The sequence below is a fragment of the Aulostomus chinensis genome, chromosome 14 (genome assembly GCF_037954235.1).
Source record: "Aulostomus chinensis isolate RoL2024-O1b breed Wild chromosome 14, RoL_Achi_v1.0, whole genome shotgun sequence".
Classification (NCBI taxonomy): Eukaryota; Metazoa; Chordata; class Actinopteri; order Syngnathiformes; family Aulostomidae; genus Aulostomus; species Aulostomus chinensis.
Window position 1 is genome coordinate 17,632,773 of NC_141333.1, and position 101,498 is coordinate 17,734,270.

Genomic DNA, 101,498 nt, shown 5'->3' on the forward strand with positions numbered 1-101,498 from the left:
ATATTAGATTTTACGTCTTTAAATTTGCTTCTACAATCCGGGTTCAACGCTGGTCTGTTCAAATACACTGGCAAATGACGGGAATCTCCACACACACACACCTGTTGTTTGTGTCCGTGTGAACCAACTCACGCATGAATGTGGCCACCGTGAAAATATATAGAAATACACGTATGATGCATCCAAAATGCTGCAATTAAACCGAGAGTGTATTATCATGTCAAATCATCCCAGGCAGCGGCCCTGGCTGAGTATTGAATATTTCGGCGCTGTATGCTAATAGCCCATTGGCTAATAACACACCTATCAGGTGCATCAAAAACTAAACTATTGTTTCCATACGTCCACCTGATGTCAGACTGTAATTTGCATGCCGGGATGATATGGAGGCTGCAGTCAATCTGGAGGGAAAACCGCTGAAGTGTGAGAGGTGGTGGGCGAAGGTGGAACCAAGTTCAGGTCGACTGTTATTGAAGTGCTGGAGAGATGCCTCACAGCTGAGTCTTGTGAGAAAGCAAATAAACAAATTGTGTCTCTTTATCGGTATATTAACACCAATTCGCACTCATTACACGAAGGAGTATTGAGCTGGGAGTGTTTTGGCCCCGGCGAGAGAGCGCTTGGCACTGCCCCGCAGCCTCGGTGGAATAAATGGCACAGTAAGACGAGGCCCGCCGCTATCAATCTTTTATGCAACAGAGCAGATACGTCATTTTCTAAATGGATGGCAACCAAAACATCAAATTACCTCATCGTGTTTCTTAAAGTATGGGAAGTGGTGTAAGCACCGGGCCTTGTGAGAGGATGGCGGGCTGCAGCGCCAGTAACAGCGGCGAAAACGAAGGAGTACGCGTTTGTTGTTAAATTACTTCATCTGCTTTACTGAATTACAACCCGCCAGGATAGAGTTTGGAGAAGCATCATGGATTCATATAGAAACAATATCAGAGGGTTTGACTTTCTCATTATGAGCAGGAAGGGCAGCGAGGATCGATACACGATTAATGCTCAAATGGACTCAGCTGCGGGGACAGGTCGCAGGTGGGACAGGTGAAATCATGTTTGATGCCATTATTTTATTTTATTTTTAAATCTAGTGTTAGAAGTTGCATCCTCACGTTTCCTCCCCTCCTCCTCCCAATGAATCTCCTCTCTGGGCCCAATCCCCCTTTGAGGCATAATTAATTGGACGAACTGAATTTCACACACGAATTATTCACGAATCTATCGATCGATATTGAACAGCCAGCGCCTTTCTCTTAACCTCGCTTGGTTTGTCGTGAAGCGAAGAATATTAATGTCATCAGTGGAGGGAAATAGGTCCTAACGTAGAGCGTTTTCATCCGAGCATAAAGGATCATTTGAAAATCTCTCCTTGCAGACAGCTTGACCATAGAGTCCCCTCACATTGACATTCATGAGGATTGACTGCTCTCTGGTTTTATATTCATGAGGAATAACATCGGGCTGCTATTAAACATATGAATAAAATACACGGTGGAGGCCAGCACGGCTTTGTCGGTGTATGAGAGGAGCCTGAGGGGAAGCAGCTCCATTTTTAGATTTACAGAAATGACTCTGGCCGAGCAGTAGCAGGCTCAAACTCGGGTTTCTGCTCTTGTCCGGTGGCTCTTTGTGCTTGTCCGTCTCTCTGCTCGGTGCCTACTGTAGCTCTAAAAGCTGCAATGATCGATTTTTTTTCTTTTCTACGCCGAGCTTGGTTCAGTAATCAGGGCCCCCTTCCTCACCGATCGATCGATATTGATTACTAAATCCAGCGCCTGTAGCAAAGGCAGCGCTCTGTGGCGCCCCGTGCAGCCGGGCCACGGTGAGAGCGACACCTGCCGACCCGAGTAGCACAAAGCAAGCGGTCGATGAGGAGGCAGGACGTGACTTGTCGGTGAAAAGATGCGCGCACACACACACACACACACACACACACACACACACACACACACACACACACACACACACACACACACACACGCACACACACGCACACGCACACGCACGCACACACACGCACGCACACTCCTGCTCAAACCCCCCACCCCAACCCCCTCCCTGAAAAACGTCCCCTATTTTCTTGGAGTTTTAGGGGTTTAAAGAGGATAAAGTCCAAAAAACTAATAATAGAAGCAGTTTTTCAAGCAAAGATTTGTTCCTCTTTGTTCATAGATTTTAGAAGAATCTTCATTTTGTAACTGAATGAATCCATGTTGATTTTACACTTCTCCTGAACTCCTAATACAGGCTATTTCTAAAGCTTATTTGATGATTTCCAGGGGGGGAAAGTATTCAGTGTACAAGCAGAAATTAGAATTTATTCCTTATAGAGTGTGTTTGTGGGTGCAAGCATACCTGTCTGTAGCCACCCATCAGGATGAGGAGCTCCGTTCATCTGGAGGCTGGAGGCTGCTTCAAATACACAGATTGTCTGGAGATATCTATATCTATATCTATATCTATATCTATATCTATATATATAGATATATATATATATAGATATAGATATAGATATATATAGATATATACGCACACACACAGTGAGAGAAGACTTGTGGCTTTAGGAATACTGCAAAATCCTTCCAAAAATAGTCTCACACCACAAAGGTTTTTTTTTCCAACACTCAATTTTGTTTTACAGACAAGAAGTAAACTCCCTGTTTCCAACATCAGTCTTTGCATGCTGTCTGCAAGACTAAATTAAGGGTTAAAATTAAATCTCGACCGTGTGAATGAACAAATTTGTGCCAGAGAACATTTCATGAATGTGGCCCAATGTCTTCTTTGAGCAGAGTTATTACAAGATATTCTGTTCAAAATCCGCTCTCACTCCTTGGCATCGGTGATTTCACACGCTGCAGCGTTGGTTCAAAGTATTCCAGACACTGCATCTTTTGGTCTCTTTTCCCAGCCCAACATTCCCAAAGATGTTCATTAAAGTGGAGATGTCATGTCAGCACTCAGCTGGCTGCTCCTCTGTGGACTTCAAACAGGCCTTATAGCTTCGCTGCATGTTTAGGAACGTTGTCCTGCTGGGAAACCAGTCCTTCTCTTCTCACAAGTACAAGCCAGAGGGGATGGCACACCTTTACTGGGAAGAAACTCCTCATTCAGGGGAGCTGATCCACTGCAAGTTTAAATGCTCATATGAGGAATAAGTGGAGCATCCTCACACCTGGATTTTTCTAAAATTATTCATCTCTGGTTTGTGAGTGGAAACAGACTCTGTAGTGTTGTGTAGATGATATATATCGTTTTGTTGCTGGAAGCTGGGTACAAATATCTGAGCATGTATTTATGTGTAGCTGACTATTTTTGATGTTAAATGCAAATATTGCTCTCCAGATATGCTGGTATGCACATTGTAATTACTATTCGGTGTTTGAATATGTGGGCATCTAAAGAATAATTGTTTTGATGACAAGAAATCATCAACGCCCTTATGAATATTGTCAGAATCTGCTTATAAGATCATCAGAATGTCCATCCACCCATCCATTTTCTTCCGCTTATCCTGATTAAGGGGGGGGGGGGGTGGAGCCTTCATCAGAATGTGTGTGAGGATGATGTATACAGTATATCATGATATATTTTAGTATATTTGTAGGAGTTTAGCTTGATAAAATGTATTAAATTAACAAATGACATTAAAAAATGAATAACATATCTTGATGGCGGACGAGGATGATGTTATTGATGAATGACACATAAATCAATTTGTCAATAAACCCTTTATAATGAGCTGGTTTGGATCTGGATTTACTTCTTCTTGCTCAGTATGAGCTTGTAGTTTCTCTGAAGAGCTTCAACATGCTCATGTTCAGAGTAACATCACTCGAGCATAGGCGCGATATTATAATGTCTGGGGTGCCGTCGACAACAAGGGTAACGATTCCCTCACAAAAGCTTTATGTGACTTTTCAGAGCTTTAATGGTCTATCATGCTTGTCCGGTAACATCTGACCTGCTGAGACTTAACTCACCGTGTGGCTGTGAATAAAACCTAAACCATTAAATGACATCACGTCCTCATTATACAGTTAATCAAGGTATTTATATAAAGATGGTGATATACATACAAGCCTGCATTAGACAGATCTGTGTGTGGCATGTGTGTGTGTGTCTGATATATATATAGCTGCAGTGTTGATGTGAAATATGAATATGATGGATGGGCCTGTGTGCAGGTTAGACATCTGTAGTAAACAGATTGGACTGCAATGGCTGATCAATGGGCTCTGTTCCACTGTAATTAGACACACAGCGCCACTGCTTGACTCCAGCCACTTCAGCATAATCACAACCTCCCCCAAACACACACACGCACACTCTCTCTCTCTCTCTCTCTCACACACACACACACACACACACACACACACACACACACACACACACACACACACACACACACACACACACACACACTCCTACACAAGTTGAACATAGGAGCTCATTCAAAGATAGGAGAAAAAAGAATCTGTCTTTAGATGCATCAACGCATATAGCATGAGAGTGAGACATTACTGAAGGCAGGTATCGGACAATGCCAGCATGTGGAGACCCCACAGGGATGGCATCTTTCTCTCCTTTTCTCTCCAATTTGCTCGGGTTTTATTGAGACAGTGGGGAAGCTGAAGGGACACGTAGTCCGCTCGGGCAGGATTCGATCGTCAAGGCGGCAGGGGAGCATGTGGCTGCAGAGGTGGTGGCTTAACCTTCCACACAACTTCCCTTTCCTCACCCGTCTGCTTCTATCTACCCTTCGACAAAAACAGTTACAACAAACCGACCCACAATACAACATTCTATTAACTATTAATCCCCCCCCCCCTCCCAAGCGTAAAGGAGTGCACTCTGTGAGTTTGGGGTTTTTTGAAAATTGTTCCATGTATGGGCTTATAGGAGTTGGTACATGCACCTCTCTCTAGTGTTTGGGGAGGTGGGGTGGAAGGTTGGGGAGGGGATTGGGTTATAAATACCCTCTCAGAGCTCAATAGAGTGGGCTCCAGTGGGCTCTGTTTGAAGTAGCAGACTGTAGACCTGCTAGGGGGGGGATTCTGACCTCAGTCCCTACAGAGAACCCCCCAATTCCTACAGCAAAGTCGGTCAATATCTCGCTTTCTCCACCACTCGCTCCCTCCCTTTCCTCCTCAGCTCCTCTCTTTGGCTCTTACACACACACAAACACACACACAGACACGCAAGCACACTTTTTTGTACAACTCCTCCGCCTTTTCTCTTCTTTTCCTCCCACTTTCTCTCCAATGCTCCCTACACCTTTTCTCTCTCACTCTCTCTCTCTGTCACACACACACACACACACACACACACACACACACACACACACACACACACACACAAACATACACACACGCACACAAACACACAAAATGCTTACTTTTGTGCAACAGTCACTCAGTCCCCCATTGCGACTCAAACTGCATTAATATTGAATCAAACAGCAGTGTCTCCAGCTAGCAGGCAACAGTCACCCCCCACCACTACCTCACCCCATCTTTCTCTCACCGCAGGCAGGCTCCCTGTCTGCACTCTGCAGGATGGAAGGAATATTCCCACTGGGCAGGACGCATGGATTAGCTTTAAATCAACTTTAATATGGCAATAGAGATAGAGCTTTAGAATCTCTCCCGGTGTCTAAACTAGTCTTCATGTGTTGACTAATGATACATTTACTTACTTTATCCTCCCTCCACTTCTTGTCTTTTTTATTTAGTTAAAAAAAACAACCACTTGTGTATATTTACCTTGCTTTGTGTTCTCTTTCCCCTCTCTGCCTCCCACTCTCATTCCCATCCCTCCCACCGCTGCCATCCACACCAAGCCTGCAAGCGCAAAGAACAGGAGCAACACAAGGACCGCAACACAGCGCCCAAGAAACAGCGCCTGGTCTTCACTGACCTGCAGCGCCGCACGCTCATCGCCATCTTCAAGGAGAACAAGCGTCCATCCAAGGAAATGCAGATCACCATCTCCCAGCAGCTCGGCCTGGAGCTCAGCACCGTCAGCAACTTCTTCATGAATGCACGCCGCCGTTGCGTGGACCGCTGGCATGATGACCACGGTGCCAGCCCAGGGCAGCCAGGCACATCCGCTACCACTTTCTCCAAGGCCTGAGAGGAGGAGAGGGCCTTCAGAGGGCCGGGGTCCCAGGTTGGAATAACAGGCATGGGAAGTTGGTGGTGAAAGCTGTCTATGACCATCCTACCTGGCCTGGACCGTCTGAATGTGTCCTCTACCCAAAAATCCTTTGTGCCATGCAATCATCTTTTTTGTCACCCAAAAGTTCAAGCTCTCACCTGAAACAAGCATAATCGTAAGGTGATTTGTGAAGTCAGGTCCACTCCGCATTCCTCACATAAGGACAATCATTGATCCTGTCTCTTTTTTTGTTTTTTAAAAGCAAATCATCTTTGTTTCAGAAAAAGACACCAAAGATTTGATGCTTTAGTTGGACAGTATCAGGCACGTTGGCCTCCTTCACCACCCAAGTAGCCACTGATTCTGCTTTTCATTTCTCCCAACTCACCTCTTTGTGTCTGCCTCTTTACTCTCTTTCACATCCCCTCTAAACCGGCACACGGAAGAAACAAGGGCGAAAGAACGGCAATAAATCTGACAGAACAGCACATAGCCTTATTATCCAAGCCCCATACTGCACACACACGGCTGTCATAAAGAAAACTACGCAGCCTATGAAAAAAACAACAAGGCTTTCCAATTCTCCACCTCTACCTCCCCCTCCTCCTGTAGTCTCCTTCATTCCTCAGCCAAAGGTATTCCCTGATGGCCAGCCATTTCAGAGAGCAGCTCAGCCTGATCATACGGCAAACTAATGAATTGAAAAATGAATCGATGCAGACAGAGAGAACGGGGCCTTGACCCCTCCTGAAGGTGAAAATCAAGACGCTCGGCAGCAGATACTCAGGTCTTCCAGGCCCAGCTCTATATATTTTTTTTTTTTGCACAGATGTTGGAGGCCTGTAGGGAGACGTGTCATTGTTACTCTTAGCCTGAGCCCAGACTCTGTTTCTGTGACAACAGGAGAGGCGGGTGAGATGTCTGGACATGCTCTTTGTTCTGCTGGTAGCTTTTTCTTTGATCAATAACTGAGAAGCAAGCGACAAAAACACGCTCGGGCATCCAGCCAACTACATTACAGCTGCATAAGAAAAGCAGAATGTAAGAGGAGCACATGGAACCCAGTGGAGATGGGGACAAAAGGCCTCATAACAGCAGCAGCAGCAGCAGCAGCATCACACCTCTCCCTCCCTGGTCTTGCCAGTGCTGGCAGAACAACATTGCCCCCTGCTGTCCACAGTAGAGACCCGCATCCAAGAAGGGGGATGCAAAGAGGAGAGGGAGGGAAGAGCCACTAGAAGCTGAGGAGAAGTCATGGCACAACACATTCAGGCCCTCGCAGCTCTTTGAAGGCAGATCAATAGCTAACCATTATCCTATTGTTGTTCCTCATCCAACCAGCACTGGTGAAGCCAGAAGAGGGGGATGGTTAAAGTGAATCTTGAAATCGCAGGGATTTAGCAAAGACAGGGATCTATTTAGCCTACCCAAAAATATTAAAAGAGCCCCCCAAAAAATACAGAAATTACACAAAGAGGGAAAGTACAACAGAGTAAAATGTAACAGAAAGTCTTCTTGAAACAGACACATGTGAGGTGCAGCGGAGGTTTCATTTGTTTTTGGGAGGCGTCATATTTGTTTTTGGTCAAATTAATGGGTTTATATGCTGGAACTTTCATCCATCCCATCCCTCCACTGATTCACACTTCCTGGTTATTCCCACACAAGTAGCTAACCACCACACTCAGCTGTCAAATGCTACAATAAATTAGTGCCAATGCTTACTGCCTTAATTCTAATCAGAGAATGTGGTACTGGGTTCACACACAGCAACAGTGCTGATGATGGGCAGTGTGTGCCATAGCAACCAACAATCAGCTTTTAACTGAATTAAAATATACTTTTTTATTAAAAGAAAAATCCGATTTTAAGGCATACAGTAACCAAACCTCAAAGATACCACACATAAAATGTCTCCAACAAATAACAGGACACATTTTGAAGCAGAAGAAAATCTCTCCATCCATCTTTGGTTTTCTACCTCCTCTGTCCCTCTAACCCCATTGCCCCCCTGTCTTTCTCACTTCTTCTCTATATTGATGCGGGTATTTAATTAGTACCATAGACACAAAGTTTCTATTTCTTGTTACTATTGTGCTCTGTTGTGCATAAGTAAGGCACCTTGTTGATAAATCAAAAACAAAAAAAGGAAGGACTTTCTAAAAGGAAAAAAGAGGGATGCAAGGACCGAGGCTAATGAAGGACTTTTTTTTGTTGTTTTTTGCATTCTACGTGAATATAGACTCAGAGGAGACATTTACCAAGAGAGGGATAAACAGAAAACAGGGAGCTGTTGAAGAGAACGATGAATGACGGACACTTTCTCTCTTTTGGCATTTCATGTCAGAACTGTCAGCCCCAAGAATGGGGTCAAACTGGAGGAGCGGAGGTGACACATGACCTCCTAGCTGATTCAGTACGTTTTATTGGAGGGTGGGGTTGGGGGGCGGGATTGGGGGGTTAAAGCTCGAGACTTTATCTGTATGGTCTTAACATGCAACTGTAGCATTTCCAACAATGTAGTCAGATTAGCGGTGCAGATTGGATGAGAGATGGTCATTGTAGAGGATTTGATCACTAACTTCACGTTGCTGTAAGCAGTGAGTTAAAGTCGCCAAAGGAACACGAGCTAAAATCGACTTGTGGTACAACATTCATTGAGCATAGGTGAATAGATTCAGCTGTAGGTGTTAGACTGACATAATGACACTTGTTTGTAGTGAGAACCAATGTGGCTACCTCACTAAGCTGAGTGGTTTGTGAAACCGCCACTAATACCAAAGATACTGCAGCCTACCGGTCCCAAACTGCCTAGGGGGACATTAAAAAAAAAAAAAAAAGGAACATCCAACCCCCTCCCCCGCCCACTGTAGACACACACATTGACAACACACACATGTTGGTAGTAACAGCGCAGTCAGACTGCATAGTGCCACATCGGAGGAGGTGGCTGCCTTGCAGACAGAGTTGAGTGCCTTTTCCCTTCAACCACGGGTGGGACTGCACTGGACACACACACACACACACACACACACACACACACACACACACACACACACACACACACACACACACATGGGTGCTTGCATACAGCTGCACACCCATATACAAACTCATACACAGACAATGCAACCATAATTGGATGGACAGAAAGGGGGGGTGAAGAGAGGGACACAGAGTGGGGGCTGTGTCAGCATTTTTCCCCCCATATTGACTTTCCATCTTGATACACTAGAATACAAGCACTTTATCATGTAGAAAGTCTATAAAAACATTTTCTATACACTATTTATTTGAAACAAAAATGATATGTTACTCCTTAATCTGTCAGAGTCTTTGTTACTGTATCGTTGACCTTCTAGTAGCTCGCAGCCTTTTCTTTATTTTTCCTGCCCCGATGCGCTTTTACTCTGAGCCACTTTACCTCTCTCACATCAGAGATATTTTTGTGTAACAGAGAAAGAGGGAGGTAAAAAGGCAGAGGCGCTCGAAGGGCTGTAGTTGTAGTATCTTACCACTGAATCTCTCTCTCTCTCTCTCTCTCTCTCTCTCTCTCTCCACGGCGTGCAAGCACAGAGGCTGCACTAGAATAGTGTGGAAGACTCACTGACAGGTTGTAGACACAAATTCTCTCCTCCCTCCACCTTGTCTGTCCAGTCGACCTCTCCCCCTGGCTAGTGCTAAGACTCGGTAGGCATGTGTTGACAATTAATTCTGAAATACCTCAAAACCTTTCATGTAAACTTTATGTAATTTAAACTGAAAATAATACTGCTAATGATAACAATGATTATGAAACTATGATACTATGATAGTTAGTTTTGGAACTTGTGACTTGAAGCTTTATACTGTTAAAATTCCTTTTATTCGTTTGCTCATTTTTCTTGTACGTTCTCTCGTTTGTTTTTGCTACGGCATGTATTTAACTGTTTTCATAAAGGAAAAAGACATTGTGAATGTTTCTGTGGAGGGTCACACATGAGAAAAGATGAGACAGAAGAGAAGAATGGAGAGAAGGGGGCTACTCGCTTCAAATGTTGAGTACAAGCCCTCTCTAAAGGCGGGTATATTCAAAAAGAAAAAAAAAAAAGGAAAGAAAGATGACAAAAATACAATTTGGGCTGAATTTTAAACCAAAAAATTCGAAGATAAACCAAAGGAGGAATAACTGTTTACTCATTGTTAGCTTTCTTCTGCCTTTAAGTTGTCTTTTCTCTGGAAAAAAAAAGATTTCACAGTTACTTTTGAAGGTTCCTGGGTGTGTTCAAGTGCTCCTGATGTTCTTAGAATATTAAAGACCAGCACCTTTTATTGAAAAAAAAAGGTGCGCTTTTTTCTTTTGTGCATGGATATTGTATAACTGTATAGAAACCAACAGGAATGACCTGTGATTTTGTGGGGAGAGGAGAAGGACGGAAAGACCTGGGAGCGGGTGGAAGAGGGTTGGGGGATATTTTAGGTTTTTAAAAAAAAAGAGAAAAAAAAGGAGGATTTTAGAGGATTTGGGTTTTAGGCGTTGGAAGGGTCCTTGTTTTCAAGAATTTCTGTCACTGTTGGATTCACTGGTTGTGTGCATGTGTTGTTGCAACCCTTCCCCTTTCCCCATGTTTCTTTGATGTATATAAATCCAGACAGTAGGGGGCAGTGTGTGCTGGGGGAGATCAGACTCCTCTCCTCCCAATCAATAGCATTCAATCTTCATTCCTCAGCTTGTGGTCCTCACTTGGGTCCTGAAATGTGTGTCTTGCTTTTCCAAAGACGGGCTGTTTACTTGGAGTTAATCAGAGGGACGCACACAGGCCTGAGCGGCCCTGACTATACCCTTTTGTCTGTCTACATGCTTTTCTTCAATCTGTGTATGTGTGTGTTTATTTGTATTTTTGTGGAGGACAAAGTGTTTCTTTCTTATGTTCTTTTACTATGGGTTGCAATATTTGTCATGCAAAAATTTGAAACCATTTCTTACTGACTGACCGACCAACCAATCGCAGTACCGTCTGGCAACTGAACATCCCACCTGAAATGTAGCCAGCATTTCCTGTCAGACAGTATTTGTACGTGTCATTTCAGGGGGGGTGAGGGGGGTGGGAGGTTGCCAACGGGCCGATGTAGACACCCCCAGTCACACTGTGCTCTCCCTCTTCTGTTACCTGTTAATCAATCAGAACCAAGTGTCTTTGTGATGGTAGAAGACAATCAGTTTCAAAACAAGAAAAAAGGTAGAGAGAGGGCAGGCCAGTGGGGAGGAGGAAGGGGAGGGCAGAAGAATAAAATCAAGGGAAAAGAGGCTGTCTGAGTTGTGACAAGCTGTAGTGCCCGACTGCTGCATCACCCTTCACTCACGTCCATCTTTCATTCCATCACAGCCAGATCTGTGTTCAAGCTTGACAAGACACCGTTACACTACACTCCAAAACACTCATGAGACATTTTACATCCCCACCTCATCCCGCCAGTCTCCTATACTCCCACTGCCACAGTGTAGTGCACCGCAGGAGTGCCAAAAAGAGAGAGAGAGAGAAAGAAAACAAGAAAGAGCTGTGGTGCAAAGAACATCCTTTCACCCACCACAATTTCCTGCTTATCTATTGATGATGTAACCAGCCGCGAGGAATAAAAAATGGCTCCGGTTGGTGGCTTTTGCACACAGAACTATGCAAACACCTGACCCTCCAATCCTAATCGTTGCTGCTGGGTCAGAGTGTATAACCCTCATGCCCCTCCCCTCCACATTTAGACACTCACTTCATAGCACCCTCCTACCTTTCTCTTTCCTTCCCATGAGCCCGGAGTGGTCAAAGCACCCATCTCCCCTCACGTCACTCAGGGTACAGTCGAGAGTGTCCGGGGGAGACGAGCACTACAGCATGTTTCACCAGACTAGACTGCTGATGTCCTACAGCTTCACATGAATGCCCCAAACTGCCACTTACACCAAAATGGAGTCCATGTTGATGTTTGCAAGCTGCTCATGACTCCATTACTCTACAATGTTTGACTGCCTTTGTCCCCAGCGCCAAGGAAGGGCCACAATCAATGCAAAGACACTTACATTGTACATTTAAGTTTACAAAGTCGTCTGGAGATGGTGGCTTATATTGCACTTGGACAGACAGACAGACAGACAAACTGACACAGGCACATTGCCGGAGAGGGCGAGTCTGCCTTTTGAGAGTGTTTGCTGAAACCAAAGATGAAATCAGAGGTATGACAATCTGGCTACCAAACCTAGAAGACAATGTTCAGCTCTGGGCTGCTCTACGGGTCCTGTGATTTACCGGCCGTGTGGACATTCCACTGAGTGCACTTAGAACAAACACACACGCACAGTGCACAACATAGTGTAGAGCTTCACACACTCAGCTCAACTCACACACACACACACACACACACACACACACACACAATAGCAGGAATGAGGGATAAACCCACGCATGACGTCTGGTCAGAAAGCCTCTTTTCCCTCCTCCCACTGCAGAAGCCGGAGAGCCTGTGGAGGACTTTTAGTTTCACTCTAGTTGAGACTTTTGAGAAGGAAAAAAATCTGAGTAATAACTGTTACAGAAAAATAAAAACTTAAAAGGATATGGGTAAATTGCGTGTTTTGAAATAAATTAACAAATAAAAACAATTGTAAAACAAAGCCTTGCTGTCAGTGTGTTTGATCTTGGAGAGAATTTTGACTTTGTTTTTGTTTTTACCACGATAGGCTCAAAGACCCCAGGTATTCATGTGGTACTAGACCATCTACTACGAAGTAAAACATGAGCTGTCTGCCACATGTTTTTTATATCATACCATTTATTGGAAAACAGCAGCTCATAAACTGTCATAAACAACAGTACAGACCCAAAAATGGTCCATTGAGATTTTTTTTTCTCTTCTAAGTTGCAGTAACAGTATCTCCACGATCAACAATCACAACTTTGTCAGTTAGTCCTCAGTTTGATGTTCCATTTGATTTTTCACAGCAAGCAGAATCAGAGTCAGTGGGCTCATTACTTGCAGTCCTCACATGCTATGTTGCGGATGGCTGTCCCTGAGGCAATGACCTGTCCTGGCCCAGGTCCTTGAGAGAAGGCATATGAATAACGGCGGAGAGATGTCGCTCTTCTGACCTTTGACCCCAGTTCCACTGGATGCTGTGACAAGCTGTGGACCTACGTCGAACCCAGACAGAGCTCACATCAATGTCGTTTATGAGTATGGAAATGAAGCCCCATATAAAAATCAATGAGCATCAACTCCCTAAATATCAAGTAAAAAATGACATACGTTGGTACACTGTTGCAAAGTTTGTCATCTTCGAGTTCAGAAATTGATAGAAAATCCCTTTCATGCCGACTATCATGTTTTCAAACGTTTTCCTCACTGAACACAATTTATTGTTTACTGACAGGCTGCAAATATGTGAAGGCTATGAGGCTACGGCAGTTTTGTTTGACACATTTATCAAATTAATCAAATGAAAGTGTCTTAAAGGAACACAGCAACCTTTTTGGTAAATACTCTAATTTGTCGGTTTCCCCAAAGCCAGAGAAGAGTATGCGTGCGTGTGCAATTGACCCAGAGAGACCCAGAAGCCAGCTGATGGCGAGTTAGCAATGAACGTTAGTGGATGAGCAGGCTAGCATACCTCCATCCACAGTCATCAAATGGATCAAGGTCTTGGTTCGTTTAAAGGGAATCATCCTAATTGTCTCTTACTATGTCTGTCATGATCATCTGGTCTTCAGTGAATATTTTGCTTTGCTGGCTGAAGTTTGGAATTGCGGTGCGAAATCACAGCTACTGTCAGGAAAGAAGTTCTAATGTTGAATTAAAGTAAAACAAAAAACAAAAAACAAAACAAACAAAAAAAACCTTTGGTACTTAACATTGCATATAACCCTAATGACAATGTAAGCAAAGACTGTTTTTGGAGAAACGTATATTTGATGGGTGTTAATGTTAACACATCCCATCCACACAATTTTTAAAAGCTAACTAGCAGTCAGTTAGCCTCTGTTTGTTCTCAGCTCTAAATTCTTGCCTGGTCTGGGGAGGATGACAAATGACTTTATTCCCCCCAAAAATCTCTCTCCCTCTCACTGTGTCTCTCTCTTTCTCTCTCCCACTCTCACTCACACACACACACACGCACACACATACTTGAGTCACAATAGGCCGACTCACCTTGTGTGTACTGCGGATGGAGAGGATGACATTGAGGGCACGGATGGCTACTGACGGCAAAACAGCTGTCCAGGCAGTGAGCAGAGCTGTGAGCCACGTGACCGGATCGATGAAGGCTTTATCTGATACACCTGATGAAAAACACACATACACAGACAAACATGCACACACGCACACACACACGCATTCACACACACACACACACACACACACACACACACACACACGCATTCACACACACACACACACACACACACACACACACACATACACACAGAGTTAGCAAATCAATTCACAGGGATGATGACAGATCCTTCTCCTGATAAGATGAACAGAAAATGAAACTGCATCACGCAGAGCCCATTATCAAAATGGACCTTGCGTGATGCAGGGTTAGCTGTATGCGCTCGCCTACATTTGTCTTTGGTATAATCTGGATCAAATCCAGCAACTTTTACAGTGCCCTAAATGTCAGAGTCAAGGAGTGAAATGGGTTAAAGTGTACCGAGAAAGTAATAGTCAGCAGGTGATCTCTGGAATAGGTGCTTGCTGTGGGTGATCCTTGTGAACACGATGAACAAGCCGATTGAACAACACACAGCTGCTACATTGAACTTCGTCCAGAACCGGGTCACCAGCACAATCTGACAGAGAGATGGATCAAATCATTCTGGGATAAAAATCTGTATTGTTAATTTCTTTTTATTTGGAATAAATAAATAGCTTTGTCATCATAATTTGCATAATTTGGCATGCTCCACCCACAATTTATGGATTCAGTTTGAATTTAATTTCGAAACATGACAAAGTTTCATATTCTCACAAAGTACGCAGATAACATTTTTATGTACATATTTGAACAGATTTTTGTATGAAACTATGAAGATATGAACCCTGACCTCGATTGTGACAGAAAAAATGGCTGCCATGGAGATAGCAACTGCCATCATCTGGTAGTCATCAGCCGAGTCATGGAAGACTCCACACGGGATGAAGAAAAGAACAAATGACGTGTAGACAGCGTACAGCAGCGCCACTGTCATGACCAGAGGACTGGAGAGCTCCTGCGTCTGTCCAGACTTGTAAAGCTCCGGCCATTTCAGGCTGCTCTCTGCACTCACATCCTGCAATGCAGAGAAGCAGATGTCAGTGTTATGACAGAAATATTTAGGGAATCAGTCAGTTCCTTCACCTGTTCAAACAGGGCCAAGCACAAAACCGGGGGCGCTGAGTAGAAGGCAGTGTACAGACCGATGAACCATGTCTCATACACAGGCTGCAACAGACAAACAGTGGATGGAAAAGTCAACGTTGTCTCCATGCTGACATTTGCTTCACTCTACAGCATTGAATTGATGTCTAACCAGAGAACTGAAGCCATTGAAGAAACCAAACCAAATGTGCACCAGAGCAAAGCCACAGGTCTTATACAGGAAGTATCGCAGGAAGAGAGAAATGCGCCGGTAGGACCAGCGCCCGTGGACCAGAAGGAGCCTCTGCAGAAATCTGAATTGAGACAAAGCAAAGTCTGCGTTCTGCACTGCCTGACCTCCCTCCACTCCGGTCAGTCCCACACCAACATGAGCCGCTAATGTTTGAGAAGGACAACAGTCACTGATTAACATCAACAAAATATATAACAGTTCGCTGATTAATTACAGGTTATTTCACTTCAGAGACACAAAAACATTTTGACTACTTGTTTTTCCATTTAACGGTGAGGGAAATCTTAAGCTCTGGTTTTGTGCATTTGCTCCTTTTTGAAAAAGGGAAAAAACACCTCAAGTCAGTGTAATTTTTTTCTTACAAAACTGGGGGAGTTTTCCATCTTTTGCTGTGTCTGTCAACCTTTTCTTACACAACACTTCAAAATGTGCATCAAAATATATTCATAGAATTGAATATCATCTCCTAACTTACTCTTGATCATGTTTACATCATTGGCACCATCCCCGATGGACAGAGTGACCAAGCTGGTGTGTTTCTTGACCAGCGCAACGATGTTGGCCTTCTGTCCAGGGGTTACACGGCAGCATAATACTGACTGACACTGTGCTGCCAGGCTCATGAATGCCGCCCCCCACTCTGGTCTCTGCTCAAACTCCACCTGCAGTACAACACAAAGGTGAATATTCTAGTTTTTACTCTCTTCCACATTAACAACGTGGTTTTTAATCGTACAGAATACATTCAGCAGTCAGTCTGTCTTTCAGCTTAGCCTGGTGTTTACCAGTTCAGGTCCAGTCAGAACTACAGCCATCTTTGCTTTAGCCATCTCTTTGTCCATAGCGAACAGCTCCATCTTTCTGGCCTTTAAGAAACTGGCTCCTGGGTCTGGGGACTGGAGTATCTGTCTGAGAGGCAAGCACACAGAGATCAATGGGATGATGTGGCTAATGAGTGTGAATGTGTGTAAATTTCAATATTTTTAATTGATAACCTCATTAATTGCCAATTCAGTAATCTGGTATCAGCATCAAGTAGTTTGCACGAGTATCCGATATTAACTGCAGTCTCTACGAAGATCAAAACACAGGAAGAAGAAGAAGAAATGGCAATTAGCTGTTATGCTGCAGCTCCAGTACAGAATTTGAAAAGGGTACATTTCCCCCTTCTGCTACTCGCATTACCTTTTTTGTCCCCTGTTAGTACCCACACCTTAATCCCAGCCTGCTGAAGCAGAGCAATAGTCTCAGGAACACCCTCCTGAAGCCGGTCCTCTATTGCTGTAACCCCCAGGAGCTAGAAGACACACAAGTTCTGTTTTATTTCGGAGTGGAGGATGATATACCGATACCACGTCTGAGATGAGTTATCTACATAGCACGATTATATCACAGGAATTTGAACGAATATTTTCGTTTAAAGCTTCGCTGTACATGCCTGTAGCTCTGTCTCCATGTGGTCATAAAACTTTTCCAGATGTTCCTCACGGTCACAAGTCGGCATGGTAGAATACTGCATCAGAGTTTCACTCCACTTCTCCCACACTTTCTCAGGAACAGATCGAACCGCAATACACAAAGTCCTGAGACAGGCCTGGGCAAACAGCTAGCAGGATACAGGTTAACACATTATTTCATCGGCTCCACGTTATATTTAGGACAGAATAGAAGAACTGAGGAAAAACACAAAAAAAAAAACAATTCAGGAAGATTTACACAAAAGACCACAGCCCAAATACTTCATTGACACCCTGCTGATCATTGACAAGAATTTCTAACCGAGCCTGAACTCAATTAAGTATTGAGAAAAAAACAGTATCTGCAAACTAGTCAGAATGGGGAAAACGACGGTGGTTGTGTGTTATTTTGAGTTATTTAATGATGATGTAGAAACCAGAAGTTCCCGAGGTCCAGCTCTGTGTTTTCTGTGTATCTAAGAGAGAAAAACCAAGTTCACCTGCAGGGAGTTTTCATTCCTCTCCCTGTGAGGACAGTCTCTTTGCAGTCTCTGCAGGATCACTATGTCAGCTCCCTTGCAGTACAGCTTTAACCCTCCCTCTGGCTCCCTTACTGGAAGGAAAGAGCACAAAACCAACATGGATGCATCATCCAGAGGAGAGGCCGAATTCCAGGGCTTTTCACTTGAAAAACAAATGCTCAACATAAAAAAATGAACACAGCAATTGGCTCAAAAACATCAGCAAAAATTTCAGCTGCTGAACTTCAAAGCTTCAGCTGAAATAATCTTCAGCGAACAAACCACATTGAGCTAGTAGAATGAGCTTTTCCTTCACGGCCATATTTTTTACTTATGACCTTCTGAATTTTTTGTAGAATAAACACGTATTTTTTGGCTGATTACTCATTAAAATTAAGTTGAGCCGACTTCGTTTGCACGTTATTGCAAAGGATTGCTGAAGTGCAATGTAAATAATCACAATAACTTCAAGGTCACCTTGGAAGTTTAAGTTGTAACACAGTCGTAATCAAGATTCAAAATCACCTGAACATTAATGTCTCTTTCTGTTGGTTTCAGACACAAAAGAAAATAAAACGCTTGATGAAATGAGCAACGATCTTCAGTCTCCCTCACTTCTAGCCTTCTCAGGACTTTCCCACAGTCACAGTTGAAGATCAACCACAGCGCAATCCTCATAAATCACAAAAGATTAGTTTTAATGTGTCCGTGACTGAATTTAGATCACCCAATCTACATGAGTTAAAAAACATTAAATCATGATTTGGTTCTCCACAGACTTCTCTCGACTCATAGATTTGTCAAATTAAACTTTATCTCGTTTATGCTAAATGCTGTGATGGCAAATTACATTGATTAAAAAAATTCAAATCACAAAATTAATTACTACACGCTAGATATGTGTATCAACATTAGTAGTGTTAGCCAAACCTTCATACACAAGTCTGCTATTGGTCTTATCACAGATGAGATCATGCCAAAATCCGTTGCTTTCCTCGAAGTTATTTTCAAATGAAATATATTCACAATGGAAAAGTTATTTTTTTGTTTTTGTTAAACTTACAGGTCCTCTAAAATAGTGGTAACTGTCTAAATTTGTTTGTTTTGTACGTTTAGGGGACTTAAATCTGAGAGTTAACATAGCTTAAGCTCAAGCTGCCACCCGTAGCTCCACCTGCTCACGTCCCCGTCTGTCCATCAGTCTCTTCCCTTTCTCTCTCTCTTTATCTCTGTCCCTCTCTTTCCTTCTGCATATCAGTCTTCCTCCATTATCTGTCTTTGTCTCTACCCGCTCTCCCCAACCGGTCAAAGTCCCCATTGAGCCCGGATCTGTTCGATGTTCCTGCCTGTTAAAAGGAAGGTTTTTGTCACCGCTGTTGCAGGATGTGCTTGCTCATGGAGATTTATTGAGTGTAAATTCATTGAAGGAGTGAGGTACTGGACCTGCTCTACTTGTAAAGTGTCATGAGATAACTTTTGTTGTGATTTGGCGCTAGACGAATAAAATTGACTTGACTTGATTTAAATGTTGCTCCTAGTCAACTGAGTTTAAACGAAACACAATATTGAGTTGATGTAATCAAAATCACTATTTTAATTGTGATTTGAACACAACCCATCAAAGTAATGTTTGGAACACTGAATGTTTATCTAAATCAAGAAATAAAACTTTTTTATTTTGCCATCAAGCATTTAATTGTGGTGGTTGTAAACGGTCATAAAAAGAAACAAACCCTGTATGATAAAAACAGAACAGGAGAGTCTCACCCAGTACAGACATTCGTCTTCTCTTGCTGGTGAAGTCGAGCAGCGCCAGCAGCTGATACTCTCGAGTAACACCGAGCTCGGAGACAGTGATGGAGTCTCTTGTCCTGGAAAGGAAGGCGTATCCCAGCTCCCTGGCAGCAATGACAAGGGCCTCTTCATCTGGCGATGCAGCCTGATAAACTGGAAAGCCTGGAAGAATGAGGTCAACATGTAAGACAAGTAGATAAACAGGAATGCTCCATTGTCTGAAATGTTATCCACGCATGTTTTCAGATTGTCAAATTCGGATCAGATCAATGATTTATATGTTACACATTCAAGCTGACTCCTCACCTTAGCTCCCTGCTAGCAGAGTTTATTCATCCCCCGGACCACATGCACTCTGACCAGGAAAACTTTTGATAATTTTTTTTCTCATTTAGGAAGAAGACACATCATTACAGTCACACGGGTGATGGGTCACCATTTCATTTGTGTCCTATGACCTCACAACAACCGAATGACCTGTCACACTCTCCTGCAGGCCAATCTTTATGATAAAATCACCCAAACTATACGCTAAGATGTCGCCCAAAATCTGCATGCTGGTTTGTAGCATCACCCGATGGACTCTGAGTAATGCCTATATTCACAAACATCAGACCCCACCTTCCTTCCACTCTGTCATGACGGAGTGGCACACACTGAGCGCGGTGAGGAACTGTCTGCTGATTTGACATTGTTGTCCTCGTATTTTCTCCACCAGGGTCGGAGCCGACATGAACAGACCCCCACAGGAGAAAGGGTTCCAGCTCAGGTCCATGGGCTACAGATGTTCAGGGAGAAATATTACTGCACATACAAACACAGTGCTGTGTTCCACCACAGCTCACAGGACTGCGCTTGGATACACTGAGTGTGTGTTTACATGCAAACTAATAAATAATTAGATTTTTGAAGTTGCCAGATAATTCAAGTGGTCATAATAAACAGCATAATCCAATATCCCTACAGATTAAGAGAAGTCTGATAAACACACCAAGTTTTTTTGCCCAACCTTCATTTATTCAGTGCATGTCCACAGACTATACTTTTTGCAGTGGGAACATTGCACACACGTGGATGCACTGTTGGAAAATCAGAAGAAGAAGAAGTAAGTACATGTTGTTAAGATGCCAACATGGCAGGCAGCAGTGGTAAATAAATGTTTTGGAGTGATGCAGAAACAAAGATCACGCTCGCTGACAATAAGAATATTATCCTTTTGGATGGGAGAAGATACAGGAATGGTGACATATTTGAGAAGTATTTTTGAAAATCATAGCGCGAACAAGAACAACAGTCCAGGTAAACCCATCAAATTACACTCCTGCCATTACCAATTTATTTCCAGATTCTGGATTATTGTTTGCATGTAAACACACAGCTGATGGCAGCAAAAATTAATGACAAGAAAGAAAAGATGGCAAAAGAGGATAAACAGTGCAGAGATATAAGTGTAATCACCTCTGTGTCCTCTGCCCTGACTGATGCATCGCCTGCAGAGGGAGAAACATTAACTCATTTTGTGAATTAAAACTCATTTGACAAATAGATGCAACACATGTTTTGAAAAGGAAAAGCTCGGAAAGAAATTAAGATGTGTTTTACTAGCCTGAACCAGGAAGAGGCTCAGACATACGGCATATGGTTGATGTGATTCTGACAAGGTTTCAATTACAGTCTGACTTCTGTGGGTAGAGATCATATGAAATATTTAGTAGATGGAGTCCTGACTGTTGGAGACGAGCATGTTAAGTGTATCCTGTTGTCTCATCAACACTGTCTCGGAGGAAGCTGAGTTGCATCTATGGGTTACTGGAGGACACTTCCCGAGGGAGGTCTCTGTTCTTAAGGGGATCATCTTTAAGCGCCTGAACAAGCCCCTTTGTTCCTTAAGAGGGGATAGCGAGGCACTGTAGGGCAAAAGGAGATGTAGCTGTATACCAGAGGGTTGGGTCTGTAGAACCTTTACTTATATGTCTAAGTATTTCTTATCATAACTCTTCACCCGTCGATCGTGTCATAGTGTAGAAGCGAGCAAGGGTAGACCAGCAACTCACGGATAATTCAATTCGACTGCTTGTAACATGGCAACAAGTCTCATGTATTGAGATGTGAATCGGCTGAGGAAACTGACAGTTTCACCCTCCTGTTCAAGATACGAAAGTTTGCATTTCACTTTTTCTAACAATAGCGACGGATAGCAGACAAGTTTTGGCAACAAATAGTGCAACTGTGGAGATGAGAGTGGTCCTTCCTTTTTACATTTCCTTCTCAGGAGTCCTAGTAATTTTAGAATCAGGCACATAGTATCTCAAAACTCCAACAAAAAAAAGTTGTTGGCAACTGGAAGACTGACTGCTGCTACTAAACCTGTCTTAAACGGGAAGAGGAGAATTACCTTTGGCAATCCATCATACTGCTACTCATGCATTTGGCCCAGAACCCACAGCTTTTCTAAGCTGAATGGGCAAGACCGAGGTATGCTAACCTGCCCATCCACTAATGTTTGTTGTGCCAAGCTAACTAGTATTCAGCTGGTCTCTGCGGACCTCAGCTTCCTCACGTACAACCAGAGGAGATGAGGATATCTACCTCCTTGTTGGGTGGACGGTAAATGAGCTAAATTCCCCAAAAGCTGGAGTGTCCCTTAGAAATCATCATGATTACCTCCTGATATGTCTGCATGGGAGACATATAAAGTTATTTCAAATCATGAGAGTGCTACATTGTTCATTGGACGTGCATCCTGATGAGGGAGACAGCTGAGGAGGACTAGACGTCGGGCGATGTTACATGTGATTAAATGGAATGTTTATTTCCTCCTATAGCAGGAGCATAAAGCGGTGAGTGAAAATTAGGCTGCTCACAGCAAACAATGCAGATGTACCAACGTAACAATAAAAAGACTACAAACCCATATACTGTGGGGGATTTAGTAATATCAAATGAGTAGAAGTTTTGGAATTGGCCTTTTATTGTTACCGTAAATCTCCCCTGCTATGCAGCACTCTCTAAAGAGCAGATGGTTCTGGGTTAATGTTCCAGTTTTGTCACTCAGCAGGTATCCCACTTGGCCAAGCTCCTCATTCAGTGAGGTGTTCCTGGCCTGGGCAGGTTTGTCGGTCGGCTGCCAATACATCTCGGTATCCCAGCCAATAAACAGGCTGTGGACTGAGTGTATCACCTCAAACCTGCAGACACCCAGAGAGCACATATAACACTACAGTCCAGACAAACACATGTATTTACACATTCCAGTATTGTAGCTGGAACTCACGTTATGTAGAGAGCTATGGGCAGAGCCGGGCTCAGCAGGATGATGTAGCTCCAGAAGACCAGGAAGCCTGAGTAGACTGGATTGCCATCAACCACCAGAGTGGCTAGATCATCTGTACGGCTCATGACCCAACTTGAAAACACACCGTTTCCGATGGCGAGAAGGAGCGCCGTCAGCAGGATAAACATAACTATCTGAGGATCCAAAAGAGACATACAGTTTCTAACAACTCCACCAACTGTCTGGTGCTTTTCATCTACCACTACTCACCGCTATCACCACTCTGTTGAGAAGTTTCTCCATTCGAGTGGTCTTCGCTCGCAGTTTCCCACAGTTCTTCAGGATCTTAGTGTCCGCCCCTGGTGCAGAACAGACAACTATTAGATGCTATAGCTATAAGTGAAGTGGGAGGCCACGCAACATCCAGAGGATGAGAGTTCAAGCCCTTATGTCAGTAAGCATCTGCTGATTTGCCCTTGAGCAAGATGCTGAATTCTTACCAGCTCTGAGGGTATGTGACCCTGACGCAGAGAAGTCAGGGCTAAGAGAGAATTTCACTTGCACAGATCGATACAGGAACACATTATATTTTCTACAGATGTTGTCTCAATCTCTCTCATACACACTGCTGAAACACTGATCTGTGTGTGTGTGAATATGACAGCACTGAAGCGTATATCATAATTGCTCTGGGACAGAAACTGATTCCAGCTTTTGACAAGTACATGTCAACCTTGATCATACTTGTCTCATAGTAGGTTATGTCAAACTATGTGAGGAGGGTTACTTATAATCAACCCGAACTGGGGTCATATCGATATATAGTCTATGATTAATGGTATAAAAACCCATCTCTGGAGGAATTTGATCTATTGATCCGCTTTACCAGAACTGAAAGGGTCACAGCCGTGAGATCCATGACACCTCCAGTAATATCCGATCAATGATCACTTAAAAGACAGGAGAAGCCTCTGATCTGTGAGACGTTAAGAGACCCGCATTTAAGACACCGAGTTAAGGGCTGCCCATAATTAGCAGTATAATGTATTCAACATAATAAAATTTGTCTTTGAAGCCTGCGAAGGCCAGAGTAGAAGGTGAAATGAGGATATGTGAGTATCTCAGGCTCTATGTGAATATGTGTCATTTCAAAGAGTTTCTATTTATCCTTCGTCAGACCAGAGTGTATAACTGGGTGCACAAACAAAAACACTTCTGCATCTGTAGAGTCGTACCGGTGTATATGACCAGGCCATATGCAAACTGTGTGTTGCGGAGGACTGTTCCCCTCAGGAGGACGTGCTCATTCTCCAGTGGGAGACACTCTCCTTGCCAGTGCAGCTCACCTCGGAAGGTGTACAATCGGTTGTTAGGTTCCTCACAGAGCACAACACCTGTAAAATAAGAGGGAACACAATGAAAAATTGGACTCTCTTTTTTTGTTCAACTTTGAAATAAGCTTTCTCTAAAATCTCTTCACCATCGAAGGCGGCGAGCATCTCTTCGAAAGGTGGAGTGGTCAGCTTGTCGTGTGTAGCACTGAGCGCCTGACGGTACTTGAGGTTTGTCTCTCTGTGTGAGGAAAAGTCTAAAATCAACCCCATGATCTATATATCAACATTTATTGAGAATCTTCTTTTACTTGTTTTAATAAATGCGAATCTGCCATTTCACCCTCCGACGGACAAGTGTGAGACATTTCTTGTAATTTATGTATTATTTTGTTTTAAAATGTTGCACATGGCTTCAATTAATACACTACAACTCTATAACTTGAACCATACAAAAAAAAGTTCATGATGAATATCTGATTTCCCTGTAAGAATGGATTAGGTTTGATGTAGGGAAAATGTCGATGTCTCAAGGAACACAAAGGCTGAGTAAAAGTACGTATTAAGCTGTCTGACCCATCAATGTCTGCTGTCTCCACATAAGAAAGACTGTGAGGTTCGGTACTGCACAGGAGGAGAAGGTCTGCCTGTGAGGAAGGAAAGAGAAACAAACAGCAATCAAACACAACCACAAAGCATCTGTCCAAATAGTTCGCAATTGAGCTGCTGCACGTCACTCTGAATACGGATGATCAGAAACCGAAATGACAATCTCACTGGGACAACTTGGTTTTTGTGGATCCGCACGATATCTCCCACACAGATATCCTTCCACTGCACTGTGCTGAAACTGAGACAGAAGGCAGTCGAATAGTGACACAATCAAAAACTTTCATAACAAGTCAGGTAAAACCAACCAAGCTTCGGTTGCACATCGGCCTATTTTAATTTTCAAACTGAAGGAAGGGACAGTATTTGCTGAGTGCTAATTGGGAGTAAAAACCCAACTCTAAGTTAGTGTGCTGCTACTGAGACGTCTGCCAGATTCCCACTTAAATCCCACCGATGGCACAATCCCACTTAGATTTTTCAATGAAATTATAACATCACAAACACATCATAAACCACATCACACTCACAATATCGGTCAAAATGATTGCAATTAGATAACTTTTTTCAAAATCTCACTGCCATAGTCGGAATATTAGCCAGTCAAGCTTAAGAGCCTTGAGCTAGGCTTTGAAGGACTCAGTCAAGGGGGCGGACTTTATGGGATGGAGGATTTGATTACCATACTTGGACCAGGAAACCGTAAAACACGATTTCCCTGAAGTGAAATTTTAAAATGTTGACAAACACGATCAATTGTGTAACATTCACAAAAGAAGATCATGGGTATTGTTTAATTAGGTTCAATAATGAATACAGAATCAATCACCCGATTATTGATAAATGACTGAAACAAAACTGTCTGAGGACAGACAAAGAAGTCATCAGGAGGTTGGTCATCCTTCTTGTTTTCCAAGAAATGCTCTGTGTTTTGTGCTGCTCTAATGCACATCTAGGGATTTACACTCTTACACTTCATTAGAGCTTCATTAGAGGGTTGTTTCAAACAGGGACAGTGCTGATTCCTCAGAGAATAACCCACTGTCTTTGTCCTCACCTCTGGGAGATGAGCACGTCACAGGGTCGAGAGTTAATCTCGGAGTCGCTGCGTCTCCTTGCCTGGCACACAGATATAGAGAGAAAGACAGAACCCCCCCCCCCCCCCAAAAAAAGAGGATGAGAAAGAGAAAGACAGAGAAAGAGACTGAGAAGCGTGACAAGGATGGAGAAAGTGTGCGTGAGGTTGGACATGAAAGGTTGAACAGTAGAAAGGAGAAACGCCATTACGGGGCTCTACAGTGACACCAGCTGTGAGATTTACACCCTCACTAAATGATTAGTCAATAGAGAGGGGTCAAGCAAGCGTTTCACCCAGAGCTGTTAACGACCGTAACTCAGTGATGCACTTAACCAGCAAATTCTGCATGCAAAACATCACGCCTGCATTTAAAAGGAAAAGCTCTAATGATAGAGGAGAAAATTAATGCTACTGGGATGACTGGTTTTGTCAATGAGGAGAGGACAAGGTGTCAATGAGGACAATGAAAGGGAGAAAAGAGAGCACGCATGCTTGAGTGTGAGGTGTATCTACGCGCATGCTTGAGGTCGTTTAGATATTTGTTTCTGAGTGAGAGCCTGGCGAGCCGTCGCTCCCAGAATGAATGAATGAGTGAGTGACAGTCTCACCATGTCATTAATGAGGTCTTTCAACCCTCTCACGGAGAGAACAAGGAGCAGTGGCATGATGGTGATGTACCAGGGGAAGGAGGAGATGGAAGGGATAGACTGGATACCAACAACAAGCACACACAGAAGGAAAGAGTCTTACATACTGCATGATACACATACACACAACAATACGCATGGCATCTAGCAGAGGAGTTGGGGATGCCAGTGAAGACGGCACCAACATCGTGTTAACGAAAACGTTTAAGAAGTTTCCCTCATAGCAAACTGAGGCAGAAAGATTGTTTCACTTCCTTTTTTTAGGCATCATCTGTTTTTCTTAGAGAGGTAATAATCGAGTAACTCGGGATATTCTATAATATTTTTAATCATATTATATCCTCAGACTTTGACACAAGTATGATGTCAGGAAAAATCTACATGGATACTTGCAAAAAGTCAGTGTTTAACTGAACCCCAGTGTCTTGACTTAATATTTCTTTTTCTTCCATGGGAAATAGAAACAGTCAGTGTTTTGGAGCCCCTGTTTTCATCACCTCGGTTGGAAGTCAAAATACTCGAGTAAGTCTCAACCAAAAGAAGAAAAAAAAAATCAAAAATAATACACACTTGTATATATAAAGAACTTGTATGTACAAATAAATCAGACTTGCTTATCTGTTTGGTGGTGTCTAAGGAAAAAAAAATCTTCTGTAAAAGTCCTCATGTTTGGTTGCCAACTTCCTGTAGGGAGGCAGACTTACTTAAAGTCACAGTGACATCTAGTGTTTGTAGGGTAACACATCTAAACTGGCTGGTCCAATCAGGAAGAGTTAACTAAAGTATAGTGACACAAAATATTGAGAGAAATATTAGAGGGGTGGGGAAAAGATCAGAATAACTCCCATGACTTCAGTCTTCAGGTAGAGAAAGATTTATATATTCATTTGATTTAGCTTCTCCAAAGAGTTGCACTACTTCTTATTCAGAATATTTATGGTGGAAACATGGTGGACGGGCAAGAGAGAACAATCAAGCCTTCACCTGACCTGCAACACCACCATGAGGAGGAAGAAGAGATTGGCTGCTCGCTGGAACTGCTCAAACAGCGTGAGGGGCAGGAACGTCAGGGCCGTGTACTTGTAGCTGCGCACCCTGTTGTCCTGGCAACCCACAGACACGGAGGAGTACAGGGATTGAGAGAGACGCACACGAGAGGCGCGACACATCAACATCAGCGTGCCGACAGGAGGGAGGTCACCATGAGGAGGAATGGAAGCGCTCACTTGGTATCGGCCCCAGCGGAAGCACAGAAATGATTTCCTCTGTTTGTGTTTGTGGAAGTGGCGGCTGTTTGCCCTCACCTCCCATGTGAAGCCTGTCAGACACAACAGTTAAACTCTTAAGTTTTACCTTTGGAAACTCTCTGCGCACAAAGACGCATAGTTGTATCATTTTCATCTGAAGGGAGATGGATTTTTGTTAATATCCCAGCGTGTGTCACGACCCTTTAATCCTCCCAGTCAGAACCTGAAGGAGGCAAAAGCCTAACATCTGCAGAAGAAACATGATCCTCTATAAGAGGAAAAGAAGGACTGGCAGGCTGCTAAAATACATGAGACTACGTATGAAAGGAGGGAGATAAAAACATACCTAATTTAACAGGTTCCTCAGGCATGGTGCTGAAGAGACTGACGTTCTTTGAAGGCTCAGATAATGAAAGACACACCAGAAGCAGCTGCTTATGCCCCCCTCTGAGACTCAGTTGCAAGTCTTGTAACTTATTAGCCCACATCGTGTCATCGCCATGCGCACCGTGAGACCATGACGGAGAGAAAAGGTTAGGAGTCACTGGCGCTGATGTAAACGTTCCATAATTTCACAGACCCTCCACCCCCACCCCCAGCAATAACTTTAAAAACATTCCTGACCTTGCGAATTTCATAAACAAAATATTAGTAATGATGAAATACAGAGAAATTTTCCAACGTTTCTGGTTGAATGTGTGAGACGAGACGGCTCACATCAAAATATTTACTCTAAACCTGCAAGACACAAAATCACAGTCGGCTGACGAGCGAGAGGAGACTTTATCCTATAATTTACCTGCTATCAGGAGATGGACCACATCAGAGCAAAGTCTGGGTGACTACTGATCCTAAAAAGTACCTGTGATTTAGAACGTCCCGAGGTGTTGAATTTTAATAACTCATAATCCTTGTGCGTGTTTACCTGCAGTGATGGCCCGGACCGTCCTTTAGTAACATGGGACACCTACAACCAGGTGACATAGCAGATCCATCGATCACAGGGCTCCACTGAAAACCGCAAGAGAGGAACATGGTTATTTCCATAAACATTCTTCTGCTTTTCATAATATGCACCTGCCTCATCCCTCCCCCTCTCCTTCCTCTCTCCTCATACTGCTGCAACAAGTCCGCGGTCACACCTCTGTGTGGCTCCCAGGTGGTGGCTCCGGTATCACAGGGAGCTCCCAATACACCTTACCTGAAAGAAAACAAAGGAATGGATGTGGGGGTTGGGGTGTGGTGGGGGTGGGGGTCAACCATGGTAGAAGAGAATAAACAGGCAAATTACTGTTTTTGTTTATCTCATTTTCTGCTAGAACTGTAAAACCATTTTAAATCGTGACACATCACGAATGAGACCCGGAAACGTTTAAAACCTGGAATGTTTTGAACTCATCTGAAAAGATTTGACTGTCCCAGAATGTCTTTATGCCAGTTTTTTTGTTTTTGTTTTTGTTTTTTTTTGTACTGGTGCAGCAGGCATCAGCGGGAGTGTTGGTTTACAGTTGTGTGTGAAAGCAAGAAAACTTGGATTCAGATGGGATATTCATGGCCAACACTCGAGTTCAGTTTTCTTTCCACTGACTCCCATAGATCGTCATTATCACAATTCTCATCTATATTCAAGAACATATACTGTATAACCTTCTCATACAAAGGTCATTAAACACACTGCATGAACAGACCATAACGAATACATTCAAAAAGGATGCAATGTGACAATAAAAATTAAAATTCAAGAACAGAGAAGTTGAAGTGTAATCGTACTATTTGAAGGGATTTATAAAAACATAGAAAAAGAACTGTCTTTTAACGTAGTTTTACGTTCAATGTGTCTCCAGTTTAATGTATGTTTGCTGCAGTACCTCCCGAATGTGCTCCCAGGAAATACATGATAAAGTGTACTTCATAAGTGAGATTTGTTCATTTTTGCATTCTTATTTCAGAGCAAAACTCATATTTGTTTTATATTTACTCACACCAGTTCAATAAATGAATTTAAAATATGAAAGACACTGCACACTTGGTACATGCGGTGATCTATTTAAAAGAATTATTCATCTTTAGGTAACTTAAAATAAAGTAATCAAACATTTATTCAGGGGCAGCATGGCTCAGAGGTAGAGGGGCTGTCTAGCAACCGAAGGGTCGCTGGTTCGATCGAGTCCTTGAGCAAGATACGGAACCCCTAATTGCTCCTGATGGTCCTGCAAAAGACTGGTGATCCATCCAGGGTGAACCCTGCTCCTCGCCCCATGTCAGCTGGGATAGGCTCCAGCACCCCCCCCCCCCCCCAACCCTTAATGGATAAGCAGTATGGAAAATGGATGGATGGAACTTTTCTTCAAGGGCATGAGACAGCCCTTCTCTATGAGTCTAATGCCACCTAGTGGAAAGAAGCATCCATTGCAATTCAAAATTTGGATTAACATGAAAATGGAGGAGAATTTGTAAAGACCCAGACCCCAGAACAATAGACAGTTCATTCGTTATGTTATCTCACTGTCAGTTAAAATCACCATTTGTGGTTTATCTCTCTCAATTCTCCTCTCTATGTAAGCGGGGCTGTCCCACAAAGGCCACATATCAGCCCCCGAGGCCTTACATACACTCACATATATATATATATGTATGTATATATATATATATATATATATATATATGTGTGTGTGTGTGTGTGAGTGTATCTAGGCTAATCTCTCCTATCTGCTTATACAGCTGGCTGTGCAGCAGGGTGGTTAGACTGATGTGGCGGCGGCTGCTCTCAGGCTGCCATGAACAACGAGAGCTAACAGGCCGGGATTTTCCACCACAGTTTAACTGTTGACCGTCACTGCTGCCAAGCACAAGCAAGAAGTGTCTCTTTCAGCCTGTGAAACCAAAGTGAAACCAAGTCGAAACTGATGCATCTAATGATCAAAATTTTAAAACTGACTTAGAGTTTTAAATTCATGCTAATCAGTTCCTTTCAATCGTTACTGTCATTTATACTTGAGAAGGCTGTGACAAAGCACAATGAAATTTTCACAACAAAATGAGCATCTTAAAGCATTACAATACAAATGTGAACACATAAAAATCGTCATAAGAGGGAGACTGATGGGGTATTTATTGGGCATTTTGAAGTAATCCACATTGGTGGATTCTTTTAAGAATGTTTTCAAATATTTGTCTGGGTTAAAAAAAATAGATTCGTATCAATGTAATGCTCATAAGAATAGAACGTAAAAAGCAGAGACGCTGCTGGCCGGCTGCTACTGTGCACACCAACATTGTTATTTATTTTTCAATTTGTATTTATGCAAGCTTACAAATTCTTACAGAGCTTTTATCACCTTTTCACCACTCATTTCAAGAGGGGACGAGGCTGATTGATACTCTAAATTGACCGTAGGTGTGACTGTGAGTGTGAATGGTTGTCTGTCTCTGTATGTTGGCCCTGTGATGGACTGGTGACCTGTCCAGGGTGAACCCCGCCTCTTGCCTTGCCCACAACCCTTAACAGGATAAGCAGTAGAAAATGGATGGATGGATGCACAGAGTTCTGGGTATGCAACATTCAGCGTTTGAACATCTGTCATGTGTACATCGGGTATCAGGTGTTATATTTGTACAAAGTCATTGGGCCTCATTCATCGATGTTCTCACACACAAATTTGTTGTTCCACTCTGTAGGGTCCTTTTTAACCCACAATTTAGCCTCACAAACGGGAAGTGAAACTGATGTTGGTATTTATGACTTCTTGCTCCTAACACCTACTGTGTATTTCAAGTAACATGACAGTTTTTGCAGGCCTGGATGATTGACAGTTCCTCTCGAGGTACACAATAGATGTCAGGAAAAAGGAGGTAATCTGTCAGTCTAAATTGATGGCTAAAAAAAATTCCTCTAGTGTTGGAGAACAAATTTGCGGATTTCACGAATGAGGCCCAATGATCCCTGCGCTATAAGGAGTCAAATAATAAAATGTTGCATCACAGTAGCTTCACTTTTGAGGTCAAGGGCCAACCGAAACACTGCAACCTTCAGCGATATTTCTTATTTTCATTTTTCCTGGAAATGACTATTTGACAAAGACATCCCATTTCAGAAAGCAGTTCCAGACCACATATTGATGTTGATACCGCAGCAACAGCACATAAACAAATTGCTGAAAGACACAAAACCCTCTACAGTCACAGAGAAACCAGATTTGTACATTGTGTGATTTGGTATTCGTCTTAACCTCTTTTTTTTTTAACTTTAATGCCAAAAAGCATTCACGTGTATGATGTCAAACAAGCATGACATTGATAATGAAAACCACAGTTGGTGAGACAGCCCTGAAGCAGACTCTCAGTGAGCAGGTAAAACAAATCCAGCTATTCTCTCACTGCTATTGTAAGATCTTTATGTCACACAGGAGATTCTTTCCTCTCTGGCTCAGCTTCCAGTTACGAGCACAGCCTCAAGTTAAGACCAGTGTCCTACGCTACATTGGATACCACTTGATTCGCAAAGCAGCAGCATTTCAAAATAGAGCAGGGTGGGTTTGGATTGGAAAATAAAAACAGAAAATGAAAATCACACAATGCCAAAACTGATACCCCCCACCCCCCCCCCCCCCCCCTCCAAGTGATGACTCATTTTTTTTGGCAACACTTTGCTCAGTGAATTGTGTGGGTGTAAAGAATCCTGGCAGTACTAATGATATTCTAATAAGACTGTGGTTTATTGTTGATATTATTGTTTAAAACATGGCATGGAAATCATGAATGGATGCAACTATTACACCTCAACACGGCCCGACACACTGCTGGTCGACACGAGCCAGTTGTGGGAAAGCAGTGTCCTACTTTCAACGTCAGTGCATGAACTTCATTCTCGGTAAGAAGTTGCAGGATATAGCTTGTGTGATGTCAAAATCCTATATATTTATCAAAGAAACACTATTTTGAAGTGCTCTTCATATCATAAAGGGCAGATAATCTTTGCTTGCATCACCACATTAATAACACAAATATTTTCTGTTGAAATTCAAAACAATAATAATTAAAAAAAACAAAACGTTCTTAAAGAATTACTTGGTAAAGCCTTCCTTCGCGACCACAAGCGGGTGCTCTGCTGCTGGTCTGAGTCAGTCAAAGACTGCACATGATGCAAGGTGCTGTGACGCAACTAAAACCAACCAAGGCACGGTAAGAAGGGTGCACCTACACACTTTTGAGACATATTGGAAATGGAAAAAATACTCGTATGTAACATCTTCAGAAGTTACATGAACATGAACCCTTTCAAAGTAGACACTTAACGAAAGGAGGTATGTGACTTAGACACAGCCCTGCTCACTGGTACCGTGCATGCTGGCCGGCAGAACTGGACTGGAGTTTTTGATATTTTTTTTTAGCTTTAAAAAAACCAAAACAATCAATGACACTGTGTTTACCCTGCCGTGACGGCTGCAGTGAAAATGGCTTATTTTGAAGGAAACATAAGACAAGTGTCGTGCATCGGCCACGCGACGCAGTAATTTGCAAGGGCGGAAAGGAAACGTGGGTTGTTTCAGAGGGTCATTAAAGTCATTCTTAAATTTTTAGCCTATCGGGTTTTCTTTTGTCTCTTTGGGAAAGGAACTACGTTCAAACAAAGGGGTACTACAGTGAGATAGAGAGTCTGCAATACCACCAACCACTATGTCAGAGGGAGGCAGGTGGTTGCAGAACTATTACTTCAACCGAAGGAAGTCAAGTTTTTGGTGGTTTTTTTTTTCCTACTTGTTTTTCTGTTTTGTTTCTTTCGAACCCGGAACGTTCTTGCTGTGAGGTGACAGTGCTGACCACTGCACCACCGTGCCGCCCTGGCAAAAATGTATTGGGCAGATTTTGATTCTTTTCCTTTCGTCAACACTTTGTGGTCCTCTTCCTGGTGAGTTGACGAGATCCATCTCAAATTTGGTCCGATAGGTTACAGACTGAGAACTCTTTGAGTTCTTTCCAGTTTACAGAATAATCATTTTTATGGTATCAACAAAATATTGATATACAGATCAGTGTGACATGATGCCCCGTGTCACAACAAATGATATACAGGTCTTAACGATTGAGGACTTCAAATCTTCCACAGCATGCAATCAGGATGTGGTATCTCTTCAAACCATATGAAAGTGCCAGTGGTAAGAATGATGCAGGGACAATATGATGAACCACAATGCTTTTGTTCATACAGTGACAGAGTCATCCAAAAGCAAGTGTATTTACTCCTGTGTGTGCAGTGCAGTCTATCAAAGCTGAACAACTTCTACCTACAAGTGATTCTGCCTCCCTGGCAGAGATACTGTATCTTATTGGGACGTTTCTGGATAAATAAATAAAAACAGTCCTAGTTTGCCAAAACCTTTAGAGAATGATTTGATGATTCATGCCTTTACAAATAAAAGCTTATCATCCTGTTAGAGGTGGCAGCACGGTGGTGCAGTGGTCAGGGGACGAGGCTGATTGATACTCTAAATTGACTGTAGGTGTGACTGTGAGTGTGAATGGTTGTCTGTCTCTATGTGTTGGTCCTGTGATGGACTGGTGACCCATCCAGGGTGAACCCTGCCTCTCCACCAAAGGCTGCTGGGATAGGCTCCAGCCCCCCCCCCCCCGACCCTGAACAAGATAAGCAGTAGAAAATGGATGGATGGAACCTGCTCGAGCATCAAATGCATGTTATGTATGTGTTTTCTTCTCCTAAAAGTGAACCCGCCTGACTAAAAGTTCACACGCAACCACTGTATATATGATTGTAATAATCTGGAGTCTTACTGGAAAGTTAGCCTGACTGTTATAGCGTGACATATTTTTGGGGTTACAATGAGTAAGACAGAAAGTTTGGCTTGATTTTTCGATAAGCTCAGAGCAAACAGTTTGGAGGGCATCCCCCTCCCTGTTCCGGACAGCCCCATCTCTAAGCAAGCCACAAAAAAACTTTCCGCAGAGAAGCGATGGAGTACACGATGGAGATGTGTTTTATGTGGCTGCTTTGGTTGGATCAGATGTCTTCACTACATGCATAGTCAGGCTTATGTTGCTACACGATGACACTTAGTCTACCACAGCTCTTTGCATGACCTTGAATAACGGATGAGGTGCAGCTGCTGATACTGACAAGTTATCAAATAACCTGTTGCATTTGCACTTGTAAGATTTGTGACGTGACCCAGATGTCGTCTGGACTGCTTGTGTGGTGTGTTTGTCAGGGTTTAGTTCTTCAGTAGGTGCATGTTAGCTGCATTGACTCTGCAGGTATTATTTCAGAAATATTTGACGGTTGGTATGAGCAGAAATCTTTGGAAGCCCGCAATCATTGCCTCTGTGTCACTACGTTACCGTGGTGTCTGAGTGGAATGTTTTGTAATTGGTAACTGAAAAACTCAGTGAAAAAAGCATGTAAAACTATGGAAGATTACATACCAGGTGACTGGTACAGACGGAGTGAATTACAACAAGATTTAATCGAAATTCATCCTCAACATCCTTAGCCTATGCAATTATATAACTTAAATTAATAAAAAAAAAAAAGTACTGCACAATTGTTGTATAAATGGCTTTATTTTCATAAACAATATTTTTGTTTTGTAAAGATTACGACAATCTCTGAAGTGTTCAATGAAATTAGTAAAACCTTTTTTGAAAAAATTACTGCACGACTATTTTTGTATCATTTTATTATCAGTATTTTGTATTTTATGTTTCTTGAAGGAGGCACAGTGGTGCAGTGGTCAGCACTGTCGCCTCACAACAAGAAGGTTCCAGGTTCGAGCCCCGGCTCCAGCACAGGATCTTTCTGTGTGGAGTCTCCATGTTCTCCCTGTTCCTGTGTGGGTTCTCTCTGGTACTCCAGCTTCCTCCCACAGTCCAAAGACATCAAGAGGGGACGAGGCTGATTGATACTCTAAATTGACCGTAGGTGTGACTGTGAGTGTGAATGGTTGTCTGTCTCTATGTGTTGGTCCTGTGATGAACTGGTGACCTGTCCAGGGTGAACCCTGCCTCTCTCCTGAAGGCTGTTGGGATAGGCTCCAGCCCCCCGCGACCCTTAACAGGATAAGTGGAAGAAAATGGATGGATGGATGTTTCTTGATAAACAAGAGGACTCATGGTGCTATCATGTTAACTGCATCACAACTTGACATTTTCACCACATTGTACAGCACAACTAGGTATGCACATCTTAAACATGTGTAATGTTTAAGAAAATAAACAGCCAAGGCTTAACTTGGGTGGAACCTACAGAGGTGGGGAAAAGCCGTTCTCCAATCCCACGTTAAGTCTCCCGTCCTTATGCTCAAGTTGAGTTTCCGAGGCTAAAACTGAAAGTTTGGGTTTTTTGTGCAAAACTTTTCCTTACGCGCGCTTCACAAATCTGAAATCGTTTCAAAGTTCTTGAGGCCAACAATGTCATCGAGGTATGTCAGATTGGAAAAACATGTCAGCTGCATAAAAGGTGTGTTTATTTGGCCTCAACAAACATTTTAATATAATAACCATTCAATTCCTCTTGTGTGAGCTTTGTGTAGCATCTACAAGCAAAATTGCGTAATTTTTGAAAAAATTAAATAACATATCTTTTAAAAATCGGGCCAAATATGTTCAGTTCGTCTGCTTCAGACTCACAAGCAGTCAAAACTAAGCCCATTAAAGTTACTTAAGTCACTTAAGGTAAAGTTGCGAGCCCCCCCCCCCCCCCCCCCCCATGTGATTTGGTCTTGTTCCTTGAGTTAAATGTTTTCAAGTTTCACTGTGCAAAGTTTGATGCTAGGTCATAGTGTACATTTTCTCCATTAAAATCTATTTTTTTGTTTGGAGGTGGCCCAAAGTGCCTGACTTGGGCTATCAAATACATTTAGAAAACCAATCCTGGGTCAATATTCAGCACCAGCGCCACGTGGAAACTACGTACTGAAATAGGAAACATCTCGTGGCCTGCAGTTGTACTTCAAAAATGTAAAATGTTAATTGTGCATTCATATATTATGAACTTTTTCACAAAGGAGAAGTAATGGATTGCATATCAACGTGGCACCAACAGTTTAAAACATGTAAAGAGAACTTTATTTTAAGAGGACTACTGTCCTCCGACCACTAGAAGTATTTTACAGCGTATGTACATACATTGTTGCCATCTTGCTGAAGCCTGGGATCCAACCAGTAACCCTCTGATTTCTAAATGTCTAATGGCAAATAAACAAGCATCCATTCATTCCTTTTCCATGAAAATAAAAATGAATCAATCGTGTGATCAAAAGAACATTGAAACGCAGTCACAAGTCATTCAGAAAACTGTCTTTTGTGACTTTGAATACGACTGGAGCACTCATGAGTTTCATAATGACCTGGTTCTCATTAATTGCAAATAGGTGTGAGCGCACACAGCTGCGAAGTTTCTATTGTTAGTAATACATTAGCTTAGGCATATTACCATGCACAGCACATCATGATGCAAGCCGGATGTTACATGACTTTTAGCACAGAATACTAAGCATTTTTGGAAAAGTAATGCCAGTGTAAGAGTGAAAGACCAAGTTAGCGACCATAGCCTTGTAGTAGCACACATCCATCAAGTACACATCAGTGCTTTCCCTTATATTAGGTAATCAATCAATCAATTGAATCATGCGATATAAAACGGTAATTAAACCCTTTGGTTATGATCATGTGTAATGCCTGCTAAGTAATTTGCCTACAATTTAGAAATGATTAAAAAGCAACAAAAAAAAAGATTCAAATTTGTGGAAAATTAAATACAAAAAATTATAGTCACATTTTGGTGACCGATATTCACTCGTTAAAAAAAGAAAGCACTTTTTTTTTTCTTACTTTGTGGAGGGAGGAGTGACACAGATGAGTGATGAACCTCAAGATCCAGCAGCGTGGGAACGGTTACTACTGACAAGTCTGACGACTTCTTTTGGGGGGGGACTTCCCCACTGGAAAAAAAGAGCAAGATTTCGATATATTTTGACAAGATGGAATTCAGATCTACTAAAATCAGAAGGCGTGACAAGTGGGATTTAGCCTAACAACTGATCTCTCGCACGTCTTGAGTAAATAATGACGTCATTTGCACTCCTCTGTGAGAACTCTTGTACAGCCACCTTGACAAGCACGGTCAGGTCGGTCAGTCGATTAAAAGCAACACGTTTCATGCACCAGGCAGCACCTGTTGGTTGGACCATACACTCCTCTAACTTCCGTTCTCTGAATCAATCATCACATTCCTCGACGTGAGGACAAACCGCTATTGGCTGAAGGCTTCTACTACACTCGCTGCACCGCCCAGCGGCTCTGCTCTCTTCAGCGCTGCTGATCGCGGCAGACAGGCGCCCGAGACCATGGTACACTAATATTAACAACTATTTTAGTAATTGCTGCAAGCTTTTCTTTTGTGTTGCAGAATCAGGACAAAAGTGCCCCGCCTCCCTCCTCCTCCTCCTCCAACAGTTACATCCAACAGGTCAGTGCAATAATTTCCACATTAATTACTGATTGTAACTTTAGGTTGTTCTTCTTAACGACGTGTTCAGATCACATATTTAATCAATGGATGTTGTTTGATGTTTTGTTTTTTTTAATTATGGAACGATTTCACATTGTGAATTGCAAAAAATGACAAACTTACAATTCATCCATCAAAAGTAATATACAGGTACGAAAAGATGCATCTAGGTTTTGCAATATTTTCACTTACAGACATTTTTTCTTTATTATGATATACTACATCATTAACTCCAAAAATCAGTGTTTCCTTCTATCTGACGGACAAAGACATTAGATAGAAGCGTTACTCATTGGCAGTGGCCGCTTTGGTCTGATTCGTCGCTTATCGATCCCAATTAATTTCATATCAGTGGATCTTGTGTTCTTTCATCCATCCATTTCATCTTATCCTGTTGGGGGTCGCAGGGGGGTGGGGGGGCTGGAGCCTCTTCCAGGGCTTTCAGGCGAGAGGCGGGGTTCACCCTGGACAGGTCGCCAGTCCATCTCAGGACCAACACATAGAGACAAACAACCATTCACACTCACAGTCACACCTACAGTCAATTTAGAGTATCAATCAGCCTCGTCCCCTCTTGATGTCTTTGGACTGTGGGAGGAAGCTGGAGTACCAGAGAGAACCCACACAGGAACAGGGAGAACATGGAGACTCCACACAGAAAGATCCTGTGCTCCAGCCGGGACTGGAACCTGGAACCTTCTTGCTGTGAGGCCACAGTGCTGACCACTGCACAATGTGCCGCCCCTGTTCTTTCAGTTTCTTAAATATATTCGACTGCTTCCTTCAGCAGATTCTGTGTGATTTGTTTTGATGCGTCTGCGTGTTATGATGCTGTATAATGAAAATATTCATTATAACTTTGCCCCTCTTCTTCCAGGCCAGCACCATGTCACCCGAGATCACGAGCCCCCGGCCACCCACCGAATTCTTCTTACCGGTGACCAGTGACCTCCTGCGTTTCCGTACCAGAAACATACACGCACCTCCCGCCAAACGCCACCAAAGACAGATGACCCCCGCATCCAAAAAGGATGCAGCCTATTGGGAAAAGCGACACCGGAACAACGTGGCAGCCAAGCGGTCCCGGGAGAAGAGGAGGCTGGCGGAGCGGATGCAGGAGAGCCAGCTGCTTGCTCTGGGCAGGGAGAACACGTGTCTGAGGGCTCTGCTGGAGTACCATAGGCAAAGAGCATACAGCAGCGCCGCCTCTGCTGCGTGGCCCCACAATGAAGCCTTCCTCCGGGCAGGGGTCTGCGGCATGAGCAACCCAGCCTCCGTCCTGGGTGTGGAGAATCAAGAAACAGAGGGCTCCTTCTGTGAGGCAAATATTCCATATTTGGGGGGTGTTGCTCGTCATCTTTGTGATAATCATGCCATGTTTCCCCTCACTGGGCCCCGAGGAGCGGAGGTCCAGCAGCAGCTTCAGTGGGTCTCCTCCAGTCACGACCTCTCCACGGGTTCATCCTCCCATCCCTCCTCCTACTACCCACCTACAGCTGACGCACTCCTCCACCACCACCAGGCCTCCATCGTCTCCTACCAACCTCCCAGGCTGGGGTCTAACCTACATAACTCACCCAAATACCTGCTGCCGCCTTGGTGGAGGTCTCCATGCCTGGCCCCTTAAGAATCAGAAATCCGACCTCACAGGGGTGTCACGCAAATGTTCCCTGACATGTTCTGTCCATTACAATTTAATAAAATACGTTATAAAGATTAAAGATGCTTAAGTACTGCTACCATATGCTCTTGATCTTAATGGGCAGTGTTAATGTTCTGTCACGTTTCTGCTACAGGCTAAAATAAAACTACAGAGAAGAAATCAAGTTCCAAGTGTTAAACACGAGAGTTTCAACATATGCAACTTCTTCTCGTCCTTTATTTTTTTTTTCAGAAACAATTTGCCCGGGACTTAAGGATAATGGGTTATAAAAAATTTAAAAAAAAATCAGAAAAGAGGTGAAGATGTGGTGTTTGTGCATCTTACCGTTGATCTGCGGGGTAAACCAACGGCGACTGAGCCATCAAAACCGGGTGCGCGTCGGTCAGTTCCCCCTCATACGACAACCAAACCTTGAACCACTTTCCTGCAGGGGTACGGCTCTCTCTGACTGATCTGTAGGGCTCAGCAGCCAATTTGGTTGACTAAATATTTGAATCTGAAACTAGTTTTTTAAAGCTGTTTTTAGTAATAAGTGGATGCGAGTGCTTTAGGTTACACCCTTAATATCAATAGTTGCGAAAGACTGAATAAACCCGAAGGGAATTTTGACAGAACCACAAGAAATTCGAATCGTTTTGGCAGAGCATGTTAGCCAATCTCATGACGCGTCTTTATGACGCTTTGGTGTGAACGTCTGAACGCGTTCACTCTTACATTTCATCGTTGTGAAACAAAGATGTGAAACTTCTCGACCACTTATTATCAGAGCAGCGTCAAATAATAAACGCAATCAAGTCGTTTTGAAAAGTTTCTAACAGTTTCTTAGTTCATTTTTTGGAGTTCTTTCCTGTAACCATAGATACTGTTTAAAAAAAATTCTTATTTATATAATACTATTTCTTTATTATTATTATTATTATTATTATTATTATTATTATTATTATTGTTATTATTATTATTATTATTATTATTATAATATTATTATTATTATTATTTCTCCCGGTTATTATCTCATATCTCGCGCCAGGTAATCGTCTCAGTCGGTGTTCCCAGGTCATCCAGCAGAGGGCGCTACAACACAATGGACTCGCCCATGTCAGGAGGTTGCATATCAAATATAACTGATTTTTTTTTTTTTTTTGGTTTTGTTTTTAGTATATTGCGTTCTTATCAGGATTCTACGGAAGAAAGGTAATAAAAGCTGATGCAGAATAAATCAAGTAAAAATATCTTCCATTCATATAGCATTTCTCTTGATTTTGAATAACAATTTCTTTCAAAACAATCTCATACATTGATGTGACATTTTTAATCCCTATCATTTCTTTCCATGTTATACTGTAAGTCGATAAGGTACTGACATCCTCTGCATAAAGTGCTTAGCATGTTACACATTATGTGCGCAGGCATAAAATGAACAGATTAATACAGAACGCAAGATCTACATGAAGTGTTTTGCTGTCCAGTGCTCAATTGCATTGCATTGTTTAATTTTAACATGAAAACTAACATCAACACAACAGCTGGATGTCCAAAAATATCAGCTCATTCAACCCTTAAACCCTGATCACCCACTTCAAAAATTAGAAAAAGGTTAAGATCGGATGACAATACATTTAAAGTGATCTTATCAACTGACTGACATTTGGATTAAAAGAACTAAGAATTTACAGACACGTATTCCTTAGTACTCTGGCTTAGTTACACAACATCGGCTTGGCCAAAATACAACAACACAACATCATTTGTCCCTCTGGTTCAAATTTTCCAACAATAAAGGCTTAAGTACATCACACAGGAAGTAAAAATCTTACTCGTCTACACGTGACAGGAGCTATACGTAGATACGGGTGTCGTGGTGAGACGTATGGTCACAGAAAGAGGTCGTATTTATGGTTACAAAGTTAATGTATCGTACTCTCCAGTGTATGTTCTGAAAAGATCCCTTTTGTGCAAAAAGGAGATCATCATGCCTCAACTATGAGCTTTGAAAAAAAAACTCTCTATGAGTGTCTGAAAGGTGAACTTTCACTCTAGAAGAACAAGTCAGTTCTGTACTTACTGTATCTGGACAAAGAGTGTGGTACTTGTTATAGTACTTGAATTACAACTACTGCAGCATTCTGGTTTCTGTTCTGGCAGGGCGCACGCCTGTTGAGTGTCTGCAATGTGAAATGTCTTTTAGGAACTTAACTCTAAGAACTCACCCTCAAGTGACACCACTCTACCTCTGGGTGCTGGATTTATTTTTATTGGAGAAATTACCATACCAGAGTGTGGGTGAACCAACACCACAACACTGTGGAGTATAAGAAGGGACAGTCAGACATGTTTTATGTGACGACAGAGGGTGGACAGTTTGAAATAAGGACAAAAATAACACCAACAGTCAGAGAGGGAGAGGTGTCAGGGTAGGGCAACATAGCGGACCCCCCCTCTGCTGAGATGAACACCAGTAGCACGACGCAGTCTCAGAGGAGACTTCGGCGCCCTAAGTTGAATATCAGTCCTGGCGTTGAGAGACAGACAGGTTTTTGAATTAGGTTGCTGTCGCCTTGGTGGTCGTAGACATTCGCGCACGTAACAGTTGAAGGTAAGACCTCGAGCTTTTTTCACACCTTAAACGGTTTGGGAAAGAAATGGTAGTCGTGTCAAATTGCCAAGAAATGATCACTTTTTTCATGCTCACTCGATTATCTCACGTTCAGCAAAGCGAAACATCCGACGCTGGTTAACTCTAAATGTAAAACTTAGGAGCCACTAACTGATCACCTATGAGATTCAATATCAGATGAAAATCAGAAAATTTTACCGTGCTATGTGGCTAGAATTGAGGAAGCACAACAGTTCCTTAAAATACAGGATTATGTCTTTCTACAGTAAAACCAACCAACCAAACCTACCAATAATTTGTACGATTGGAGATTAACTTTGCTTTTCAATGTGTTATATTTTACATAACACTTGCTCTCTACTTCATTAGGTACTCCTTTAGATAAAAGATCTAACCCTTTCCTTCCCGAGAGTCATAATGTTCTGTTTTTATTGAAGCAGTTTTAGAAGGTGGATTAATTTGAATCATTATTCTGGAGGCCACTGGTTTACATGGAGAGGTGCTGCGAATATTTTCGAGGCCCTTGCTTCATATCGATTGGACAGATGTAGATGTTACATGTGATAACAGACGCTGGAAATGGCTTTTATGCGTTTATTTTTCAATTCTGGTAAGAAGGAAAGGACATTTTAAAAAGTTTATGCACATTGTTTATTATTAGAGTGATTGATCGAAGGGAGACATCTTCGTTTTGAGAGGCAGGGCTGTGCTCAAAAGTAAAACGTGCAGGATCGGCTTTTAATTCCGTCAGAATGCATCCGGATGAATACGGTGGTTCTAGCTTGAGGTGCTCAGATTCAAGCCGTACTAGAAGGTGTTTCTAGATATTCTCTCCTACATGGAAGAGATGGATAAAACAATTAAAGAATGTTTCAGAAAAAAGATGTTCAGTAAGCCATGAAAGAGCTGAGTCAGCGGAGCAAGAGATACAGAGTTGGTCTAAATAAGAAAATTAAAATCCCTGTTCGTTTTAATAAGTTGTTGTGTATTTTGTGGTTTTTGTCTGCTTGGTCGCCCAGTGAGAAAAGAAGTGAATCATATACTCGATCTGGTCCACGCTAAACATGAGGATGGCACAGGAGATACGACGCATCCACTCTTTCTTATTCTTCTTTTAACCTCGATTCAGCAATAAATTGATATTTTTATCATTTTAAAACGCTAAACCATTCTCAACTCAGTCACACTTTACCTGCAATGTGTAATTATTAAGGTTATTGAAGCTTTTGGAAAAAAAATCTGGAAAGTGATCTTTTAAATGTTTTTACGTGTCATTCACGTCATCATTACGCCATAATCTCTGAACAGAGGATGAGAAGATGGGATTCCCCTCCCCCCCTCTTTTCACAATGATGTAACTGTTCCGATATTAGCTGACGTTTCACACAAAGTCAGTATTATTTTCGATGTATAAGGAGTGAAAGGAAAGTAGTCCCGTTCCTATGGCTCATTTATTTGTACCACCTTGGGATGAATGCTGTGAAAGCCAGTACTTTATTCCCTACAGAAGACGTTCCTTCACTCTTACTTCACCAACGTAAGTTTAAAAGATGCGTGAACTGAGGTGACAGGAATCTGTACGTCAACAATGTTACTAGTTCAGTTTGGCCGCCGGTCATGACAGAAATGGACTTCAAGAGTTATTCGTGATGACCTACTCGCATCCAGGGAAGCAGGTAAAGGGCAGAATTGCTAAATATTGACTTTTCTGAACAATGATGCAGTATTTGTTGAGACCACAAAGTCTGTCTTCACACAATTAATTACGTTCACATATCTCATTCATCAACTTCAAAATATCAATAGTTGATTGATGAGAATTGAAAAGCACCACAATGGATTTACCCTGCGACGGACTGGCGACCCTTCCAGGTTGTAACTCACCTCTCTCGATGTCAAGTGTATATATAAACATACATACACGCATATACACATATATGAGTGTATATACATATGAACACATATATGTACATATACGTACACACATACGTACATGTGAATATATATTATTAATTTATGTATTTATCCACACATCTTTTTTGCTTTACGTTTTGTTAACCTTCTGGCCTTTAAGCAATTGTGCGGTGTTTTTGTCTGCTTATCTCAGTCAGCTTGCTGTGCTCATTAGGCCGTTCCTCCTCTTGTACAATCGCATCTAGAAACCAGAATTAAAATTCCTTGTGTGTCCAAACATATTCAGTCAAGCTGACAGAGAGTCGGGGCAGGCAACCCTTGCACTCTGCACAGCAGCACAACAACAGATGTCTGAACGTGAGAAAACGGATAGACGGCAAAAGAAGAAGTTCGAGAGTTCCTTACTGAAAAGTAGGCTGCTATACTTAGTCGATATAGAGGCAGGTGCAAATGTGCAGCCGAGGAGTGAGCAGCTTCAGCCTCAAGAGAGATTTCGCTCAGGAACCTCACTGCTGCGCCTCTTTTTCTGTGTCTCTCTATGATTATTGTTCTCTCACTTCCTGCTGGCGCTTTTTTGGGGTTGTGTATAGATGCTTTATTTTTCAGTCACATGCAAGTATGCAGGTGTACACAGACATACCAGCACATCTTAAGGGTCTACACGTTCTGTCTCTACATAGGCCTAAATATCATTTAACCAAATGTAACCGTCTTACCGCCACCCTCCGTGAACCTTTTGTTTTGATGCCTTGCTCACACTGGTATGCTATAAAAACGACTAGAAGAGAACGGCAGAAACGAGTAAGAACTTCCAACTCAACAGGATTCTGTATGGTATTTTTTTGAGGCGACAGACTGAGTATCCATTATGGCTTGTGCTTAAGTGAGCGCTTCAGTTCCTCGTGCGTGACATCATGAGCGACAGTTTATTTTGTAGCTCATGGAGTCCAATTCATCTGCTGGAATCAAATAAAATGACAATTGTTTACAAGTTATATATCAACCATAATGTTGTGTACCAGAATGAGCTGTGAGGGGGGCATCAATGGGTTAAAAGTGGGTGTGCTGACCCAGTGTGTGAGTGTGTTTCTGTGTATGAGAGTGCCAACGAGGGGCCCGCTGTGGTTTTGATATAATGTTCAACATTCTTGCACAGCTTCTATTGCGCTCACCCAGAAAACCCACGTGAACAAAGGTGAATTCATGAAAAACTGCCAGCACAAACCTCACAACTGTCAATTTTAAAAAAAAAAAGGTCTGTTCTGTTTCTTCACTGGCTGCTTTGTCCTCCCCACAAGAGCAAGAATAAAGTGAGGCGAGTAAATAAAGGAGATAGAGAAGAGGAAGTGGTGATTAGATGGACAAGTCTGTTAAAGAGGAAGAGAGAAAGGCAAATTGAACTAAATGAATCTTTGTCAAACCATTTTTTCATTGTCAAACATGTCTGAGGTATCAGCACTTCATCTTAAGGTCATGTTACTCTTTACTCCTCTGCTACGTGTCACGGGGCAACATTCTACGTTTCCATTCACGAGATTGATTTAAAAGTTTCAAAAATGTTATCAGGCTCAACAAACAGCGATTTTGCAATAAAGCGAACATCTAGAATGAGATGGTCAGTGGAAAGAATATTCAACTGGGACCATTTTCCATGACAAAACATTTCATGGTTCCAGCTTCATGGGTGAATATTTGCTGCTTGTTCTTTCACTATAATACTTTTTAACCTCTTAACCATATCAGACTGAAAGTTCATATCTACATCCTATCACAGAAGGCAGTCTAAATAATAATAAAAATGATAATTATTTAATTTTACGAAGTTAAATTTAAGTTTTGTACCATTGGTTGGATAAAACAAACACTGTAGAAGGTGTCAAATGAATCCTGGGGGATCGCAAACCTATTTCTTACCATCTCCAGACTATCATTCAACCAATGAAGACAGTAATGAGCAGATTAATCCATAACCAAAAAAGTAATAGTTTCTGTCCCTTAAAAAAATACAACAACCTACGACAAAAAAATCCGGATTTTGAAATAATGTATGAGATCTGATACAGGGGAAACAATAGTACAGTGGTTAACACTGTCGCCTCACAGCAAGAAGGTTCCAGGTTTGAGTCCCGGCTCCAGCACGGGATCTTTCTGTGTGGAGTCTCCATGTTCTCCCTGTTCCTGTGTGGGTTCTCTCTGGTACTCCAGCTTCCTCCCACAGTCCAAACACATCAAGAGGGGACGAGGCTGATTGATACTCTAAATTGACCGTAGGTGTGACTGTGAGTGTGAATGATTGTCTGTCTGTATGTGTTGGTCCTGTGATGGACTGGTGACCTGTCCAGGGTGAACCCCGCCTCTCGCCCAAAGTCTGCTGGGATAGGCTCCACCCCCCCACCCCACCCCCACGACCCTTAACAGGATAAGTGGAAGAAAATGGGTGGATGGATGGATGGATCTGATATATACAGTGTAATATGCAGTAAATACTACTTTATATGCACTTACCACTTTATTAGCATGTTCAGTGCCAGAGTTTTACACAGAACCAATGTAACAACTCTATACCAGTCAGCTTAAGATGCATTAAGTACTGAATGAATTCTTCCCCCTTCAAGGTACTGAACCTCGTTTTGCATGGAGGCCTCTACCATCAGTATGTGTGTGTGTGTGTGTGTGTGTGTGTGTGTGTGTGTGTGTGTGAGAGAGAGAGAGAGAGAGAGAGAGAGAGAAAGAGAAAGAGAAAGAAATGTGGAAATGTACATTTGCAAAGCAAATACAGTCCACTTATGCATGCTGAAAAGTAGGCAAACACCAGTGCCATAGAAGCCTGAATTGAAATCTGCAGTGAAAAAACAACAACAGAGCAAACAGAGCATTTATCATCATAAGATACATGTATCACAGCAACAGAATAAGATGAGATAAAACAGCTGCAACTCAGTAGACAAACACGGACCAACAGGGCTCCAGATTGCAACTGAATCATCGCATTTTGTGACCGAGTTCTTGAGACAGCGCCACTGACCCTCACTTGCACGTCCTGCAAATTTGCAGACCTTTTTTTTAACGTTGAGGGAAGGACTCTGCCAGTGTCGGCTAATTTGTGTGACAGGGGGAACATGTTGGAGCAATTAAACTGTGGGTCAAGTCATCTACGCTCATCAGAGTTCCTCGCTACTGTCACGTCTCAGTCAACACTGGTGAAACACACATATTTGTTTAATCTAAATGTTCCTGATTTGTGCTTTTTCTTAAAACTGTCTTTTTTAAAATCCTTTTAGGAAATGCATTTATTTGCTTTAATCCATAATCTTAATTGACCGTAGGTGTGACTGTGAGTGTGAATGATTGTCTGTCTCTATGTGTTGGCCCTGTGATGGACTGGTGACCTGTCCAGGGTGAACCCCACCTCTCACCCGACAGCCGCTGGGATAGGCTCCAGCCCCCCCCATGACCCTTAACAGGATAAGCAGTAGAAAATGGATGGATGGATGGATGTGTCTTGATAAACAAGAGGACTCATTGGTCACAATTAAACAGACTTCAGGTACCTTCATTACTCACATTACTGATCTTTGTGTCTTAATTCCAGGTCTCTGTTGGTTGTTGTCAATCTTCCACTATGAACTCCATGACACAGCCCCTTCACGGAGGCCAAGAAAGCCACGTTTTAAGAATGGACACCGTAGTGATACAGAAGGGACGACGGAAGAGAGAGTTCATACCTGAAGAGAAGAAAGATGTCCAATACTGGGAGAAACGTCGTAAGAACAACGAAGCCGCCAAGCGTTCGAGGGAAAGGAGGAGGATGAGTGACTATGTGTTGGAGTGTCATGTCATGGCTCTGAAAGAAGAGAATGCCAGGCTTTGTGCTGAATTGGTGGCCCTGAAGGTCAGCTTCGGCATGCTCAATGCTGCAGCCTATCAGAGCAGTCAAATGCAACATCTCAACAGCACTCACTATCAGTATCTGCATAGGAACTACTTCTTGGCTGGGGGGGAGCCCTCCATCATGCCTGGTCATCAGCAGCATCACCCTGTACTCATACCTGCATATGCCCTCCATTCATATTCAAACACACCTGGTAGCTCAGACCTCCTCACATCTCTTGTCGGATCTCAAAGTTTCCTGCCCTTCCATTCATCCTATCCTGGAACATCTCTTTTGAAGCCCACTCCTGCAAGAGTTGTGTCAAATGAGCTTGAGCAGCAGGTCCCAGGGGTGTCGTCCCTGTCTCGTCTAACAAAATCAGCTCAAGTGGAGAAAGAACCTCCTCCCTACCGAGACAATAACTGTCAGACGGATCATTTCATGTAGGAGAGTGTGTCTGCAGTACAGTTGTTTGATTCTCTGTCTCTTTTTTAAGCCAACAGAGTTCTTTGTGTCCAGACATTCCCAAACTTGAGAATGCTGCAGCCCCATTTTAATTCTGAAGAGAAAAAAAAGATTTATGTGAAAATAGTATGTGAAAAAAGTATGTAAAAGTACGTCAAGTCACACTGGTAAATATTATGTCCAAAGACAGACGGAAAAGGAAGTTTGAAATAAAAAAGGTTCATTTGTAAAATTTTAAAGTTCATATTGATCCTAATTTCGCTATTTCACATCCATATTTACACAACAAACAACTGAAAAAAGGTCACCTAGTCAGGGTAAAGTTGGCCTACTATTAAATTACCTGACTTGAGCAAATCCACAAGTTGTCCCGGTTATCATGAGACAGGTCTGTAAGGCCGTCGCCACCATCCCAGGGTCACCTTACATCAAAACAGTTCCTACCATCACTTTGTCAGTTCCGTAAAACAAACATCCGCCAGCATGCGCATGCCCAGTGTGATGGATCAGTGCGTACATTTTCTGATACTTCTGACGCGTTGGGTTGCGTGAGATGCGTTTTTTTTCTCCTCCTCGCATTCTGCGCAGACACGCCCTAGCCTGCTTCTGATTGGTTAGTTCTCGTTGCAAGTCATTCGTCTCCTGATCTTAAACACCGCCTTGAAGTCAGTACGCAGTACGCAGGCGTCAGTACGCAGGCTTCAGTACGCAGGCGTGCGAGGTTGCGTGGGCCAGACTGTCAGCTAATGCTAATACTGCTACGGAATTGTAGCTTGAAGTGAGGTTGTTGTTGCAATTTTACATTCTTGTCCAAATGAGGCAGCTAATGCAAGTGTGAAACAAGGCTCTCACTTTTCTTCTGCGCCTGTGACAAAATAAAATAGCAGATTTCAACTTCGTGTTTCATGTGGGTTTTGGTGTAGGTCCACACCATCGTCAGCATAGTGTTTTAAGGGAAACAGGAGCGAGATAGACTGCGCCATTAGATCCTCATTTCAAAGTTGTACAGCAGTCATAACCCTGGAAGCCTGCAATGGCGCAATTACAGTTAGTATGAAGTTAGGGCAGCAAGCAATGTTAAAAGTAACATGCATATCCTTGCCCTCTTAGAACGATCGCTCAAGTAATTTTTTCCCCCAAGTTGTTCAGAAAACAAAAAACTGGAGACAAAACATAATAAGGAGTTGTTTTTGGCACCAAAAATGACTTAGGCAATAAGAATGTATATCAAATATTTAGACATCATGCCGGCTTACTCCGAGTACATAGGGGCCATTTGTTCTAGAGTTCACTGTATTCAGGTCTACTATGTGAATTAAGGATAGCGTCCATTAGCAATCAGTGTTTTTAGCTTCAACGGAATGTCTCTGATGATCTTCGAATGGCTCTGGTCCCAACAGAGCACAAGGTAGCCCGGTTTTCGAGCCATTCAGAATTACGCACGAATTCTGCAGTGCACCACTAGTAAACTCCCGTTAAGTGAAAACCCATTGGTGTGGATGTCACCATAGCATCCAGCAGAACAGCGGATATGAGAATCAATAACCTTTTTAAGCCTCTCCATTTTCTCTTCAATTTGCGACGTGTCTAAAGTGAATGTGTGCAGTTTCAACGACCTTTGAGGAAAAGAAACAATCAAGGGTGTTCTGAAAGTGGAACACATGATTAAAAGCATAGGCTGGGGAAAATATTCTTCTTGATCTGCCCTGATCCTCCTCTGGATCGTTTCGCAGCTGAGCTCTAGAAACAACAGCGTAAAAAAAAAGTCAATGCAATGACTTTTTAATCTGCTCACAAAAAGTCTTTTTTTATTTGTGTTTTGATGATGCATTATAAATTAACAATAAAATCTCACATGAAGAAGCAGGCTACCTGTATCTTTAACTAAAGTGAATTATGACAGGAAAATTGTTTCTTCCAACCAGCAAATCTTTCATCGGTGACAGCACATCAATTTGTCTGACGACGTATTGAAAATGGACAAACTCCAAGGAAAACTCATTCATGTAAAAATTAAACAAAACATTTCACAGTGACAGGGTCACAGATATATTGTTGACTCTTTAGCCACATCATTGGGGTAGGCTGACCAGATAGCTGCTATAAAAATGGGACAGTAGACAAGACATCATTGTAGCAGGTATAGCATAGCATGCTTTATAAAGTGTGCTTCATTTTTATAAAACAATACAATACAAAACAGTAGCACAGTTTCCAAACACAATGGTTTCGATATTTACAAGATGGATTTTCGGCAGCAGACCAGAAGAAATGCTGTATACATTTTTAAAATGTTAGGAGTTACAAGTGGTGTCAAATTAGCCCGTGAAAATATGCACGGTTCATCACGTATAACACCGTCACATGACTTTATATTTAGTTTGGGATTTTTGTGTCGTATGTTGGTCAACAGAAACACAAAATGATTTACAGTAGAACTTCCTCATTTTATTCTGCAGAAGATGGAGGAGACGCTGGCTGAGTATGTTTTGTCATTTGAACTTTTCACTACAAACTCCAACAGACTCAGGTCCATAAATTATCACTGGCCTTTTTGGGAAGTTCAAAGTGGTATTGCTCTTTTAAGTTTTAAGTTTAGTACCATTAATGGCCAACAGAGAGCAGCACGACAACAATGTTTGGAGTGTTGGCGCTCAGCAGGATGAGCGGGTACCTGGTGCTAAAAAAAACCCAACAAAAAAAGAACAACAACAACAACAACAAAAAACAACAGATCAGCCTTGAAGTTAGACATTCTCTTTAAAATTACATAAAAAAAATGAACAGGATGAACTGTTGTTGCTATTGACTGGCTTATTTTAGTAGAATTAAAAATGACAGATGATATAGAAACATAAAACTGACAAATGCCCATGTTGTTCTGACAGTTGCTGAATACAAAGTAGAACCAAAAAACACTGGTGGTCCCTCGCTGATTAAAAAAAACAACAACTTTCATTTACCATCATACAAATAAACAATTTGTACGTGGAAATAGGGAATTCCTATTTATCACAATAAATAATTGAAAAATTACTTGATTCCAAAGGGTTACATGTGACTTTTGATTGCTGTTCGAACTGCATTTAGAAACACCTCTTCAGTAATTACAAAATGTTACGTCATGCTATCTTGTATAGTTAAAAGTTTGTTATCCAGTTCCAAAGTCCTCCCAGGACATCTCGGCTCTCTCTCCTCTCTGTCCTCTCTTCATGATGACCTCTGTTCCAGCCTGCAAGGTCTTCATCACATTAGCATTTGGCCCAGCATGTCTCAAACACATCGGGGTCCTTATGAAAACCCACTTACCTCCTTCCCCCGCTGGTCAGCCAAGCTGCCCCACTATCACGTACGGACGAAAATAGGCTGGTGAACTGAAACCTGATGTAAGCGCTCTTTTTTTCTGATTTGTTGTGGGAGCTCAGGGAACAGGTACGTCTCGCTGCAATATCTATCTGATGGCATGATTCAGTGAGCTCGCAAAAGCTTCATTTATCACTGGACCGACTTGAAAATTAAACAAAATCTTTCAACCACATTAGAAAGATCAAATCGGATCACACAACAGTAATAATAACAACCACAAGGATTTCAATGTCAGTGATTACAAAATATATCATACATCTTGTACAGTACATTTCCTACTCATACAGTACTTCCACAGCTGGTTCAGTTTACAAATACTACAAGTCTTTCAAAGTATGGGGTCAACTCTGTACATGCATTCATCTTTAGCATCCAGTATTTGCAGATCTGAGGGGTCTTGAATAATGTAGAAATCCATGTTGGAACTCATTAATGTGCATCTTCACATAATTGTGCATGTTCCGATTTGTCACCACATAACTGTGCACGGGGCCCTTTAATTGTGAGGTAACCTGTGGATGCCCCATTCTTAATGGGTTGTAGGATAAGAGGTTACTTAGCTTTGAGCAGCTCTGTAATGTGGAACAGTCCTCATTGACATTGATGTAACACGGTGCCTTATGGTCAACTTGGCAGTGTTGCAGAGTGAAAACGTTTAGTGTCTAATTTACAAATCCGCTATCAACAAATTAGACTTCAAGCTGACTAAATGCTCATAAATATGCAGTATATCATTTGAACTGTTCAAATATGTTTTGGCAAGTCCTTGGCGTTAATTGAGCACTCCCCCGTATCGTGTATTCATGAGATATAGAGCTTGAATCAACTCAGACGGAGCAGAGGCGAAGTCTTCAGATGACAAAGGGGATGGAGTTTCTTAAGTGGCAGGGAAGTTGGCAAGAGCTTTGTAGAGGTTTAAGACTGGTGGGAGGGAGCGCTTTTGTTGCGTGGTCTTTTATCAGTCTTTTCACCATTCGGAGACATCTGAAACTGAAACCTAGATTTCTTCTGCACAATAATGCAAACACACAAATTGGATTTCTCTTGCCTTATTTACACTAATAATAAAACAATGTCTCGCTACAATGCCTCATAAATAATTGTATGAATGTTTTGCAAGCATGAAGGGCTGCTCCGGTGGTTTACCTCCTTGTTTGAGACTGCTCATGAACAGTATCTTGGAGCAATAATAATAAGTTCATAATGTGGCCTAAATGTTAGAGAAGCCGGCATGGAACAGTGCTTTCTCCTCCCACAACTGAAATGCCCTTGAGCCAGGCACCTAACTGTTATAAATGCTCCTCGGGATGATAGTTGCTCCGGTGTGTGTGTTCACTACCAACAAATGGGTCAACAGCAGAGTCCTAATTTCCCCGCAGGGATTAACAAAGTATCTAAAAAAAAAAAAAAAAACTGTCTTATAGAATCAAATCATTTTCATGTTGAACTTACGTGCCCCACCCTGTCCTCCACTGGCAGCAGGTCCATCCACCTTTCTGAAAGAATATTCCACTGAGAAGTTATTTTTGTGCTGTCCTCTCCCGCGACTCCACACAAACAGCAGAATGAAACAAAAGAGAACCACTCCCAGGAACATGATACAGCCCATTGCTGTGGATATGAGGATTGTCTTGAGGTCCAGAGTGAACTTCAAAAAGACTCTGGTATCATTTAGGTTTGTGTCATTCAGGTCCCCAGCATAATATGTACGGTTGGCCATAAGAGCTGCATCTAGTGGCAGCCCGCTGACCGTGAGTGTGGCAAAATATGTGTCATTTCCACCAGCATTGCTTGCAATGCAGATGTAAGTTCCACTGTCTGTTACCTGGGCATACCTTATTTCTAATGTACCCTCTGGTAATACAATTAGGCGACCACTGCTCTTTGTGGTAATCCGGCGGCGCTGAGGGGAGATCCAGAATATCACTGGTGTTGGCTCACCCTCTGCTCTGCAAATGAATGACACTACCTGCCCCTCGCGAGCAGATATTTGTTGCAGTTTCCTGTTGCGAATTTTGGGCTTCTGGCAAGTAAAATGGTCGAAGAGAGCAGAGTCTGAGAAAGCGCTAAGAGCCCGACCCTGCACCTCGACAGGAGTCATGCACACCGGAGAAGCACCATCGAAATTAAGTGTCTTCCTGCGTTGAAGGATCCAGAGCAGACGGCAGTCGCAGGCAAGAGGGTTCCCATCCAAACGCAGCGTCTCCAGAGTGTTGACAGATTGAAAAGCTCCCTCCTCAAGGGTCACCAGGCTGTTAGTGGAGAGGTTAAGAAGGCGAATTTGCCTAAGACCACCTAGAGCATAAGGCTGCACTGTCACTAGGTTGGTGTTGACCAGATGCAGCTCCTTCAGCCTCACAAGGTCCCGTAGCGCCCAGGACTCCAAGACAGATATAGGATTGTAGGAGAGGTTGAGGCTGGTGAGGTGGGCCAGGCTTCGTAGGGCAGAAGTGGGCACAGAGGTGATGTTGGTGTGTGTGATAGACAACCAAGACAGGTTAAGCCCCTGCAGGCTGTGAGGGGAAATGTACTCCAAAAAGGGCCAGTGAGCAATCTCTAGGCCCCTCAGGTTTCCCAGTTTCCGGAAGTTCTGGTCCTCTAAGGCGGATATGCTGAGGTAGCGAAGCCGTAGAGTTACCAAATTATGCAGGTAAGACAAAGACTGGCTGGACACAGAAGTCAGGTTACACCTCTCAATGGTCAGCTCTCTCAGTCCCACTAGACCCAAAAAAGCCTTGTTAGAGATATAAACCAGATCATTATCTCCAACCTCCAGGTTCCTTAGACTTTTCAGGTCTTGGAAAGTAAAGTCTAAAAGAATTACAATCTTATTCCCACTCAGGTCCAGTGAAGTTAGGTTGGACAGGCGTGAAAAAGCCCCCATGGGGACCAGTTTTAATTGGTTACCCCTCAGTGAAAGTGACTGCAGGGTCTGGAGACTAGAAAAAGCATTTGGCTCCAGGACAGTAATCATGTTCTCACTCAAGTCCAGCTTTTCAAGACGAGGATAAGGGAGCAGGTCACCATGCTCTACCCAACGCAGCTTATTCCCGCTTAGGTCCAGGATCTTCGTGTCCACTGGGATGCCATCTGGCAGCGCGGTCAGACGTTTACCATGACAGGAAACAGTCTTGAGCTTTGTAATGCAATCGCAACGTTGAGGACATCCTTGGCTCTGGGTAGGAGACACCATAATCATAATGAGTAAGAAGAAGAAAGGCATGAGCCAAACCACATCCTGGCCCAGGCTCACCCCCATGGCCCTCCTTTCTTCTGCTTCCTCCTTCTCCTCTGGGGTCTGGGGTTGAATCACTGAGCCAAACACCTGGAAAAAAAAAGGAAGGGAGAGTTAGATAAAAGAGATTGAGAGTGAAAAGGGGGAATACAAAGAGAAAGACAATGCCACAAAATAATTAAACTCAATTTCACTTCAACACTACTAATTAAACCCTCTAAGTGAGTGGAATTACAATCACAGACTCTAATTTACCAGGAAGAGTAGCAAAATTAAAGCTAAAACTCCGAGATAATCCTCCAAAGACTCTATTGAGCTGAAACTGTTTGGTTTAGAACGGTCGACTGCGCCTTGCATGTGCTTGGATTTTAAAATCATATGCCAGAAAGAGAAAAATTGCCCAATAGCTAAGAGTCAAACAAAACACAAGGCTCATCATGACTCATCACAGTAACACCATCATATCGTCTGCATAAGTCTCTGAGGCATGAAGTTTATCATGAGAGGAACTTGTGCAGTCTGACCTAGTCCTTTGGTTTCATATTGCACACACGCACACACACACACACACACACACACACACACACACACACACACACACACACACACACTGCTTGAACTGCTGGTGGATATTTTCAGCAGAATGGCAATCCCTTTATCAACTACCAACTAGTGAGGTATAAAGATTTATATTTCGAAATGTCATGAAAACTAAGGCGTGAGGCTGACAACCTGCTAAAACTACAGTGAGACAATCCATCCATTCAAGTGACAAAACTAAAAAAAAAACAAAAAACAAGTGTGAAAAGGCAGGCTATTGTCGGGGATTTCATATTCCCACCTGCTCCTGTTTCAGATGTCTTCTTTAAAGTCCTTCACCTCTACACATGTCCTAATCTACAATTCATTCTGGTTAAGAGATGAATATTCCGATTAGCCTATTAGTCAGCCTGCCACAGAATAAATTACCTGTCTGAAAAAAATGCAAGAGGAGCTGTCAGAAAGGGGATATGCTTGATGAGGAGGACGTCATTAATTCTAGAAAGTCCACCATCTTCTTCTCAAAATTATAGTGTCATGTTCAATTTGACCTTTACGAAATACAATATAATCCCTTCATTCTTCCATTCTGTCATAATTATTAGCATGTGATTATCTATGTTATGGCCATAAATCTTTTTGTGTCGTGACCTTTGACCAGGAAAATCTTTTCAGTACCCCTTGAGTCCCTGTTTTCGCCATAACTGGGAAAAAAAAATCCCTCTAACTGTTCCTGAGAAATTGCAATAATGAGAAAAAAAAAGTGCCTCGAACCAACAGCTCCTCGAAGCAAAACAGCCAAAAAAAGAGACAAAAACAGAGACAAAGAGACAAAACATAACAGAAAAAATTCCAACTGTTGCAGTCGACCCATCAGAGCAAATTTGATAAAAGGATGCAATTAACACCCCAAACATGACCAGCCACTAGCGGCCTATAAAGGTTGTTACATTTATTGGGGGTTTTTGTGAAAATCACTTCATGTTGACATTTCCTGCACTCCCAGGGAGTCCTTGCTTTTCCTTTTTTTTTCAGTTCAAGCTTAGTGACTAAAACTGTTCACATCACATTGCCAGATTTCATCTTTTCATTCACCAAAATCATTATCTGGCATGACATTGGCCTTGTAGTTTCTGAATCATGTTGTATTTATTTTAAATAGATGTTTGCATCATGAGTGAACTCTGGGGGCTGGAAGTTCGACTTGCCCAGGGACCAGGACCAGAGGGAGACTGACACCTGACAATGACTGTGTGATAAAGTTGTTCATGTGTATTCACAACAGTAATTGGTGTGTTTTCAAGCTGTTAAAGTTGTTCAAGTGAAAGAACAAATCAACTAGAACCAGAGTGCAACGCTCTGCAGGAGGCTGAGCAAGGAAAACGATTACGGACTGAAACATCGGAAATTCCTTTTATCAAGAGAGAGATTTTAGACAAAGAAATTATTCAGGAAGTTGGATGTAGTTGTTTAACAGTGTTTTCCTTCTTGTCTGTGTGGCTTCTTGTCGCGGTTTTTTAATTTATGTTTGAAAGAACTTATAGTGATATACACCGCTGTGTCAGCTTTATATTTGAATGGGTCTTGCAGTGCTGTAGACTGTCATTTTATTTTATGTTTGTAATTCTTGTGCAACGGAGACATGGAGCTGAGATGGTGTACCTGTCTATTGGTGAGGCGACAAGCGTCGACATACCGCCGCTGTCACTAACTATTATGCTGAACGGATGCAGGGAGAACACTGCATGTTGTCCTTGGTGCTGAAACACTTAAATGTGACTGCAGACAGTTGTCTTTATTTGTTCTTCAAAACAAAGTTGCCTGACAAATGGCTTTGGCACTGTGTTAATGTTTCTTGATAAGATAGAGTAAACGCAAATGAGGTAAAAATGTATGCACCAGTTCAAGTATGAGTGGGAAATGTATTTTAATGAGATTATAAGCATCCCAAATGTTTTGTGGTGAAAAAAAATTGACAGAGGAAATCCAAGATGGCGGACTTTGTGCTCTGCCAGTGGATCAACCAGGACTTGAGATAAAAGCCGATCTCTGAGTTAAATGCACAGTCATCGATACCGTCCGTCAACACTCCCCTTCATTAACTCTCATCTTCAAGTAAAATCAAAACACAGACAAAGAGTGTGCTTTGCTGCTTTCTTTGTTTCAGATTTCTTGGAGTTGTTTGTTGATTTCACTGGCTGTTTAATAATTTATTCCGTTGTATTTTTAGGCTAATTCCAAGAGGGATTCCTAGTTTGCAGAATATAACGAGAGTTTTAGCTCTTGTGTGGCCATAACGGTGTGTCTGTTCTAAGTATCTCAATAACCATCAGACTGACTGTACTGTGATTTCGTAGCAGGATTTGTGTTAACCCAGGAATGATGCCCACTGATTCTTGTGCTGCCCTAACCTTTGCTTTAGTGCCGGCAGCAGGTTGACATTTGTGCTTTTCTTCAGGATCGCTCTGAAATTAGCTTCAGAAATTCATGTGTCCCTCAGGATGAATTCTAATGACTTGAACTAACTTGCCCAGCTTCTCGTCAAGCCCTGTCATAAGGTCAAATTTATACAAACTTTAGTTTATGACCGAATGGCACTCCCCCTTCCTGCATCTGTGGAGCATGTAGCCGTCCTCAGAACACAAATTACAGTGGGTGAAAGACCAGTAGTCGATAACAGCCCCTTCAGCCCCCAGTCCTCATTCACAAATGTCTCCAATTTCCCTGTCAGTCACATGGCCCATTTTCCGACCCCATATCTGGTGGCAGTCACTCACCAATAAGTCCAGAGGCCTCCGTCAGCTAGTGCACCACAGGTCAACAGTAGGTGGATGGACGTGTGCACTCTAGCGTGCACAGCATGATCCTCTATGGGGACCAGCAGCTCTCTCTGTCCAAGAGGCTACGGTTACCTTGTAGTAAGCTGCTGTCAAAAATAACCACCAGTGTCACATCTCTTTGATTACACAGCAGGAGGAGGACAGTGCTCTTCCCTGCTGATCTTCAGCGGACGCGGGGTGCAGAGGGCAAAGCAAAGGCGCTGCCAGAGGGAAGGAGTGGTTTCTCCTGACCCAGGATTGACTGACAGCCACTTTCACTTGATCCTCTTATTTCAGTAGCGCTTGTTTATTTAAACCAATGGATACTATTGCGGCTTCACCAGCCCTATCACCAGAATGCAAAGTTGACATTTCACAGATAAGTGGTATCTCACAGACAACACAATGTGATGCAATGAAAATTCGCTAATAACTCAGCCTGACGAAACAAACGCACTCATTAAAATGAAGGAAGTTGTATGGTGTTTATCTCTTGAGGTCTGAATAGATTCATGCAAAAACACTTGATCACTTGATTCACGCATTTTAACACATTACCATCACACAATGCGGAGTTCACAATTATTTCTGTTAAAACATCATGCATCCTCCCTTTCTGTATACAAACACACGTTCAGTATGACGGTATTACAACCTTTATTGTTGTCGTACACATTGAGATGTTCGTGTATCCATGGTTGGTAGAAGTGGGTAGTCTTTCACTATTTCACACATCGCACAGTTATTAACGAAAATAGTGGTGAGAAGTGAAAACTGTGAAAGGAAAGCCTTTCCTGAGGACAAAGAGAGCTAATTAAAGCAACAGAAATAAAGGAAATTAAGCTGCATCACAGTAAGAGAAAAGTAACGGCAGCATCAAACATGTAAAATGCCTGGTTCATCAGAGCTGATGTTGATGACGGGGAGTATTGAGTAAAGCCGATGGTCATCAGATCAGTAATTCAATCATAGCAGGGCAGGTCAAAGCGCAAATTACATAAAATGCTCTCATTGCATTAGAATAAACAATACCGTAGCTGTCTAATGTTGCCATGGCAACGTCTGCCTCACCACCACCCTCTCCCTAGACTCTCTTCCTCTTACATCATGTTTCCCATGTCCAGTTGAAACACACTTGTCCACGGCGAGTTTTCCGCCCGCCTCTGTGCACTGACCTCCTGCTCATAACCTGACTGCCTTCACACCTGTTGCTCAACTGTTCACAACCTCTTCAACACACTTTGCTCAAGTATTCCTCTCTCAGCGGTTGCCTGGCTGCGGACGTATTTAAGGTATTCTTTCCTGCCTCCTACTTGTAGCCTATCCCCTGCATTTCTCTGACTTTACCTGCCACTGAAGGATTTACATGTCTTTTTTTTTTTTTTTTACAGCAAAATGTAGCTAAAGACAGATCAAACAGATCAATTATGTATGAAATGAATGTCACTTAATACTGTTCACATATGTAATAGCAATAGCTAGAGGTCAGTTTTCATTATTTTATTGTTTTTGTGGCCAGGTAACATGCACCTGGGGGACTTGCCTTCTACTTCTAAAATGGTACATGTAAAGTGGTATGAAGTGAAATAAAACACTGTTTCTGCTTCTGGGTTTGAATTCTACTTTGTAAAGCCAAAGAGAAACTGCCAGCAAGTGTTAGACAGATTTTTCCTCAAAAGGCATAAAAAACCAGTCAAGTGATTGGAGTCAAATCAAGACTGCCATGTTTGTTGGTTTAGTTCTGGCCAGGAACCTTTTTTTAAAAAAAATTTTTTTTTACATGTTTTCTCATTCTCTGTTAACTGGTGTTTCTTGTTTGTTTCTGCAGTGAACTGTTGAATAAAAGCAAAACGCCGACTAAAGTCCGATCTGAATAAAGTGCAGAGATCACCTTTAAATACAGCAGGGAGATGAACATTTCTTCAACATTTTTCTGTTCTGGAGAAGTAATATTTCATCCAGAGACTCAGAGACTGGGCTGCCATGCCCGTGAAAGAAGGAACAATTCAGAGATGACGGTTTCCTCCCATCCTACCATTCTCTGAGACGCTGGAAGCAGTACTGCATTTTGAATTTCAGGCGACACACCAAGATGTCAGAAAAACACTGAGCAGCATGAGGCATTCAAATACCAACAAAGGGTATGTCTGGCTTGATGAGAACTACAGTGCGCGGGAAATGTTTGCTGGTGCTGTTCAAAAATTCTCTTACATTTTTCCTACAAATAGAAACTTAAAGTACGATAGAATATTTATCAGTATCAGTGAAGAACAGTATCTTTGTGTACCAATTGCTGGAGCTGTCAGGTGCTGATGGAAACATTAAGGAACGGGGTGTTATTCAAATTTCATTGGAAAGTCTTAGAAAAGCTGTTTGATGCCTTTTCTTGTAAATAGACAGGTAGAAACTGAAAGTGCCACCCCTGCAAACAAAGGTGTAATGACTGGTTATTGACGATTTGTATGTTACGCCTCTCCATTTTAGCATGTACTTGCCCCAATAAGTCCCTCCTACTGATGCCAGTACTGCTCTCCGTATACAGCAGAACATTGATGGAAAAACTAGCTGCTATTCCTCCCCGAGTGTCTCTGACTCCTCTGTTCTTGTTTTCTAAGTGAGTATTGTGAGATCTTTTTCAAGCCTCTTAGTGTTTGTCTTTCAAGTAGGGATGCACCAATTGTACAGCCAGGGACCAGTGACCTGCCGGTCAGTGTCGCGTGCTTCCAATTCCAAACCGGTGACTTGCCTCAAAAGTCCATTTTTTTAGTTTTTTGTATTCTATCGAGCATAGCTCTCGGACCAAAAACCAGAATCTGCAAAACATCATTTCACACGAACAAAAATTCAGAAATTCGTAACATAGAAAAGCAGAAAGAATAGAAATTCATGTTAAAAATTTAGGGAGTGCAAATACCAGATCCCAAATAATCAAGAAAGGTAAACGGATACCATAAAAATCAAAGAAATGAAGTAAATATAATTTGTCATTGTACTGGCTCTCCTTGGTGGGATGGCGTTAGGGTTCTCTCTGCAACTAAGAATAAAGGGGCAGGCCAAAGCTGAGGTGGTCATATATTTGTATGGACACTTGTAAAACGCACACCTGATCTTTAAATCACTGACAGTTTGATCAAAACGGCCACCAGAATGAGTTTGACCTTCATCTGTGCTCATCGGCATCTGAGCTTTAGACCCAGTCGTGGAGGAACAACATAAAATATTAAATTGCTTGGATGGATTTATTCCCAATTTTATATTTTAGTCTTGTCCTGAAAAGCAGTAATGTCAATGCTTTTTTATTTATCAAACTGTAGCTGTTGAATTGGTTAGATGACATTTACAGGCATCATGCCAACGCAGGGTCACTCTGAGTAATACCAATCCCTTCGTGGGTGACCTGGAGCTCATGTGCTTTTTGACCCGGACCTATTCCCAACTGAACACTGCAGAGTTCCAGTGAGAGAACAAATGAGAGACACAAAAAAATAATCCAAGTACAGGCTATAGATCAAGCTTCAGATGGAGGAGTGGACTGTGAAGCTACAAAGGCGCATGCCACCTGTCATGCCCCTCTCTTCTCCCTGTACACACTGAAACATCATTTCTGATGCAATGCTTCCTTCCCTTCAGTCCTACATGACCTCCTTTTGTTTAAACAGAGGCTATTAGCCCTTGAAGGACAGCAAATTAAGCTAATGGGCCTCGTGCAAACGTTGTCCTTCTCGTCTATTCAAAATAATAGCTAGCGAGGCACCCACATGTTTGAACATGAGGACATTAGGGTGGGATCAGACAAAGGGCAGTGCTAAATCCTACGCATTGAACACGCACACGCAGCCCATTAACGCATGTATGGAGACGCTGCAGCAAGGACAGGCGAGACCGTACGTGTGTGTGTGTGTTTGTGTATATATACAGTGTATATGTCTCAGCCCACATTTTTATGATATCAGATGTTATTATTCCTACACACATTAAGGGTCGCGGGGGGGCTGGAGCCTATCCCAGCGTCAACGGGCGAGAGGTGGGGTTCACCCTGGACAGGTCACCAGTCCATCACAGGACCAACACATAGAGACAGACAACCATTCACACTCACAGTCACACCTACGGTCAATTTAGAGTATCAATCAGTCTCGTCCCCTCTTGATGTCTTTGGACTGTGGGAGGAAGCTGGAGTACCAGAGAGAACCCACACAGGAACAGGGAGAACATGCAGACTCCACACAGAAAGATCCCGTGCCCGAGCCGGGACTCGAACCTGGAACCTTCTTGCTGTGAGGCCACAGTGCTGACCACTGCACCACCGTGCAGCCCTGATGTTATTATTATTATTCAAATATAGATCCACCCACCACAAACACCCAGTCAAACCAGAGTACTCTAACGGTGGTGGTCCATTTTTTTGAGGCCAGCAGTGGAACGTGTTCGTCAGGTTTGGCTCCTGATCTTTGAAAAGGAATCAGCCTGAAGTAATGTGCAGCCATGTGGAAAACTTTGAGCAAATTACTAATTATAAATGATAAAATCTTCTGTTGATGGTCAAGAGGGAAAACTGTCAGGTTTGATTTGGGCTGTCAGATACAATAGATAAATTAGAGTGACAGTTTTGACAGGTCATCAGTTGGTCCATTTAATATTATTCATGTTTCATCAGACTGTAATGTTAACATTTCCTTTGATATAATTGGTGTGTTTGGGGCTGCACGGTGGTGCAGTGGTCAGCACTGTGGCCTCACAGCAAGAAGGTTACGGGTTCGAGTCCCGGCTCCAGCACAGGATCTTTCTGTGTGGAGTCTCCATGTTCTCCCTGTTCCTGTGTGGGTTCTCTCTGGTACTCCAGCTTCCTCCCACAGTCCAAAGTCATCAAGAGGGGACGAGGCTGATTGATACTCTAAATTGACTGTAGGTGTGACTGTGAGTGTGAATGGTTGTCTGTCTCTATGTGTTGGCCCTGTGATGGACTGGTGACCTGTCCAGGGTGAACCCTGCCTCTCGCCCGTTGACGCTGGGATAGGCTCCACCCCCCCAGGACCCTTAATGTAGGAATAAGCGGAAGACAATGGATGGATGGATGGATAATTGGTGTCTTTGTGTAATTGAAGTGCTTCGAGAACTGCTTTCATTCAGTTCAATCTATCAAACATGATTCTTGTGGAATCGATTCAAGGTGTATATCTTTTGTATATTCTTTTAGGTGAAAAAAATGGCAGAAGGATCTGAAAAATAAACACTAACTTATACTGCACTCAAATGAGGATAAACAGTACATTTGGACTAATACACATTGGCTGTTCTTGAGAGATTTCAGAGAAGCAGGACTGACTAAACATTTATGTTTTTTATTTTAATAGCTTTGAATGGAGCTCTATGACACAGAGGAATCGCTACATCTACATCAGATTTGCATATTTATTTGTGCTTTTCATTATGTCACAGATGTGTTGACATTAAGAAGTAGAATATTCCGAGATCTAAAGTATCGTGTGCAAATCCCTGATATGTGTGTTAAGGGCCCGGGCGACTCAACAGCAGCGGAACAGAGGGTGAGACTGTCAGGCCGATACGCTGCAGGTGTGCGACGCAGCTGAAAAATGAGCTGGAAGAATGTCGGAGAGTGTGTGGGTGTAGCTGAGCCGAGCGCCTCCCAGAGCAGCACACAGGCCGAGGCAGAACACTCACAAAAGCTCCTCAAATGGCTGCTCTCGCAGTGATTTCTAGCATGCCCACTCATCACGCTTTACATAAGCACAAACACTCTATGTGTGTGCGCTCTACGCGTCCCCAGAGAATGCACTTTTCTCATTTACATAGAGGGAATCCATCGCTAGTGTCCATCTACCTGCGTCGGGAGACCCTGAAGCCCCTGGCAGTACTTTGTCCATAAAAACACACACATACTGTTCACGTACACGCACACAAACACACACACACACAAAATCGGTGAGTAAGTGCAATTATTTTACAGCACAAGGGTTGCCTCCTGCAGCAGCATGCATTGCGTTGACAGGAGGAGTCAAGATGGATGAGGGGCATTGCATGGTGACTGCATAATAAAACTACTGTGCTTAAGTGATCAGATATGCCGGAAATTTCCATTACAGCTCAGCACTGTGTGCAGATTGATATGAAACACTCGTTTAAAGGCTTCAAATGGGATTTTTATTATAAAAATGGATCACTGTGAGATTCTTAAATTGTACCTCAATCCTGTGCAAACTAGCATGAACAGTGAAACCGAAGGACACAAAGGGGTGATTAAAGAATGTGTCTTGCCGTGCGCCATGAATCTTTGATTAGACCGAAGTGTTTCAGGGCTTATGGACCTAAAGGCTTTTACGAACACCGGTTTAATAATTGACGATGTTGTGCTGCATGGTCATGACCTACTGACACGGAGACTTTGACCTTTCCCGGCCATATTTACACACACATAGAGGAAAAAACATGTGATACACAATAACAAGCAACATGGCTAATCACTACTACTCCAACACACACACTAACACACACTAACACACACTAACACAACATAACACATCATTAGAATAAACATGTATGCGACTGCAAAAGCCCCTCTCTCTCTCTCTCTCTCTCTCTCTCTCTCTCTCATCCATTCATCCAGAAGACTACACCGCAGCGTGTAGAGTTTCCTGTCTCCTTTTAGACAACAAATTAGACGGCTTGGCACAACACACACTCTGAGACAAGCACCACAAAGAGACATGTGAGCTTCTCTTCATCATAGGAAAGACCTTCTAAATACAACATTTATTCTAATGAGGTAATTAATCACACTAATTAATTCAATCGTGTACCAGAGATGTGATGACTTTCAAGAGTTTCAGAGTCATAACACTCTCAAACATTTGCCTTCTCTTCTCTGCAGTAACGTGCTCCAAAATCGAATGAGATTATCAAGGGACCTGGAGATGAGTTGTTCTTATAAGTTATTCTGTTCGCCTTCAAATTATCAGGCAAATGCCGGAGGAGTCTGTAGAGAATTTATTTTATTCCATTTAAAAATGTATTGTGACTAAATTGCTTTCTTTTGATTGAGGACAAAGAAGCAGCAAGGGACTAGATTTGATTCCTACAGCTTTTTAACCTTCACCGAAATGTACTAGAGGTAGCAATCAGAGGGAAATAGAGAGTCTGATCAAAAATACTATCAAAATATGCCAAACTAATAGAGAGTAACTCTTTCATTTCAGCTTGTGTGAAAATGGCTTACAGCTCTTGGGACCTGCTCACTTGTAGGGTTTAGGTGTAAACATGTACGATTCCTCATCTCAGTAATGAGCAGATCAGACAAAGTTTGACAAAAGACATTCTCATGGAAACCATAAGATTAGACAACATGATATCAAACTGGGTGGCACGGTGGTGCAGTGGTTACCACTGTCACCTCACAGCAAGAAGGTTCCGGGTTCGAGTCCTGGCTCCATCACAGGATCTTTCTGTGTGGAGTCTGCATGTTCTCCCTGTTCCTGTGTGGGTTCTCTCTGGTACTCCAGCTTCCTCCCACAGTCCAAAGACATCAAGAGGGGACGAGGCTGATTGATACTCTAAATTGACCGTAGGTGTGACTGTGAGTGTGAATGGTTGTCTGTCTCTATGAGTTGGCCCTGTGATGGACTGGTGACCTGTCCAGGGTGAACCCCGCCTCTCGCCCGTAGACGCTGGGATAGGCTCCAGCCCCCCCCCCCCCCCCCGTGACCCTTAACAGGAATAAGCGGAAGAAAATGGATGGATGGATGGAACTGATCATCAAACTGGTGCGTATCTAGTTTGGTTCCATCAGCGCATCCACCCACTCATTTTCCTCTGCTTATCCTGTTAAGGGTCGCGGGGGGGGGGGGCTGCAGCCTATCCCAGCAGCTTTGGGCGAGAGGCAGGGTTCACCCTGGACAGGTCACCAGTCCATCACAGGACCAACACATAGAGACAGACAACCATTCACACTCACAGTCACACCTACAGTCAATTTAGAGTATCAATCAGCCTCGTCCACTCTTGATGTCTTTGGACTGTGGGAGGAAGCTGGAGTACCAGAGAGAACCCACGCAGGAACAGGGAGAACATGGAGACTCCACACAGAAAGATCCTGTGCCCGAGCCGGGACTCGAACCCAGAACCTTCTTGCTGTGAGGCAACAGTTCTAACCACATCACCCTTGTGCCGCCTCCATCAGAACAGATTAGAAAAAAAATCAAAAACTCTTCATACGACAGAGAGGGCAGACATAATTTCTACAATAATACTCAACAGACCAGAACACATTGTGTTGTTTGTGTGTGTGAGTTCAATGAAATACACGAGGACTCATTACAGTTCATGTGGCAGTTGCTGCAACAGGAGTTGGAAGGACACAAAGAAAGTTATAAAACTTCATCACAAAGGGGATTGTGTTTGATATTTCCCTTCGCCTAAAACGGTCCTTCATATCTGATAGCACTTTTATTAGCACTTCAAGGATGAGGTATTTTTGAAAGCCAATTCGGAAGTTAGCATCAGCATTGGTTTCCTCGGCCAAAAGCCAATGAAACTTTGACAATGGAATTTCTTATCATTATATAAAATACACTCTGTGGCATGAGAATTATGTGTTTTGTTCATAATGATAATCTTCATAAATGAACACAAATGTATGATTTTTTTTAAAGATGAAAAAACAATGATTAGCAGCACAAAGGTAACATTATGCTATGTAGTAATTACAGAGGACACGTGACCTTGAGGTGTTCCTTTTTCGCTTGATGGTGTGTGCTCTCATTTAGCCACTTGTTAGCAACCATCCTTTTTAAGTCCCATAAACACATTATCATGCTCAAGTGCAACTAAAATATATCAAGTTAGTGTGAGCCACTGACCTTTTTTCATGCATTTAAAGGAAAACAAATTCAAAAAAACTTCAGCTACATTCCTATCACACAAATTTCTATGCTAATATAAACTGGTTTGCGAACTGCAAATAAACACTGGAGGAGAAAAGGCCGTGCAGAACTCGTTCCAACATGCCCCCAAGACTTCACCCTTGCTCCACTACCTTAGTCGTAGCTGCCTTCAGTGATTTGTTTTCACAGAGTGTTTCCTGTCTATGCCGAGTTGTGACAATTTTTGTTGGAGTGACTTCCAAGTTGCATGAATTCCCTTTTGACGGTTCGGACTGAGGTTGCAAAAAAATCAGATCTCTTTTACTGTACAGTCGGATCAAAAATGAAAATGGATTCGATTTGAAAAGACCACATTCCACGTGAAGTGTTTTCACCATTATGAAAAAAACAAACAACAGCAACCAAACAACAGAATCTGAACAACAAAAATGATTTTGGCAGAATTTGTTACAATGTGAATATCGCTTAGGAACTGAGGGAGCCACACGCGCAGCAATTCTAACTTAATTCTGGATTTTAGGAAGCATTCCTTCACCTCTCTCTTCAGAATAAAGACATCCGAGAGAGATTATACAGGATTTTGGTGGCATCTGTATCACACACAGCTGAAGGTTAAAACAAATATCGGGGCTCATACACAACCCATCCCTCATAATCCAAACCCTCCCAGCAAAGTCAGTGAGTTAACACAAAGGGATCTGTGGCTCAAAAGAACATTAAGCTTGATGCCGCTCTCCGAGGGGCCACAGGCCATCACTGTAATGCAGGGTGACACCCCCACCCACACACACACACACGCGCGCGCGCACGCGCATGTATACATACAAGTGTAAATGATGCCAGTCTGGGCTTATAAAACGCTCAGCTGTGTTATCGTATCGACACACAAGCTAACACACTTTCATTAGCAATGTTTTGTCACGGTAATTCATTACTGCGCTCCATCAATTTAGGGCTATTACATGAGTGGCAGATTTATTTATCAAGTGTTTCTTCATTTCAAGGCTTTATGAGACTTGAGAGGTTACAGTTAATGGAATAATGAAGATTAAAAACCAAATTATTTTCATTAATCATTCACAATCCAAATTTCAAGTTTCTACAAAATTGACATTTTCAGGTGGAAACCAGTTAGTCAGGTAAATAAACAGTTCTGGGCTGGGAAAGCCTGGGTTAGAGAGTTAGCTTAGCTTACTGTAGCATAAAGACCTCAAACAGGTGAAGTAGCATCTAGCATCTAGCATCTGGAGCACTCACTCATTAACACTTCATCATCATGTTTTCTCCAATAGATTGACCACTGAAACGTGTTGTTTTATACATGGGTTATTACATTTTTGCAAATCTGTGAATGGTAGTGAGATTATGCCAGCTTGCTGTGTCTCCTGCTTCCAGAATTTATGCAAAGCCAAATGTCTCATGACCAAAGCTTTACGGTATATTGTGGTATTTGACTCTCTCTCTCTCTCTCTCTCCTCTAATTCTCAGTATGAAAGCAAACAATAATAATTCTTACAACGCCAGACTTCTCCTCTTAGTGTACAGTATTATATCTTTGTCTGAACAGGGAATACCAAAGTGTCTGTGTCTTTTTCTGTATTATGAACCAAAACTTAAACAATTATTGTCAATATGGGAACACTTGTGTCTCCTTTGTCTTTCGATTATGAACGTATGAGTATGAGAGTGGACACATCATTCACCCATCCATGTGGACCAGCTGCTGCTGGTAGTTAGCCTATTAAATGGCCATCGTTTCTTTGAGCCGCCGATCAGACAGTGCTGGGCCACCAGCAGCCCCCCCCCCCTCCTCCAGCAGCTTCGCGGGCTCCTCACACCCTTTCGGCAGGGATGTGAAGTGACGGACCACCAGAAAAGATGGCACATAATTGGGGGAATGGGGGAGAGTATGTTTGTGCTCAGTGATAAGATAAAATGCGTATTTGTACAACTCTTACGGGGATGTTTTAAAAAAGGAAGGAAAGAATTTTGTCTCTGGAAAATACTGATAACTGAATATTTAAAAAAAAAATCCCATTTTGAAGCATACAGCAATATTTGTGTCCTTTAAAAGCCCGTTCCTTTGTTACTTCTGATAACTTGGCAGGCATGTCCGCCTCGATTACTTCAGTATGCATGGCACCTGTTCAGCCTATTACTGTATAATACTCTCTTCAATTTCTATTATGCTGATGAAATAGAGAGCTGGCCAGTTATGCTACTGAATAAGTCTGCCGTTTTTCAATTCCTCAGAATGTATTTAAAAATTGCAGGCCTCCTAAAATGACCTCCCATTTTCTTCATCTGGACTAAGTGCTTTTGGGAAATTAAATTTGAAATAATAGTTAAGAATTAAGAGGTGAACTCACATCTGAAAGGACTTGTGGGAAATATTTATCATCTATTCATAATACAGCCGAGGTCAATCAGAATCTTGTATCCATCCATCCATTTTCTATACTGCTTATCTGTTAAGGGTCACAGGGATTGGGGGGGGGGGGGGGGGGCTGGAGGCTATCCCAGCTGAAATTGGTTGAGAGGCGGGGTTCACCCTGGACGGGTCACCAGTCCGTCGCAGGTCCATCAGGACAAATTAGGGGTTCACTATCTTGCGCAAGGGTATTTCAACATGGTCACCGGGGGAAGTGAGGATCGGACCACTTCAGTTGCTGGATGGCCACTCTGCCTCAGAGCCTTGCCCCCCCCATCAGAATATTTAACACAAATCTAAACGACTAGCCAGTGGCTTCCTTATGGTGACGGCTATTAATACGCCCACTACAGTCAACTGAATGAACTGGTTATCACAACACTAAAGCACTTCAGATGGATTATCTCTTGCTATCAGTAGGCCAGAACTTGCTCTATATCATCTATAACCACTGATAAACCACTAATTGTACCGTACGCTAGGTGACCTTTTCTTATGAGACATTAATTCAAGTCAAACATTACGTTACACAAGCTTAGGAATTTAGTGCTTGTTGCTCTGAGTGTCTTTTGGGATCCGGTGTTGCCCGTGTTTTTGCTTTTACCCATTGATGTGTTTCTTTTCTTTTGTATTCTGTGATTTTGGATTTGTTGTTCTTATTGCCTTTGCTGTATTATTTGTATATTTTATTTGCTGGGGGTTTTACTGTGTGTGTGTGTGTGTGTGTGTGTGTGTGTGTGTGTGTGTGTGTGTGTTTTATGGCTTCTGTTTTATTGTTGATATGTTTTTATGATCTGTTTTATGTTTTATTCTTGTAAACTTATATTATTATTATAAAAAAACAAAACAAGAGGCAACCTGTAATGTGAAACTCTTAGTTGAAAATGCAACTGCCAACAGGTATTAAACTCCCACATCGACTTGCGAAAGCAGATAAACCTACAGAGCACCTCAACCTATCTCTGGACACGAATCATATCTAATGCTTTTCTCTGGTCATAGTAGTCACAAGAGGGCATCTGTTTCCTAACTGCAATAGACTGTGCTCTCAATTACAACGGATAATGGCTGTTTTATAAGTTGATAATGTCCAAATTCATTATATGCAACGGACAGGCACTTTGAAGTTTGCAATTCAGACATCTGGCATCAAGACGTGGGCCAGAAAGACAAAGTCATGAAGAGGTGGAGGTGAGTGTGATTAGTATATCTGCTGGCATCTATTTCCTGCCTGGCTGGCCTGGCTGGCCTGTCTGCCGTGTCACCAACCATCACTTCAACCGAGGCACTTTCATGCCAATTGGCTTGACGCTCCGTCGCTCTCACACTCGCTGCCACATCCAGGGAGGCAGAGACGGGGCACATTAGGCCAGCATCACACATCACGCATTTATACTTCTTTGCACTTCGCATCATCGTCATCACACAAACACACACACACGCATACACGCACGCACACATTTATTAGTTCCAATTTGCACACATGCAAATGGATGACTGCACAGGGTTCAAGAAACAGACGGACAGGCATGTATATTCACACAAACACACACACTGTCCTCAGTCTGTGGGGGAATGTGTGTGAGTTGTATATAAAAAGGTTAGTGGGGACAGTGACCTTTTGAAAATCTTTTTGTTTACCAACCTCTTGATGGCGAGCAGCTAAAGAACAGAGTACACAAGACGACAGTTGTGTGTACGACACATAGTGTAAACAATGTAAACTCAATATTCGGACTCTTTCCTTGTCCTCTTCACACACTCAAGGTTGAGATTGTGGAAGCATCATACGCCTAAATCTGCTGGAGCCTACACTAATCCCTCTTGAAGCCCACAGGCTCTCTGTGTCCTTCTCATTGGCTTCATTAAAAGGATCCTTGTCCTTTCTACTTCCCTTTCACTGCCTCCTGCCTGCTCATCAAGCGGGCCAATTACAGACAGTTATCTCGAGTCGACAACTATCTGAGAGGCCTCACACACGCGCGCGCACACACTGCACCTTCCCCTCCCTTGAGAAATGTTATCTCCTCGTGGAGTAGAACACATTGTGTAAGCCCTAACAATACATAGAGTAGGGGGCAACCATAGTGATTCATTTCTTTAACTTTTTTTCATGATTAGCGGGGTTCAAGTTTCAGGCAGCAATCTAATACTGCCCTCAAGGTCCCTTGAGAAAGAGGTCTGACTAGCGATGCAATCCATCGAGGGAGCAAGGGGAGCGTTGTGCAAATTGAAAGTAATCCTGTGGCATGGCCGGCAGGGCTGCTGGATCTATTCATAATTCATCAGTCGACAGCAGTGAGGTGGAGAAAGTTCTGTCCGTGTAATAAACCAGGAAGAGACATCTTTGAGAGGTACAGAGGGAATCAGGCCGATCCACCTCTCTGCTGCTCCTGAAGGTCCCAGGTGAGAAGTGCACTTGTTCAAAACGGGAAGACAGATGGAGCAGATAGGTGGGTGTCTGAGTAGTTCACATCGTATTACATCGTAAAACTGTCCATCCACAATGTTCAAGAGCAGATTAGCAGACTGAGCCACTGTCGAGCCTAACTGGAACTGTCAAAACTCCAAGCTAAGACTTTGAATTGAGGCAGTGGAGCCACTGAAGCTGTTACCCCTGGAGGACAGGAGCAAAAAACTGTTTCTGTTCTGCTCAGTTCTTGGCCACAAATGCTTATCGCTAGGGGGACATTTGTGCACCCTGTAGTTCACTTTGTACCTTTAGTGTTGTACCATCCTGAAGCCCAATATTGCACTTTTAAAGGAACATTCTTCAAAAGTTTAGCAGTAAATACACAACTGATCTTATCTTGTATGCCTGTTTTCTGAGTATGTACCTGGTTCATGCATCCTGTAGAACAGTGTGTGTGCGTGTGTGTGTGTGTGTGTGTGTGTGTGTGTGTGTGTGTGTGTGTGTGTGATGGAACCTCCTTCTTTTCATTTCTGTGACCATATCACAGATGAAAGTAACCACGATATCCATATCAATGCCATATTTCCTCGGCAGTGTTTCATCTTAAGGCTGATTTCTGCAAGATGCTTGTAGTTAACAGCAAAATTACATCATGAAATATTCATATTGACAGCAAACTAGAAACGCTCTACTTTTCACTGCAGAGTAAATATCTACATCTTTAAGATTTTTACATTTGAAGGTAAACTGCAACACCCCATCACTTCAGTGTATTTTGACTGTAAAATGGAGCATAAGACAACCAGCAGCTAGGTAAAGTAAAGCTGCTGCTACCTTGTACTTCAATGACTCACTACTGCCCCTTGTGGTATAAAGGTGTCTTACAAGAAAGCACACATCAGCTGGTTTCCAGGCAAATTTTGACACATATTTCACAACACAAAACATAGAAAAGATGAATTTGACCTTCAGCTTCTGTTGGTGATTTTAGTTGATTTGAATTTTTTTTTCCAGCAGAAAATACATAAAGCACATTCATGACAAGAAATTCCTACATTACAAAAATAAAAGATAGAATCTGTGTTGTTGGGGAGTTGCATCTCATCCATGTAGATAACAACTGCAAGGAAATACAGTCTTGTTTGACTGTGTCACACACACGTCAGCAACATGGGGGGTCAATAGTGTAAGTTGTCCTGGCCCTGGCTCCCCGTCTAACCTTTAAATGATAAGCCGTCAAAATGAAAGTGGGAATCCTCTTGTACCCGAGTACGAACAAGACACAACCTGTATGTTGACCGTATTCTCTAGAAGAGTCCATATGTTGTATTCGCAACTTTAGAGTTGGAAATGATGTGAAACGTCAGAGTTGATACGTTGACTATAATTTCCACAACAGAGACATCAGCCAGTGTCTATTTCATCCCAGCCTCCAAAATCTCTAACACCAAGTTGAAAAGTTGCAATTGTGCACACATAAAGAAGGTCAGGGCAACATGCGAGCACAACGAGTAGAAAGGCTCGCTCACAATGATCGTTTTTCACTCAGGTCTATATGATGGAGAACAACAAAACCTAAAATATTGTTTTCTTTGGACTCAGGATGGAGAAGCCCTTTAGCAAGTTAATACTGATGTTTTTAGAGGCAAGCTGACAACAGATATGATGACTGGCAGCAGACGAACTCATTCAACTCCACTACTCAACTACTATCGAAGTAAACAAAGAAGTCCCCTAACTTGTCTCGAAAAGTTAGAGAAAAATACATTTCCAAGCTCTATAGACACTTTCTACCTTCAAGCATATGTCCGTAAGTGCACAAGTTTACTGAATATCCTCATGCGGATACATTCATTGCTTGTAACCCAAACTGCAGAGGTGAGCGTGGTTGTCTGGTCAGCTACAGACACCAACCTGACATGGAGGTGAGAATGAAACAGTGAAATTGAGGCAGGGGTAGGAAAGATGCTTTACGGCAATGAGAAGGCAATGTGAGATTTTGGAAAAGTAATTCAAGGGTGTACAGAGTGAAAAGACTCACTGCTGAGCTCACAGCAACAATATGTTTCTGTGAATATCCAAGTCACTTAATGATGAAGTTGACATGCCATAATAAGACATTAAGGCCTTTCATGAGCAGAAATGTGTAATTTGAAGCAGGCTTTTTCATCTGCCTCCCCACAGTAATATGATGCTCTTTGGCCTCTCCTCCCCACCCTCTCATTTTTCTCGGTCTTTACTGACTGAGCGGCCACACCAGCTCATCCTAGTCACAGGGCATTGAGCCGTCCTAATGCTGCCTTCCTGTCACTTTGTGTGCTTTATCTAAATCCTCCCTTAATTTCTATAATATCCACAGTACAATTTGGATGGCGGGATGAACAGCAAAACAAGAGAGAGAGAGAGAGAGAGAGAGAACATTTTCTCACTTCTCACCCCTCAGAACTGAACAGGACAGTAAGTTCATAAAAGTGTGAAAGCAGTAGAAGTGTTATTTGTCTCCATTGTTTTTCTTCTCTTCCTTTAATCTTTGTGTCTTTGAAACCGGACACTGAAAATAAACTCACAGACATATACGTCAGCAAATGCCAAACAGCAAATTTACATGTACCCAATAAATTTGTTACCCATCATGTGGCGACTCTTGGTAAGAGCAAAATGATGATGTTTTCAGATTGTCTGACAGTCCCTCCTTCTGTCCCATTCTCGTTATCAAAGTATGTCTTGAATGGCCTGAGAGAATTTCTTCAAGTTTGACATGAACGTCCACTGGGACTTGGAGATGAACTGAGAAGATTTCAGCGCTAAAAGGACTACGTCACTGTCCCGTCACATATACAACGTATCTCTTCCAATCCACAATGAACCGAAATTATTTTTTTTGAAAGTAAAATGCCACCGTCACCTCAGATGAACACGACATCTTTGGAACAACTTGAGAAAACTTTCTCAAAAAGTGTCCACTGAGACTTGGGGATCACCTGAAAATTTTGGGGGTCAAACGTCACGGTCAAACATTGTGGAGGCAGACATTTCTGGTTCAGTCCTGCAAAAGTGTTGTTTGGCAATATTTCCTGAGTTTAGACCACTAATGCTATCGATGGCACCATGTCTAGTGAGTACAATACTCAGGATTAACATTGACCAGAAGAGCACGTTTGACTAATTCAATGTGACATTTTTTTCTTCAAGGCCAATTACTTTTGTCGCAGTATAATGAGAATATTACTCAAACTGGAATCAAGTTTTGAACCCCCGGTCATTTTGGAATCTGATCGGAACTCCCAGGATTGTATATCCAATCAAATTGTCTGGTCTCCCACCGCTGCCTTGCAACCAACAAAAGAACATTAATCACTGTAGGAAGAAAAGCCAGACTGTTGTTCTGTTAAGTCTTCACTTTTTCCTAAAAATTAAAACCGAAATCTAAAAAAAAAAGTATTTTAATGTGGAATAACATATCGAAGAAAGCAATCTCACACTTAAAATGGAATTTGAGTTCATTTGTGAGAAGAGGCATCCATGTGAAAACAGTAATATCCACAAGTGTCCCTGTCTGACACATAAGCAGCCATGGAGGAGGCTGAGGCTTGGGATTATAGCAGAATGACGTGCTGATGAAAGGCACTGGGCCATCCAGCTCTGTCTGTGTTTTGGTCTCTTGTTCATATTTCAGCTGAGCCTGTTTGCATGGCCTACTTCACTGTCCCACCCCCTAATCCCGTGCCTTTGGGAACAGCCCACTGCCCAGTCCACTTCCCCTCTCTCCACCGCACAGCTTTAATCTCACTGCAGCCAAGAGAGGAAGCTCCAAATTGGGGACGACAGCCTCTATAAAAACATAACCATATATAAGCAACCGTTTGTCAGAGACAGACCAGCGGAGCAAAGCTAAGAATGAAATGAAAGTAGTTTATTTTGAATGGGCCTTACAGCCTTCCAGTCAGCTAAAAGAGCAGGAAATGTAAAATGATCGTATGACTTGTATGCAAAACTGTGTTTTCCTTCCCGCCACACTCATCATATTAATATCCGAGAATCAGGCATAATTATCCAAGAGTGTTAATTACAGAAAGAATCTCAAGCAGCAGCAGCAGCAGCAGCACAGGCAGACTGCAGCACACAGTCACTAGCAGCAACATGAAATGTTGATTTGTCTTCAAACATCAAGATCAGGGTCAGGGCTACGCATTCACAGAAAAGATCTGAGATGTTGAAGAGCCAGATCATTCTTTTTTAATTAATAAACAATTCATCCACCACCATTTCCATTTTGTCTGGTTAGGTAATGAGGAAATGTTTAACTGGAAAATTGGGAGTAAGCTGAAGTCTGGAGCAGTTGATCCTGTGTATGTGCCACGGCTTCTGAGAGATTCGCTAATGCAACAACAAGCTTCAACGAAAAGTTTGAAGAGGTGCTGACCAATAAAAGAAGGAAAGGAGTCAAATAAATGAGGAGGAAAACACTTAGGAGACACAAAAAAGCAAGATATGATGTAACACTAGAAGCCTATTTGGAAAGAGTGTGCAAAGAAAAAGTATTTTTTGCTATATTAAACACATCCAACCCCCAAATTTAATGACTTCCTCCCTAGCATGGGCTCCACCGCGCCAGCAAGTTTCATGAAATTCAGCCTGCTAGTAGTTGCACAACCCTGCTGACAAACAGTCTGCACAGAAAATAGAACATCCTCGGCAGAGATTTTAAAAGAAGTGAAAGTAGTGCAGAGATGGGGTTTTTTTTATTTTTTTTGTAGGATGACCGATGAAAACAGAAAGCAGAGATGTGAAAAGGTTTAGGGAAGGTGATGAGGGATTATACATCCTGACAGAACCATGGAAGGAGGAGAGCCTTAGAAATAGATTTGTCAAAAGTGAGGCACTTCAAAGAAACATAGACTGTGAAGTGTGTGTGTGTGTGTGCGCGTGTGTGTGTGTCTGTGTGTGTGTGTGTGTGTAATCGGATGGGTGGCTGACAGCCACTCTGCTCTCTCTCTCTTATCTCTCTGCTGTAAATCTCAACTGGAGAGAGATTCCATCAGTGCCTGTGCTGCTGCTGTCCGCGATGCTGCAACTCTGACTAATAGCTGTGCCTATTAAAGGACATGCATCCTGACAGTAAAATCACAAATATACAAGAAACAGTGGTGTTCAGGCTCTGCTGAGAATCCAGACGGAGTTAGCAGTGGATCTTGACAAATGACACATGATGTCAGGTCCTGTGACGAGGGCTTAGTGGGAGAAAAACAGAAGGAAAGGTGGAGGAAGGAGGTGCAAGTACAGGTTGAGGATGAAGAGAGGGAGGAGAGAGTGACTCAGCTGCCATCCCTAAAGGTCTCTAGGAGTCAGGGATGAAATAAAGGGATGAGGAGAAGTATGAAGAGGCACCGTGCCCCCTTTGGTCTTCATTCAGCTCCAATTTTCACCAAGGCAGGAGCTTGGAATTACTCCAGAGGGAAACTGTAACTCAAAAGCAAACAATAACAGTGCCAGGGTAAAAGATAACCAATCAGGGGACCACAATGGGGCCAGGATCATCAACCAAGTCTGAATACAACATTGTGCCCTTTTATCTAAAACGTGAGGGCTTTCTTGAAAGCTACAGCAATGGGCATCAAATAATTGGGCCCTGCCTGAACAGGAAAGATCTGCTCTGATACCCAAGAAACACAGAGGCATAGGAGTACTGGGATGAAACAGCATGCTGGAGAGAGCCAGGAACACAAACCTCATCTACTAATAATTCACGAAGGCTGCACAGTCAATCGGAATTAATTGTGATGTGGCATACAGCAATTTTCAAATTGCAGAAAGGCACGATATTTCTTTTACGTCAAAATACCATTTCAGATTCAACATTGTGGTGCTGCAGTGACGTGCGTCTTACATATCATCTTCTACAGACTAAAGACTTTGATACAGAGCTCCACAAAAATCCTACATTAATTACAATGTTTTTTTTCATGAAATTTAGATTAATGATGGAAAAAGGAATCTTCCCTTTAGAATCACAAATCATATCACACCATCAGTCAATATAATCACTATCCTACTGCCCTATTCCTCACAAGCACTTTTTAAACTATTTATTCCTACATATAGATGCCTCCAGCATCAGCCACACTGAGACAGTCCAGGGATCCATCGAAAGTTGTTCTGATTTCAACAAACAAATGCGAGAGTGCTGAGGGAGGGTAAAAATAAAATTCTTTGAAGGAGAGCAACGGGTGTTCACGATAGGGGACAGAAAGGAAGCGAAGCGAGCTTTGAAGGAGAGGAGGTGGGGTGTTACGACATGCTGTCGTACAGTTGGGCTCATCCCTCATCCTATGATCGTTGTTTTTCTTCAAAAAATAAAAGATCAATAGCTCATCGTCAACCAATGACAGGTTTGGGTGATGACTAAAGCATCCACCCTGGTGCGACACTGTTCTGGCTCCTTTAATACATTCATAGCGTTTTCTGATGTCCAGGAGCAGCTTGTCCTCTGTACCTCAAACTGTGGCAAACAGCATGAAGTAGAAAGGACACCTGTCAAACTGATGTGGCAGGACGGCATTAAACACACACACACACACACACACACACACACGAAGGGTTTATCTTCATGAGGTATGCTCGCCTCGCACGCATTGACATTCAGAGATATTCACAGACGCTCAGGTCGACAGACTGATCTGTACTGACAAACATCACCCTATACATCTCTAGCAGCGTGCAGCCCGCCTCCTCATATCGAAATATACTAGATGTATGGAAGACTGCAGTCATCTCACAAGCACAGCATCTATAGTGTCCAAAACAACTCGCTCCTCAGCAGATGTCTTCTAATCAAGCACTTCTGACAGGCAAACCAGAGAGTTCCAATCAGGAGAAAAGGAGGCGAGGAGGGCCGGGGGAGCACAGTCTGTTAAACCCAATCCTATCACACCCATCAGTCACAGCTACACATGGACACGTACAGCTGCAGATTTATTGGTTCCGATGATGCAGAAACAAAACAAGGGGGGGGATTCCAGGCTTTAACATGCTTTCAAAATGAAAGGCTGGAAAAAAGGCTTTTGCCTAAAAATATAATGCCTCCAGCATAAAGAGACTCTCGCTCAGTTAGCACACTACCACACATCAATCACACGCAATTTTGCCAGATAAATGCCATTAGTTTCCCTCAGATAATTTGTCATCTTATCATTAGACACTGCGCATCAATGCCTCAAAATTATTACTACGAGCATCATCTTTAATATTAATGACTACGAAACAACCTCCACCAGTGTTTTTGAAGCTCCCTCTTTCAGCTCCGGAGTGAACACCATTCCGTTTCCCATCAAACTGAAAGGTCACTTGAAAATAGCAACCCAACTCCATAATGAAGTAATATGTTAGATTTTTTGTCAGCTGGCAGATGGTCTTCATGCCTTCCAGCTACAAGCTCAAAAGGCACTAATGAAGACAATAAGTCCAACAGGACTTTCTGACCGCAGCCCGACCTCCACATCATTAGGATGTATATTGAAGGGCTAAAATGCGATTGCCTCTGGTGATCCAAATCTCACACGATGATGTAAATAAATCTTTGCATGCAGTGCATAATGTTAGGTTGCTACAGCAAATCATTTGTTGCAGCAAAGAAATGGCTCAAGCAAAGTTGCCATATGACGAACAGAAGGAAAGAAAAATTGGAACTTGGAAGGAAAATATCAGAATTTCTTGTGGAATTAAATCATTACTTGACCCTAAAAGTGCATGCAAAATCTCCAAGAAACTCTTCTCTTCATGAACCCTGGTCTGTCGATCATTTCTAAAGTCTGTGCCTCATTTTATGGGGCTAATACAATGTCATTTTCTGATGCTGCACAATGAAAAATAAAATACTTGAACTTGAAATATGAGCACAAGTGAGTTGATACAACTGAATAAACCATGAACCAGAGTAGTTACAGTGAGTTTGTAGCTCAAATCAAAGTGGTTGTGGATAACTGAGCATACAGCTGGATAAAGAAGACGTGAATTATACTGGATGATGTGCTTGAGAGTTTGTAAACCGAAGTTTTAGGACAGTTTTGCTGTTGTTAGCAGTCGGTGGCTATAGGGCGCCATTAGCTTCAAGCTAAGCTCTTTTTGGGGTCAGAGAGAAGTGGTGCAGTGGAAAACAACTTTGTGAGCTTTAGACACCTATTTGTGAGTACCTGAAAGGCAAAATATTCTTTTGGGGTGAATTCTCATTTTAAATCAAGGAACTGCAATACAGACAGTGATGTTACGGGGTTTTGAAGTGCAAAGATTTGGAATCTGGACAAGTTTCAAATCTCAGCTCAACATACCAAGCATGGAACCAAGGAACTGAGAGAAAAAGCAACAAACATTGAAGATGAAAGCCAAATTAAGCAGGAACAAAGAGAGAGGAGCAGCAGCACTAAGCAGTTTAGGCTCAGCCCTCTGTTCTACTGATCTCCACTTCAGTAAAACGATGTGATCGCCTGATTATCTGATTTATGTTTAACAGCTGAGGATAAAAGTGGGCTGACAGTGTGAGCTGAGGAGTGTTGCAGGTTAAGGACTAATGTGAAGATGCCAAGAGGCCTGAATCTTTCATCTTCATTAATACTGACGCTCACTGGGAGATATTCTAAATACTTCAGTAGGCTCAAAGTCCAATGCCTTAATGAGAAAAAGGACAGCACACAATAGTTAGGAAGAGCTCTATAAACAAAAACATCTGCATCTTCGGCATGCATGAAGATCCTTTGCACAATTTATTTTCACTCAAGTAATCACATTAATCTTGATCGAAATGCATCCCCATCGAACGCGCCGCTGTGCTCGATGGGATCCATTTGAAGAATGAGTCATTAATCCAGTGTTTAATACTTCTTAATAGTGTCAAGTGCATCTGACCACAACACATCATTAAAGACAGAGACATTAGTGGGATCAGCACTGAGGGGACAAAAGAATGCTACTTTTGATCATCAAGTACCCAAATATCAATTAGGAGATGCTGGTGTTGAATAACAGTGTGTGTGTGTGTGTGTGGGGGGGGGGGGGGGGGGGGTCTGCAGCTAAAGACATTTGAATTGAATTTGGCATTTCATTCAAGACACAAGACGATGACTGTAAATGTCACAAAGGCAAAAAAGAATGGGACTGGGTGGGATTATGTCTCGGAGACTCATGCGGCATGTTCTGTGTTCATCTAATCTTGCTGGTAATTACATAATTGAAGAGTGCAGATTAAAGAGATATCTTATGTTCAAGGCACATGAATGAAAGATGTGTGTAACATGAGTCGACCCCACTGTTCAACCAAGTGGTGAAAAACACAGTGTGTCACGACCGCCTGGCTACAAAACGACCTGGAAGGCAGGTGCGTGTAGTTCTATCACTGGAATCCCTCGGTTTGTACCGAACACAACAGGTTTTCTGTGACTGAAAATTCCTCAGATTGCATTCCACTGAAGGAAGTGAAAAGGCACTTTGAGAAGCACTTTCTCTTGTTTGTTTTATGGGTGAAATGGATGAAAGCTAGTTTTATAACTATATTCAGGGAGCTGTCAGAACAGCTTAATAGCTCTACGTCTCCCAATCTGTGTAGTTCTTTATTTGAAGGAGCAAAACGTTTGTCAAAGCAGGCCTGAGAAGGAGCTCGGAGGAGAGGCGAGGTTATATCTTACTGAGGTGTATTACAGGGATTTGCTGATGCAGCGGCAAAGCTTTGACTGATGGAAGTTGTGTTTTTGCACTGTAACCTAGAAAGCACTCAGAGAACTCATACCTCCACCAAGGCAAACATTTGGCCCCTGGCATACATGATCTCAGGTCCTAATTGAAGCTGCAAGCAGCGATGAGTGCACCCTTGCATCCTTGCACATGTCGCAGTGTGTAGTTGTTCTATAGAGTGAGAGGGAGGTTAAACCTGATTGAAAGAACAGACCCCATTGTGCACTGCGACACAAATATCTCTACCCACACTTGAGCACACGCCATTATATTGTGGAACGTCACATCAGACTTACTTCCTGAAACCACGAGCTGGCGCTTTGAATTAAATTTGTCGTGTAGATGTCTTCAAGTTGGACCTCTCAAATGTGTTGAGTTTTGAAACGATCTGAACACATGGGGTCCAATACAGCATGTTCATATCCTATCAAATTTGGCTGTGTTGCCATAGTAACAACACTTCACAAATTCTTCCAGCCTTCACAATAACTCATCACAAACTTCTTAAGGAGACCAAATTTGAAATGGATCTAGTCAACCGCCTAGGACGAGTACACCAAAGTGTAAAAAATGTGCCATTTCCTGTTGCCACTTGGTGGCGCTGTGATTGAAATCCTATAGATTCTACCTTGGGCTGTTCGAAACCTCTTCACTAAGTTTGATAAAAAAAAAAAAAATTAAAAACGTTTTTGTGTTATCCTGCTGAAACACAGACAAACTTTATACCTTCTTGGCAGAGGTAACAACTGCGGTGTGTTAAGGAGGACGATATTGGACTCAACTATCTGCCCTTGAGCTTCCTGATGATCACATGATCGCTGTAGTGATATGGCAGGATCTTATCCTTAAATGTTCACTGTTGAATGAAAGCAGGGTTTTTGTACTTGAATCCAGGCTTTTTGAGAGCTGGTGTTGAGAATATTAACATCCTGATGCAAGCAGGAACCCTGAACTTGCGTCGGTCATGATGGTTCATCCATATTAGAGAGTACTGTTTCATGGCTGGACAGTCACAGCACCTCAATCTGCCAACAGTGATGGAAATACATCAAATGAAATGAGCCGGAGACTGACAAGTATATTAACTCCACAAATACCCAGTGCATCATCCCCTAACATAATGTGTTCTAGTTCTGCAGAAACGTTCAGCTCACACGCGCACTCACTGATCAAACAGTATGAAAGATGCAGAGTTGGAGTCAAACATCACCATAACAAATGACGTAATGTTAGAAGCATTCGCTGCAGCATTTGATCTCCTCATAATTGTGTAAGCACTGCCAGCCTACCTACACTCATGAGATTCCTTGGTTTCCCTTTTAGTACTTACGTAACACCACGGACAAGTTATCACACATTCTCCCAACCAGAAAAAAACATGAAATATTCAACATTCAAAGAGCTTTTTCTCACACAACCTTTTTTTTCTTTATCACCCAGTCGCCTCTTCTCCGTATCTGATCTACTGCTTAGGGCCTCCCAAGCCTGTCAAGGAGAGTCGCACAAGCAACATCATCACCTTAATTGAGCCGCTTTATTTAGTCCTAGCAGCCATGTATGAGGTTGGAGCTTTGGGTGAGCAAAAGGCAAGAAATGGCTTCGAAAATAGCTAGTCGATAATACCACCGCACTACAGTAGGAGTGTGTTAGAAATGGACTGATTTATGTGAGCTTGCATCTTCATAAATTATATAGGCAGAGTCGTAATTTGTCTCTTCATGATGCAAAAACATTCAGGGGAGATAAATGTACCCCTCAGAGAACTTAAATGCTCTGCTGTGTTGTACTAGCCACTAAACTTTAAGAGATACTTCATCCAAAAAGTATATTTTGCATTTATAGAACTCACAAATAGCTCATAGAAAGACATTTTTCCCTTTTGTATTACTTTTTTGTGCTCAAATAATGCAGGAAGAGTCAGCTACGTGCATTTAGCTTGAAGCTGATGGCACTTTACAGCGAATAACAGATACTACAACAAAACAACATCTCAAACAAGTGTTTGTAGATTACTGAGCACAAAGTACAGCAGGAAAAAGAAGGCACTTTTTATACTGGATGACGCGCGTTAAGAGTTTGCAAGCTGACGGACTGTTCGCGGTGAATAGCTTCGAGCTAGACGTATGTGTCTAGCTCTGTCTGCATTCTGGAGGCACATAGGATAAAGGATGGAAAAATGTCTCTGTGAGCTCAAGGCACCTATTTTTGAGACCTTCAAAAGGTCATATACACCTTTTGGATGAAGTACTACTGTTAAAAAAAAATGTCAGTAGTTAAAAGAAACTCAATTATGGTCAACAAAAAGAACTGTGGCACTCTTCAGCCAGCTTAGGAAGGTTAAAAAACACACTTTTGAATATAACTCTTAGATTGAGCACTGATCTTATATCAGATATATATATATATATATATAGAGACATATGATATGATATATATATATAGATATATATATATGACATATATATATGTCATATATATATATATATATATATATCATATATAGACATATAGAGAGAGAGAGAGAGAGAGAGAGAGAGAGAGAGAGAGAGAGAGAGAGAGAGAGAGAGATGCACTGTCAAAGCGTCCCTACTAAGCTGATAAACAACTCAAAGAACTAAAGACGATTTCAAAACATTGCAACACAGCATACGAGGGTCAACATTTAAGCTAGTTTGGCATTATTAACAAGTCTCTAAACACAGCTTTATGGACTAACAAATCATGGTAAGTGCTCAAAACTGCGAGCATAAATCACAATAAGTACATAACACAACAAAATGTAAAGTATGAACATCTGAAACATTTTATTTTGTAATGAATCACCCCCGACTGCATTGGATGTCTTCTTACCAATGCATCTGACATCAAAACATTCTCCAGTTTTTCTGCGGACATAAACACAATGCTAACTGAAGAGTTCCAACTTGAACTCGTCCGTCCAGAGTACCTTCTTCCAGGCATCAACAGGCCAGTGTTTGTGCTCCCTGGCAAATTTGAGGTGTTTCTGGATGTTTCCAGGCCTCAATAATGGCTCTTTAGCAGCTGCTCTTCCCTTTAAATCTTTTTCTGTCAGTTGCCTGCTCAGGGTCACACTGGACACTTTCTCAGACTCTAATGTAGACGCATTCATCTCTGCCTGAAGACCAGGAGTGGTCTTCTTTCTGTCTCTAGCACTTAAAATCTTGAGATGTCTGACATCTGCTTTAGCTTAACTTTCTTTTCCTGCCTCTTCCTTGGCACATTTTGTAAGTACCAGTCTCGGCAATTGACTCCAAAGCACACTTGACCACACTGTGAGAACACTTTATGTCTTTCCCTATTTGTCTCTGAGACCATCCAGTATCATGAAGTGCTTTAATGGGGTCTCGATGTTTTACCATTTTGAGCCAACTCACTGGGCTTCACTGAGAGATCAGAAATGATTCAAGCATAACATTCAACCATGAAAATTAGCTTTTCTCTTAGGGAATGCAAGTAAATAGCTATAATTTGACATCTTATTCACAAAATAATAATGTGCTTTCCTATTTTTTCAACTTTTTGGTGAACAGCGAATTTGACAATTCATGGACAACAACAATGATAATTGTATTTCAACATTAAAAACATAATTTTGTTAAGAAAGCGTCTACATACTGGTGTACTAGCAATTGGAGTACCGTGAAAAAAAAAAGTAATTACAATTGTAATTTAGGGCAGCTGTGGCATAAACCTTATGTTGGGTGGTGGTCTAATAATTTTTTTAAGCGCTGCAACCTCATACATATATTATCATATATATAACATTCAAATACTAAATGTTGCAAGGCGGCGATTGTTAGGCAGGTATGCTTCATTTAGGACTTCATTTAAAACTTGTTAACAGGTGGAGACTTGGAAAAAGTTTGCTGTTAACAATTAATAGTGACAGTTTCTGCCACTGCAGCAAGAACTCGTAAACATGCGCGGTAACCTCCATAAACAGATTTTAGATCACTTGATCAGAAAAACTGCAATCCTGATTGAAAATATAAGACCTGTAAGGCCCAGATGCTGCATGTGTAAGCTCAGTATTAAGGTTGGAGCCCTGTCAGACATGTGTAATGGCATTACTGTGGCCAGTGAGTGGGAGGCAGGCAGCGCACACAGGCCCATGATCTCTCCAGCTGGACATCTTAACCTCAACAAATGGTGTGCCAGCGTGTACGCAGGTATGTGACGGCCACTCACAGGGGCAATCTCTCCTTCCCCTCGTCTCCAGCTGACAGCGAAAGCATCTCTGTTTTATTGCCCTCATAAATACACTAGATTCTGAGGGAAAGAGGCTGGGCAGTGTTAAGCGTAGGTAATGTCACTAATGAATGCCGCAGACAGCTTTATGTGCAAGTGAAAAGATCAAAATGAGAGGGTAAGTGTAGGCGAAGTAATGGACAGGACTAACAGGCCTGAATCAACAAAGCACTCTGAAGACCTGTCAGCAGACATTTCATTACTGGCACATACACTCATGGCACCTCGGGTGCCATCAAAAGCTGCTGTAACTGCCTTCACTTGATTTTCAGGCAAAAAGGCTCATGTGGCTCTTGATAAGCAGCAACTACAGAGCTTCTTGATCTATCATAGTATACGCATTTCTAATCATGGTACTTCATCGCTTTTGATTATTGCCAATAAAAGCAAAAAAACAACAGAACAAGTTTCTCCTCCTGCGTGTTATTACCTTGTAATTAGGATTGTGACCAATTAATCTGCCAATTTACACATATATCAGCATCTGCATCAATTTTGGCCAGCGTGAAACCATCTATATTACTACATCTGTTGCAGAAAAGTTTCATTGGCCTCTTATAAATAGTGTTGTTAATTGGTTAAATAGCGGTCAGATGAGAAGATGAGCAGCACTAAGAAGTGCGGTGCCTTCAGGGTACATTACTAACTAGATCGACTGAGAGGTGGTGAATCTACTGACTCGTAACATGCTGGGTTATTAGCTCTGGCCCATCTGTCTGTCTCCCGTAAAGACTGCCCTGTCACCCAGCATTATGAGATAGCATGCTAACCTATGCTAGAACTTTGACAGTTTTAAGTGTCATCTAATGTGTGAGCATATATCAATTACAGAACTGATTGCAATAAATTTAATTTAACCAACAATAACGTTACATGCATTCATCCCAAAATGAACATTGCCTGTTAGTACATGACGTACTTGACACAAGTTAATATCTCTTGACCCAGAACACAATGATACTATTACGTTAAATTGAGCATTTTTCCATTGTCCTACTAATATAAATGTAAAAATTTTTTACTCCCTAATATCAGTTAGCATCTATTGGAAGGGATCGCATGATTATGAGACAACGCTTGATTTTCTACATAGCTCTGCAAAAGAAAAGCCATTGGCACAATTATATTGACGCAGTCTTGTAAAATTAACCAAATCTTGACTACAACAACCACAAGAAACCAAAACACATCAACATAAACAGCAAAGCACCACTGATGACATGCTGGAACTGTGAGCTGAAAAGAAATTTCGGTGTTAGTCTGTTTTCCAGAATAATTTTAAATAAAGGTGCCAGTTATGTGGATTGCTGCTTTACTGATTGAGTCTCCAACCTTTTAATTAGTTGCCCACTAAACTGGGATATTAGTTAAACTATCCCGGAGGGTCAAAAGCAGACCTGATCAATCGATACACTAAAATCTGATAAAAAACACCTTAAGCCCACACACACACACACACACACACACAAATCTATTTCTCTTCTTTTAGAAATGAAAGGACATCTGTGCAATCTGCTTTATATTTCTACTTGGTTGCATGTTTTTTTATATCTATTTGAAAAAAATGACGGGATACTAGTGAACCAGACATCCTGTCAGCTGTCAGCTTGAAAGGAAAACTGTACTCAGTGTTACCTAGAAAAATCACAATTCCCAGAACCGCGCTAAGATGTGAACAGCTCGATGAAGGCAGGAGCAGAGCCGGGAGACGGCTGAGCAAACACAGACAGAGGCTTAGATGTGTCACACCAACGACAGGCACCCAAATGACTGCAGGGATCGATCAAAGACTGTCTTCGCCTTTATACCTCACATTTAGATCATTAGAAACTAATTGAGAGCTGGTCACCAAAGACACACATGCACGCGTGCGCGCGCGCGCACACACACACACACACACACACACACACACACACACACACACACATATTCACACATAGCAGAGTGCCAGTGCTTGCATGGATTGACACACTATTTTAAGGATGAATAGAAAAGCTGTCCATAGCTAATCGATAGTCTGAGTGGAGACTGAGAGGATGAAGTAGTGTTTGGAGCATCGTCGGGTCATTCTGTGACCTCAGCAAACTGGATGAAAAACAGATGGAGATAAAGCCCATGTGCATGATCTCAGGTTGTGGCAGTGGACAACAAATGTGTAAAAGTGTCAGTAGATCCCCAGCGTGTGTGTGTGTGAGAGAGAGAGAGAGAGAGAGAGAAAGAGAGAGAGAGAGAGAGAGAGAGTGTGTGAGAGTAGGGAGAGATGCTCACCCAGGACCAGAACTTGAGCAATGCTTCGTCCACATCTGCAAGCTGGGATGTGTTGTGATCTCTGCTGGTCTTCTGTTCTGGCTCAGTCAAAGCAGGATAGTGCTGCTTTTGCTCCTCTCTAGATGCTCAGCTTCCTCCTCCTCTTCCTCCTCCTCTTCCTCCTCCTCCTCCTCCAGTAGCAGCAGCAGCAGCAGCAACAGCAGCTGGACTGGACTGCATTCACTCACCTTCCCTCCCCTCTATCTTTCCAACACTGTTGTTCAATTATCTATCGTCTCCGGATTCAGGTACCCAGTTCTCCCCCCTCTTCTCCGCTGTGCTTTGGAGGCAGCGAGGGCTCCTCTCACAACCGGCTCCCAGCTTCGTGTCTCGGTGAGGCGGTGAGAGCTGCCACCGGCAGCGGCAGGCAGCGCGGGCTGACAGTGCGCTCGTTATTCGGCTGCATGTGCGTGCATGTGTGAGTGTGCAGGCATTTGTGAGTGTGTGTCAGAAGCTGAGCGGTGTGTGTGTGTGTATGTGTGTGTGTGTTTGAAAGAGGACCCGGCTGATGTTCATTGGGACTCATCTGCGCTGGCGTGTCTCTCTACTCCGGCTGTTTTCTGCTGCGTTCACGTCCTGTGAGGGAAAAAGAAAACCAGCTATATGCTTAAAAATTCAACTGGCTGCGGCTATTGGTTTTTGGAGGTACTGGTTGGAGGGTAATCCTCAGATAACTTTGATGGAAATCCATGTGTGCCAAACGGACTAAGTAAGTCATCATAAAATAACCTACATTAATAAATATATATCTGAAAACGGATTTTTTTATGTATTGCTTTGAAACAACTCAGTTATATAAAACTTCATATTTTTAAAATAGCTCACTTTTATGAAACTTAATTCATATTTCTGATGAATTACAAAAATATGTTTTATTATGTGTGATTTTCTTGTTCAATAACTTTTTTGCATAGGTGTTGCCCTTCGGTCAAAGTCGTGAGCGTCCCTGAACACTTCACTTCATAAATGTACCATAAATATATTATAAAGCCTCAGTTCGATTCCATTGTGATTACAAATAAAATAAAAAGTGTAAGTTTACTCATTAACTGACAAGTGTTTGTTTGTGTGCATAGTAGCTGAGGGGGCTAACATTAGCTGATGATCTCTTGCCAACTGCATCACATAAGGCCTCTTGGAAAGACATTAAAAGGTCTTCAAATGACCTGACGGAGAATTGGCTGGATTACCATTACTCTGACTCTGTGATTCCACCCATCCATTCATCCATCCATTTCTACTACTTATCCTGTTAAGGGTCGCGGGGGGGCTGGAGCCTATCTCAGCAGCCTTCAGGTGAGAGGCGGGGTTCACTCTGAACAGGTCGCAAGTCCGTTGCAGGGCCAACACATAGCGACAGACAACCCTGGACAATCTTTCGTGTTCAATATTTAACACTTTGTGGGGATTCCTCCCCCATAAACTCCCTGCCTTCCTGCTCCCTCTGCTGCATGAGGAGTGGGCGTGGCTCCGGTAGCTGCACACCTGAGAGAAATCACTTCATCACCTACCTACAAAACTGGCTCGTGGAGGTTTCACCCTTGCCAGTGGATTCCACGTCTTCTGTGGTTTGTTGGCCCTCTAAGGAGCTTCTCACAAATTACGCTAAGCAAGCTTGATCTCCTTCTTGGAGTATTCTGGCCTTGGCCATTGAAGTATTTATGGTGTTGTTGCCCACTTGTTCATCGGCTCTCTGCCTTTTTTTTCTCTTCGCAGTGCTTCCACGAGCCCACACCACGCGGCCCTCCTCACAACCGTTCGCCTTACAGATTCCACCTTGTCTAATAAATCCCTTTCTATTGCACCTTCAACCCGCCTCCGATTTAAGCTTTTGGGTCCTCCACTACAACCCCTGGTTTCATACCGTCACACACTTTGCTGTGGAACACTCAACACTTATGCTGCTAGTATTTATTGTAGTTGATTGTAGTTTTATTTTAGTTTATTATACTTTCTGCTATTTATTGCTCTTGTACTTTTTCTGCTGCTACTTCTCTGTTTCTGCTGCTGTAACAGTGCCAATTTTCCCACTGAGGGATGAATAAAGGTTTATTTTATCTAAACCATTCACACCTACGGTCAATTTAGAGTATCAATCAGCCTCGTCCCCTCTTGATGTCTTTGGACTGTGAGAGGAAGCTGTGCTTGAGCCCTGAACCTTCTTGTTGTGAGGCAACAGTGCTAACCACTGCACCACCGTGCCACTTTGCTCAATACTCTCGTGCCAAAAGGTGTTTTTGTCTTTCAAATGCTCACAAATATTTGTCTTGAGCTCACAAAGATGTTTGTCTCCACCGTGTAACTTCTTTGTGACTCCAGCCCTACTGACGCAGGGCCAGCTGCATATCGTCGCCTTCTTAAAATAATTGACTGTCATTTTTTCAAGTTTTTTCCAGAAAACGCAAAAAAAAAAATGGAGACGAAATATCATGAGTTGTTTTAGGCAAAAAAAAAATGTTTTCAAAAACTGACTCAGGCAGTTATTTTAAGAAGGTGACAACATATTAAGCTTGAAGCTAATGGTAACGTGTGTGGCGAATGGCAGCTGCTAAAATAAATGTTTTCAAATTCATATTGTTTTGAGGTTGGTGGCTTTTATTTGTGTGTGAGGAGAAACAAAGTTACAGGGAGAACATGAAAACTCCACACAAAGGGTTTCCATCTGGCTGTCAGATTTGAACCTGGAACCTTCCTGCTAGGACGCAGAAAGTACTGCTACAAGACAAAGTCAAAACAAAAGTCAACAGTAAAGTGAACTCCCAATAACTTAATTTGGAGAGCCTTTAACTTTTAAATATAAAGAAAAAATACAAAAAAAATACTGTGTATCTATCATTGTTTGCACAGAAAATCAAATACTATCATCACAGTGGAAATATTTAAAAAGTGATTTTCTCATTCACAGGTTTAACTGCTGTGGACACATAATTGTAAGTCTGATGAGTTTTGGAGCACCAATGGTTTTGGAGCACCATCTGCATCCAAACTGTTAGTGATGTCACAAATGCAGTTCACAGGACCGCCTCTAAAAATCCGATTTTCACTGAGTTCGGAGAAATTTCACCTGAATGAATGTGAATACAGCCTTCCACTGTCAGACTCCATCACTCATCGTTCTTCACTTCCACAAACCATCGGTGGGAACCAAAAAGACAAATGCATTTCTTTTGACTGGAGGGGGGACTTTAATAATGAACTGATACATTTGCGTGCTCATCAAGTCGACCTTCAATTGTATCTTCCACCAGCGCTACGAAGTTGAGAGTCCAAACACCTCAATTCCTACTCTTGTGTTTCAGAGGGGTTGGTTCATTCCCAGTTGCTCCTGAAGGCACCATTACTCCTGCTTAATCATTTATGAAACTAATCCACAATCGATTGGTCATCTATATTTAATTGCATTAGGGGATTTTTGACCAAATGGGGATTACGCAACAATAACATACATAGAGACATGATTTTATTGCACTACAGAGCTGATAGGGTGAACAACCAGATACAGAGCAACATTAGCCCGGAGAATTTCAGGTCAACAGTGATATTAATTATTTTATTTCCTCATGAGAATAATATCTCTGTCTTTAGGGGCTATGAAGGCTTCACTCTCCTCACGTCTTAGTTTCGTCTGATCTCTGTCTCTGTTGCATCAGGAGGGTCATCATTCTAAAACCTTCCACTCGTTTAATTTATTTTACCCAAGACAGACCAGTGCAAGTTTAATTATTCTTCTCATTTTTCTACCTTCATTAGCCCAGCTATTCATTTTACACAGTCTTTATTTCCTTCAGCCTACATGGTTGATTTTCTGCAATTACTCCTTTACTTCCGTACACATTTTTGTCTTGATTTGTGTTTTGTTACATGTGAACGTGGAGGCTAATGTGATCATGAATTTGCATGCAAAGTTACTGCAGCATGACATTCATGCGGCACACTTACATGGTATTATCTGTTCACTTTAAATGTCATCACATGAATTATTTATACAAAACACAGTGGCATGCTTGTATATTGTAAATGTTTCATTGTTATGAGCCTATACTAACCCTCTACATTACAGTTCTTAAACCACAGCTTTAATTTATTTATTTATTTTTTTGCTGTTTTGTACTTACGAGATATTTTTTTGTTCAGGAATGAAACATAAACACATAAACATGACCAGCTGACCAACTCTGACTGAATAGCGTGTGCGAGTGTGCAGCAGCAGGTGAGGGAAGAGTACAAAACAGCTTTTAGCCTGAAAATATAAAGAGGGCTCCAACCAAAACCTAATGTTTTACAGCTGATGTCTAACATGAAAAATGAAAGCCCATCATTCATAATAAAAAATATTACGTCACATGCTACATTCAGACCAGATGTCTACAAAAAGAGCAATACAAATACAAAGAGAATTTTATTCTCCTTCAAGTTGCTTTACAGGTTATAGATGAACACCAACTTCTATTTATCCTTAAAGTCCTTATTTATTCAAAGATGTTTTGCATTGCAGACTACATAGCATAAATTTTCCACCAAGCTGCTCGTTTTTTGTTTTTTTTTTTGTTCAAAAAAATGTGTACTTTCTAGTAGATTGGCCACTCAAACTATTTTATCCACGCTTAACTAAAGTGCCAGCAGTTTGGTTTTACTCTTTAATGGGCTGTGATGCCACCGAGGAGGGGAAGACTTGCACTCTTCCTCCAGGCATCCTCACACATCTTAACAGATCATAATTCAGAGCCCGAGGCAGTGCAGGAGTGTCATCTCCAGGTGAAAATGGAGACTGTGCCATGTTTCATCATACCTGCACTCCCCAAAGACATTATGTAGCTTTTATGCGATGATGTTATTTGTGCTGCTATCTGCCTGTGTGGCATCTTATGGCGCTAGTGTCACAATTTGGAGTGACAGATGGAAAAGGATCAACGTGAATCTGAACATTTCTGCTGCGTTATTGCTTCCAAACTGCTGTCGTGCAATACTTTGTTGTGCAGCGACCTCCATGAATGTCATTTTTCCCTTCACCTATTTCCTTGGGAGGCTCAAGGTAAAACTTTTGATGTGAGGTAGAGGGTATATGTCTCTGTGGCAGTTTTATAATAATACCCCAGCACAGCAATAATCACCACGCGCCACCTCTGCATGCGTCACACTGGAGGGCAGAAGTTGAATCACATTCCAAGGGCTTTTCTAGCTGAATGTTCTTAAGGGTTCCTGCAGCAATGTACTGAGGGTGTGTGTTGATAAATACGTTATACATAAACCATGAAGGCAATGTACCTGCCTAACTGTGCAGGGTGAAAAGGCTGCACATCAACTCTGGGATACTATAGTCATATATCAAATTGAAAGTACCCTCACCTCCTCTTTACGGGTGTGAGGGACGGAGTTAGCGGGGAAAAAACATCACAGCTGCAATCCATGCAGAGGCCCTAACGGTGCTACTCAAGAAAATTTCTAAACCAGTTTCATTTTGAAGAACTTTTGCTCCATACGCATTTCGAAGTGCATGTTTCGAGGACACAAAGTTATACTGAATAGGTCTTTCATAGGCATTTAAAATCTCAAGCGTTCGTCTGGCCAAATTCATGTTGTCAAGCAGCACCACAGATTCTAATAGATGATGATGTTCTGCGGGTCAAAAGGGGAGTTGGAGGGAGTTTTTGATCTAATAACATGTGTCAGCGAGACTTTCAGGTGTGCAGAGACCGTTTAACTGTTGCCTAGAGGTAAATGTAGTGACAAAAGAACTCATGTTTGGATTGAGCAATACTTTTTTAAATGGATTTTACTTAAGCAAAAAAGGTTCTGAGTTGTAACCGAACATGCTTTTTTTTCCTCGTAGCTCAAAGTGTTCAATCTTCTTCCAACATCCCAGAAACATACAGTAAATGGTCGTCTGTCTCTTCTGTCTGGTTGACCCGTCCAGGGTGTACTCGCCTTTTTCCCAGAGCAAGCTGGGATTGACTCCAGTAACCCCTGCAGGACACGATGTATAGATGTGAATGCTTTATATAGGTGATATATGTAATTGTAGTTTTTAATCATTTAAATTTGAAAGGTTTACACCTGTAAAACCCCACACATGTTAACCCTAATAATAGTTTTAATGGTTTGTTCCACCACCTGATCAAACAGCATCCTCGTGCAAAAGAGAGGAGTGCTACTTTATATCATATGTGCACATTAGACTGTACAAGACGCAAATATGTCTGATCTGCCTGAATATAGGTTTCTGTATCACATGACTGGCTGGAGACAGCGTTCAATGGAAAAGTCGAGTCGAGTCGAGTCCACCATTTGTCAACTTACGGTCTAAGAGACTGGTTCTCAAATGGGGGTACGTGTACCCCTGGGGGTACGTGGAGGTACTCCAGGGGGTACGTGAAGCTTTACAAAAATTGTTTTTTTTTTTAAAAAGCAGTAATCCTAATCATAATTAAGTCTTGAGAAACAATTATATCGTAAAATGTTTGATAAAATACAAATGTATGTTCATACACTGAATTCAATTTTAATATCTTTAACAAAAACAGACTCTCCCCAAACCAACTTAGTTTGACCCATTGATCCAACATCACTCGTCAATAACCTGCCGTTGCCATGACGACACACTGTAACGATGGAGATGTGGCTAAAGCGCAGCAGTGATGCTGCTGAAAATATAGAGAAACAAGTGAAAAAGAATGCGAAACCAGAGCCGATGCAGTATCGAAAGTAGGCACCCAAGGCACTGTGGGGTTTGCGAGGAGAAATTAGCTAAGGCTCGCAGATCATTGATATAAGTTGTTTAACTTTAATAAATCAGACACTGATGGCACAGCACTGTACCTCTTTATTTTCTACCAAAAGTGTTTTGTGCGTGTCAGGGGGTACTTGACTAAAAAATATTTCAAAGGGGGAGTTTGAGAACCACTGGTCTAAGACTCTGTGTTTTCACATTATTCATGCACCTTTTGCAAATGATGCACCAGCATAAAAACATTGGAGACCTATTAGCGCTGTCATCTGTAATAGAAAGTGACTGAATATATTTAGGCACATTTAAGGCACCGTGCAAGTCAGTCAGCAACTCTCTGGCCTGTACCTTAGTAAGTTAATTTTGCCTGAAAATCATGGTTACAGGAAACAGAACACTGAGGAAAAGAAAAGGTCACAAGAAAGCAAACAGACTCTTAAAATGATGAATATATCCAGCCAGATCAGACCACAGCCTCTAAAGTTTCAACTTCAACCCTAGAAAAATCCTTATTCAAAACAGCATTATTGCTTTTAGCTTCAGACATCGAAAACCACGGTTCACCATGACTAAATGCCATTAGCCAAGATTTACAAAACCCTTCTGGCAGCGTTATCTCTCCGAAACTCATCCACTCTTACAGACAAACAACAAGCTGATGGCCAGGGGCAACTTAAAGCAGATTCGCCCATTAGTGGATGCCCACTCACTCAAAATAAAACACACAACAAAGAGGAATAGTGCTTATTTCAGTGAATGGTCGACAACAGCTCCTGAAAAGTGACCAAGAGAACAAGTGGGTACATTTGAGAGTAGCTTAAAAAAGAGAGGTGGCCTCTAAAAATGTCATGATTTATCAAAACTTTCCATTTCCCCCCTGCAGACATGTTCTAAGGCATATAAACATACTCTGGTTGTGTATGTTGGTAACTCACCAGTGTCTGGCTCCAAAGTGGTTCTGAAGTCACACATCATGCCCATTTAACTTCACCCCAAGCAACCTCAGATGAATGTGAAAACAGGCTTCAAGTGTCAAACTCTGCTCATCAACATTCTGCACAGTGACGCTCCAACATCCAACTGAAGGAAAAAGAAGAAACATTCATTTTTGAGAGAAGGGGCGGCTTTAGGTCAATGAATATTTACAGCGGTGTTTAACAAACGATGACCTGGATTATAAAGGCCCACGCCATTGGTAACGGGATCCTAATAATAGAGTTGCAGAGTTCAAGCAAGTACAAAGAGTACAATAAGATGAACAAAAAACTGAGTCCATTCATTTAACTCCATTCAAATGAATTGACAACACACCACCGATAGATGTATACCATCGACAAAACAATCCACTGTGGAAAGATGCAGCCGACATTGGTGCAGACAGCAGCACTCAGGTTTGCCATGCAAAGATCTTTAGTATGACTGCAAAATTGCAAAGTGAATCCAGCAGTGGCTGGGTCACCTGTACACAAATGAACAAAACTGGAGCCGCAATTGGAACTTTCAGGACTGACTGACTGAACACCATGCTAAACATGCTAACATGGCTCTGAGTACAAATCACAGATTAGGCTGATGGTATAATCATTAGCTTTACAGGTATTTGGTAGTAAACCAAAGGTTTTGATGATCCATCCATCATGCATGGGACATGAATTAGACAATCAAATTTCATGGTTATCCAATCAAAGTGCTATATAATGGCCTGTGGCTATTAAACATTGGGTGACTAACAGCTGAAAAGACATCAAGTAATTGTTTAGAGATGTCATTCTGCTTCATGGTGGTGTATGAAAAAAAGCCAGATGATTGACAAATATTTGGGTCCATTGTTTGGGAATTATGAACTTTTGGTAAAACCTCACAGCAGAATTCAGACTGACTGACGAGCCAGCAACACAAGAACCCCATGTTTAAAACAAAACACGTGGAAACAACCTAAGCTGTCTCTACAAATCTTCCTTCACTCGTGCTCATCAACGCATATTGATAGTTCCTGTGCTTCAGTGCATGATGTCATTGTACACAAGATACAGTAAATGGGTGTGCATGCTTGTGCATTCATGTGTGTCATACCTGCTTTGCATGCACACTCATGTGTGTTGAGGAGTGTGTCCTGCAGCCTTACAGTGCGTGCCGTGCTGTGCCCATCTGGCCTTTGGCTTCTGTTGGACTGGGCTGACCGCCAAGACTCCACTGCAATTGTGACGACACTGATGAGAAGAAAACAGCCACACTACTTACACGTGTGTGTGTGTGTGTGTGTGTGTGTGTGTGTGTGTGTGTGTGTGTGTGTGTGCGTGTGTGTAGACAGCTCCTCACTGCTGCAGCCATGAAAAAGGCTGCGTGAGTAATCGTTGCTGCTCCGCTTGTCTCCCTGCCTGGACTCCCCTGCGGGTGACACAAGCTCAGAGGTGGCACACGTACTTCACAAACAGTGCAGACATATTCTTCAGTAGGTACGTTCATCCCTCGCCTGGCATCAATGAACACAAAGAGCCACACGAGGCATCTGTGTCCGCAAGTAATGTGAGAGGATGTTTTCTCCTCCTCAAGACCAGATGAGAAATGGCAAAATTTGTTTTGCGCAGTCAAGAAACATGATGCGATCAAATTCAATGCCTACATGAATGTTTCATGAAGGCATCTGTTAAACAACATTAATGTTAACAATTATCTACCCTACAGTCTCAGCTATAACTGCACATTCTCTTTAATGACACAGTTCTCTGAAGGTGATGTGTGTGACCAGGCTGACACTTGAGGTGAGGATTGCCATGCTGTAGCCAGGCAGTATGAATAACACACAGGTGCTTCAGTGCTTACTGTATGTGACATATTATTGCATGTGTGTGTAGTTTTGACAGTCTCACACCCACAGGCTTAGACAAAGGTCGGTGACTCACCAATGGTCAGAAAAAGCAAAAAACAAAGAGATATTTTGAGAAACATGGGAGGAGAGGAGGGGAGAGGAGAGAAGAGGAGAGGGAAGGAGAGCCCAGGAGAAGAAAAATGTGTGGGCAGACAGAATAAGTAGTAGTAGTAGGAGGAGGAGGAGGAGGAGGAGGAGGAAGCAAAGATGAGAAGTCTACTTGCCCATGTGAACTGGTCTATAGGGACAGAGGGAAGGATGAAGCAATAAATAAAGACGAGAGACCAAAAGGGGAGGAAGACAGAAGGAAGAAAGAAGAGAAGAGACAGCATGGAGGAACTCTAGAGACTACACACACACACACACACACACACACACACACACACTTAATGCATATGTTATCTAAGTGAGGACATTCATGGATATTATAACCTACCTCTTACCTCGGAACCAAACTAACATCTGAATGTGACTGAGAGAATGTCCTCGTCAAGGTGGTTTCAAACCCAAATACTGGAGACACACAAAGCCATGTTACCATCAGTTCAGAGGACATTAAATCCAGAGTCACCCTCATTATAACCACAACCTTATACCAAGTTTCCAGCCTAATATGAAGTGATTTATTTTTCAGGGAATTGCTTTTTGTCCCCAAAAAAGAGGAGACTGTCCTCAATGCGAGTTTATACACAGATTTATGTCCCCACAACATGGGGTCAATCTGCAAACACACATAAAATGTATTTCGGATTTGAGGACCATATTAGCAAGAATAAATACAGATTCAACTGGGAGGCGGTGTGTGTGTGTGTGTGTGTGTGTGTGTGTGTGTGTGTGTGTGCGGGCACGCGTGTCTGTATGTGTGAGTGTGTGGATGTGTGTAAGCAGGAAACAGACTGTAGTGGCTACAGGGCCTCAAGCAGCTTCTGACTTCTTGCATTATGTCAAACTGCTTTGCAAATCATTGCAGCGAGAACTAGAAAGGTATGTAGTTTGACAGTTTCCACTGGGAATAACTAGTGATTAAACAAACTGTCTTGGAAGATTCTTCTGTGACTTGTAGAGTCTGAGCATCATCATAAAGCTACCCTGCAGAGTTTCTGACCCTTAGTAGAGCTGTGAAGTGAAGCTTTGATGAGTGGGACTCCAAGGGTGGTTAGAATTTCACAAGAAGTCTTGGTTGTGATTTCATTCAATGCCCATAAGGTAGTAGAAAAAGAAAAATTTCAGGCAAAGCCCAAATGTAAAATAGACATACCCTCAGTGAAGACGTATTATCGAAATCATTCATTTGATTGTTTGCTGTTTACTTCGAATGTTGGCTTCCTGTATCCATCAAAACTTGAACCCAAAGCTCTTTTTTTCCTAAACCTAACCAAATTATTTTGTGCCTAAAACTAACCAGATCATGGTTAAAATGGGTCTTATATAGCTATATTAGTGCAGCCCAAAACATGTGACCCTTATTGTAAAGGGGTGAAAATATATCTGTCCAAAGCCCCAACCTCACCCAGTTTTATCATCCATCTGTGCTGTTTAACCTGTAAAGTTAACATGAATAGTCAATGAGCACTAGACACATAAGCTAACTGCTTGCTAACAGTAAACTAAGTATTAACTAACTGTTACTAATATTGTAAAGTGTCAAATTCTGCATCGACACTGTGTCATTTTCATTGTTCATGGTTAAACTAAGAATAGAAAAGGCTCGAGAATACACATGAAACCACTTTGGGTCTAAGATATCTCTGAGGATTTATGGTAATTTTGGTTGTAAAATGCAATGTACTGAATAAAAGCTATTCAGCACATCTTAAATATGGCTCCTTTGTTTCCTGTGTATTATGAGTTTAATGATTCCTTCTGCAGCTCAGCAAAGACCATCTTTCCTTTATTGAACTTCTATTCAAGATCATATTAAATATCCTCACTAGTAGACCTGTGATGGAAATGAAAATCAATGCAAACTTAAATGGACTAATTTACTAAATGAGAAAGTAGTATAATAATAAATGTAGGGTGACTGTTTAATCTCTGTCTGCTCAATGCTGCTGTATGGCAACACAAACCTACTGAAACCATTCTAAAGCCCAGTTCGCACTACGCAATTTTAGGCCTCAGTGAAGTCGGCGACTTCCCTCCCTCAAATCAGGGAGAGGCACTAACGACCGCCGTGACAAAGGTAATGAGGTGTGAACAGCTCACAGACAATGGACTGGGAGGTCGCATGCGACGTCTGCGACAAGTCCTGGACATCTAGCAGTGCTAGATGACGTAAACGGAGCTGCAGCCAATGAAAGCAGACATGGGAGGTACCGCGAACCCAGACGAAAAGAGCTCTGGCAGCGGGGGAGCCATGCATAGCGAACAACAACAAAAACGATGAGAGGCATGGATTCTACAAAGGGTTTGTGATCTCTGTGGACACAGGAGGATCTGGAAGGCTTAGTTGAGCATTGGCGTGAGCACCCCTGCCTTTACGCTGTCCATCCATCTATCCATCTTCTTCCGCTTATCCTGTCCTGTTCAGGGTTCACCCTGGACAGGTCACCAGTCCATCAGGACCAACACATAGAGACAGACAACCATTCACACTCACAGTCACACCTACGGTCAATTTAGAGTATCAATCAGCCTCGTCCCCTCTTGATGTCTTTGGACTGTGGGAGGAAGCTGGAGTACCAGAGAGAACCCACACAGGAACAGGGAGAACATGCAGACTCCACAGAGAAAGATCCAGTGCTGAAGCCGGGACTCGAATCTGGAAACTTCTTGCTGTGAGGCCACAGTGCTGACCACTGCATCACCGTACCGCCTCCTTTATGCTGTCTGCGTTTGCCAATCCATTCCTTCGCCCCCACTCTCTTCCTCTTTTTTTGTTTTTTTCGCTACATACTGTAGTAGCGCACAAATGACCTGGAGGGCTGCGTTCTGCTCCGCGTCCATGTTTACAATGAAAGGGGTGTGCGCTGCGTCCAAGAGTTTCCTGGCCAGCTGGGCAGTCGGCCACGCCTACTGACGGGGAAAATCACTGACAAATCTTGTAGCGTGAACAGCAGGTCGTGTTGCCGACAAAAAAAGTCGTGTAGTCGGAACAGGGCTTAAGCACACTGAGT

General features: G+C 42.4%; 4 protein-coding genes across 5 annotated transcripts in view; 2 read left to right on the forward strand and 2 right to left on the reverse strand.

Annotated features, from left to right (window-relative positions):
* onecut3a (one cut homeobox 3a) overlaps positions 1-8,607 on the forward strand; it is a 17,344-nt gene extending 8,737 nt beyond the window's left edge. The window contains exon 2 of the mRNA XM_086224543.1: positions 5,849-8,607. Coding sequence (XP_086080669.1) covers positions 5,849-6,141 — 293 coding nt within the window. The 3' untranslated portion in view covers positions 6,142-8,607. The remainder of the gene's footprint in view (positions 1-5,848) is intronic.
* A 4,442-nt stretch (positions 8,608-13,049) lies between these two features.
* On the reverse strand, positions 13,050-28,231 carry atp8b3 (ATPase phospholipid transporting 8B3). The gene is made up of 27 exons (XM_086225156.1): positions 28,090-28,231; positions 27,723-27,814; positions 27,486-27,599; positions 26,458-26,556; positions 25,829-25,890; positions 24,940-25,012; positions 24,739-24,809; positions 24,312-24,403; positions 24,067-24,225; positions 23,102-23,190; positions 22,832-23,025; positions 22,537-22,745; positions 21,016-21,047; positions 20,179-20,335; positions 19,531-19,719; positions 17,743-17,855; positions 17,224-17,391; positions 16,971-17,082; positions 16,781-16,856; positions 16,571-16,694; positions 16,261-16,447; positions 15,705-15,928; positions 15,533-15,616; positions 15,240-15,464; positions 14,846-14,984; positions 14,341-14,471; positions 13,050-13,325 (listed from the first exon to the last, which is right to left on the reverse strand). The coding sequence occupies exons 1-27, from the start codon at positions 28,229-28,231 to the stop codon at positions 13,164-13,166; spliced, it is 3,519 nt and encodes a 1,172-aa protein (XP_086081282.1). The 3' UTR covers positions 13,050-13,163.
* Positions 28,232-44,009: 15,778 nt separating this feature from the next.
* On the forward strand, positions 44,010-48,975 carry LOC147249994 (nuclear factor interleukin-3-regulated protein-like). The gene is made up of 2 exons (XM_086224701.1): positions 44,010-44,218; positions 48,049-48,975. The coding sequence occupies exons 1-2, from the start codon at positions 44,192-44,194 to the stop codon at positions 48,772-48,774; spliced, it is 753 nt and encodes a 250-aa protein (XP_086080827.1). The 5' UTR covers positions 44,010-44,191; the 3' UTR covers positions 48,775-48,975.
* Positions 48,976-50,598: 1,623 nt separating this feature from the next.
* Positions 50,599-97,735, reverse strand: lingo3a (leucine rich repeat and Ig domain containing 3a). Of its 2 annotated transcripts, XM_086224542.1 has the most exons (5): positions 97,587-97,735; positions 96,449-96,593; positions 88,751-89,365; positions 55,412-55,483; positions 50,599-55,333 (listed from the first exon to the last, which is right to left on the reverse strand). In XM_086224542.1, the coding sequence occupies exons 4-5, from the start codon at positions 55,415-55,417 to the stop codon at positions 53,585-53,587; spliced, it is 1,755 nt and encodes a 584-aa protein (XP_086080668.1). In that variant the 5' UTR covers positions 55,418-55,483; positions 88,751-89,365; positions 96,449-96,593; positions 97,587-97,735; the 3' UTR covers positions 50,599-53,584. The 2 variants fall into 2 exon arrangements, with proteins under 2 accessions (XP_086080668.1, XP_086080667.1); XM_086224541.1 differs by having other exon boundaries at positions 50,599-55,483; positions 97,587-97,734.
* Between the last annotated feature and the right edge of the window lie 3,763 nt (positions 97,736-101,498).

What these genes read in the sequence shown, in the direction of transcription:
- atp8b3 (XM_086225156.1), bottom strand. Translation starts at nt 28,231, where the DNA reads ATGTGGGCTAATAAGTTACAAGACTTGCAACTGAGTCTCAGAGGGGGG. An exon ending in GACGTGCTCATCTCCCAGAG is followed by an intron (nt 25,013 to 25,828) that starts GTGAGGACAAAG and finishes CTTCTGTCTCAG; the next exon opens with TTTCAGCACAGTGCAGTGGA. An exon ending in CATAGCAGGGGAGATTTACG is followed by an intron (nt 21,048 to 22,536) that starts GTAACAATAAAA and finishes CTCCCTCTGCAG; the next exon opens with GCGATGCATCAGTCAGGGCA.
- LOC147249994 (XM_086224701.1), top strand. Translation starts at nt 44,192, where the DNA reads ATGACCTACTCGCATCCAGGGAAGCAG. An exon ending in ACTCGCATCCAGGGAAGCAG is followed by an intron (nt 44,219 to 48,048) that starts GTAAAGGGCAGA and finishes TCTTAATTCCAG; the next exon opens with GTCTCTGTTGGTTGTTGTCA.
- lingo3a (XM_086224541.1), bottom strand. Translation starts at nt 55,417, where the DNA reads ATGGGGGTGAGCCTGGGCCAGGATGTGGTTTGGCTCATGCCTTTCTTC.